The sequence below is a fragment of the Caloenas nicobarica genome, chromosome 4 (genome assembly GCF_036013445.1).
Source record: "Caloenas nicobarica isolate bCalNic1 chromosome 4, bCalNic1.hap1, whole genome shotgun sequence".
Classification (NCBI taxonomy): Eukaryota; Metazoa; Chordata; class Aves; order Columbiformes; family Columbidae; genus Caloenas; species Caloenas nicobarica.
The window spans coordinates 21,208,576-21,352,754 of NC_088248.1; the positions used below are offsets into that span (position 1 = coordinate 21,208,576).

General features: G+C 37.7%; 1 protein-coding gene across 1 annotated transcript; it reads left to right on the plus strand.

Annotated features, from left to right (window-relative positions):
• Positions 1-42,917: 42,917 nt before the first annotated feature.
• On the plus strand, positions 42,918-114,098 carry HHIP (hedgehog interacting protein). Its single transcript, XM_065634727.1, has 13 exons — positions 42,918-43,665; positions 50,989-51,184; positions 58,417-58,573; positions 59,343-59,544; positions 93,921-94,072; positions 94,518-94,691; positions 96,152-96,295; positions 97,199-97,320; positions 99,358-99,481; positions 100,136-100,266; positions 100,870-100,951; positions 111,101-111,249; positions 112,210-114,098. Exons 1-13 carry the CDS (start codon positions 43,399-43,401, stop codon positions 112,401-112,403), a joined length of 2,094 nt encoding a protein of 697 aa, XP_065490799.1. The 5' UTR covers positions 42,918-43,398; the 3' UTR covers positions 112,404-114,098.
• The last annotated feature ends 30,081 nt before the right edge of the window (positions 114,099-144,179 follow it).

Genomic DNA, 144,179 nt, shown 5'->3' on the forward strand with positions numbered 1-144,179 from the left:
CCTGTGTTACCTGTATAGTCCTCTGTATTTCTGCCCAGTTCCTCCCGATCTTGAAGTATATGCTCATTTGCTCTTTGAACCCAAACCTCACTTGCACTTGATGGCAGGAACTGAAGCCCACACGGTGCTTTTGCTTGGGTAGACCCCCCCCCATCTGCAGTAAGGACGGCTTTTCAACACATTTTCACACTTCTTACCAGAAGACACACAAGTTCTTCTGCAGCAGACCTAAATAACTGTAAAAGAATCCTAGCTGTCCATACAAAACCAGAGGGTTGTATGGAGTGCACACATAAGAAGAGCACATCAGTGGTTTTGTGTAAATGGATGAGGCCCACCTAACTTGTTCTATAGACCCCTCACAACTGATACTTGAGCAAGTGCTTAGCTGGGCAACTGTTGATGGCTTTTTGCTGTAGAAAGACAGTAGGAAAGGAAAGAGGATGAGAAGAAAGCAACCACAAATGAGCAAAGAACTCTGATTCATGAATGAGAAAACACTGATCTTGGCAGTCTTACAAAAGTAATATTTTCACTAGAATGAACTGTTCTCAAACAATTTCTCCAATATGTTAGATACAAACAAGTTCTCCTTCAGTATTAAGTATGCATGTCTTCTCTTTCCACCTCTTTCTTTTTAGTTCCAACCCCAAATTTATTGTGGCCAAAAATTTAAAAAAAAAATCCCAGTCTCTGTTTGTATTTTAGCTGTGTTTCTCTCTCATGGTATACCAGAGCAGTGACGCAGTACGAGATCTCATTCCAGAACAATGTTTCTTTTCCTCTGTCCTCTTCTAATAGTCCCTTGCCACTGAGAAAATACTAGCATTTAGTGAGTTTCTATGCCAGTAGTACTCAGTTTTGGAAATGAATGAGATTTTCTTTGTCTCTCAATGATATTCGTAACTCAAAGAAATACTAATGCTTTGACAAACTCATAGTAACCAATAACATGTTATGGATTACTTAAACCACAAGTGAAACATAACTGCCTGTGGGAGGAAATGTGGTAATTGTTAAACAGTGGTTAGCTTCAGAAACACTTTTAAAGTTTAGACAAGATGCAAAGTAAAGAACTCAGCTTAACTGAGACTGAAAAGGTGATGCAGACAGGCAATCAAACCTGGATCTTGGCCACAATTGATTCCCCTGCTTTTGCAGATACAGTTTAATATCTGCATATGATGAAAGCCACCAGTTTGCCATTCTGGGGAAATCCAAATCAGCTGTTATCTAAAGAGATGCAATTCCAACTGTTTCCAGGGGGAAATTACATACGGCCTTCTAATTGCAAAAGCACATTGTAATAGGGGACTTGCTTTGCTATTGATTCAGATGAGAAACCTGAAATTTAGCACTGCTGCTCATGAAGGCAGCCTGAGGGGATCTCCACTTAAAATATAGATATTGTAGGTGAAAATTACATACTATGTCTTCATTGTCCTGAGAAGACAGCAACAAACAGCTTCCCGTTGGATACCATGAATGCAGGTTCTGGTGACATCTTGGGGCAGGGGCAGAACTGGTGGGGAAGGCTCTTCTTCCACTGCTCTGGCTGTATCTTCCCCACTGAGGCATTACTAGAAACTGAATTCAAGTTCCATTAAGGTCTAGCACTGAAAACAGGGTTCCAATTTTTATAAGGGAAAGCAACACCTTTATCCTCCCTACCCAGAATGACAGCAGTTTAACAGTACTTTCCATTAGAATAGAAAATATGTAAATTAGAAAGCTAGCAATAAATAACCCAGTAGTTTACTTTTCTGTGCTCAAAACAGCTGGCCTACTCTTGGTTTGTGTTATGCCACCTTACAAACAGCCCTGCTTTAATAACAAGATTTTTGTCAGATGAAACTCTAGACAAACCAATGCATTATTTTTAAACAATAGCCCTGTTACGTTTTTTACTATGGGTCTCCTGATTTCCAGATTTCTGAGATTCTTAGATGTTTTACAAAGCAAGAACTTTCACTGAGAATGAATCTGATAATGTCCTAAAAAAGTATGACAAGAAATTGGCTATAGCCCATTATATTAAACTAACTGCCAAAGTCTCTTTTCAGTGGATTGATTTCCTATTTATTACTTGAAAAACTTAGAAACTAGAGAAAAGTCTTAGAGTGTCTCATGAAAGAAGACAATATTTCTAAGAATATTTTACTATAGCATAGACTTGTGAACACTTAGTTTTCATTGCAACTTCAGCTCTGTTCTTACCTTTCTCCATATCACTATTATCTTTACCACTGAAAAAACTGGTGTGTAAGGTTTTTGCAAGAAAAGGACATGTTTCAACCACAGAAAGTTCATAGATTTACACCTCAATCATATAAATTATTTGGAGCAAGAAAACTTTCCTCCAAAATACTCTGTAAAGTAACAGTGAGACTTCATGTTTGAATGATGGTCTGCCACATCACGGATCTAAAGTAAATTTTTGAAGCTTTAAGAGATCTGAAGAGAACCCAGCATGGTTATAGAAATATATGGTTATTAGAAAATCAGATGAAAATGGGACTAATGAGCTACAACGCATACACAACTTGAACATTTTTGGGTTTACATAGGTATAAGTCATTTAAATATATTTATCTGAACAGTGTTGGGAAGTAAAACCTGGCAGAAGGCAGTTTTGGTGGCAGTGACTTCAGCAGTGGGAGATTAACTGAAACGAGCAAAAGGTCAGAGAAAAAATCTGAGTGGATTAAGAATGCAAAGGAATTCCCAGAATGAAAATAGGATTTTAGATAGAGATGTCTGTAAATTCACCGACAGACAAGCATTGTCCCTATCACCATAAAATCCCCAATGCTGGAAATCTCAGGGGTAAAAAGGAGAAAGCAAATATTGCCTGCTGTGCCTCTGAGACAGCACTACATCACCCATATAACTACTGGTTGAGATTATGAGCTCTTTACATAGACCAATAAGGAAATGACTGAATGTTCTAACTGAAAATCATTATTGTCAGACCCATAAAGTATGGGTTCTCAGAATTTTGGCTATAGTCTCACCATGTTGTATGACAGCGATCTACCACATATTTTCCTGGCTATGTAACAGCAAAATGAATGGTTATACTTTACATTACAGCAATTTAACATTTTGCATTGCTGAACAATAAACATAGGATAGAAAGTATGGCATAAGTTCAAAAAGGAGTTTTGTTGTCTAGCTTCCGTAGTATTCCACTGGAATCTCACTATGCACAGGAAGAGTGTGTGAAGTGTGTGTGTAAATTCAATGAAGCAGAAAAATGTACACAAAGACCTAGAGTCAAGAAAATATCTTATTTGTCATGTAAAGCTAATTAATCCCTGCAATTTCATACGCAAACTCCTCTGATATTGTAAGTCCACTCAAGCAGCATCTTGGATTAAAATTGTATTTACCTATGTATGAAGTAACATACATTGCAAAGCACAACACCATGTCCTAAGTTCATATTATTATCCATAGATCAGAATAGTCAGCCTTTCACCTGCATGTCTTATAGTGTACAGTTGGACAAAGTTAACTCCTGGCATCCCTTTTTGGCAATGGGTCAGGAAGGTTCCCAAGTCAAATTGTTATTTTGGATATATTTCTAGTCATACGATGGAATAAGGACCAAGGGACACTCAGGAAATGCAAGGGCTAACTTGTACTTGCTCCTTGGAAGTTACCAAAAAAAACCACAAAGAAAGAGATGAGGTGGAAGCTATTTACACAAATTATTCTGATGCTGGCAGTCAAAGTCTGATTATTCAGGAGACTAGTGAGGCTCTCCAGGGACTTTCTGAAGAATACACCCTACCAGCTTTTGAGAAATGTCCAATATACTGCTCATGTAACACCATGTCGCGATGCCTTACTCTTTCCAAGTAGTAACAGAAAAGACTGGGGACTGTAGCCCTAGACTACACATATAAATGTAGGAATAAATGTTCTCATTCAGAGGTTCTTTGGAACAAAAGAAACACTTCGACACAAGTAATAAAGATAGCAAAAGTACTCCACAGTTTCAGTCCGTCCTTTCTCTCTCTCCCTCCCTCCATTTGTCCACATTCCAGGAGATTTTTTAATTAGCAGCCTTTAAGGTCTGAATGTTTGTTGGGTCTCCTGCACTGAAGCTGTTCCACCTTGCGTTAACATTTAAATATTTGTTAAAGTGAGAAAAAATGCTTCTACAGTCCTAGAGACTACGGGCAACTCAACAAGGAAACAGTTCCAGTTCTACCACGCCAATGACTGTGTCAGTTCTCTGGCCCTGCAGGCAGGACAGAGAGCGCAATGCCCGTTTCACAAATCCTGATGGGATGTTAGCACGAGCAATGTAGCTATTTATCCAGGACAGTCAACACTAAGGCAATCCTAGACTTGAATAGAGCACACACTCAGAAGATTACAGAAGTGAAAATTCAACCAGCTATCGGCATTACGCACTCTCAGCAGTAGCAAAAGCTAAGGTTTTTGCTTATAGAAACATCAGAACTTATAGAAACTTTAAGTTAACGAAAATGAGCTGCTGACACCATACAACCATAACAAAATAAATGTTTTCCTGGGTCAGAGAATGGTCTACTGAGCCTGCTGCTCTGTTTTCAACAGTGGCAGTAGCAGATGATGTTTCGGTAGACTACTCAAGCCTGGCCCTTGTCTATGGGTACCTTTTTTTAAGGCCTTATTTTAATGACATTCTCAATATTGCATGCTTTTGCTACACATGCTTATTTATGAACTAACAAGAAGCTTGAAAGAAACCATACATGATTATAAAACACAAATCAATTTGCAATATAAAGCAAAAGGATTTCTCTAGGTGTTTCCACTGAAACTTAGTGTGAACAAAAATTAGCCTTCTAAATAGAAATATAAAAAGTACAACCAAAGATTGATTTGATAACACATATTTAAAAAGCAGCTATGTTAAAGCAGCAGGAATAGCTTAATAAAGTCTCGGTCCTAAAGGTATATTTAAGTTATGAGTAAATAAATCAAAACATCAATTTAGATCAGTATTTATGAACACTGCTTATCAGCATTTTCATATGTTGCTTCCATTTTACAAGTGCTGCTAAAATACAATGGAATTTCAGATGCTCTTCACATTGACTTAACTCATCTGTTACGGAAATCAATGGGGAATTCTTTTGAATGTCCCACTTACAAGAGAACAATTTCACCAGCCCATCCATGTCTCCGAAAGCCAGAGTTCCAGTGTAGTAGCTTGCTGTTACGATTCAAATATTTCCATAAAACCAAATGTCAGAGGATTTTCTGAATATGTAGTGAAAATTGAAAACATGTTATAAACAGACTGAATTACTGTATAATTAGGATTTCCAGGAATGCAGCTTGCAGGCTAGTCAGCATTTTAAAGATGCAGCAATAATAAATAATGGGAATGCTCATGTACTAACTTCCCAACAAATACAATGCAGATTCAGCTGACATGGATCCAACATTTTACACCTTTTCTAAATCAATATTTCTTAATCTGTGATTCCATCTGCTTTAATAAAAAACAGCAGAGTATGAAAATAGTCTATCAAGGTGAAGTTTTAAAATAGTATGAAATTAACAGAATACTGTGGAAATTTCTGCTGCACCAGTAACAAGTGCAGGTGGCTGAACATGGAGGTATAGAACATTTTTCAACTAATTCTCATTATATATTAATATATACCACTTGCTTTTATGTTCTACCTCTGTAAAATACAGATGCGCTCTTCCTGGTCTGATTATACAAGTTTAAACTCAGTGAGCTCTGCTGAATCAGAAATCTGGAGTTAAAGGATACTATATGCTATATGGTGTAATATATATATACACATCAGGCTCCCTCACTATTTTTTGAGCAGCATTCTCCTTCTGAGAATCTCTGTCTGCCTCAGTGGCAGTTTTCACTCAGCTGAACTGTAGCAAGACGATATTTTAGGATTTGTTTGATCTGACTAATCTCCTTGCCTTGCTGTTGGCAATGAATCAGGATCATCCTTAAGAAGCTGCTAACAAATAGATTCCTTAAATTGTTTTAAGTTTTATTTCTAAGTCTGCACTTCAATAAATTAAAGTTATAGAGGAACTGTGGGAATGGAAAACAATAATTAAAGTTTACAAATATAAATTGACTTCCAATTTTAACTTGGCTAAGGAATAGAGTCCACCCTTTTGCTTGGTATATCTGGACAATGGCTGTCAGTCAACGCAGTGCAACTATTTAAGAACTTAACTTATTGCTGATATAAACTACCAAATAATGCTTTGTCACTAGACTAAAAAGTGATATATGCAGGGTACTCCAGGGATGAACTGACTGCAAATTCTAAAAACTAATGACTTCCTTGAAAATGCTCCTGTAATTTCAGTGGATGTAAACCTTGGAACAATTTAAAAATCACTCTAGTACAATTCTAATTTTTTTTTCCCAAGCATAAATTTGTACATAAGAATAAATAATTACCAGTTCTCATGTTCTTTACACATTAAAAATAGACAACGGTTATGCTTATTATTTCATTGCACAGAATCTTAACTGACAGGGCTGGTGTTGTTTGGGTGAGTAATTTGAACATAGTAATATGTGTAGCACTTTGCTTTTAAAATACAGAAAGAAATGAAAAGCATAGAAGAGCTTAATCCTGCCATTTTTTTTAAGGCCATGAAATATCACAGACGTTAAAACTGCAAGGTGTTGCAAGAGTAGGCTGTATTATGCCTGTCATCTCACCATACTATTTACCACACATCTCGGGAGATGCATTACACTACCAATAACTTGTCCCTAGAAGTACAACCTCCGTATATCACATCTTCCTCCAGGGTGATGTCTGATCAAGTGCAATTGCTCTTTCTTTCTCTGAGGTGGTGGTTGAAATTACATAGTCCTGTACTTAAATGCGAAGCCACTAGAACAAATTGGAGTGTTCGTATCAAAAGGGTCAGGTACTGAATGTATTAATCCCAGAATTCGAGGGATTTTTATAAATCAAGCTACTAAACCATGCCATGTATGTCTCTTAGGGACACTGTAAAGTTGGCCACTTTTGTCTATCTACCTGCCTCTGACAAGTAAGCAGCAACTTGTCACTTTGTCAGCCTAGAACCTTATCTGTTATCATTCTTCACACCCGGGACCACTACCATACTGGCCCTTATTGCATCTGCTGAAGCAGCATGCTCCTATGACTATTCTTATTGTGTCTGACACTACAGAAGGTATTTTGTCAAATTATATTTATAATGCACTTATATCAGATATGTATGCAGCAGCCATGTAAATACAACTAATTTTCTTCGTTTCTTCCAATTTTAGTGCTTCTTACTTCTTGAGCTACTAAATCCCTTTTATTGTTTATAAGAGTAATCATATACAGGATCTGTTTTTTATTTGGTAGCCATGTGGTCAATACATCAAAACTGCAAGCAAAACTTGCACTTTGCAAGCAAGCAAATGTGCGGGTACATATCGCATTAAAAATAGTTTTGTGTAAAACATGACGATAAGTAACAGAGCACACAGTAGAAAAACACAGCACCCAGCCAAAGATGAGAAACACTGAAAGTACTCTGAGATACCTAAAGTACTTTACATGAACCATCCCTTTAAATATTTCGTCTATGTTTTTGAAAAGGGATTGATGGTGAATCAAAGGAAAATTATTCTAACTATTAACTGTCAGATACCAGGAACGAATCCTGCCATGAACAGCAATACACTTTTGAAAGCTGAGTGAGGAAAGGAAGAAGAAACTACAATAAGTCCACGTTGCAATCTGAAAGCAGCATTGCTACTAAGCAATGAAGAATAAGAATGTCTGTATCTTGTGGACCTTTCTGAAGATCAGAACAAGATCAGAGAACCTGAGCTGACTGATTTTCCTCATTTGCATGTATTTGTTTAAATTACTTGTTACATTACTGCTTTGTGAGTAGTAAAGAGGGAGGAAACCTTGCTTTATCTCCTTGACACAACAAAAGCCAAATACAAACTGCATACATGATCAGTAAAAGAAATTCAGATCTACCAAACTGGGCTGACACAAGGAAACAAAATGTAAAGTTTCATTTTAAAAATTGTTTTCCAACTAACATTTAATGCCTTCACAACTTGCTTCTAAAAACAACAGTATGTATCAGCAACAGCCAGAACCCTTTTTCTGCCATGGTCATCCATTAGAGAAACTGATACAAAAGTCGGAACGATTTATTACCAACATGATCTTGATATTTAGTCAGAGTGATATCATAGTTTTGACAACATTTTCCTTCAGTTCCAAACTCCAGTTATTCACTATAAAGGCATTCCGACAGAGATTAACCTCACACTCCATATCAATTGCTAATCTAAAGACTGCCCAGCAGTGACTGGCTCGGTATTTCAAAACTCTTCTTAGTAGCGGATACAACACATACTGAGGTCATAATTTTATTTTCCTACAGATAATTATTCAGAGAGTATCTCCTTTATCAACGCAAGGAAACAGATGAAAAGAGTTATGCATGTTGGTAAATGTTAATGGATTTAGGCTTCTATTATATTTATGTTTCTCCAGAAGTGTTTCATTATTAAAAAATAACTAAAATTTGGTGTAGTAAAGCCCTGCATCTCCTGGTCCCATGTACCCTCCTTAAGCCTCACAATTTTTCAGAACTATTTTTAAGCAATTTTCTATCTCCCCAAAGAATCAGTTGGCAGTGATGAATTCAATACCCAAAATTAAGTGTTTGTTTTAATGTAAAAGTCATTTAATCTCTAATTTGCATATTTTGTTATGTCTTTTTAGCTGCCAAATTTACAACAAAGTGAAAAATAGAGCCTCCTAAGGGATTTATTTCAATTAAGCTTGGCGTCACGGTGGTCCTTATTTCAGTCAAAACTAGAAAATTGATGCTTGATTTCCAAAGCTAAAAGCACACTAAGCTACACAAAAATAATTCATTCTAACATTTTCCAGAGTTTCACTGATGTGTGTTCATGGTATATTCCACATTCTATTAATTGTTTACATATTTCAGTACTGCATTTCTAACAATCTGTAAAAAAATCTTTAAATGTGGCTGTAAGAAATAGCACAGATGACATATCCTTTAATTTCTTTTTCTTCTAACATGGATTCTTTCAGTGATCCTTCTAAGCTAACATAATGTGACTTTTTTTTTAAAGGCTATTACAGAGTACTAGAAAACATTCAGACAATTAACGAGACTAAACCATTAAAACTTTTTTTAGTCAAATATCTCCAGGAAAAGAACAAGCATAAGGAATCAAACAAAAAAATTTAAGACATCAGAATACAGGAAATACAGCTTAGTGTTTAAATGCAAATGAAAATCACAACATTTTTCCAGCTTATCTTAAAATGCAACATTACATTTCATGAAAATGTTTTTGAGCAAACGTGATGGGTTTCACATGAGTTGTGATGTTTCTAAACATCTTCATATTTGTCATAGAGGTAGACAACAAAAGTTACCCTCCCACCTTGCTTCCAGTACAATATTTACAAATTTGTTGAATGTTTTAATCTGACTGGAAAACATCAACGCAGTAAAAATTACATTTGGTTGGCCCTTCCATTCACAATTGCATTGCAAGTGTATTGGTAACAGTTGAGACATACTAACTTGACCCTGGATTTCTTTCATGTTTTCATACATATAGCTTGTGTTGCTGAAGTCTACCCTTCATCTACTCTGGTAAGTCTGTATGCACATTTTCTTTGAACGTTTGAAGTTGCATGCATACTTCTATCTCAGCTCAGAGGTTGTCCATTCTTCTGGGCCAACTTTTCTAACGTGAATTAAAGATGTTTAGTACTTTCAGAAAACTATCGCTAGCTCCTTCATAGACAGCTCCAAAATGCTGTAAGATACAAATGGCCTAAGACGATAGTCTACAAAATTGTAATTTACCCAAAGAGCCATTCCTATGGCCATATATAGCTGGTTCATAGCTTTAGCAGATCATAGAAACCACTAAGCAGAGTTGCAGAAATATATTTGAAGATATACACAGGCATATATTTTATACGTACATACTTATTTTGGACATAAAATGTTTGCTTCTTGGCAGCTGTGTCTCTGGCCATCAATTCATAGTTTAATGTTACACTTACTGGCGCAATTACTATGCATCCTGGGGGAGGAGGAAAACAATTTCAGTCTCCTGCAAAACTACATCTCTACACATGTAGAGACAACTTTCAGAAGTACACTGTGTTTCATGTGGGTCACAGAACATAACAAAACAAAGTGGCCATTTCTGTTCCTGTGATGAGATCCCTCCATACTTTGTGATAAAGCAGTTTAACTCTAAAGCTTCAATATTCTGCTTCCTTTGAACAACAGTTTTGGCTTCAGTAGGAGGCTTGACGACATGATCAAAGGTGATCAAAATCTTTCTTCTCTTTTTTTAATGCTTTTAGATTAAATTTGTGGAAGTTAGCACCACCTTGCACAGTGGAAACACCTGGGTACAAATGCTCCTAATTGGACTAAACACTAAAACCGTATGAGTATAATCAGACAATTAAGCTGCTGAATGTCATCATCCACAGAAACAACTGATCTTACGTCCAACTTGATATCCACAAAAGTACATGCTGTATTTTAAAGAAATAATGTCCTTTGGATCTAAATGCCAATATTCTAGAAAGTAATGGTAAGTTTTCAGGGAGAGGACTACAACAGAATTGCAGCATTTACTGATGTCAAAGACATGGTATTATCAGTTTATGTCTTGCCACAGTTTGTAGAGCAATACGTGCATTTGTTTATAATGTAGCCAAATAAATATTTATCTTAATATTTGTCAATTGAAATAGTCTCTCCAACTATCTTAAATATTTTGGCTTACCCTGTAATACTCTTTCTAGAAGCAAGTATTAAAGATTTTAACCTTCACATTAAAATGGCATTTTTAGTGAAATGAAAGAAACAGAAATTGTAAGTAATTTTCTGTTACTCCAATCTACTTAGAAGTCATAACATGAAGATTTAGAGTAAAAGATTAAAAACTCCTATATGTTGTAATGCTATTGCTTTAGCAAAATAAACAAATCTTCTAGTCATGAATAGAGAAACAGACTTCAAGAAGTATTACCTGACATGACTATACATCAAGCTCCCAAACACACTTTCATCACCTACAGCAGTAATGAGTAACTACACAACATTACAAACAGTAGTTTCCATCAGGTTGATTTCTGCCAAAAGAAACAAGAATTACTTTTCCAGATAAAAATTGAAACAGTAGAAGTATGTCCTATGATATAAACAGAGAAGCTCCAGGCACATGCCAAAGAATGGAAGATGTTACATTCATCTCTCGAAACTAATTCTGAACAAAATAAGCCCTTTACACTTCTCAGTTCCCATTTCAGAGCTGAGCCCAATAGGACTGAAGTCAATTTTGCTAGTCATCAGCTTAGCTGGGAGAAGTATCATGCCCAAAATATGACTTAAAATATTTTTCATGCCTGAGTTCCAAATAAGCCATATGGGATGTTTGATTCTAGGATACAAACATCAGAGGCAGAAAAAATGCTACAGATAACCACGAAGAAGGAGAGCAGTATTATTTTGGTACTTTCAGCGAGTGTGCCAGAAACATTGGTCAAGCATATTCGCTTTTACTCTCCAAGTGTTTCTGTTCCAACATTTAACAGGGATGAGCCAGTCATGAATGGCTGCAGTGAGCTTTCTTCTTCCTGCAGTTCCACCAGCATCACTGCTCTGTGTGTTATGAGATATTAAGGGCTGGCAGAGTTACAAGGTCACCTCATCCAGCCCTCATCCGTTCAAAATCAGTTTCTCCTGTTCACTTGTACTCTGTCCTGAGTAGACTGAAGCAACAGGATTTCTCCTGATTCTTACAGACATTTATTCTTTAGGCTCCTCGGAAGCATTCTATTTTCTCCTTGATATTTTCACCTTTCATGCATTCTGCTCTATCAGACAGTGTCACAATAACTTTCTGTTCATTCTTCTTAAGATTCTGCTCATCATTATGGCATTGTGTGGTATGATTAACTTCTATGTTTAATTGTTGAAAGTGCTACGAAAAATTTTCTCTAAATATCTGTCCATGTTTTAAGATAGTTTCTTTGCATGACGTGCTGATTGTACTGAATGCAGCCACATCAGGAGTCTTTGTCTTGATGATCGGGGTGGCAGGTAGGAACAACTCTCACTAAACTTTACACGCATCGCCTAGAAGAAGAGCACTGGCCTTACGAACTCCACCAAGTAGCTGCCTCACCAGCATCCCAGACTGTAACAATCCAGCTGCAACTGCTTGTACAGGAGAGGTAATGGGCTGTCCTGCATCTTAGGTCACTGTGCGTAAAGTGCCATAAGTGAAAAGTATCCTGCATTCTAACTGCGCAGTTCGGATCCAGTTCCGAGATGAATCACCACCAGAGTCTGGTTCCCAGGCTGCTTCACTGGGCAACTCAGAGAGTCATAGCCCACCACTACTTCTGAGCAGAGCCATGGACACTCTTTTCTTCTCCCTAACCATTCTTTATATTTGCACAATGCACAATTCTTACATATATCCTCGTCCTGCTCTGGTTGCTGCTGTTCATTCCCTGCAGCAGTTCCATATGAACTAGGGGATTAGGCACTGAGCTCTGAGATGAAACAAGCAGATCTCTGGTGTACTTGGAGCCCTTCTCCTAAGAGACTTCTTGAAATAAACTTCCTAATACACAAACTCCTAAGAACATCCGCCACAGACACCACTGATAAGATGACCAAAATGAAGGTCTGTATAAGCGTGTGTCCAATAACGACAGCAAACTGAGATTAGCCACTTCATAGCCGAATATGCCACTTTGCTGATTATTTCAGGTCACAAAAGTCATGTAGGAGAGCCAAATATTTAGGGCCAGCTGGTCCAGTTAATTACACACTGTATGGCAATCATCAGAAAGGTCAAGGACTTCAAAAAGTGTCACAGGAACTTATGCTATTTGGCCAGGTGCCATAGGACGTAGTAAACTAGAAAGGAGTAAATAGCATAGTCTGTCTGGAATGAAGTAACTGCCTTTGAACCAGAAATTTGCAGCACTGTGTAGAGCCCACTGTGATGACTAGACTCCAGAAATGGCACTCTTCATACCACAGAATTGAAGACCGCATATGAAAAAGATGGAGGCTGTACATCTTTTTCCTTGTTTGATATGCCTTCTCTCGCAGGTAACAAGAGAAATACCTACAAAACAACATGGGCATATGCAGCCAATAGTTTGGCCTATCTTATGTAATCCAAAAATATTTAAGTTGACAAATAATGACAGCTTCCTCAGCATGACCATTGCCTCCTCACAGTCATTTCCAGGAAAGCAGGTGTTTATCAGCTTATTGTGAAAGTTCTGGTACATGATCTGTTCAGATTACGTTCAGAATAAGCCACAGGAGCTACTGTGCAGTAAAATGTGCCAAAGAAATGATACCACTATGCATAACACATTTTCACTACCAGAGAGCAGATAAACAGGGTAGCAGCACAGTTAGAAATGTCTGCTGCCTGGAGGGCACTAACAAAGATGTCAGCTTGGCTCAAGCATATCTCAAGGCTGGGCTGGAATCAGATTGTCCACAGATTCCAGAAGCTTGACGCAGGTATGTAAAATAGGGGTTGGTATCAGAGATGGTAATTATATTCATACCATATGTCCACTATCATCTGATGAAGCCACAGCTGGGATTAATGGAGTTTTCTAATACTTATTCAGGTCCTGCTACGTGTCCATAGTATCCTCAAATATTGTCTTTCCTGAAAATTCTTGTATGGTCAGTGTTCAGTTTTCCAAATGCCCGAGGAACTTGATTTGTTCCTCTCACTATTTACTAGTTTTTTAAATTCTCCAAGCATCTTACAGGCCATGGATTGGTCAACGTGGACTGATAGGCTGTGCAGGGCAATACTCATCAAAGACTTTGATGGAGGTAGCCAAAGGCATCCCAGAACTGAGGGTGGGCCTGTTCCACAACTAAGCTCTGCATAGCCTCAGTTTGCTTAGTAATCCTATTCAATTCAAGCCTCCCCCATGGGGCTGGGAAAGCCGGAGTAGGTGGCCTGCTTGTCCTCTGCCAAGCTTGTTTCCCCAGCTCCTCCAAATGACCTGACACAACTAAGGGAAAACATGCTGGATAAGTCACTAAGTCTGCTTTCTCCTACCCTTTCCACCCACTGACCCTCCCTGTCTCATACCTCTAACCTGAATTTAGTTGCTCTTGTATCCAGTCTCATAGTCAGTCTTACCACCCCACTTGTCTCTTACACAGTCCACACCTTCCCCCATATCTCTGATAGATCTGTTGCTATTTCCCAGTCTATTCCGTCTCTCCTAACACATACCTTCTGTGTCTCTGTTCAAACAGTCTGCTAACCCAAAGGCCTGGATGAGCATGAGGGAATAATGGCTTTTATACTGGTGGGCAAGCCTTGTTCCCAGTTTGGGAGCCTTGGTTCTGATCTTCCTGTGTGGGCTAGTCATGACCCTGTCTTGACAAGAATTAAGGACTTTCCACATGGGTTGGGCAATATTTAGGCACGCGGCATGAGGGAAATGAATTAAAACAGGGATGGGTGGAGGACAGAAGGCTGAGTTAGCAGGGGAGAATCATATGAATGTGAGAAAAGCAACTCAGAAGGCCAGAGAACTTTATAAATCTCATTGTGGATGGCTATCTGGCTTCGATGAGTAGTGCATCCTTGGGAGGTGAGGTTAAGGAAAAGAGGATATGGACAGCAAGACTTAGCTACTGACCTTCACCTAACTAGCTAAATGAGAAACAGAATCCTAATATTAATTTCAAGAATCTTTGCCAGGAAAGCAAATTACTCACCCAGTTATACTGAAAATATATAATCTTATCTTTTAAAACATTTCTGTAGCCTAGTCTCTTGACTGCATTCTCCAAGGTTTCTGGAAATATGGTGCTTAGAAGTAAACTGCAATTTTCTAGGATAAACACTATAATCTCCCCACATCCATGAAGATACATGCAATGTAAAAATTAACTATTTATGTTAACACTCATACTGCATTCATTTCAGCAAGTACTGACCATGATGACCAACAAACTAATTTAAAACTTAAGTATCAGTGAAAAGCAAAATTAAAATGTGTCTGTCATAACCATTTGCATCAGAAATTAGAATTTAAGAGAATTACAGCATGTATTTGACCAGGACACAGTGGTAGTAGTGTATACGTTTTCTGACCACTATTAGCCAAATAAAATAAACTTTTTAAATTTTTTTTTTCAAACAGCAAGCCATATTATACTCCATATTTATGAAATGATTTGTTAATAGGTTCCATTTCAAAAAACTATATTTAAGATCATTTCACTCATTTATGGATATTCAGTGAAGGTTTTTTTCCTTGGCAAACTTCTCACTACTATTTTTCTTTTAGCTATTCAATTTGAATCGTGTTAGCATCAAACAGAAATTGATCCATCTTACACTGAAACCATGGTAGTTTTTCTATGGACTCTGAAGAGAACTGGATTAGGCCCACAAAGAAGAAATATTTCCTCTTCACTCCACGATACAGTTTATAATCTTCAAAACTGAATTGTCCGTTTCCTATGAGCACTTCCACTGATTATGCAGTACCCATTTACAACTGTTAGTTCATTTTTTATTTCTCCATCCTCTCTAGAGCATGCTGTTCATCACAATTCAGACACAGCTTCACAACTAGTTTATTTCACAATCCACGTCCAGGCTGCCACCAAAAGGGAAAGTTCTCCCTATGCTGTTAAGCTCTTGGCCCCTCCTTTGTGCCAGCACTGGATTGCTAGGATCAGATGGATTGACTCTATTCAGCTGAAAACTACCAAAATTCATTAATTAGTTTTCAGGCAGATCAGCTCTCTGATCCAACCAATTACACAGCTGCATGAATGTTGGTGCCAGCAGAAGAAAGGCATTGTAACGCATTGCCTGGAGCGGAAAAGTGGTGGGACAGTAGCAGAATAGACTTAAACTGGTTTACACCAATTGTGAAACTGCAGCCTTAAAATCACATGTAACTGAACTGAACATACTGATCACCATCTTCTTTAATTAAAGGGGTAATAAATAAAATGGGAGCTAACACTGATCCAAACAAAAGAGTACTTTGAATATTAAATAGTCAATTAAATAGTTGTTAATGTGACAGGGCAAATCTGTACAAACTAGATACTAACATGTGACTTTATGAAGCACTATATCACTTGTTTATTAAAATGCATACTATCCTACATTCCTCTTTATTTTACAATCTCACTGAAAAAGGGACCTTTTAGATAAATTTTTGCTCCTCATCTCTTTTTTCTGCTTCAGAAACATTAATATTTATACCTTTCTAATACTTACCTAACAAAAAAATGCCAGGATTGCCCTTTCATTACACAATGAAAATGTTAAATAAATTTTATCCTCATCTTATGGCAAGTCAATTCCCTTAAAAACAATTGTTACTATACATACAACAGCTGTATCTTTTAAAAAAGATTTGGATACATATTGTTTTGATGAGTCCGATAATAATCCATAGATTCATGAACAGGTTTCACCTACCTCTTCACTGTTCATATGTTTTGGTTTATTTGTTTCCATAATTTTTGGCCCCATTGAAGATCCTAACAGGTAAGCATAAATGGATATTGCATATGTGAAATAACAAAGAGGTTTCAAGTAATGTAATTGACCAGGATAGACAGCAGTAATTTTGTAGAAATGTACTACTCCTATATGTTGAAACTATTTTGCTTCTAAAAGAAAAAAAATGTTCAAACTCTCTTTTTTATCCCTTTCATCTCAATCATACGACACCTGGGATTCACTACTGGCTGTTGTTAATGATGCTCAGCTCAGCTCTGGACCATCAGTTTCCAACAGGCCATACTTTAAGTCAGTACCTCAGAATATTACTGCAGAGCTCTGTTGAAAAGTCAAAGTGGGTTTTCTCAAAGAATATTGAAGACTATTGTCACCTATTATATACTACTAGGGGGAAGCTTGTCATAATATACTGATGCAATTAACAAATCACTAGCTTCCTTTTCTCAAATATCAGATTCCTAGCTATTTTGGCAATAACTTTGTCTTGTTTAATTCCTCCTGTGGACCCTCTAGACCACACTACCTAACTTACTCAAAATCACAAAACTACTTGACTGTAACTGATATCCTTCTACTCTACCTAATTCCTTTACAGACCCATAAAACTTGCACTGATATCAGCATATTGCAATCAGGAATATTTTAAAAAGCCAAGAAAAAAAAAATCTGAAAAGAGTCAGGGATTCTGGCGATAGTTTTTCCATTTCACCTTAAAATGCCAGAAGTCATTTGTCACTCTTACTGAATTACCTCATATATGTTCAAAGTCCGCCAAGTCCTTTTCACTATTATTTCCATCAACCTTTTGATGTGATGACTAATCTGCTGCAGAACTACATGATGTAAGACAATGGTTAAAAATAGTAAGGAGTATCTTTGCTTTCTTTTATTGCCAGTCATTTCTAAAGTTCTTCATGCCCTCATATAACTTTCTGTCCTTATAAATTTTTAAGCAGCTTTATGTCCTTCAGTAACACTCATCAATTTGCTTGCTCACACTATAATGTGTATACATGCATGCATATGTATAATTACATACATGAAAAATTTAAAAATAATATTAAGACCACAACATTAAGCACTGAAAAATTAGGAAATACTGGAGCTAGTCTTGTTGGTGCAAGTCTACTTAAAATGTTAGTGACAGAGGCCTTACAAAATTCTCTGAAAAAATGAATAATTCTGCCTTCGGATGAGGATTTGAAATGTCTGCAACAGTAGGGCTTAAGGCCATACACATGATAAGGGCAAAGCAATATATTTAATAGCTGCTAATTAAGTGTATCCTGCGTGAGGTAGGAATTCTGTGGAAAAATGGCATAATCTCATAATTAAGTAAACATATAAGGGACCAAGTTTACTCCATCAAAACCTCCCAGGATTTTTCTCCTTCCTTTTCCCCATCTATTACTGCAGCTCTGTTATCCCTACTGTCCATGCCTCTCTAGTTCTTGTTCCAGTTCATTCCTTACATTTATATATGTTTAGCTTCCCCCTCTACATTCCACCAGGGCAAGTCCTCCTCTATGTTTCCATAGGGGTACATGCAAGAACAGCACATGCAACACAGATTCCCTGATCTGTTCCAGCGACTGGACCTAGATCCAACCCAGTTTAAAACAGGGCAGGAATGTACGTGTACAAAGCAGGAGTTCGGTTCAAGATTATTACATCTAAAGAAGAACGTAACTGAAAACTTGATTTTGTCACGGGTTGTACTGAACAACTTAAGTAATATACAATACCATCAGCTCAGCTTCAACAGCAGAAGTCATATCTTAGTGTGGGTTTGTCCGTTCTAAGCATGGTCAAACAGAATTCGTGAGGTCATGTAATTAAACATGGTGCATATATAAAAGCTCAAATTGAGCTGTACAGGTCATGCTAATATATTAAGTCCTATTATTTTATTACTGAACTTGACAACACTAAGAGTGTTCTTTTAATACAGGTTGTGTATGTGCCTGTGTTTGTACGTGATTTATTTTACAAAAAAATTGATGTGATACATGTCCTTAAGATGCAGGAGGCTTGATTCTCTTCTCACACTGCTTTACACTGCAAAACTACTTTGATTTCAGTGAAGTTATTTCTGTTGCATATTAATCTGACAGCAAATTACTGCTTTCTTTTCATACAGATAAATACCTGTGCACATACATCAGGTTTTATACATGCAGTCATATACGTACATGCACCTGCATCCTCAAACACAATAACAAAGAGAGTGTACAAAGCAATTTATGTCTACTAAATTTTGCGTATTGCCATGTTTGACTACATTTGTTCTATTGTGTTTTCTGGATGATTATGCTACTAAGATCCTACTCAAGCTTGCTGCCAGAAAATTTCAGTTCAGCACTAAACCGAAAGCTAAACTAAGGCAATAAACTAAACTCACCCCTTCCTCCTGGAGAGGGTCTAACAAAAAAAAGAACATAAAGGCTGCTTGTTCAGCTGTGTCACTCCACTTTTAAAGCTATTGTACGACTGCCTTTATTTCAATGACACATGCTGCCTCTCAGAAGGTGATAGTCTCTGTCATATTTACTAAAAGCAGTTTTGGTACTAAGTAGTCTTAAGTAGCTAACTAAAGACTGTGACATAAATCATGTATGACATTATAAGACATAAAGAATGGTACTCAAAGTAGTTGCCAACCAGTGACCCTATCATACAATATTGTTACAACACAAAATTGGCAGAAAAATATGGAGGTACAGGGCAGAAGCTTCAAAACTTTTGAATGTCAAAAGCCATCCTTCCCAGGAGTTGAATTTGATTTTGCCTCTCTTTGATAACTGAAAAGGTACATAATTTTGCAAGCTAGAAGCTTTCCGTTAGCTATGCCTTTTGAGGGACTCATGAGAATTGTTTTATCTAACAGCTGCTGCATCTGATTAACTGGGGTTTCTTTAAGTGTCCCCAACTGTTGATCAAAACATGAAAGAAATTATGCTTTGTTTTAGAAGTACTTATTTAGTATACCTTTTCTGGAGGTAATCTTCTAATGCACTATTTTTTACACAGCAACAAAATAATAATAAAGACTCATATGCCACCGCTAATTTAAATTACAAAAAAGTCTGTACAAAAGACTGGAGTGCAGAGATGCCCGGGCTCATTTTAGGCCAGCCACAAGAAGCCATCCTGCTGTATGGCCATGGAGGAACATACCAGCTTATTTTCTTCTGAAACTTCCATGCTTCCCCAGCAAGATTTCTTCTAGTAGTTAAACTTCCTTATTTATCCAGGTCTTTGAGTACCTACACATTGTAGTGAATGTACAGGTTACATTTACACATCTCTGGCCCTACCCAAATTTAACAAGACTTCTTCTTGATTTGGCAGCAGTTGCCATGTTGCTGCTACTATAAACTTGTAAAGTGGATTCCTTTTTCCCTTGGTGATCCCTAGTGTGCAATCCTGATATCTGGATCACATACACATTTTAAGTTCATAAACACACTAAACATTATTTTTTCTCTACCTAACAATGGTGCATTTACTGGGTTATCACCATTAAAAATGCAGCAGATTTCTCATATATCTTCCTTTGAACAGTAAAATACAAGACCATGTATTTTATTTTGTAGTGTCCCTTTAACAGTATAATTCAGAATATTTTATGAGGCTAAATATTAAACATACTTGTGTTCATAAGAAAACCAAACAATTGCTTTGTAAAGAAAGGAAAAGTTGGTTTTGGCTGCATAAGAAAACTGCAGGTGAAGAAGAGGCTCTATGGAAGTCCTCCTTACAATATTTACAGTAAAGCAAACCTGCAGGTCTATGGCTTGAGTGTATGGCAGAACAAAAAGACTTGATCTCTGCTTAGCTGAAGGAGACTATGAAGAAAGTCAAGGGGGGATGACAGTGGGAGCACAGAGGTTGAAAGGAAGTCCTAAAACAAGCTGTTGCAGAACTTGAAAATAATATAAACCATTGGAATTGAATGGCTGTGAGACGCAGTGCTGCTTATTGCTCTCTGCAAAGAGATAGCAATGTTTGACACAGATTGAAGTATAGAAATGGTAGGTCTTCAAATCATGCAGAAAGAAAATCCATAGGTCTGAGGAAAAAAAAGAGATGAAAGCTTAACGTACGGTCCGTACTACCTAGCAGTTTTCAGGTTAAGTTCTGTTTCTTATTCCTAGAGACTCAATTATCATCAGACTAAATAGAACAACTTCTGTAAAGAAATCAGAAGCACCCCCCTATTAATAAGCTGAGTATTTTGTGGGTAAGAACTTGGAATTTTAAACCTGGACAAGAAACGACTTAGAATGACTGCTGCTGACAATTGTTTTGCTTCATCCTGTTTCTTGACATTGTAGCTGGGTGGTAAATACTTCCTTTCCTGTGAAACTTTGAAATGTCAAAAATATTTCTTCCCCACATTAGAATTAACCCTAGAAGTTTCAAAGTTTTTCCACATAAAAGCCAGGAAGAGAGACTCCAGAACAGAAAAAAAGGCATTGTTGTCAGTGCCTTTATTTAAAAAGTCAGAGCAGGGATTTGAAGCTTAGCCTTCTGCAACCCAGTTACAGTACCCCCTGCATTTTTTGTATTTTTCATTCATTTTTTTTCCTTCTTCACTCTTAGTAAAAGTGTTTATGAATTAGCATTTCCAGAAAGAAAAAAAAAAAAAAAAATCACTCCCTGCAGCTTTCATAGAAACAAAGAGCAAAAATAGCCAGGCATTTTGCTTGCTCTCACTACACCACACAAAACCAGCTATGTAAAGAAACATAATCATTTGCTTGGCAAAAATATATTTATTTTAAGCAACTTGAGAATATTAATCTAATCAGTTCTAAGGTGTGAGTAAAGATGCAAACCATTCTGTTAAGTAAGATACTAAAATAAATCAACATACTACTAACAACAATTTCAAATATTCTAAATTAAATTGTAAGTGAAGAAATCAGCCTATTAGCCAGAGAATTTTCACCACTCATATGAACTTAAATTATTTAAGCCAGTTTCAACATTTGAAGAACTTTCCTACTCTCAAGGGAGGTATTAAACGTATATGTCAGTAATTCACAGATTCCTGCTGCTGCTAGGCATCAGAATCTGGCTTTAATTCTATCCAGTTAAAATTTCTCTTCAAATCAAGAGTGCTTACCTCACTAAAAACATCTCAAAATCAAACAGTGAAGAAAATCTTACTAAAGATAGACAGACTAAAATGATATCTTTCCTTTAGCACCTGAGAAAAGGAGGTACCTGATTATCCAAACTATCTGGAGAGCAAACTGTAACTTAATTTACATAGTAGTAATGAGCACACAGCTTTTGTATGACTTCCTGAACCATTTGCACACTGAGCTGACTGAACCTGGAGTCTAGAGAGTAAGGAATAGGACACTACACCAAAAAGGAAACAGTCCAAGCAAAAGGAGGCAATAATAAACATATGGATGCAATTTACATGGGTGTGAGGAAAAAAAAACCGGGTCATGCTGTGGCAAAGAGTTCAGTGATCTTCATTTCACACCCTTCACACAGTCTAGGGCTACTGTAATGCTGTCCTGTTCCCAGAAGAAACAGAAGATGAGGTAGTGGTCTTGCCATCTCAGCTTGTGCTAGGCAGGGCTCTTGGCTTTGTTGTCTCTTCTTGAACAACAGTTTGGTTTCAGAATGGCCAGCGGAAGATGTCAGATCATTAATATGTCCTTTCATTCTCCTCAGCTATTAATCAGGTAGGCAGGGACTTGCTCTCCTTTTCTCTCCGAAATTCTTTCGTACCATTCCTCAATAAACCTTGCTATCAAAGATAGATTTCAGAACAGTCACCAACCACGGAAGGAATTAACAAATCATTTCAGTGCTACATGGCTGTCTTGAGGAAAGGAGCTTTATACCCAAGATCTAATACATTCGCTGGAGATACTGAAGCTTACCACACTATGAAACGCCACAGAGTTTTCAAGGAAGGCAAAGTGGTCCCATTGCTACATTAGATTTAATTTACAGTTGTATTTATTGCACAGCAGGGCAAGTAATTCCTTTTCGATTTCTTTCTCAAAATGACAACAAGTGTCAGCTAGTGTTTAGTGGAACTATGTTACTTTTACACCAGATGGAGACCTTTATTTCATGTAGAGAGTCAGATATACATTAAAAACTCCCACTCATATTTTGTTCCCAGAAAAAAGTTTTTTATTTTCTAGAAACTCCTATTCTGTGGATGAATCTGGAACTTTCTGTAATGTTAGGCAAATAATACTGTCTCTAGGAGTCTTCTAAATCTGTGTGTGATTATACACTTTGATTTTATGGATTTAACCTCATTTCTGTAAAAGAACCAATAAAGAAGCTTAATTACACACTTCTGCTCGTGTTGAAAAATTCTTACAGCTGTTTCACTGAAAGGGTCTTCAACTTCCTTTCTTTGAAGAAAGGACTTAAAATTTGGCAGGATGCTTTCTGCTGTCACTATGCAGTCACACCCTGTTTGGACAAGCTATAAACTTCTGACAAAAATCAAGAGTTTGCACGTGCTCAATGGAAACTTGTTAGAGGGTATCAAGCAACATTATTTACAGAGTCTGTTTTCACATTTTTGTCTTCCAGAAGTGAACAGAGCTTTTCCTTGCAACAGCTCCTCATGGCTGCCAGAAACAATTATGGCACTGGGCACTGGAACAGAAAAGAGGCAAACAGTCTTCCTGTGTTCTCAGTGTTCCTCTTATTATACACACAGCTCAGAGAAAGACTTGCTTGGGTTGGAAGACACAGTGCTCATAAAAAAAACTGAGTGAAAAGTGGATGGTAAGGTCTGACAGGAGAAAAAGGACTACCAGAAAATATTGCTGGCTGTGTGAGATGTGCTAATGGACAAGACCAGAAGGAGCAAACTGGTGGGAAAACTGCAAAAAATTAACTAGCACTGCTAATTACAACTTAGTACTACTAAGTACAACTACTTCCCACAAGAACCTGGAATACAACGCACAGTTCTCAATTTTCAACATTACGCTGCTGTAGGTTTATGGTTGGGAAAGTCACTGCTGAACTGTATGCATCTTCTCCACGCTGGGGCCAACCCACAAAAGAGATGAGAGCTTACCGCTGTTGCCAAAGACTTCATTTGGAGACATGCAAGAGTCTGTGCTACAGGTCTGTAAATTCTCTATTTAATATCAGTGTAGCAGTCTGTAGAGCTTCATCTAATGACAATTCCGTCTTTCAGGAAGGGCTTATTTTGTTTACTATATCCTACCTTGCAAGATAAGATAATACATTAAAATCTGTATAAAATACGATACATGCTGCAAAATCTTATTGAAAATTGAGAACATATCAGCATTAACTTCACCTGTGCAATCTTTAATTGCTTCCTGCGTGCATAATGATTGTGGGGTTTTTTTTCCACAAATATATTTTATCCTGGATCCCTACTTCATTCAATAGTCAGGAACTACAGTGTTTAGGGAGTGACAAAGATTTAGGCTTTCAATAAGGATGTTGTCATTTGACATCTGTCATTTGTTCCAGAAGGCAGATCGTGTCCTGGAAGGACCAGGCAAAATCAAAGATTGGTCTTCTCTTCCAAATGTGAATTTTAAAAGTCTGTGTTGAGCTGAATAGGAGGTGATCCAGAGGGAAGGATGAGCCCTATAGCCACTGAGGAAGTAGACTCTGTCAAGAGAAAGGCAAGGGATGAGAAGCATAGTCTCCCAATAATGCAATGGAAGGAACTGCGTTCTGTCTCTGAAGTCTGCCAGAAGACCTGAATTCCTACAACAGCAGCATAAGTCAAGAAGAGCTCTGTTTTTCCCACTTCAAGCTCTGTAAGCAGGTCCAAACCATATGAGCAATCAGGCCCAAAGTCTCCTGCATTCTGAGGATTAGACATTTCTGATAAGAAGGATTTGCTCTCTCAGTGTTTCAAGGACACAGATACTTCCGTGAGGGCATGGAAAGCAGCTCGTTTTACAAAATAAATTATTTCTTGCTTGCAGGGAACTCATTTAATATAGCACTAATTGCACAGAAAATCCCACATGGAAATTAGTTACTCAAAGTAGGGTTTGGCTAGAGGTCACAAACAAAGCAAAAGGGGAAAACATTGATTATGCAACCACAAAGCTATGCTGTGTTGTCAACTCAATTGAGGTATATTTAACTGGAGCAGCACAGTACCATATACGGATAGACGAGCTTGCTCTGCGCAACAGACACTGCTCCCTCTGGGCCAAAACACCCTACTGCTCTATGGGGCTAAGGAAATAAAAGATGCCTAAACTGATTAAAACAAACTTATTGTCCAAATTTACTGATATTCCTATAAATAACAGGTGCATGCTAGGAAATAGGAGGTGGCGCTGCAGGAACACAAAAGGACTAAAACATTCCCAGCTCCCATGTCTGTTGCTGGGACTGTCAGTTCAGAAGTACCCAAAATAATAGTGTCCTCAAATACTACTGCTTTTCTGCATGTTTAGTTCAGAAGCAGACGAACCCTTAAATCTTTGCCCCCCACTATAATCTGCTGCACCAGAACACAAAACTACAACATGTGTTACTTACACCATGAATAACTTGGAGATAACATGGAGATACAGTATGGATTACAGTATGGATTGGAGATACAGTATGGCTTACAATTCTGTCTCTTTTGGAGAGCTGTAACTACATGTGATTTCCTCACACAAGTTACACTTGAAAAGCACAACCAGCAACAGATTTAGTAACCCACGTTACTCAGACAAGAGTAAATTCTGCTTATTGCAAAGAGTCCTGAATTCACAGAATGTTAAACTTATAAAGGAATGTATTCATGTCTGAGGATCAGATTGTTAAGGTCCAGTCTGAGTAAAAGTTGCTTACATGTCTCTTGGCTCAACTGAGAGACCACAAACGTTGTGTACCATGGAGCCACTCAACATAATCTGAAGAGAATATTTCCTTCAGTGTAGCTGCAAAATACCATAAATAGGCATTTTCTCAGCTTCCTTTACAAGGAACAAAATCTCAAACTTGGCTCAGTAAAACATCTGCTTCACTTGGGGGAGAGAATCCCCTTAATTTCTTTCCTGCAACTATTAGTATGCAATAGAAGCAATCTTTTTTTATTTTTTTTTTTTTAAAAAGCAGATCTAAAAGATGAGCCTACATTTTGCTCATCTTCTATCTTCATTTATATCTGTAAATAGATTACAACACCATGCTAGAGTAATTTTCACTCTCTATATACCTTCAAAGAATATTTAATGCACAGCAAGGAAGGGGACAGAATAGCATGGAGATCCAAGGGCTGTTACGACCATTCTCTGTCCTACTTGCCCAAATCCTTTTATGGCTTGGAAGCTAAGAAAGGTTTTTTCTGTCAAGTGGCTATTAACTTCAACAGATTAACTTGTCATGAAAATTGTTTAGGTGTATAAATTATAGTAAGAAGGGACATACATGCATGGTTCAATCAGATACTGAGACAATTTATGTTCCTTTGTTTTTCAATAAAGAAAATGTTTTCATCTATTTTATTTTTCTCTTCTTTGAGACAATAGATGAAAGCAATTAGCATTTAAAACATATCTTACTCTTCATTCTTTATGTGCAAACCACTTGAGGGACACTACTTGTTGCTGGTTTCCATTTGGACACTGAGCCATTGACTGTAACTCTTTGGATGCGCCCAGTCAATTCCTTATCCATCTAACAGTCCATCCATCAAATCCGTATCTCTCCAATTTAGAGGTGAGAATGTTGTGAGGGACCATGTCAAAGGCCTTACAGATGTCCAGACAGATGACATCAATAGCTCTTCCTTTATCCACTGCTGCAGTTACTTCACTGTTGAAGGCCACAAGCTTAGCCAGGCACACTTTGCCCTGGGTGAAGATTTGCCCTTGGTGAAGCTGTTTGCTGTCTCTAATCTAATTTCTGTAAAATGTTGCTTACCTTGTTGATGCTTTAGTTAAAGATATGCTTCCTTCACCTTAATTTAACAAAACTCACAGTACTTGGGTGTGTGACACCAATTCCTAGCATAATACTTCCAGAAAATGTGACTTTCAAGAAGAAAAATGTTCTGGCCACAAAGATTATGCTACTCAATTATTCACCATGCTGGAAAACTACAGAGGATTCATTGGTATTACTATCAGGTTTCCAGCAAGCAATACACTGTTAAAATACATAATCTTTGATAGCCAATGAGGGGTGACTAGAATTGTAGAAATGCTGTTGAAGCTGCTAAAATAATATTTTATTTTGGAAATTGAGTCCATGCACATACTGCAATTGAAAAGCTTGTGACATTTTTATAGGACTGTTACTCCAGTTATGCCACTGACTGGCTAGATTCTGCCTGTGGCTGTGATTTCACTAAATCAGGGTAACAACTCTGAGAATAAATTTCTGTTAGAAAACATAAATACAAGTAGCAAAATCTAGACAAAAACTTCAGATGTTCTCACCAATAAAATTTAAAAATATTGAGAAACCACTGTGCAATGGGTAACTGTGACCTAAATTCCTCTAGTTGAGCACTTTCTGCCATCCAAACAAGGAAGAATTTAATCAGTATGAACCATATTCTCTTTCAAACCCATTGGTTTCCCAGAACTTCATTGTCTTACCCAGATAGTTCTGCATCCTGCCTGAAATTAGTTTAATGAATAGTATGTGCCTGGTACCCTCAGTAAGCTAGTTCTGCTGCCATTTCCACTGCTCCTGTTTTTTCCATCTTGTGTAACAGAATAATCACTGCTTGTTCTCGGCTCTGTGCTACTTTTTCTGGTTTTTAATCTGCTCCAAATACTTGATGCAGGTTTTTATTGCCTCTGATTCACCATCTTGTCATATTTCATGTATGGCTGCATAGTTTCCTCATCTTATTTCTGTATTTATTTATTTCACTAACCTCTCCCTATCCTTCAGTGCCATTTCTTTCCCCACGAACATTTCCAGAAACACACACCCTACAACTGTTTAATAAGTATATTTAATAACTGTAACTATGTTTTGGCCTACTTAAGCTTTACCTATTTTTAATATGCTGTCACATAGTCATTCTACAACATTGCTGCCTGTAATTTTCAAGTAAAATTCAGTTTCACTAATGAATAATTAGCCATTAAAAAAATCAGTCCTTTTTGTTGCTCTTCCTGTTTGATGCTTTCATTCAATTATTTATTCCTGAAGAAAAGTCTTCTCTGAAAGTTAGGCTGTCTTAATTCCTTCAGCTGTTGTATTCCCTTCCTCTTTTCTGTCACCATCAGTCATCTCCCAGATGTAAGACAACATTAGGGAAGGAAAAGGAAAATAAAGAGGGGTGTAGAGTAGCACAGTAAAGTGAACATGGCAGAAAAAAAAAGGGAAAAGACAGACTGAAGGATATGAGGAAAAAGTTGTGAGGGGAAGGGGGAGGAACACCAAAGGAAGACAGAGGTAAATCAGTGTGAAAAGAAGAGCTGAGTATGAAAGGGGAAGAGAAGGAAAAGGAACAAAAGACTTGGGGAAAACACCGTAGCTATAGATAGCATAACGAATAGACAATAAGAAAGAACAGATGAAGAGGAGACAGAAAACAAAGGAGATTAATCAAGATCCAAAAAAAAGCCCTGGGGAGATGATCTGTATCAGAAATAAGGGGTTTTTTTAACCAAAATTGGAGATTCAGAGTATAATGGGGAACACTACAGACCAGTGTAGAGGGCCTAGGACAATAAACAGAAGAAACATTTTAAAATAAATGAGCACAGAGTGAATAGAGCAGTTGTGCTGCTGCACACTCTAAATAGGAAAGAGGTTATAAGCTACAAACATTAACCTGGTGTTTCTCTACAACTTAAAAGGTAAGCAGGATGGTAAAAGGCATTAGCATAAAACTAAGATGTTGTATTATGGTGGGGGTTTTTTTCTACTATATGCTCTTTGATAACTCTATGTGCTACAGTGTATTGAATATGGATACTAAAACTAGCAGGGCCCTGCTGTCAACACACAATGTCATATGGTAACAGTAAATGTACATTTGGGTATAAGGCTCCCTAATTGCTTATTTTGGCCTTTTGCGAAGCGGTAGTCTGTCCCATTCCTGCTAAACATTATAAATATATTTAATGGAAACGGTGTACTTATCAAAATATGCAATATTATTGTTTCATGAGGCACTAGTTACACCTTACGCTTAGTTGAGCTGATTTTACTACAGAAAAGTTATTAATGTACAATATAAAGGAGTACATGGGATAAATTCAGCTTATGAGATAATTTCTTATGAAGAATTGCATGTTGACAGATGCACTGATTTCAAGCGAGGCACCCATGTGCATCTGAAGGTAAGAATATTTTTCAACAAAAAAGAAAAGTGCACAGTAGCTGAATGAAATCCTTTAAAATTATACTGTCAATTTGACAAAATATACTTGGTTCTTATGGTGCTTTCAACGCATTGTGCTTGGTTATTACGCTCATCTTGTGTAAGGGAAAAAGACAGAGTGACTTGTCAGAGGGTACTTAAGAAAGTCAGAGGGCAAAACCAGCAACAGTACCATGGATTAATAACATCAACTTCGTTGAAGTTGATATTAAATTTCTAGTTAGCTCTAACTGTCCTGGGGCTTAAGAACAGTTTCCTGTCACTCTGTCTACTAATTTATCAGTCTAACCAGGAAAAACAACAGTGGCCCAGCTTTTTTAGGGACAGCTGCTACTTTCCACTTGTAGCACTCTCTTTGAAGATTGTTTTGAAAGGACAAAACAGGAGTTGGACTTGATGATGCTTATGGGTCCCTTCCAACTTGAAATGTCCTATGATACTATAGCAACTAGTCCCTCTAGACACCTGACTGCCCAGGAAAAGGGACGTCTGGTCCCAGTCTTTTTTTTCTGGGTGGAGATGGCACAACAGTTGGGATTTAAGCATGGTTATGCATCTGAGCGATAGGTAACATTTGCTTGTGAAGGCAGTGCATGCCCTTACAGGCATTTTCTAGCTCCTCCTTGGCAAATGCAGCAGGCCAGATGGAACTGTTCCTTGGGCTGCCAGTTGGACCACCCTGGTTTGTACCAAACAGGATTTTAAAAAACCCAAGGGGATGGAAAAAAGTCTGAAAATTAGCAACTAAAAATACACAGGAAATGAAGGGAGAACTGTTTCACATGAAGTGCCATAAGTACATGAAATAGAACTGTCCTGTTAAAATTATCAAAATGATGAATTTAAGTAAAAACACTGGGAATAGTGAAAATAACGCCACAGAAGAAGGGAAAGGAAGAGTTACATTTAAACAAAAAATCCTAAACAACCACAGCTACAACAACTAGCTATCACTAGAACCACACATGGATATCTGCAATTTTGAGATAAAGAAATGTGTATGGGATTTGGAAGGTTTGAAACATGTTAACTTTAACAAGGTTCTTGTAACCTCCATTGGAATTCCTTATTTGTTGCAGCAGCTATGGTCTGCAGCTTGAATTTTTTTTTCCCTGTAAGTAATAGTTTTGAGATATTAAGACTCAGTCCAAGTAGATAAAGGAAGTTTGTATTCCATCACTTGTACGGCATAAGCATGAGCAGTTAGATAGGAGAAAGTTACTGCAACATAATAATAATAACAACCAAGATTTAATGAAGACTTTTTTTCTAGATGGATATAAGATGCTGTCAGTCTTCGAGGACATGTTGTTTTCAATACACACTATTTAATGGAAACGTAAAGCCAAAGAGAAATAGCACCACCTACAATTTTATAGTACTGTTTAAAGCTGGAAAAGTCAGAAGCAGCTCTCAAAAAATACAGGGCCCAATTCTGTATGGCCAAGATGAAACCTAGATGATCTACACATGACCATTTTCCTTCTTCATGTTCTGTTACTGCAAATAGCTATGAAACTGCCTTCTGACCATTCCATTTAACACTCACACCAACAAAATGTAATATAGAAAATAAGTGTAAACACACATTATTTATCGTGTATGCTACTGTTGATATACTGAGTAAAATACTGCAATATGCTATTCCTTTTGGTATTTCACTCATTTGAGACCTTGAGACACTAAAAGCTGTGTTTTCTAATTTTGGAGTTTTACACAAATGTGGGCACTGGAGCACTTTTGTTATCTAAACAGTTCCCCAAACAATTTAAACACAGTGAAGCACAATCAAGCCTTATCAGATAGATTATTAAGTAGGACTTGCTAGGATACTTGAACTGCTAACCAAAACAACATATGCAGCATGTTTGCGCAGCAGACTAGGAGCCTAAGAACATCTTCCTGTCCTGCAAGGTTAATTCCACTCAATAACACTTTGTTCTGGGGGAAAAACAACTCGACCAAAAGATATTCCTTTCCTGCAGGACATACAGAATGCAAACCATGCACGACAGCAAACAGGAGAAGTATCACTTCAGAGTTCTTCCGATTTTGTGAACTCTCCCTACAGTTAAAGCCAGCAATACAATCAGAATCTTAGGTATTTCCATAGCATCTTTAAGTCACCACTTTTTTGGGTGGCTGTCTCTGAAGTGATGCCATAGAAACAATCTCTCAGTGATTATGCTTGTATACTAAAGCTGTTAAGTTTGCAGGCAAAACAGCACTGGGGTTTTTTGTGTTTTTGTTTGTTTGTTTGTTTTTAAGCTCCATAGCTACAAGTATAATCTGAAAATGATACTATATTTTCCTCGTTTTCTCTGCCTTACTGGTAGTAACAGTATTTCTATATTTGGAATTTAAAGTAATGAGAAGACAGTAATTCATTATACGAGAGGCTGGGTAGCAAAGACGACATCGTAGGACAATACAAGATTGTGGGTACCAACTGCATCCTGCTTTAGTTGGCAGGCCACCCTTGGTACTAAAGTGTCATTACACTTTAATACTCTAAAACGATAATGCACAATGTTCCGTGGCTATGGTTTTTTGCCTTTCAAAGGGAGTAACACTGAAGGGTCTTTTAGAGAAAGACCTTGGGGCAGATTCTTAGCTAGTAGAAATTATCAGAACTGAAATCAAGAGAGACATGACAGTTCCAAACAGCTGATGAGCCTCCTCTTTCCTTTCAGGAGTGGGTCCTAAATGTCGCCAGAAAAGGGTCACAGAAAGTCCCATCACAGAATTTCCATGCTGCAGGCAACAAGAACACAAGTCTGCCTCTGCTACAGGTTCTAGAAAATGTGCTACTGGTTTTAATGAAGCCCAATTATTTTTACTTCTCTGATTGTTAGACCATGGAAGCTTCAAAAGCTTAGAATTTTTCAATTTTTCTCTACTTTAGAAATTTTCAGTCTCTTAGAGGAGTAATGGGCTATGTTTCCCTTTCCCAAATTTAAAATTTACATTAAGACCTGGATAACCATAAAGTAAATTAATCAACCCACTAATTTAACTTTTTTTTTTTTAATAACATGCAGTCTTTACTCATTTACTTAAAATTATTCATAGGACAAAACCTAGAAATCACCACTCTGAATATTATTTATAGCTCAGAGTTCACACCAGAGTTCAACAAGTCTCAATTACTACCTACAGATATTTAATTTGATAGTAGAAGGAAGTATGCATTTTCTCCATATACAACACTATACTAAAAAGTGTTCCTTCTATAAGCTCTATACTTCCATTTCTTGAAAATTTACTCTAATATTACTGTGCAGACTAATGTAATATGAATTAGATGACAAAATCAAACGTAGATTGCCGCTGCACAGGGCAACATATACATACAACTTCAATAATAAATTTTATTAAAATAATTGTACTTACCTTTCTATTTCATTATGTGCCTCATTCCAGTATCATACTGTAGTCAATAAGTTTCCAAAAGCTGTGTGATTCAGACACTGTTTCACCCACGCCACCATGTGAAAATAAAATTAATTTTGATGCACATTGTACCAGAAACTCTGTACAGGTCCTGCAAATAGCGTTCTGCAGCAATACTTATGTATTTTAGTGTCAACTAAAGTTTTTTAGTGAAAATTAATTACCCGTTCTCAGTATGAAACATCGATGGAGTTGGCCTGGGAATCATACTTGGGTTGCAGCACTCCTCACCATCTCAGCCAAAATTCAAGCAGCCAAGAGCGTTGGCTACCTGTAAAACAGTGATATCATCATTTCCAATTGTCTCGTTTCTAAAGATATGTAAACAAAGACATCGTATCAACCATTAAGGCTCTTTGCAAAGCTGAATTGCCATGAGCAAAGTAAATTCAAGAAATTGCAACTCCAGGCTATTTCACATATTTTGAAAATTTAAAACTACAACTACAAAAAGGAATGAATTTTTATCATTCACTTGAACAGTAATATTTGAGTATTTACCTGTTTCTGACATACAATGAACCAAAAGAACCTCAGTTCTTTTCCATCAGGTCAATAGTATTATAAATATTCCCCGAAAGTTTATGAATATGCAGACTCATTAAACCTATATATCAAAGCATAATATCTCTCAATTTTTGTTGCTTTATGTTAAAACAGTTATTCAGGGCACTTGATACCAATGAAAAAATGCATGTTTACCACATTTAATAATTTAATAATATAAACTGCAGTGCTGCAGTTCTCTAGTTTGTGTATTGCCATACGCAATGACTATATCTTACATGCCACATGAAGAAATGAAACATTATTTTCATTTAAACACTATAGAAAGCTCCAGCACAGCCTGGTTAAATAATTTACCAAGAAGATCTTAGGTAGTTTGGGAATGCAAGAAAAATTTCCTATTACAAACTGTACTTAGCACTTATGAAGTGCTTTGCATTTTCACAATACTCCTCAAACAAGCATGTAAGTATTGTGTGCATTGTACAAGTACACTCACTGAAATGGACAACTTTCTCTAAGATTTAAAAATACATGTTTTCTCAAATAAGAATCAGAATATGTTGCAATGGTTTCTCTATCAGAGCTCAATTGTCCAAAAGTTAAATGGTAGGTGAATCAATTTTATTTATCAATGCATGGCTGAAAATATTACATATTAATGTAATATTAATAATGTAAGTATCAAAATCAAAGTAAGTATGTAAGTAAACAGTTATTGTATACATAGGTAGCTAACATCTTTACACTCGTAATAAAGTGTCAAGGTGTTGTAATGCTGAAGTTCAGGCCCAGGCTGGAAATACATAAACAATAAGAGAACTGATAAGGGAACCTGTTCAATGGGCTTTAAAGCAAGCCACAACTGAGACTACAAAGCGTATATGAAAGAACCTTGACTTCATTATCCACTTTTACTTTTCCACCTTGTCATTAGTTGTTATCCTTTCTTTTTTCTATTTTTCAGTGTTAGCTTCATTTTCCTTTTATTCATAAATTTTTGTTCTCTTCAGATACAGAGGTTGTATCTTAGCTTGGCCCAACAATGGGTGAATTGCTGACTAATTGGAGAAATGACATAAACATGCATAATTAACCCATTTAAATGTTATTTCTTTCCAGAATTCCGTCTCATTCTAATGGCTGTAGGAAGGCGGATCTCAAGATACAGTGTGGAATCCTCTTTGAGAAATCTCTAAATTAAGGATCAGTAAGAAAGCAGCACAGGACTGTTTCCTCACCAAGTCCTTTTTCTAGAAGTATCCTATTTGTGTCCTATATGACTCCTTCCCTGTAGGAAACCTGAAAGGTAACTAAGTCAGAATTACTATGTCATCTGCTTGAAATTACATTTTTAACATCATGTTAAAAATTATTATTAAAACTTTTTAAAACTCTGTCTCCTACCCAAAAACACTGGAAACTTTTGAATTATTACCTGTCCACTCAGCTGTGTCAAAAACAATTTAATTCTGCAAACTTCCAGACTAGTTCATTGATTTCTTGGTACAACAGCACTCTCAGGGAACATACAGCTGTCACTTACAAGTGTTTCCCAAAGTTTTGTCTGTACAGATTATCCACTCCTGAGACATGCAAGTGCCCTTGATGTTAAAGTTCAAACTCTCTGGAAAGCCATGCTTGGTGGAGCGATATACAAGCCTCCCAGAAGAACTGAACATTCGGTGTGAGGTTATACAAAAAACCATAGATCCAGAGAGAACAGCCCACGCAGTCCCTCTGCTCCTTCAAGCTGCCAGAGGCACAAGCTTCGAATGTCCTCAGGGCCTCCCTCCATTATATATACCCGGATAAGTTTATCATAAAAAGTTCCACTGAAAGTACAGTGCTAGTATCTCAGACTTTATGTTAGGAAACAAACAAACGAACAAACTCCAAACAAACAAAAAACCAACCAACCAACAAACACACACACAAAAAACCCCTACTAGAACAAAGTATTCCCCTGTGAACAACCAACTGACCCTTGAGTTTCCATAAAATGTTGAATGGCAGCAGAAACTCATTTGACTCTCACCCATACTTGACTGATTTGCTAGCAAAATTCAACAAGTAGTCCATGACGCACACACTGTCCTGCAAATAATGTACTTCCATATTAAAAATCATTAAATATCATTATTCCAGTGGATGGCTCTGAAAAAATGATCCTGATTATCATCCTTTATGGAAGTCAACACTGAATCCTTTGCTTGCTTACATCGCATCTAAGTGTTGACCTATACCTACTAATCTTGTCCCAGACATAGAAAGTAGTCTGTCACTTTGTACCATCCCTGGAACACTATGATTCCTGTTTTACATGACCATTTAGGTCCTACTCTAAAAAATTATATCAGAAGTAGGAAAGGTTAAACTGCCAGAATCAGGACCACTTTAAATCTTATTTTTGCCAGAATAGGAACGGAACCTCTGCAGTAAGGGTTAAGTCCAGTCTGTTTACCTCATTCAAACAACATCTAGTCTGCAGTGACCATTCCTTGGGAAATTAGGGATTCCCTCACATCTGTAACAAATTACGTGGAGCGGTACAGCTCATCTTTAAAGTTCATTTGATAGTGATTGTAATACATGCCTTAAGGTTAGGATGGACTGCTTAACTCAATCACTTGATTATACAAAGAATTTCAAATGCAGTAGAAGCCTGGCTGCATATAAAAGTTCTGGGACAGAGGATGACTCACCTGGAGATCAGGGCCATTAGTGTTGGTGTCTCACCACAGGCAGACCACATTCATACAGAGAATACTACTACCTAAGGGGGAAACACACAATAGACTAGAAGTTGTTTTCTATTAGAGCTGTCCAGGAACAGATGGTTCCAGCATCTGCTATTGTGTCTCCTTATCCTGGGTTATTTATTTATTTTTTAAAATATGGTTTGGCCTTAAGTTCAGTCAAAGTTCATCTGGCATCCACATCAGTTTACATCTTTATTTGAGGATCTTCTTTGTTCATACATCTTAACGGTCAAATGAAATAAATGATTCACACATTGCCACTGCTTGTGAACCTACCACATACTTTGATTTATTTCTCACCAAAGTTAATAGACTCTTCATCTCAGGGTTTAGAAGAACATACACAGTCCAATCTACCTTTGAAAACCACATTCTTGGCAAAATAGCATCAGCCTGCATAACCAGGGAGTTCCAAAACCTGACAGTTTGACAGTCCTCCATGTGGATAAAGCAGCTTTATGACCACATCCTAAACTCCCAGCCAAATGGGTGTCTACATTCCATTTTAATTACAGTGAAGCTGAGCATCACTTTTTAGTTAAAGGTTGACTACAGTAAATAATCTAAGATCCACGTGCTTGAAATTTGCTGTGCATTACAGAGTGTGGGGGAGGGCAAGCAGGCCAAACTCAGTCACTTCAATGACAGGTTCCTATAAAACCTGTAAGAATTAGCTGTTTACAAAATCACCTGCTTCTTCCAGCTTTTTCTTTGCATGACTAGGACTCAGACTATAGCTTTAATCCTCTCCAGACTGACCTCATTCAGTCAGGATTTAGGCTGCTAACACAATGCTCCCAATGCCCCTTCAGAGAAGCAAGATAGAAAAAGTTACCACGGGTAAAATTTGTAACTGCAGGTCAGTGAAGGCTAAAGGGACACTTCAGAAAGATGGTGCCATGTCTACATTACAGTGGCACAGAGAAGACAGCCTAAAAGTGCACAAAGGCCTGCAGAAGCACGTGTGATGCCAGAAACGTGAGGTAGCTTTCAGCACCATTCTGGAGTCAACACAGGCCAAAATGACTGATTTTGAGCACGATGTTAGCATACGTCTGAGAATGACTGGTAGGTACACTAGTACTTTCTTCCATAAGCCAGAGGACTTGGTAGTTCTGAGAATGATATGTCAAGAAGCATACATATTTGGGATGAATTCCCTACTTTCTGAATGATAAATCATGCTACTGAATTAGATACACATTTCTATTGCACATATCAATTAGACACATACTCTTCTAGGAAAATATATGACAATGGCTGCTGACTCCATTGCTATCTTCTACCTGTAGGGGAAAAGTTGTTTTACTGTTTAGTGTTTTACTGGTTTGTACTGTTTGGAAAGTAGAGTTCATGTAGTATATGGTAACTTAGCATCTATGAGGAATTTCCCAAAGCTTCCATGTCAAATATGAATTGACTCACACTGACTTGTTTAACAGAGTGAAATGCAGATGTATCAACACAGAGAAAACCTGTCTGACATCCCATATCATTGAGCACCTCAGAGCAGAGCTTTGTGACTGCTTAGTTTTAACACCGCCAGGCTACAGTTTCCATCCCCACACTTAGTGGGCAATAAAGAATACTAGGCACAAGTATTTAGGCCCATTATTTAGTTCTGGCATGCACAATATCACTTATTCAGAAAGACCATTATTCCTTTGACAACCATTACAAGTATTTCAGAGTTTCCTTGATGACATCTAACACAAATTGTTCCTGCAGCAAGTTAAGGATACTTCAAACACTGGAGCAAGGTATAGCATCCATGTCACAGGAAAACTGCAGTAGGCAGTGGGATTACTACAGTCCTGGGTAAGAAAGAAAGATTTTCCCACAGCAGCTTCCTTTGTCTCTTTGTAACATGCATAAATAGAGACACGCTGTTGAGGTGAATTACAGCAGGTAGTGAAAGCATGCAGACCATTGGCAAGGGGGCCTCTTGAGTCTTCATTCCCTCACAAAATGGTTTGCTTTATCTGCCTTATAGTTAGCCTAGCCTATGCTACAAAATTGAACATATGTAATTGAAAATTTGTGTTAGCAGCTGACATGATGTGCTAAAATAATCTGTAGTTCATATTCCCTGATGGGCCAATCAAGTGGAGTTCACATCAGCCCAGTACTGCTTTTGTACCCAGACGGGACTCAGGGGTTTTTTTTAAAGTCATGTTCAGAGAGCAGACGCATTAGTTTACAGTCTCAAATGGTCCAGGTGGCTTCAGCTGGTTTAGAGGATTTCTAAGAGCCATGGGGAACTCTGTGGTAAAGACATACCCTAAAAACCTGTCTGTGACTGTCTGGGCACCTATTTTCCCATAAAAAATATCCTAACAAGTCCTGTTCATTCGTGTTATACCAGCTTTCACACCTCGTATTTGTGGTATGCAAAGACAAGCAACATGTTATTCTCAGCCCCATGAAATGATGTGGGCTATAGCATATGCTGAATAGAACCAACCAGAAATGTTCTGACCAAACTGAAAAATTCTGTTACATTACAAACAGCAATATAAGAAAAAAAATATAATGCTTTTATATACTTCTGACTAACCACAAGATGCTTTAATGAAACCACTCCAGCAGTTTTCCTTCTTCATTACCAGAGGAGCTGCTACAGCAAATGGACTTGCAGAGTTCGCAGCTGTGGGGAACTCCTGCCATAAAGACTGTCCCGGAGTCAGGGTTTCCTGATATCGCAGCGCTCTGCCTTGAAGCCACAGGAACCCCAGCCCCAGTGACGCAGCAGCGAGCCAGAAAAAACTCTCAACTTCACTTCTAATGGGACTCTCAGGACAGTCGGGCTTTCACCGAAAAAAAGCCAGAAGCACCAGGGCCCAGACTGCCAAACCCTGAGATTCCTGCCCAAGTCCTCAATCCAAATTTCCAGATTCTTGGGTCTCTGTCCATCAAGCTGATGGAAAATAGGGAGATGGGACCTGCAAGTTTCAGGAGCCACGGCTGAGGCAGAAGCCTCAGAGCTTGGACTCTCAAGCTTGGTTTTGTTGCAAAGTAATTTAAATGAACTGACTACTTCAGAAAGATTTTTTCTACTTTCCTTTCTAAATGAAACATGCAAAATTCAAAATTTAAGGCTTTTTTTTTCAGAATTGAATCTGGAAATGGAACTCCAATTTGGAGCATCTACAGTGGAGAACCTATGATTGTTTCTTGCTGGCATACGATATAAAGTGACCCCCAACAAGAACATGAGTAAATAAGAAAGAATGTAGAATCATTGGCTTCACAACACATCCCACGGCTTAGGAAGAGTGCTCTAAATAACAAGTATAATGTCATAATGGACTCGGTGAAAAGTGTAATGGTGATGAGATATGGGGAGATTCCACCCTCGCTTCATCTGACGACGAAGTGATTCAGGGTGGGGGAAAGCTTTTTTCTCTTAACAAAATAAATGGTAAGACAAAAGTGCATTTGAGAAGTTCAACTCAAATCCCAGCTAAAACAAAAGCATAGACACCCTCCAAGATCTGAAGTCCACCTGCTGCACCTAGTGAAGTGTCCCTGATACAGAGGGGTGATCCTCCTGCACCAGTATCTTAGATACCATAATTCCTCAGATGCAGACCAAGGTGAACATTGATTCGCCTCCTGGCCTGCTCCAACATTGCAAAGTTCCTCCTTACGGTACAGCACATATTTGCTACCAATGTGGAAGGACGGAATTTAGCTCTGATATCTGTGCTGAGAACACACATCTCATATTGCATGGGCGTAGTTGTAAAAGTGAGGTGACCACATGTGAAGTTCTTCTGTGAATCACAAGAACATGTAAAGGTGTGCTGTCATACAACACCTGTTGGGAGTTTAGGAATAATTCGATGCTACTTCTTCCTTCCATCAAGCCTGATGCCATGAGATCACTTTGCCCAGCTTCTGTTCCTATCTGCAAATTTGTATGATAGCTATTAATTCCCAAAACTGACACTAGCTTCTACTCTTAACTACACATTTCCTCTTCTGTTCAAACTACTGAGGAATTCACTAACTCTAAATCTTAAAGTAGGTTTCTTGGTGCAACTAGATTCCCTTGCAAAATATGCATGACTGAGAACAAACATATAATAAACTGAAAAATAAGAAGCTCAAGTGCATGCCACAATCAGCCTTATGCTCTTTGAAGGGACACAATTCACACAGTACAAGCGCCATGATGTATCACAATATAGATAGTAATACAGATAATGAAGTTAATGGCATAAATAAGCAGTCTGCTTATCTCCTAGACAAAATGAAAAAAAAAAATCTAGCTACATTCAAACACTGTAGCAGTAATAGCTTCCTTTTTTAAAAAACTTTCTAACCCTTTCACAAGCAATTGTAACGCAGATTCTCATCTACATCCTACACACTCTGAACAAATTACAGAATTTATTAATCTAATACTACTACCATGTTTAACCATTTCCAGCAATGAGCTTCATATGACAGAATCCAGGATGCCTTAGAAAACTGATGTGCTGTATTTCCTATGTATATGTTTTTACTTCACAAGTCCTACCTTATGTCTGTTCATCAGAGGCTGAACGTTACCTGAGGTTGACACCCTGACATGACATATACTAATACTGACCTTAACTTTGCATTATTAAAAAGGTTTATAAATAAAATCCTGTATCAACCAGTCTTCTCACACAAAACACCAAGAATCAGCCATTTCTATTCAGAGGTTTAAAAAAAACATTCAAAATTCTTCAAGTCTTGCTTATACATCTTTATATCACTCTATCACTACAGAGCTTGAGGTTTCAAGCACTTGATATTATACCAGGTCAACAGTACATTCCACAGAATTTCTGGGAATTATCTCCATAACAGAACCCTGCAAAATTTTGATTTAGAAATGGACCTTCACAAACTTAGTTTGGCAACCTGATCCAATTCCCATTTCAAGAAATCATTCTCTATATAATTAATACGCCTCAGACTCATCTCCTCTGAGAAGTGGTACAAGTATACATAGAAATGGATATTTATGCAGGCAGCACTTGAAGGAGGAAGAAAGGTTATTTACTAATAGCTGCATTACTTTGATCATACAGATTTACATTCCTCACTTCCTCTCTCCTTCAGCAAGACAGGAACTGTGAGGACCAGGCCACAACTGCTCAACAGAAATTTCCACTGAACATTTGTTTTTTCAAGAGGGTATTTCCCCACAGTCACCGCTTTCCACTGAGTTCCAGTTCCCCACTCCAGTAAGGGAGATGTAGGGCAGAAGTATGCAATCTGCTTGAAAAGTAGGAGCACCTGCCTGCACAGGGAGACATACAGACCTCCAGCTGTGTCCTTTTGCCATTACAACTCTGCCAGCATAACCCTCTGTAAGGAGTCTGCTTGGGAATAAAAGCAACTTTATTCCCATACCGTTATTCTGCTTTATACCAGGACCTCTTTTATTTCAGGATAATCTCAGTAATAATATAGAGTAATAAAAACAGCATAGCTGTTGTAGTATAACTACATTGCTACAGTTCTGCCAGGCAGGTTGCTCATGGAACAAATTCCTGTATTGCAAAGCAGTACTTTTCTCTAAAACTACAAAGCAAGAACGCTGTATCCCCAGTGCTGCCGACCCCCTAAGGGCGCCATCCTCATTTCACTCACCAACGTGCCTGCTGGGGTGCATGCTGTACCAGAGGCCTCCCTCATTCATGTTGCCTTGGTCGGGAACATTTTCAGCCAAATGGGAGCCAGTGGTAAGACAAGTGGTGGTCATGAGTTTAGGAAACACTAGCCTTCAAGAAATGCACTTAAAGGGAGAGGAAACAGTCTTTACGTCTACTCAGTGATTTATCTGATGTACTGTTTGTCCGTGCCAAATTCCTATTTAGTTCAGTGCGGACTGTTTAAGAGTTCAAACGTAAATCTGAAGAGACTCATTTTCTTTGGTGAAAAATAAACACATGGAGAACAGTAACATGCCCCAGTCGATTTAGAAGCCTCACTACTGGACATCAGGAACTCCGTGCTATACGTCTCCTTTCTCCCTCCAAAGGGGGCTCTTTGGATGCAAGCATTTTTTTTTCCTCTATTTCAGGGATTGCCAGCGAGTCCCTGGTAAATACACCTGGGGGCTCTATTTGTCCAGCTGCCCTTGTACCTCCAAGTCAGCAGCTACAGCTGCCTCTGAAGCCTCCCGCTCCTTTCTCCCGCAGGGGGAAGATGCTAACACCCCCTTGCTCCGCCCTGGCTCCCTCCTCCCAGCTGCGGGGCCCTGTCCCACCTCCTTCCCGGGGACCTTGGCCTCTGCCCCCCGGGCTTGCAACTTTCTCTCTCCCAAAGTCACTTCACCCCCGCTACCCTTTCTGCCTTTCTCCCGGCCTTCCAGGTGCTTTCTTGTCACCCACTGCCAGGCGCTCGGTTCACCCCAGTCTTCCTACACGCAGGTCTCCCATGCCCAGCACACCAGGAGGACGCTCACCCCTACACCCCGCTCCCTCCTACCATCAGCAGTGGCCGCAGTTACCAACCGGTCACACTTTGGACTCGGTTGGGACGGTGACAACAAAGGCGTGAGCGTTGCTACGCTGACAGACACCTGCGCCTTCAGTGGCAGCAGCAACGCTGGAGCTTGACTAAAAGCCACCGGCAGGTCCCGGCCCTCTCCGCCGTGCGTCTGGAACCTTCTCTGGCACTTGGGGATGGGTCGGGGTTGCAAGAGACGGTCACGGCCGAGCAGCCCCAGCGCAGCCCCTCTGCCGGGCTGCCCGAGGGGCGGCTGGGGGCAGCCCCGGCCCGGGTACCTCGGCCGGCCGGGGAGCAGGACCCACCTACAGCGCTCGCCTCCCGCCGGGCACGGACGTGGCTCCACCGGTTCCCGCCAAGGCAGGGCCGGCTGAGAGAGCGAAGGGGCCCGACCCCTCCGCCGGCGCTCCGGGCACCCCGGCTCCCGTTTCACTGCGGGGCGGATGCGGGACCGAGGTGACGACCCCCGGGCCGCCGCCGAGAGACCGTTACAGGGCGGGGCGCCGCCGCGTGCCCCGCGCCCTTGCCAGCTCGCGGCGAGGCGCGCGGCCCCGCGCCGCTCCCGCCCGGCCGCTCGCGCGCGGGCTCGGGCGCGCCGCCGCTTCCCGCCGGGCCCCCGCGGCGGCGCGCGCGGCCGGTGCCGCCGGGTGACGTGCAGGGCGCGCGGTGGCAGCACCTCCCCGCGCGCGGCTTAAAAAGAAGAAGAAAAGAGGGAGCGAAACATGAGAGCCCTGGTGAGCTGCAGCCGCCGTCGGCAGCAGCAGCGGAGGGGGCATCGCCCGGCCCGGCCGCCGCCGTCCCACCGCGGGGACACCCTTCCTATGGGACGACAAGTGAAGGGCTGTTGCTGCCGCTGCTGCCGCCGCCCGCTGCCCGGCCCGCCCCGAGCCTCGGCGCCTCGGCGCGGCAGCGGGAGCTGTTAAACCTGTGCCACTTGCACAACTTCGCCGGCTCCGAGCATCCTCCCGCCGCGCCGCCGAGCTGGGGGCTCGGGGGGTTGTTCCCTCGTTCCTGCCTTTTCGCGTCCGCCTTTTTGGAAGCGGGGGTGACCGAAGTGCTTTTCCTCCGTAGGCTTTTTAATTGCTACTGTTATTATTCTCCTCCAGACTTTCCCCTTCTAGGGGAGGGAGGTGGTTTCCTGATCCGAAGTGCAAAGAAAAGTCAGTGGGATTCCCCTCCTTCTCCCCCCACCCCCCCTTTTTTGGGTGCATTCACACGCTCCCTCAGGCATGATGCTCAAGATGCTGCCGTTTAAGCTGCTGCTCGTGGCCGTGGTTCTGTGCTTCTTCGAGGGGGATGCCAAGTTTGGGGAGAGCGGCGCCCGGAGGAGAAGGTGCCTCAACGGGACCCCGCCGAGGCGGCTGAAGAAGCGGGACCGGCGGGTGCTGTCCCCGGAGGCCCCGGGCGGCGGGGAGGCGATGTGCCGCGGCCTCTACCCCCGCCTGTCCTGCTGCTCCCGCACTGACGCGCAGGGGCTGCTGCACGCCGAGGCGAAGGTAGGCACCTCCTGAGGCTGCTTTGGTGTTTAGGGGGAGGTTTTTTTGTTTTGGTTTGTTTTGGTTTGTTTTCCCCGCGGAGCCCGCGCACCAGCCGCCAACCTGCTGCGTTCCCGTGCTGTGGGATGCAGCGGCGGGGGGGGTGGGGGGCGACCGTTTCTGCCTGGGAGGTGAGGGCGAAGAAGAAACATGACACTGGTGCTGATTTATTTCCTCGGGAGTCGCGGGAAGCCCGGCTGCAGATCTGCTGCCCTGGAGGCGACGGGCGCTCGGCGGGGAGAGCGCTTTGCCAGCCGACAGCCGTGCGTGGAAGTTACTTTTTGCCCGCAGCGCTGGAGTTCCTGGCGGTGGCTGCGGTCCCGGTCCCGTCCCCGTCCCGGGGCGCCGCGGTGGGGCCGGTGCAGCGGGGCCGGGCCGCCCGCAGGTACCGCTGCCCGGGCGCGGCTCCGGGGAAAGGTGGAGGCGCTGGACGGGCTTTGGCTCCCGCCCCGGCACGGGCAGCAGGGCAGCTGGACCCTGCCCTGGCGGTGCTTTCCTGTTTATTTTTCTGGGGTGAGCTATCTTGTCCAGTTTGCTCCGCGTGTTTAGTCAGGGAGGTTTTTGGAGAGCAGATGGTGCCGGTGTAGCAAAACTTTATGATCTCCACCCTCCTCGGGCCCTTGCGTTACTCACGAGTACGTGTATCAGCTGCAAAAGACCCGTGAAGTTTCCATTTTAGGACCCTGGTCTAACAGTTCTGGCTAATGACCGATGTCTCACACAAGGTGCTCTGAGCTATTCCTCCTTTCAACGTTACCTGGCAGCGCCCCTGCCCAATTTCAGGCTGCGGCCATGTGAAGCACCTCCTCTGCTCACCGGTTTCTTAAAAACTGTCAGTTCTCTGCATCCTTTAGCAAGTTAAATTCTGTTCATCAGCTCGTTGCTTAGATTTTTCAAACGCGTTGGTACCTAACCCTGCAGAACCGTGTTTGATAAGCTCTGCTGTGATGACCAGTGTGGCATCCAGGGTACGCACAGGCAGGGAAGTTGCTGAATAATGTCATTAAGAATCACTGCACGTGAAATAAACAATCAGGTGTTTTTTGGTTTGTTTTTTTTTTTTTTGTTTTGTGTTTTTGTTTTTTTCATCCTGGTTTAGGTTTAATTAAGAATTCCTCAGTTAAAACTCTGTAGTTGTCAAGGTCTGAGAGACTCTTGGAAAACTTGTGTTTCATTCTTGCTGGCCCAAGCATAATAAAAAAAAATACCCAGCCTGAATCGAATTTTTATGCTCAGTTCACGGTAGATTTCACTCCATTCTCATGTAAACAGCTTCTACGAATCAACATATGTGTCTGGGTGGTATCTCTCACTTTGTTTTGTAACAAAAAGCCATATTGCATCATTTAATTTGCTCAAGTCATGCAAATAGGAAAAAATCAATAGGACAAAAAGGGGTCGACTTATCCTCCTCCCCACTAAACTGCTGCCCACACACAGAGTCCTGTTGCTTATGGCAAAAGAATAACAACAACACCATTGTGTTTGTTAGTTGGTTCACTAATGGGTGAAACTGGAGAACATCATTCTCCTTCAGTCCCCAGCTCTGTCCAAATGTTCATGCCTTTTGAGGGAGCATTTGTCCTACCCCCTCTATTCCCAGATGAGTGAGAACTGTCTTACTGCAGGTTTTCAGCTGCAGATCTCTCTTTATTCATACCATATGCAGCAGCAGTTTGAGATTCAAGGCAGATACATTTCTTCATGTTGTCTAGAGACAGTGTCATTAAGCTCCTGTGTAATAACTGAATTAAACTATAAACTAACCACACACACATAACCTGAAAGATCTATCTGGGGGAAAAAAAAAAAAGAATATGGACTGAAAAATATGTCCTTAATTCACCCTGTGTGCAATGGCTCAGTGGCATATACTGAGATTATTCAATGCTTGGAGACCCTTGTAGTAGCTGGCTCAATGCAGTAAATTGGAAGTTGAATTTTGGTTAGTTTTCAATCTCCAGGCAGCTGAAGGGTGTATTCTCTTCTTACTATTCCTTGAAAATAACTTTTAATTCCATTTGTTGTTGTTGTATGTTTTGTTTGTCTTTTCCTACTAACGGTACTAAACACCTGATATAAATGTGAGTTATTGACCATATATGCCAAAGTAGCTATTTCTGAGCTGTTTAACCTGTTGTTTTTTGATTTTTGTTTTTGGGGGTTTTTTAATATATATAGATAAAATACACTTTTTCAGGAATACTATTTACAAGGTTTTAAAAACAGACTATTTTTCGCCAAAGATTAACATTTATGAGACTTGCAAATCTGCTTTATCATATCAATATGTGTTTAGAAAAAAAGACAAAATATATGTCATTTATATTTGACAGAATGAGGTGGTCATTCCGTAAAAGTCAGGCAGACTATTATGGAATATATTTGAACAGAATTTTTCAAAAAGCACATTTTTTAAAACTGTATTCTACTACAGTTCCAAAACCAGCTTTTTAAAATGTTGTACTCCATCATATATCTACAGGATGGAGTGGCTATGACATTAACAGAAATCTGAACACTAGCTTCTTGGAAAAGAAAAAAAAGAAGAATTGAGCATGCTCAGTAGACATTTGTATAACAGCTCAGCTAAGATGCTGGGTCTTTTGAGAATTTTTGACCAAATTATTGATCTGTGTTTCTAATGAAATTACAACCATTGCCTGCAGTTTTGGGAACAGAAATGGAGCTACTATAATGAGCAGATTCAGCATTGCAGTGGCTCAAATCAGATTTTTGCATACTGTTGTTGACATTTAACTCTTTGTCTTCTACTTTTCTGCAGTGTCCCCTTGTTTATGAAGGGCTACTACATCCCAGTCAAACATTGTAATATCAGGTTTTCTAAAAGTTTGCTTACAGCCTGACAGGCAAAGAAGTCCTCTCTACCTTGGATGGTTTCACAGCCAAGGCTGTCAAGGAATGGGTGAAAAGTAATTGTTTTCAAGTGTGCCCTTTTACAATCATTTGTTTGCTCTGGCTCTTTCACGAACAAAGGCTATTGTTGAACACATCCAACTAAACAAATAACTCATCTTGGGGTCCCTTTAACAGCTGCCTTAGTACAATGATCTATTTACATATTACCCTAAAATTGAAACTGAACTCTTTAATGACATAATCCAGCACTATAATACAGAAGAAGCATATGTTCAACCCAACAGCTGAACAATCTCATAAGCATATGATTTTTAGACATAAATGCTTGTATGTCAAATACAGCTTAAAGAAATAACTTATTTCACTGTGGTGTTTGAGGGGGGGGGTTGTTTGTTTTTCTGTTAACATCAAAACTATACTGACTTTCTCAAAGTAGATATGACAGGGTACACAAAACAAATGACAATATTCAATGTAAAGAATTTCTGTCTATTGTGTCTTCTTCTGTTGCTACTTCTTTGCACTATTCTTTTTGTTGATGGACCAATTTAGTATGCTATGCTTTCCTGTGCATTCCAGGATTTATCTTACCTTTAGTCTACACGTTTTACTTACATGTGGCTAGAGATTAAAGGATCATCTTACAGATGTTGTAAATTAGTCAGCAGAAGGCATGATCATTATTAGCCGTGTTGCAATAAATGTTTGGAAGTTTTACATATTTTCCAGAGCACAGTTAGTTTAAACCACTGCAGTTTGATGGTTTCACATACGACTTCAAAAATTGAAGCAGGAAATTAGTTTACATTTGTCCAAAAGTCTAAAGCTATTGTCAACTTTAAGGTCATTCTTAAAGTAGAGATCCAACAGAAAAAGCTTAATTCAAATAAGTATTTCAGCTTTTCCTTAAAACTGGTTTGATATACTCCAGGATAAATACATTATCAATTTACTGAAATTCAGAACAGAACAGTTGTCCTATCTCCCAGCCAGGACAGAGTTACACATCAGACCTCACACAGAGCGAATGTTACCACCCTATTTTGCTTGAGCATTCTAAAAGTTAAATAACATTGTACTTGATTTTCAGATAATTGATTGACTCTCATTCCTTAATCTTCCGATTAGCTATTATATGACCAAGATTCATTCCAGAAATGACATGAGGGGGTGAATTCCTGTGGTTAATTCCTGGATAGCAGCTGCTCAGGGGGATTAGGATCCTTTTGTCTTAACTTTGAGGACAGAAATGTTGGCAAGCATTGCTTCTCCTGTATCACCAGGCAATGTCAATTACATTTTCCACAAGAAACAGTAAATTAGCTTTTCTATCCTGTTTGGTGTGGGGTTTTTTTGTTTGGTTGGCTTTTTTCCCCTGTTCACAATGCATTCTGGAGTCTTCCAGTAGAAGTACAGTTTTCTATCTGCATCACTGTGTAGGTAATTCAATAAACACACTGAATATTTACCTAGTAATACCTAGTGTTTACTTGTACTTCCAAACACACCATCACAATGCTACCACAAGAAAGCCTACTGCCTGAGATCAGCTTCTTGATGGCAACATCTAAGACTTTTGCAAAGCAGGTGATACCACTGGATGCAGGCAAGCACTTTGCACACTCTGTAGTCATGGTGCACTTTCCTTCGGTAGAGACACCAAAATATGTAATTTCATCCCTACTTTAGGAGACCTCCCAGCTTCTTGGTGACATAATGTCCTTAAGAAGTGGCACTTATGGATAGTGCTTTCAGTCATCCTCTATTGGCTTCAGACTTTGTTCTTTTTGGCAGACAATGACTTGACTGAATTATACAGGCCACTTCCCATCAGAGCCCTAGCAATGCAAGGTAGCAAGGTCAGGATGCCATCACCCCTTAAGAAAGTCCAGCTAAAGCAGAAGGTTGCCTCAGCAGTGTGGATTACTGCAAGCATATAAAGCCTATTCTCTACTACCTGGATTGCAATCATAGAATAGTTTGGGTTGGAAGGGACCTTCAAAGGTCATCTAGTCCAACCCCTCTGCAATGAGCAGGGACATCTTCAACTAGATCAGGTTGCTCAGAGCCCTGTCCAGCCTGGCCTGGAATGTCTCCAGGGATGGGGCATCTACCACCTCTCTGGGCAACCTGTGCCAGTGTTTTACCACCCTCATTGTAAAAAAAATTCTTCCTCATGTCTATGCTAGACAGTAATAAGTCAAGTTCAAAGTTGTAGTTATTATGTATTTTGGTTATATTTTATTTCAGTTATCATTATATTTGTAGTTCTTGTCTTCAAGGCATTTTTTCCCTAGATCTGCCATATCTAGAACAACATCTGAAGCTCAAGAAGTGAGACTAAGGTTAACAGTTCTGCTCCTATGGCCCAAATGAGCAATCTAGCAAAAAGAATCTAAATGTTTTCAGGAGAGAAGAGGTTGGGGCTGTGCAAAGAATTCCCCAAAGAATTCAGGGTCAATGCAAACCTTTTGCCATACATGTAACATGCAATTAATTGATTACTGTCTTCAAGATTTAAAAAGGAAAAAAAAAAAAAGACAAACCGTTTCCAAAAAAAGATATGAGACAAAGATGTGAGACAAGCAGATTCCCAAGGAAGGTCTCAAGAGAGATAATAAACCATATGTGGCAGATGTTAGACACATTACTTAACTGCAGGTGCTATGAAGCCAAGGATAATCTGAGAACAGATAGTTTAAAGAACAGAACATTTAATGCATTTAGCGATCCTGGCAAATCTGGAGAACCTCTTTTTGAAGGCAATGGCAGCTCTTCCAGAATATGAGTAGAGGCCAAATGGTGTTCTAATCAATGGTCCAACTTACACCACTAAACTTCAGCACACATTTCAGATGGCTTTTTGACAATATGTAAGACCAAATTTTCCTGGAAAGAGCTTGCCTTTTTTAATTAAGGTTCCTTTAAATAGGATTTTGTGTAAGTGTGCAGGCCATATATTGTGTAATATTTTGAATACATATCTGTTTAAAACAACAGGGAGTGCATTTCTCTGAAGTGTTTGATGTTTATGTAATTATGATCTGTGAATAAAATACTGAGTTCAGAACTGTATTCTCAGAGTACTGCATCCTAGAAGAGAATGGACCTATGAGACAGCATACCCAAACATATCAAGAGTCTTCATGCATTGACTAACTTATTTTATCAAAAGTAATTTAGATAATTCCCATCCATGTTACGTTGCAAGAGAATGACATTGGAAAGTCTTCCTACAAATCAGCTCAGATATGAACTATAGCAAAACTGTGTCAGTATTTTCAAATGTGCTATTTACAACTACTTACAAGTTTTACAGAATACAAATATTTACCACATTAATATTTCTCAATGTAAGTGTCTTATGGTCTTTGTTTATAACTGCATTAAACAAATAGCAGAAAGAACCTGAGCTTTGTATTTGCTTTGGATCAGATTCAGTCCCTCTCAACTGAGAACACATTTCCCATTAGCCACCATTGGGATGAATGATCAAAAAACAATCCATGTGGTTAACAATAGATTAACAAAGTGCACTGCATTCAAAGACTAATAAAGACGACTATGCTGTTTTCCATTATTTTTCACGATTTGATGACATTGCACTCGTTAAGCTCCTGTGTTTACTTAAACAGATCGTCAATCGTGGTTTAGTGCTTCTTCAAGCACTATGCATAATATATGCTTTTTTTTCAGGACAGAGTTACAGTTTCAATATTGAGACAAACAACATGTTATGGATGAATTCCACTTATAAAAAGAAATGCCTGAAAACGTATGACTTTTCCCACCTCCAAGTAGTTTGCATTAGAGAGAGCAAAAAGCAGAGTAGCATTTCAAGCATGAAAAATCCAAGGCACCTGCTGAACCTCACAGCAGTAGTTTCAGTAGCCGGACTGTGGTATTGTTCAAGATAACATCTATTTGACAAATACCTAGATATATGGTTTTCCTGATGCATTTTGATGGTAGTATTTTAATTTGTAGTCTCTAAAGACTTGAATAGGTCACCTTACAAGTTAGGTTTTTAAGTATTTCATGTAAGAGAAGTGGGCAGAAGTCCTGCTGCTGTAGTTCTTCCTCGTATAAATGACCCCTCGAGCTCAGAGGTTGCCTACGTGATTAAGAGATTGCAGGCTTGAGTCCATAAAATAACTTGAGTACCATGATTCTTATCTGAGAAAGAGAACCAAACACTTAAAATCTCACTGTACGAATGACATATTGCACATTTCACGGTAATAATTTTTGCACTTCCAGAATGGTGTTATGAAACATGATGCACTTATACTAACTGTACTGGTTCTGTTAGTGTTATTTATTACATTAGATCATGCAATTTTTTTTTGTGTAAGATGGGGAAACAGGTTGTATGTTTATTTGTCTCTGGTTTGTGGCTTGCAGATACTTTCTGTTACCAACAACACAGAATGTGCGAAGCTACTGGAGGAAATCAAATGTGCACACTGCTCACCTCATGCTCAGAATCTATTCCACTCACCTGAGAAAGGGGAAACACCTGAACGAGAACTAACTCTTCCCTACCTGTGCAGAGACTATTGTAAAGAATTCTATTATACTTGCAGAGGTCACATACCAGGTAAAACCTATAACAAAATACGGGGGTAAAGGATGTGTGGTTTGAACTGTTGATATTGCCTGAGTGGTCAGGGGTATCCCCATTGATATCCAGGGGATTTTGCCCAAGCAAAGACAGAATATCTCAGTGTCTTCACAGTGGATCTTATGTAGTGAGGCAAATATTTGGAGCACTTTCTTGCCACCCTCCTATTAAACTCTCCATGAAAGACGGGATTGTTGCCAAAGGCACCTGAAACTATTACCTTTGCTAAAATATTAGCGCGTTCCTTCAAATCACATAAACAAGTAGTTGGACATCCAAAAGGCTATTCTAAATAACAGATAGCTTTAAAATGCAAGATGAAAAGGATGCCGACTGTTTGTTGTAGATTTTTTTTTTCTGGTTTTGTTACCCTAGAAACTGATGTTTTTTCCACAGGGTTTAAAGCCCATTGAAATCAAAGGGAACTATTTGATAGACTTCTGTGATCTTTGAATCACTTCCAACATGCTGTTAACAACCAAATTCTTAACTAAACTAACACTTCCTCACTGTAGTCAGTAGAGTTGGTTGGACAAAACCAAACCAGAATTTGACCTGTGCTGTCTAGGGCAGTCACCAAATGTGTGCTATCACTTGTAACTATATCAACAAAATAACCACAGATGATGGTTCTTCTAGAAATACTGTCTTAATACAGTATTATATTAACCAACATCTTTGGTATTCTCAATAGTAAATTATTTATATGTTTAAGATTGTCACTTTTAAACTATGCTTTTTTCCCTGTCCAAACACTACTTACAAATAATGCCACACAGGAGAAAATAATTAAACTGGTTAAGATTTTTTTTTTCTTTTTGCTAGCAACAGAGACTGGAAAAAAAGAGTTGATAACAGATATGAAAAATGAATTTGTGAATAGTCATTTCTGACACATGAACACAGCTTTGTAATATAATATAAACATATTTGAGTCAACGGGATAGTTTAAGTGGATGAGATTTGGAGGAGGGTTTTTTAATTGCGTGTGTACAGTGTGTACTTGTTTTCTCTGAAATCCCAAGAGTACAGGGATTTCTTGCAGCGTTCTTTTAGTGACTTGAGAAAATATTTTGTATTGACTTACTTTTTCCCTTTACTGTGGTTTATCATGTATCTCAACCCATTCAAATATGAAAATATTATTATTGTCTTTATAAACTAAGAGATGTTTCTAAGGCTTTCTTAACCCAGCTGTTTCTTGCTCTTTATCACATTCCCCAAAGCAAAGCAGAATACATCACAGTTGCCAAGACTGCCTGCTGAACAGTGATAACAGATTAGATATTCTAAATGTTTGGCCCATATAAGAAGTCAGCACAAAGGCTTTTTTTGACATGAGTTTGTAGCTAGTGCAAATGATTCGTTTATTCTGCAGAGCAAATCCCTCATAGCTGTTCTGTGAAAATCCGTGTTTCTGAGGAAACAATTTGTTTAATTGGGAAAAGTGAAAGAAGGAGAAGGGAGAAATAAGGAGGAGGCGGAGGGAGGGAGGGAGAGAGAATGAGAAAGGGCTGAGCAGCACAGGAGCTGTAGCCACAGGAACCTCACTCCTCAGATCAACATATGTGGTGACGAATGACAAATTTATTTTTCTACAAAGTTTGTGTATATGTAAAACTGCTGAAGTGCATCAAGATGTCAAGTGCTTTTTGTGACCACCCAGGTTGCCTTGAAAGATAACCAGATGAAAGCATAACTTAGCACTGGACAGAGCGCTGTGCTTTGCAGGAAAAGAGCTTACATACTTCAGCATCAGTTAAACTAGGATTTTTCCTACATCAATCAGATGCTAATAATCGTTCTAAATACTTGTTCTGAAAGTGGGTTGTACTAACAGAAAGTTGTTGTATACTTACATCCACCAACAGGGTTAATTTGGTGACTTGACTGGTACATACGTTTGTTGATACCTATACTGGTATTTCCTGAAGGTATTCATTAAGATTCAGGTTCCTCTCTTTGAGAAGATGGCCCATAGGCCGGCAATATACTTTAATATTCTTACGCATTCTGAAATATAAATAATTAAAACAACAACTTATTTGGGTTTTCTATTTTACTTGTGAGACCCATATATCCATAATAATATTTCTTGGAAAAGAAAGAAAAAATTAGAAAATTTGGAAGCTTTGTTTCTAGTTTAGCCTGAAGGATTAAAGAAAGAGTTGGAAATTAACAGCCCCCCAAACCCAAGGTAAGGTCTCTGGCAATGATTCACTGTGCATTTGTTAAAAAGTCAAATAATTACTCATTCTCTATTAAGGAGTGCTAATTGTTTCTGAACACCAATACAAAAGAGTTTAAGGAAATTGCTGACTACAAAAATAATGTTATCCCTTAAGTCCTGCACAAATGAGAAATACTATTAGTGTTTTAAGATAGCAAGCATCTTTTCTGGAATTGAAATTTTAGCAGTATATATTAACCAAGAAGACTGAGAAATTACACATGAGGTTTTTGATGAGTTAGCTCCAGAAATGCATTCCTTGTTCTGTCTCGTTTTGCAAAGACGAAAACTCTAGCGGATCCTTGCTTAACTCTTTTGAAGATAGCAGTTTGCCCACCAATTATGACTATATCAGAACTTCCTTTGACTTTTTTAGGAATATCCAAAGAAAAAGTGGACCCAGTTCTTTATTCAAACAGAATAAGAACAACAGCTGTTAGGATAGTATGAATATGTTAATGCAGGCGGTGTAATGTTTCACAAAGCCTATGAGGTTACAACTTCCCTGCTTCCTCTCAGGTGACTCGTCTCATTAATTCTCATCTGATTTTTACTGTGAACCTCAGTTGGAGTGATTACTGATGAGGACACTGGAGTCAAGTGGCTTACTGAAGTATCTTCAAACAATATGAATTTTAAGTTTTCCAAGGTCATAAGAGAAGGCTGTCTAATATTTATTACGAATAGGGCTAGTAAAGAAAGGCACAGCTGGTTCTCCTTTTAGGCATGAGCAGAAACTTGATCCATGCCAGTGAAAGTGATGCATTCTAAGGAACAAACCTCTGCCTCAGCCACGGTGTGTTCTGCCATCCAAGGACATCCGACAGGTTTTGAACTCTGTGCTCCTCATAATTTTCACTTGAAGAAATGGGTTCCAGATGACTGTGGGTGTATTCAGATCCAGGCCCAGATCGGAATCCAGGCATTACCAGAACAGATGCCTGATATGAATTTTTTAACTCCAAACAGAGGCACCCCAGCCCAAAACACTGGAAATCTTCTAAGAAATTCTGCAATCCATGCAACACTTCCAGAAATTCTAACGTACTCAACTAATAGTAGCAGTCACCATACTCAACCTGCAGAAAAATAGTAGTGGCTCACAATGTTGCTGCTACTAACTAGAGCATAAAGGGGATTAACCCTGGCGTTGCTCGTGTGCAGGTACGTGCAATGCGTGTAAGAAGAGGGCTGCTAGTCACTTGAAAACCAGTAGCAAGTGATGTAAGCTACCACCAAATTTATTTCATTTTGACAGAGTCTGGAATCACCTCTTTGATTCAGTTTTCACTAATAGTTGAGAAAAGATAGGAGAATGTGAGTTTTGTGAACAAATTCACATCTAGCTGTCAAATGTGCAAACCAGAAAAACAAACAAACAAACAAAAAGACACACAAAAAACCAACAACCAAAAAAACCCAGGCAAATGCTTTTTACACAATACTGAATAATAGTCAATAATAACAGGAGTAAAGCAGATGAGCCTGATCTCCAGACGTTCTCTAAGGCCATGTAGGTCTCCTTAGATGAGTGGATGATATTCCATCCTGTGTGTGGTGCAAACAAGGAAGGGAGTGAATAGTAACTTGACTTGCTGTACAGACCAGGACAAATGCTACCACAACATTTGAGCTGTGTATCACAGAGAAGGGTGATGGGTACGCAGGGAATCCAGGGAAGTGGAATATGGTGAATGTAGGTTAGGAAGCAAGATGGAGCGTGAGGAAGAACTGGAGTGGAGAAAGGAGCTGAGGATCAACTCGAGCAGAAGTTTTCCTCTGAAAATGCTTGAAATCCTGGAACTTATTCCGACAGTGTGTTAAAAAGGCAAACACAGAAAGCCTTCACTGTAAATGCCTTAACTGAAAAGTCTGTAGTTTGATTCCTGTTAGGAAGACATAAAGTTTTAAAAGCATTGAGATGCAAGCCTGTCCAAATCAGACATGTATAACACTTAATGTTTAATCTTCCTTTGTGATTTCAGTTTTCTTTGTTAACGTGGGCACTGCTCTGTCAACACATACATAGTTGGAAGGAAATTTGTAATGATACGTATAAATCTTTTAAAATAAAGTAAGAAGTACACAAATTCACACAGGACCAAATGTTGGAGTCCTTATTAGGCAGAGTTCTCATAAAGGACAGTGACAGAGCTGGATTTGAATAAACTCAGACTGTGCAAAATGATCTTTTTTTTTTTTTTCTCCGAACAATTTTAGTGCTTAGGGGCACTTTTCAGGGGCCATTCTTCTGGACACTGTACAAACACTAAACAAAATGGCAAACTCTACACTAGCAGAGACCTTACAGCCTGAGCAGGATAAAGAAAACGTTACATGGCTACAAGCAGTTAGGAGAGTAGAGGCAAAATGTTTTTCTAATTGCCTTTGGTGAAGCTGTTAGTATGTTGAATTTAGCATTTATAACACAAGCAGATTTTTTTTTTTAAATTACTATGGTTTTTATAGGACAAAATTCCATTCTTAATACACAGGTGAAACTGTATTAACAGAGGTTACATTCCTTCCAGTAATGCAACATTTTAGAAATTTAATGACGAATTTTCATAGTTTAATTCAAACTCCACTTTTTAAGAGCATTTCTAAGGAAAAGGGAACAGAAGCCTTATCCTTTGTTGGAACCTGCTGATGGGTTTCCTAAATAGCAAAAGGCAACTGCAGTATAACACGTACTGCTGAAGTGCATGATAAAATATTCCGTAAGAAAAAGGGATTAGACTAACACATAAGAAAAGGCATTGCATAAGGCATTAGCCAAGTGAGTTTGCATCTGATTGTTATTTGAAATGAACATGTACCAAGTAAACAATATGATCATAATATGCTCTCCGTTTTTCTGACTAAAGATAACATTCAAGCTTTTGTCTTTAGTAAATAGTAGATGGTATGCTTGGAAAATTATAGAAATTCTTAGAAATTGTATGCCTCTGATTTGCTATTTCATTTTTTTTAAAGATCCCCTGTGCCTAGAGAAATAAATTATTAATAGCAAAATTGTGTATTCTTAAGTCAAATAATTAAACACCAAGATTTCAGATTACCTTGGATTTTGGCATTATTTCTACAAGCCTTGGAATACCAGTCTGTGATTATGTCGGAGTTCCTCCTCAGTTGTTCCAGTTGAAATTATATCTCCCATTTTCTCCAAATAACTACTATAAATTAAAACCAGCTCTTCAGAAATTATATTTACTGAAGCTCCAAATCATGGTAATTAAACTTTTACACCACAACACGCTACCATGTGTTTCCAGATATTATTTTGTAGAAACCAAAGGCAGGCTTTGTCATGTTATTTTTCCAATATTTTTGAAGGAAGATGCATATGAAAAGAAGTATAGTTGGGTGGGAAAGGTTTTCCACTCCACAAAAACTCTGGGATCTAAAAAATTTTCCTATTCCACATAAGGAAGAAATTGAACTCTTTTGAAATTTTCCATGAAGAAAGCCACAGAGAGACCACCCCAGGATAGCTAATAAAGTGGTTGTTAGGACATTTACTTGGGAAATGGGAGACTTGGGGTCAAACTCTTGCCTGACAGATGAGGGGCATTGACCTGAATATTCCTCTTCCTAATGAAACACCCTAATTACAAGACATTGCAGTATAGTGATACGAGGTTTGCTGTCTGTTTCGCTGATTTTCATGTAGACCAGAAGTTTTAGTTTGGACCAGCAATGTCATGTTAACTAAAATTTTGTCAAAACTGATGTTTCTGAAGAAGCCTTGCTTTTAAGAAATGGGCATTTTCCAATGAAACACAGCTGTCCCTGACCAGCTCTTATTGTAAGTTGTAAGCCAGAGGCTTTATGGCCAAGATCTATGGATTACTGCATTATTCACAAATGGTAAAGCCATGCATAAATTAGGCCTCTTATTCCAATTAAGTGCTAATTCAGTGTATCCTATAAGTTATGTATGTCCTGGACCATAGTGCATCCTAACACAGTATGCCAATAATGGAAAGAGGAATGCAGGTAACTGAAGACATATTATCTTAACATCTGTTTTAGTAAAACAGTACATATATAACTAGCCAAGTTCTGTCTTCTTATATTTAATATTAATGATTAAAAACTGGATAGAAATGACTTTGTGAACAGAAATAGATATTTTTGCTATGATTAAATATAGTGTAATATCAGTAGTGCCGGGGTTTTTCCTCAAAGGCTCTCAGTTTACCAACTTCTTGTTTCCCTGGGTCTTCAAACTCCTTCCCATTTTAACCTACAACCTAAAGACCACCTTTCATCCAAGCCAGCTTAAAGCCGGCTCCAGCGCAGCATGTGACACATCCCTGTTGTCAGGGAATGGGCGCCGAGGACATAGACCTCCCAACGGGACACTGTGTTCACCCACTGGAACGTCGGGAGTCAACCAGAGGCCAACTGCACGTCACCACGGTGCAGGTTTCAGCAGCGCTTCTCGCTTTCTGAAACAACTCATTATTCACCTCTCCGACCGATGTCCCGTGCTGCCAGCAGTCCACAACGTCTTCACTGCATGTCTTTTACCAAAGCATGCACTGAAATTTTTATTACAACAAACCACTTAGGGAAAAAAAAAAAGTTAAATGAAAGCTGCTCAAGCTATTTTACAGCAGATACTACACTTGATTAATAGGGTTAAAATCAGGGAAAAGCGTATCACAGCCTCAGCTCTGAACTTTGTCTCTTAATTTTTTAATGAGCGAACTGTAGCATCATTTTGAATGCATTGGGTTTCTTATTTAAGTCCACTGAAAAGAAGGGTTAATACAAATACAGATGATTGAATTATAAAAGGTAACACTTGGTTTGTATTTATTCAGAGCAGGCCTTTTTTGCAAGTAGTGCTTTGTTTAAAATTACTCCTTTTTCCACTCAATATATCATCTATTTAAAAATTGGTTTGGCAGCACGAAACTGCAGACATGACAACACACTAAATATTTGTATGCTCTTTTGCATTTTTAAGGTTTTCTCCAAACTACGGCTGATGACTTTTGCTTTTACTATGCAAGAAAAGATGGTGGTGTATGCTTTCCAGACTTTCCAAGAAAACAAGTGCGAGGGCCAGCTTCTAACTCCCTGGACCACATGGAAGAATATGACAAAGAGGAAGAGATCAGCAGGTTCATAAAGATAAATGCTGTTTAATCTGAAAAAAACCTTAGCAAAGCCTGTGGTTTTCACAGTGAACCAGCTCAGTGTGTGCTTATGCTCAGCAGCTGTGTTTTCCAGATGTTACTTTCTTTTGCTGCTGCTGGTGTACATCAAAAAAGAAAGTTACTTTAGCTTCAATATTTCAGTACCTTTTGACATTTGCATTGCTGAAAAGGTGTTAGAATCCTGGTTTGATCCACCATGTGGATCTTACATAGTTCTAAGAAGTAATTTCTTCCTGAATTTAATATTACTAAATTACTACAATAAGTTTATTAGTATAATACTTATTTCGTTATTTTTATTTTTCATGTATTTTTCCTTGTAAAAATAATCACATTAGGTTGTCCCATCATAAGTCATTGTTTTTAAATGGGTTCCAGAAGCCAAATTTTGTCAAATTGCTGGAATTTACTGTGTTTATTACACAGTAGAAATTTTGTGTTTATAAATTCTTTTGTCTTTTTTACCAATTTTTTCTCTCATATTCCTCTATATTTCAAATCTAAGATAAATTAATTTTATCTTTCTTGTATACAAACCAAATTTTGCTCTAGTGAAGGTCAAACTGATTTTCAGTATTATCTGCTTGCTTATATTCAAAGAAATAATTTATTCTGCATTATATAACTGTGTTTTTAATATCACTGCAGAATGATAATTTTATCTTCTAGGGACATTGTTGTGTCGTGGTTACGAGAAAGAAGAAATTTCTTACTATTTTTTAAATTTTTCTAGAAAACACAAGCACAACTGCTTCTGTATTCAGGAGGTTGTGAGTGGACTAAGGCAGCCTGTTGGAGCAGTACATTGTGGAGATGGATCCCATCGCCTCTTCATTCTTGAGAAAGAAGGATATGTGAAGATTTTCAGTCCTGAAGGAGACATATTCAAGGAACCTTTTTTGGATATACACAAGCTTGTTCAAAGTGGAATAAAGGTTGGGTTTTATACTTATCTCTATCTGTTTATATTTTAGCCTGTATATGGGGAAAAAGGGAAGAAACTTTTTTTCAGAAATGATTTTAATTTTATTAATAAAAGAGTAATGACAACAGACACTACAGCTCTATTTAGCAAAGAAGTGAAAACTTCCTTGTTTTGGGAAGGGAAACCATAGTGTCTTGTAACTGTCATCACATTTTTCTCTTTCCCTTCATTTATTCCTCACTCTAAATTCAGAAGAAACTATCTAACATCAGAATCCCACAGCATTATCTTTTCATCCCTTAGGCTCATTTCCATCCCACTCAATTCAGCTGAGTTTTGCTGTGATTCTAATGGGAGCAAGTTTGGTTCAGGGCCTCCCCTGACCTGCGGGTGCTGGGTGATGCCCTGGGGGGCTTGGGGGACCCCCAGGAGAGGGGCAGTGGTGTCCACTCCCCCTTGGCTCAACCTTCGATGTGGCATAAGCTGCCCTGGTTGGGAGGCTGCTTTAAATCAGCACGTAAAAAGTGACTGACCCTCCAGATTCAGACCTACGGGCGGGTCAGTGCAACAGCTTTCGTCATGTTTAATGGGGAGACTTTCATGGTCAGGGGAGGGAATGGTGAACGGGCAATGGTGGGAATACAGTGTGGGGTGGAGGTAAGAAATTATGTCTAGGTATGGGGTAAGTACTACTGGAAAACTCGTAAGTCTGTTGTGGGATATTTTACTTCGGAAATGTCGTTAAGTGTTGTTCCATGTTGATTTCTTGTCACATTTTAGAGTGGTAATGCAAATAAAATCAAGACACATAAAGCATATTTTAAATTGTAATCTAGTTTTGCCTAGAACAGGCAGGACTGTACATCATAAAGCCTTCACGGATGAAAGATATATTGACATACTGTATTGATTTAAAATGCATAATCATTTTGTGTTTCAGCTATAAGGTCAATAAGCCTATTTAGGATAGTCTTTTCTGATAGGTTTTGGGTGTGTTGAAAGAGAGAGAAAAATGAAATATATGACACCTTTTTCAGGAAAAGAACTGATTTGTGAGATTCTGTGATTTCTTGAACACTTCCCTTTCTGCCTCTGTAGGTAACCATTATGTTCAAGATATTAGAACAGCAGAGACTTATCAGCGGTATTTTTGAACATCAGTCTAAAGCTGTTCTGTATTTCTTAACTGAAAATTCTGATTGTACTTGTGAAAAACTGATACTGAAACTTCCCACAGAACTGATATCAGTACCAAACAAACTTTCCTCAAGGCAACTTTTATAGCTAGAGGCAAGGCTAAATCAAAAACTGATTTTCCTTGTTCTGAATAGGCAATAGGCTGGTTGGTAAGACTCTCAACAGCTACCCTCAGATTCAGATTCAACTTTTAGTTCTGTTTTAAATCAGGGACCTGGTCTTTTTAGTCTTTAGTACCCTAACTATCATTTAATACTCCAAGCTGGATCTGTTTCAACTATAACATTTTGTGTAAATAATTTGATGCTCTCTAAGCTAGAAAGTCTAATTTAATTCCCTGAGATAACAGTCCAGTGACTGAGGATAATTGTATTGCAGTGTTTAATGCAGGCTGGCAAGAACAGAGGCTTTGTGTACTTCACAGGTAAGGAGAAAGGGAATGTGCCTATAAGCAATGCTCCAGCTTTCAAATGCAAAGGGGAAAGTACAAGAATTTGAGGAATTAGTACATTATATAAAATAATAAATTAACAGAATAAAACAAAACCCACATAATGCAAATGGTAGTTTTAAACCAAAGGTTTTAAAACATTTTTTTGTTTATCCCCTGCAGTCTGATTTCTATAATTATTGTCCATGGTCCTTTACCTACAAGGATGCAAGATCACTGTGACAACAGCAGCAATTATTCTATCCAAATAGACTACTTGAGGGTATTTGATTTTACATACCTGTTATACACTTTAAAACTAGAAATCAGTAATGGAGAATACTATGTTTCCAGAAGGCGATGCAGATAGTCTACAGCCAGCAATTAAAAAAAAACCTTACCTAAACCACTGCATTCATACACAAACTATGAGAATTACTGAATGTGTCCTCTGTGCCTACTCAAGAAATGCTTGTAGTATAAGGTAGATGGATTTGTATGTATACATTTTGCTTGACGTGCCTGATTCTTCTTGTTTAGTGGTGTAAGTGAAAGAGTAAAATGAAATCAATGAATTTTCAGTTGTCCCTGGTCAAACTTAGGCTTGTATGTTCCAGTGAAGTGTTCTGCCATGGTAACATGCTGCCTTTTTTTGAGTTCTCTGTTCATTTACACAGATTCACAGATGTTGAGTCAAATATCTAGTCAATTCCTGTATCACATCATCCATATAATGTTATTCTTGAGTTAACATGGAGACTCTTCATTGAAGTAAACGAAAACTATTCACCTTTTTTCCAACCTTGGAGCAATGGTAGCAAGAAGTGGCAAATGATTCTTTTCCCCTAACAAGAGTACGTTAGGACTTTAAGTGTGAAAATTTTCTCCCTTATATCCAAGTGTCCGAAAATAGCAGTTTCTGTTCATTTTGTGTCAGTATCTGAAATACTAAAAAATACTTAACTCTAGTGACAATAATAAAAATATTTTTTCAAACTTTTATAGACATATGTTGTACTCAGTCAATAATAATAATAATAATAATAATAATAATGCAGCTGTGGTAGAATAAAAGGTAATTTAAATTGATACTCTGAAAACATTCTGGACAGCTATCCTAAGAAGATATTTTTAATGTTGATAGATGGAGTAAAATAGAGGAGGTTGATTTTCTCTTCTTTTTCTAATGTAAAGAGGAAATTTAGGAGTGATAAAATCGTTATGTTGTCACAAAGCAGCAAATCTGTTGCCTGATGATTTTCCAAGGAATATATTTAAAACTATCTTAAGGCTGGTATAACCAAGAAACAGAAATGACACATTTCCTTCATAAAAATAATTGTGGACTTTAGTTCTGATCTCACATCATTTTGCTCATCACAGCACTGGCAGTCACATAAGGAGGAAAACACTACGCAAAAACAGAGGATGAGGGGTGACAGCATTGTATAGGAATCAGCCAGGGTACCCTCCTAAAATTACGCTGTTTTGTTCCTGTAATGGAACTAATGGTCCCTGTGTTGATGAAATTCATGTGGAGCCCCTGATGTTGCTGTGAGCAAGCTTGTAGGGGTTCTTCACTGGTCCTGCTAACCCAAGCACAAAGCTAGGATTATCTCGAGTTGCTTCTTGTTGGTCACTTCTGTGAAGGTCTGTGGATATAAGTAGAAATGAAGTAAGAAGAATGGTACAACCTGATGCATATGTTTTATTGGTCCATTGGCATTTAATGTTCATTAAAGTCATTGGGGTCTCTGCTTAAAACTTGTTGCTTCAGTAAAATCTACTAACAGTTATGTGATTTAGTTTTAAGGAGTTTAAATGAAAGAGAAGAAGTGATAATGTTATATGCTGCCAGTGTCTCAGAAGGAATTAGCACAAGTATGTGGAAGTATTTCATAACACGGAGAGATGCCATGAATGGATGACGGTAGCTTGTGCTTCTTGGAGGCCCGACTCAAGAGAAAATTAGATGCAGGATTGCTGAAGAGTTAAGAAAAAAAAAAAGCTCTGAAGAGCTTAAGAAACTATTTTTCTCTGCACATCTCCCAGTTTCTAATCCTCTTTGACAGCACAGTTAGCAGGAATGCTTTTTTGATCTTTTATTTTTCAACTTAGTTGTTGGAAGCCATGGATGGATCTTAATGAAGAAGCTGGTAATCCAAAATCTGTGGCCCTCTCCAATGTACTTTATGTCACACTGGCTACATAAGTATTGTACTAGGTGTGGATGGACTGGGTACTTGGTTAAGTCCCTCCTGGCACGCTTAGCCTTTTTTTCCCCCTACCTCAAGAATGTGGAGAAAAGAAGGCAGCTGTGCACCTCAGCCTTGCCCTAAAGTTGAGTAAGGACAGGAGTGAGACATGCACCTGTAACTCAAATTTAGCGCATGCACCCGGGCTCAACTATTTAGGAATATATGGCCCAGTGTAGTAGAGAAAATACCGATTCCATCCATCGCCTGGGCCCATTAGTATTACAACATACCTAGAGTATGTGGCATGTATGTAGAAGAAAAGAATGAAGCATTTACCAGAAAAAAACAAAAACAAAACCAAAAAACATACCCTAAAAGTCTGCTTCCCTGTTCTGGTGATTTACTGCTCCATTATGTTGTGGTGAAGAGAGTTGTTAGTTACGGAGCAACATTTTACAGTTGTTCCTTCAAAGTTATGTAGCAAAGACAATTTTTATATGAAAACATTATTACTTGTTTTTTTCTTTTAGACTGCTTATTTTCTTTTTGTTTTAACCTGTTGCCAAGTGGAAGCGAGGTGGAAAGTTTGAATGAGAAGCTATTGAACTAATAATGGTAATACTTTGATTTCACTGGTGCTTACTTGCATTTAATGATTTATTGAGATGTAGCAGTGCTGAATACATAATTATTACAAGATCAGTCACCTTGTAGTCTAAGATTCTATCCAACTTACAGAAAAACGCTGAATGCTCTAGCAGTTCTCTAAATGTCCTTACTCCTGTGGCTCTATTTCATCTTCTTAACTGTATTATTTCCTAAGATTTGGAAACCTTTAGATCAGTAGCAGCCACCATAAAATGGAGTGCAACCTATAACATTAATTTTCACTCACTCTTGTGTCGTGAGCCCAATAACATATATTGGTCTAAAATGTATTGTTAGGAATTATTTGGCAACAACAAAAAAGGGAGAGCCTACCGCTTCTCTTGGGACTTAGATGCTATAATCACCTTTCAAAATACTTTCTGAAAACTAAGTAGTTTGAGGGCTGCCACGGCAGAGAATTTCCCCTAGTCGTTAAACCATTTTTGCCGCTGTTCCCTACAATCATTCAACTTTTCCAGCATCCTTTTAAAATGAAGGACTTCAGACCTGGAAAAATTAGCTGAGTCTACATCTTACTACTGCCAGTGGTAAAATCAAGCCCTGTAGTTACAAGGTACTTTCCTACTGATAAATCCACTGACTGAAGTAGCTGGAATTGCATGGGTTTCATGTTCAGTTGCTTGTCATCTCTGATCCTTAAGCTGTTTTCAGATTATTGCTACTTTTTTTGATCGTCACCAAGCTCTGGTGTGTATCTGCTGACTACAGGGTCATAAATCGTGCACCCAGCGAGAATGGCTGCATTCTCTTGCACTTTGCTTCACAAGGTGCCTGGAGTAGAAACTGCTGCAAAATGGGTGTCCTTAACACTGCCATTATGGAATTACCATTTGTACTTGTGTAAAGATTTTTTTTTTTTAAGCTAGTAATGAAATATGCTTAGTAGATCTCATGGGAATATTGTGATAAAGAGCAAAGCCTCTGAGGAAGGAAAGGGCAGAGCAGGAGAGGGAAGGGGAAAAGGACAGAAAAATATGTTGAAGGTCACTGTTAAGAATATCTGAGTTAGACTCCTTGATCTCAGTCACTTTCTTCTTTACTCTAAGACTCTGGTTTTACTTGTCAGAAACAAAATTTAACAGAAACTGCCCTTAAATCCTAAGCCATAATGACCTTTTGATTTCGTGTTACTTTCAAATTAATCAGTAAGACTAGCTTTATATGTTTTTTTAATTCCCAAAGGTTTTTAAATGCTATATTCCTATGTAATTCCTTGTAAATATTTTAAAAACCGATTCTCTTTGCAGTGAGAAAGATACAGAAATATCCGACAATTATTTTAAGTGTATGCTCAGCAAATTTCAAAGTAATATTCTTAAGAAGAGTTAAAAGTTAGATACATTCCTCACTGTATGTTAGTTGGTTTTTATATCAGAGAACAAGTACTTTCAGTCCTGCAAAGTCTAATTCATGAGTGATTCTGTGATTCAGGTAGGACTTTTCTGTGAGTAGGAGTACAGAGAAGGGTTTTCAGGGTGATGCCATGAAGAGGGGTGGGACCCCTAAATGGGTTTACCTACACAGTAGACCCATTTTCCACACATAATAATTCATATATTCAGCATAAGACTATGAAAGTAGACTTTCAGGTATTAAATATGCTAACTGCGATGCTACAAGTCAATTATTCCAGAGCTTCTCAGGGTCAGATGAGTACCTTGTCACCATAGGCAGCTTTTTGCAGGAATTCAGGATTAGTACTGAAACTTCTACTATGCGTTCATGTTTGTATCACAACATGTCACATGAATACATATTGTTCAGATTATTCAATATACAATACAAATAAAAAACTACCAAAAAATACCACAATGTCCAGCACTAGCACAGCATGTTTCAAGGCACTTATAATAGGTTGTGCAGTCTTTGCAGTGAGGAGTGCTGCTACAGAAAATGACAATAAACCAGTGATAAAATCTATTTAAAACTTAGAATCAGATTGTGAATAGTGTTATTTTCTGAATTGTATGCTCAGTTTTATCACTGATAAAACTTCTCACATATTCCTCTTGACAGTGGATATGTCCATTTGTTTTTGCATCATGTTAATGTACACACCTAAGTTAACGCAAACACTTTCCATTGATACCGACAGGATTTACGTTACTGACAAAAGACCCACAATTCACATGGTTCGTGCTAATCCTTCCAGGCAAGTCCTGTAATTTCAATCAATTTATTTTTCTTTCAATTCTTAAGTAGATGAGGATGAAATCAATGAACCTTTTTTGAACAACTTCTTTGTATTGAGCGAGCTGGGCTCTCCTCCACTAAACACCGGTTTATGCTCCTGGCAAAGGTGATCTCTGCTCCCTAGAAAGCCAAATTTACGGTGGCTACTAAATTTGTGACCAATTACTCCCAAACAGGGGATTCTTTTGATGCATGGTGAAAAATGGGAGCAGTGGAAAGACGTACTTGGTTCCAAGCTTTAGAATCTCCCAATAGTCTTTCCAGTCCTATCTAAATTTCTTCCTTCTTCAACTTAACAGGCCTGCAGCTCTTCAGAGTTACTCAGAAACATCGTCTACAAAAACTCTGGAAAGCAAACCCTCTTTGTTCTACCAGACCAAGCTCCCATATGTCTGTGAAGAATAGGGATAGTCCTCTAAAATAATAACAGTACAGTGTAGAATATAAATATGACATACATCCTGTTACGAACAGTGTAAGATTTCATTTTCCTTTCATTGTACAATTGATTCCATGATGCTAAGTGCAAATTCTATTTAGTGTCTTGCTCCGACATTTCTAAGAAAGACCAAGATACATGCGTAGGCTCAGGCAGAGTGGCAAGGAAATGAAATTTTTGGTATATAACAGTGATACATTTTGGGGTGTTCTTTGGTGTCCTGAATTCCTCTTTCAGAGTATGAAAGGGGAGCCACTAGGATGTCCTTGGTGAGAAGCTGAAATGCGATGTTGTTCACATTGTTGCAAAAATGACAAGGAAATCAGTGTAGACCTGAACTTTGCAGGGGAAACTGCAGAGAGGGAGGTGGGGAAGACTGTTCTTCAAGGCAGACTTACATGTGAAGCCATGTGGGGTCACAGGACATGAGGGTTTCTCACCCATTCAAGGGGTCAGAAGGGATGCAGTCAGACTTGTAGCACAACAGATGTCGTTTCTGAGGCCATTCTTCACCTGCGACCTGCCCACTAGGAATCACAATTAATTGGTTCTAAATACCTTGCCATAAATGAAGCAGGAAATCAGGAAAGTAAAGATAAACCAAGGAGAATGTCCTTGCTTGTAATGACCTTAAACATTAATAAAATAGACACAATGCACACAGCACAACGGCCTGCACGACAGTTCAGTCGTCTGCATTAAAAGGAAGATTTTTTCTTTATTAGTGACGAGTTCTTTATAATTATATGATTTTTGAGAGGGTGATAATACTTCTGTGAGGACTTAATATACTTCAACTATATTCAGAAACTGTAAAATACAATCAGCGTTCTAACCGAGGACTACATAATGACAGCGAAATGTGCCTGGATTTCCCATTAACCATTTGCAGATTTTGGTTCTAATCCTAGAAGGCGCACAATAGTCCTTTGAAAGAGGCTGTATCGTACCACCATATAGCTCTGTTGCTTGCACAGAAAAGACAGATTCTTACAATTCTGAAAAGCATGTGCCAAAAGCTCTAGAGACCTCTATTTCTGTGTGAGAGACTGCACTAGATAACCATATCCAAGCTAGCAATTGTGGAACAGTGCAGTGACTCTCAGGTTGTAAGCTGACCAGATGAAGAATTGCCAGTTTATTCTAAGGAAATTTGAATCAACAAAACATAATCGTTTCTGTTGATTTTGGGTAGCGTGTCTTAGATTTGAGGGGCTGAGAGGGGAAAGAAGATAATACTTTATCATTTTACATGCACATGTGTAGATTTTAATGTTCTGTGTTTCCTTGAGAGGAATCCCATGGTGCCAATTAACCTAACTTATTCCAAAACAATTCTCTGTTTGGAAAGAATAATTTTCATTGTGGGTGTTCCATGAAATTGTATGCCTCATACCCTGTTATTACTGAGATGTGTGCAGTGCAATTGAGAATGCCAGTTTCTTTTCCATGCACTGTATAGATTATAGCTGGATCCCACACACAGTGCTAGATAATCCCTACTTTAATTTTGTTATGTGTACAAATCCTTTTTGAACATTTAGCGGTTTTTAAAATGTAAAAATCCATCATCTTCTGAAAGTGCATTTGTTAAAACCAAAAGCTGAATTTAGAAGTGTTTAAAACCAATGAATAACATGGTAATTATCTAATTAAAAGGAAATTATTGAGTCTGCTGAAATATAACAGGCAGATCATGATATCCAACACAAAATGGCAAAGAAGGAATACAGTTACGCAGAAAATTCCATGGGTTTTAGCCAACACAGTTTCAACCACATGTTTTTCTTTAATGGGAGGAGGTTTAACAGTCCACTAAGGCTCCAAGATTCATCATCCCTTTAAGCTCTTGGACACCCCAAAATCTGTAATGAGGTCCTAGAATGCTTCAGGGAGCCCATGAAGTGCTGGAGCTCTCGAAAACAGCACCCAGTGTCCTTGAGACTTCTATATGTCCATCATAGCGATATGATTTCCTCAGGTGTTATACTCCTTGTACTATGCCATAGAGAAAATGGGTCACATATTTGTCTTGAAAGAGATCAAAAATTGAACAACACATATACTTTCATACTTAATACAGCCCAACTGCTATCCCTACATGTACTTTCCCCAGATGCCACAGAATAATTTTCCTCTATATCCTCTTACACACATTTTCTCACAAGCTCTTAAGTCCTACTGAGGATTGAGGGAGGAACACTTCCTCCAATGGAGCACTGGTATATTATCATGTTTTCCACCTACTTTATCCCCTTTGCAGTTAAAATTGGACAAATGATCTGTCCCTAATTTAATGGCTTATATATAATGCTAGTTTTAAAAACCAGTCAGAACTAATTTTTCCCATTACTGAAAAAAAAATCTCCAAAAGATGAAACCACTTAGTAGCTGACACTTGGTTTTGTTCACTGTCAGGGTCTGCCTGCATTCTCATATTGCTGGAATTTTTAAAGAAATTATTCCATAAATCTCAATAAAGTAATATTCTCTCTTAGATTTAATTTGGAAAATGGAATATACAATCTGTGGGAGAGAGGTCTGCAAAATACTTTCAACCATTTGTTTTTAATTTACAGCAGATACTTTTTAAAACCTTGATCTAGCTTCACTGGCATTGAATCACAATCCCTACAGCTGAATTGCAACAACTTTAATTTATGTAATAATAATTATTTTTATGCTAACTGAATGCCCCGAAAATAAATGAAAGCGGAGTAAATCACCAAAAACTTTTACATTTTTGACATTCCTAAACATTCTGTGAATCTCTGTTAGCTAGATTCTCAATCACTGCAACAGCTCAGAGACAACATAGCAGAAGTGCTAGTAGATGAATGGATCTGAGTCACACTTTAGTGTGAAGAAGAAAATTTTTTAATGCAAAACTACGTAAGAAAAGTACTTACTTAGATTTGAAGTATGCATGTAATTTTCTGGAAGCGTGATCAGTTTTCATGAGGAACCACATTGGAAGGAAGTTGGCTCCAATGAGGACATCATTTCAAGCTCCACCTTAAAAAAACCACATACATTTGCATTACAGATTGAATGCTTAATTGTGGCTAATAAACATAAAATAGTATTGTACACTTTATAGGAGCCTAGTTGGAGATGTGACTAAGCACTATTGACTCTCTTTATCAAACATCAGCCAACGCTTAGGTATGTTAATGCATGCGCTAAACCTTGAACACTTTAAAGACCTAGTCAAATAAATGGAATTTCAGATTAGAAGAAAGGCAATGCAAAATGTTGGCAGCTTCCATTACTGCTATTTTCCTCCCCCATAATTGCCTTGCAGGATATGACGGGACAATATTATCAGGACACTATCACTACAGTGACTTTTTGAGGGAAAAAGCAATAAGGCAGTGGTCTCAACTAAAAAGCGCGTGCGTGTGTGTAAATAAGTCAGTAAGAACAGATAAAACTTAACAAGCCACCTATGAAATTACACAGATTTGCCCCGACAGTTACTTAACAGATCACCGAAACAACACACAGTTTCAAATGTCATGTCAAAAATTTGAAGGAACAGACAAATCCAAGAGCAGAGGATAGTAGGGAACTGCCTAATAGAAAGTGGCCTCTGTGGGGTTTTACCCCCTGCGCTAGATTGCCCCTCACTGGGACAAATCCAAACTATTTCACAGCCAGTATCCGTGTGTCTCCAAAGGTCTGTGGTGCTGGGAAGGCCACACATAAAATCGGATCAAACCCTTTATTTACAAATGCTTGGTAAAAAAATGTGTCATCAATTACTTAATTTAAAAGTAATTTCAGTTCTTGAAGCAGAAGCATTCAAAACTGTGTTTTTGCTGTAGTTTGAGTCAGTGTTTTGCAACTTGCAACATTTTGCACTTCTTGTAGAGATACATTATCCTTACAAATTATATATACATTTTAATAATTTTGCTTTTGAAATAGTATGTTAAATATGTATCTGGCACATCTGAAAGAACAAAAAGAACATAGTTCAATACAATTCATATAATCCTCTATTTTGTATAAAATGTATATATATTTCATGAATGTGTATAAATTCTATTATATTTAACTATCTGCATAAATATTTCAACTTCCAGGAGTAAGTATTCTAAGGAAAAAACAGTGGCAATTGACTAAGGGAAATGAACTTAATTAGTTACTAACTAGTAACTTCTGAAATCACTTTATATGAATGGTCAAAAAAATCACAAACAAAATGCATGAAAGAAACTACTACTCTAAATCTGAGCACTGCTAAAATTATCTTTTAATAAGGCCTGAGAATTCCCACCTTTGTTCAATAAAACAAAAATGTACCTTCAAAAATCAGTGAACAACTTAGAAGGTGAAATGAAACATAATGAACTAGAGTCCTTAGTACTGAATTTGATTCCTCTAATTTTCTTAGGTGCTGTAATTCATCAAAATGCCCATTACAGATGTTTTCACAGAAAATGAAGAGACTATATTAATGTGTTTGAGGTACTAGATATACAGTGAAGGAGAGGTTTTTGGAAAAACAAAAACAGAAAAAAAATAAAGGAAAAAAAACACAAACCAGTTTCAAAAATGAAGCACTGGCTTTCAAAACAGAGTCTGCAGTGTGCCAATTTGGTTAGCAAATGTGTATTATCCCTTAGCAGTAACCAGTGATATAATAGAAAGTGCAAAGGGTGTTGGTTGTATTACAGTATCACTCTGTCTGGAGTATTTAAGAAGATCCCAAGGCTGTACTGCATAAAACTTACACTTCGCCCACTGTGTTTCCTTGTTTTCTGTGTTAACTGTTCTGCCCATTTACCAAAAGGTATTATAGAAAACTGTTTTCTTAATGCTGTCCTCAACTACGCGACTTTACATTTGATCAAAAACTAGTGGAATTGGGATTGGTGTTTAACTGATGAAAGCTCCGAGTGCATGACACCCGGTGTTTCAGTCCTAGCTGTTTGAAACTTTATCATCTTAATTTTGAGACTGAACATACACTGTGTTGTTCTAATTGCACTGGCTTTTTGAAAAGAACTTTGTACTGGATTCAGCCAAGTTAAAGGGTTTCCAAGATCATGGTCTTGGCTCAGGATAAATGGAGCCAACGAGCTAAACAAATTCCTGCTTTCTTGGTTCTTATAGTATGAGAAAAATAGAAAGAGCAGAATACTTTTACTGCTTTATACAAGTGAAACACTCCTGGAAACTGCAAAAATATAAGTTAGCCATGTTTATGTCAGCAAGACACACAATTTCAGAAACTATTTTTAGCTTTCTTTCAAAATGTGAACCACAAATTATAACATTAATGAAGCAAACATTCCTCACTTGGCAAATTTAAGAAGTTAGTTTTAAGAGTAATCCCTTTGGGATTTAAAACAATAAAGAAATTTAGTCTAGTACAGACAAATATTAGTGTTCTTATAACATGTAATAGTAATAGCTGCCTTGCACTGTGTTGAGCGAGGATACACGGCTGTATTTGTTTCCACTTCTGTTACTGAGAATGCTTTTCTAATGAGCTAGACTTTAAAATTGGGATTGAAATAAATGAGTAATGGAAAAAAAAGAAAAGGAACTTCTAATCAGGAAAACAGTGTACATTCTTTCAAAGTCGTGTTTATAAGTTCAGAGAAGCAGTGGATCTAGTTCAAAGACAAACCATGTTTCAATCTGCTTTTCAAAACTATCATATAGTTCGTTACTAAAGTTTGTTTTCAGTTGAATCTTAGCGTAACGACAACGGGTTACTTGAGATACACTACTGTACATCGTAATGTGCTTTCAGTTGTAAGGTGTCACAATTTCTGTTTAGTACAGGTCACAAAATCATTGATTTACAGTTTGGGTTTCAGGTTTACACAGGTATAAATTAATAACGTACAGAATAACGTACAGAATAACTGCTATTTCAATCAGCTTATGTTCTCAAGCAATAAGAGAACAAGTAACTTGCATTTGCTGATGTGAAATAACCGTAGGATATTTAACCTGCAAGAATTCGTGCTGCACAAACGTGAATTTCAGCACAGGCAGACTTAGATGTGTAACCGCCCTCCCGAACATACAGTTTGATTCATGCACACAGTACAAATATTTGAATTTACAAAACTCTGTGTGGTTTCATTGACAATTAAGCCCTTTAGACTTTAGGCACTCTTAAAAGTGCATTGAATAAACAAGTATTTCCTGTTGACTTTTTCATGTATATTGCAGGCATGTATTTTTAAGCCTTCTCAGTATTATACTGGAATAGTGTGTGTAGACACCAAAGAGAATCATTTGTTTACAAGAATTCTGGAATACTGAAAGGGCAAATCTAGTCTTGACGAAGGTCTTGAATGAAACATATGAGTTGATTCAGGAAGTTAACGTGGTTGAGCCACTAAATAAAAGTGACCATAATATAATTAAGTTCAACATCCTCCCGTGGGATCCTACCATGAGGTAATAATATTACAGTACTTTTCAAAAAAGGAAGATTTTTATATTGAGGAAGTTAGAAATAGCCTGAAGGGGAAAGTTAGGAAATTAAAATCCATAGGAGCAGCATGGAGGTTCTTTAAAAGTACCTTATTAGGACTCAGAGAATGTATGTATATACTGGAACAATTAGGAATCAAGAAGGTGAGAAATATAGCAAGGTACGAGGGAATGTTCAGGCCCCCAAAAAATAATAATCCTATAATAAAATGGAAATCCAACTCAAGTGACACTAACAGAGCAGAATATAAATTGAGAACAGAGTAAGGGTTATATCCTGCCATTGTTTCCCTGGCAAAGTAAGTAGGAGTTTCCATAAACATTCTGAGGTTTGAGAGGAAATTTAAAGAACAAATAGGGAAAAATATAGGGAAAGTTTTAATAGGTTGTGATAAAAGAATTTCCTCAAGCCAGGTGATGGTCTTTGGCAGAGGCTGGTTAGCCAGACCAATAGAGTATAAAAGCAAAAGACACAGCTTGATTTCTTTGCATAAGAGAGACTGGAAAAGACACATATATAGTTGGTGTTTAACATTTTCTGTTTCTCCAAGTGTAGGCTGAGAAAAAAAAAGAGAGGGAGAAGAGAAATTATAGTAAGCGCCAGCATAAATTGCTCTAAAAATAAGTGCTCGAAAGGAACCGAAAATTGGAGTAGTTGAGATAATGAAGTTGTACTATTTATTTTTACAGAAGTTAACTATTATTTGTGAGGCTGGCTATAAAAGGGCTCTGGAGGTCATCTTGCAAATTACAGAGGAGTGATAGTCTAGAAAAACCCTAGGTGGGAAAAATTAAGGGAATTGTAAAAGTAAGTCAAAAAAGCATCTTGTGTCAGTGTTAATTTGCTGCCATAAACAGAATTCTGTCAAAGAATTAGGCAGAATAACGAATAAAAATAGTTTACATTTCTAGACATTTTTACAGTATATCTGGAGAAAGCAGTATGAGAGATTCCTAGTCATAAAATATTTTTTTTTAAATGGTTGTGGTTCAGACTGGACTCAGGGAAGAACTGCTCTATACTGGTGCCCCTGGACATACCTCCAGTATACTGCTAAATTAGAGGTGAAAAAAACCAGAAGAAATAAATAACCAATATCTTTAAAATAATTTAAAAATGTTTAATCTAGTAGTTCTTATCGAAAATCAGCTGTTACTTTGAAGAGTTCATGATTAACTAAGTGGCAGAATTTGCCAGCAGCATCCTCAGGAGTTCAGCAAGATGCAATTGAAGTAAATAGTGTTGAAAAGGGTTTTCGTTTGGTAGCATCTAAAAATATATTTAATTTGGAAAAGATAAGATCTAGCAGAAATACGTGAAGTAATACGTTTCAGAAAAGGCAACATTGCCTTTTCATTCTCTTTCTTCTTTGATGAAAATGTTTAACAAATTGAATTGTCACACATAAAAGGAATGACATTTGAACAACATAATCACTTGTCGGTTACATGCTGCTGCTTTGATAGTTTTGATTCAACACCAATTAACGAAGGATTTGCCTGTAGCTTTCCTGCTACTATAATTTATTATGCAATTGTTTACAAAAATTACAGCAGCCATGTAGCTTTCCTGATAGGGCATCGGGTCATAGGTCAATAAAATTGGGTGCAGGTAGGTCCTAGCTCTGCTGGTGTTGTAGTCTACACAACTATCACCTTGAATCTTTCCTTCAGATTCCTTGTCCAGAAATATCTTAGTGTTAACATCCTTCTTTTCGGCATGGAGCAGAACCAAGACATCTCAAAATTATCTTTTTTGAGAAACTCTGAATATGCTGCAAAGCTAGGTGACTTGGGAAGTCAGGCTGTCAGACTTGCATGTAAAAGTCTTCTTTTATATTAGGGCTGAACGCAATAATAAGCATTTCCAGGGCTATCAACAGTGACTAAGGGTTGTCAAGATATATTCCAGGGACAGTTATAAAATTGTAAAATATTGGACACAGTATACAATAAGATAGATGAAGTTCAGAGAGGCAGCTCCAAAGGCACATATAATGTCAATGTTACTTGCTCATAAAGAGACCTGCTGTGCTACTGTAAGTAATTAAATATTGTTTGGTAAAAGAGACTCATTGCTCTATATTGATGATCAGGGAAGTTATTCAGGATATGCAAGTTACAGACTATAGTCCCTGCCATGACTCAAGTGCAGAATTCTTCTTCCGATTTTAAGGAAGCTGTTGTTTGGGAACCTTCTCTGGTCAAAGCTAGAAATTCTAGTAAAAAACAGAAAAAGAAAGAGAGAAAGTCCATAACAACATAACCAATAGTTTGATAGATTAAACCTTTACACAGGATGTGTGAACTGCAAGTATAGCCCTCTAGCTGGAATCAGGCATATTAACTATTCCTGCGTCTTCTGCTCTGAGAGCACAGATGGCCACTAGAACTGGGGGACACAGTTGCAAACAGTAGTCTTGTCAGAATCAAAAACTCCTTTTTACTGATTAGGATTTTCCAGCAATAACTGCCACAGAAATGTTTTGCCAAAAATCCTAGATTAGCATTAGTAACGTAATTCTCTGTTGCCCCACTTGCTGAAGAAGCTCCTGAAGCTTTCTCCTCTCCTCTCCTCTCCTCTCCTCTCGGCTGAACAAGATCTGCTGTCTTGGTCTCTCCACAAAGGTCAAACCCTCTAGTCCCCAACCACCCTTCACTGCACTCTCTCTGGTCTGTCGATATCATTCTGGTACAGAGTGGCCTATAAACCAGACGCGGTATTTTAGCTGCAGCCTGGTGAGTGCAGAGTAAAGGGAGGATGCTCCCGTGCTCTGCTGGCTGTGCTCGTGTTCACACAGCCCAGGACACGGTCGGCTCACCTTCAGTTTGCCGTCTCCCAAGACCCCAATGTTTTATTCTACTAATTTCAGCTTTCAATAAACTTCTTATACTTTGCAAGACTTGTAATATAACAGCAGAGCTGTCCCCAGCCAGTTGGTCCCCTGCCTGTATTGCTGCAAATGTAATAGGATTTGAAAAAGTCTGCAGTAATCTCTATCTGTAGTTCCAATTCAGTCCTTCTGACTGTGACTATCCAGCCAGAGGTAGTTGTTCCCCAATGCAGTGAAGATCGAGTTTTCTCTTTAAAACCTTCACTAGAGACAGTCTCCCCCTGAGATGTCTTCCTTATCCTTCTGTCACTCGTCACACCACAAAACCCATCCAGTTGCTTTAACTGCTGTAAGGCAGAGAGCTTCATATCAGGCTGGCTCCTCTCTGAATAATTTTTTAAATTTCTCAAAAACCAATATTCAAATGAGATTTGCAACTATACAGATGTGCACAGCACTTCAGAAATAATAGATGCTGTCACGCTGTTGACTTGATGGCTGTGAACTGTACACGTACATAGAAGGGTGTGAAAGAAACCTCACCACCGAGAGCATTTCCACGGAAGAGCGTCTTTTAAGGGGTTGATTTTCAGAACTCTTAATCACTGCTGTAACCAGATACTTAGACTTGAATATTTATTATATACATAAGGCATTAAATACTTATGGTTGATTTATAGCTTGGGTTAGGATGTTATTTTTAAATAAGCCATATAAAGTACCTTCAATCCTGTCCATTCAGACACCCATGAGGCAGACTCCAAAATCATGGAATTGGCTTAAACGTCATGTGCTTAAAAAAATCCATTTGGAAACAGAGGGAGTGGAAATTCACTGCCTCCTTACTTTTTAGCTTGATCTGTATTCTCAAAGTTTTCCCTGCAATTATGAAGTCCAAAGGTTTCAAATTAAAAAGCTGAAAACCCACTGCAATGTTTTATTCTAATAATTTCAGCTTTCAATAAACTTCTTATACTTTGCAAGACTTGTAATATAATTGCAAGCATTGGCTATACTACTTACTAAGATGTGCACACACATCTGTATAGCTGAAAATTCCACAACATACTGGAATATTAGTTGTAATTAACAAGAGACTGGATTGCTGAGGTTTTGTGGCATGCCTTTAAATGTCTGAGCACAGATTCCTTCCAGTCAGCTCTAATGAAGTTTGTAACTCCTTCATGCAGTGAGACTGGAGGAAAAGCCCATATGAGCAGAGAACAGGGGAACCTGCTGGTTTTCTGCAGAATATTTGGGTTTTAATCTTCATAAGAGAAAGGGAAATTTTCATATTACACTTATAAAATTTTGTGTGTTCCTGGAAGGTTTTCCTCTATCAGTTCCAAGAACAATTGCAAGGAAACATTTGTGAGTTAATGAATTTGTAGAGAAAGTGAATTTACCACTTTTAAAATATGCTTAAGCAGTCATATTTGTATTCTTCAGACATAACAAGTTGTGTATAGCTTGTCACTTTTTTCAGTGGTTTTTGTTCTTTTTCTCCTAAGGAATATGGTTTTCGTAGCTCAGTGAGGCTTTGCTAATTATTACGTACCTTGTATTTCTAAAGAAGAAATCATGCTTATGTTAGCTATTTTTCTTTCAGGAAATGTTCCATTCAGTACTTAAGTATAGATTGTAAATGGGTGAATTCCTTATTCCTTTTTTGGGGAAGGAGTGTAATAGAAAATTTTGGCATTTATCAAGGAATAATGGATGAGTGTATCACAACATTCTGACAATCTAGTAAATTCTTCTACTCTGAATTTGAATAACTGTCACATTTAGCTAATGTACATTCAAATACAGGAGTCATCATGTGTAAACAGTTTAACATTTACCACAGATGCCCAAGTCTTACAACAACAACAAAATCAGGAATAATGAGTAGTATTTACTTAACTTTCAAGTCTATATTAAGTAACGCAATGTATTGTCTGAACAAGTTATCAGAGGTTTTAGGATTAAATTGGTCCAAGTCTTCTGTGTACTGCATATCTTTGAAAGGTGACTGGAAATTAAAGATGTACTTCCAGTTGATAGTTTCATTAAAAATCAACTCATTTGGTATATATTATATTTGTCTAAATCAGAAGTATGTTAAAGACAAAGATGCTGACGAGCCAGTCATGCGATGGAGCAGAAGAGCACAGGTGGTTTGGGGAAGACAGTGGGGATCAGATCTCCCCACCACCTCTCCTGCTCCTTTGCTCCCTCCTGGGAGCGGAGCGATGGTGCAGACATCATTGGCCTACGCCTGGGAAAGGACACAGTGGGCAAGAGACAGAAAAAGCAAGACTTTGTATTCAACAAGTGGAACAAGACTTGTTTCATGTGAAATACAACTTTCTTATCTTCTGAATACGTTATTAGCAAATGCTATTGCATAGGATTGTGATAATAATTGTGGTACTGACGTATCTCCTGCCACTAATAAGAGAGCAATAATGTTATGAAACAACCATTTAAAAATGTAGAAAACTTTAGAACTGAAAGAAAAAGGAAGATGAAAGGCAGTGGATGGCCATTCTATATCTATAAATTATCACCTAATAGACAGTATTCTTATTAATGTAAAATATAAGACAAAGATTTACAAATATGAGTTTAGTGCTTGTGGTAAACCTGAGACTAGTTTCAAGGAAATACTGATCACTCTTTCTGTGATTTTTGTGTGTACACTTTTTAGCTGTTTTAAGTTAGACCTTAAGAACAAGGAATTATTTTTAGAAATGTCCTTTAATGCTTGACACTCAAAGCAGAAGCAACAAAAAAAGAATCCATGGCTATTCAGAAAGATTTTTTTAAAGATTGAGTGATTCTAAGAAGCCTTTGCAGGTCAAACTCTGGTAAGTGGGCATATATAACATGGCAGGGAATATTGTTTCCTAAGTAGAACAATTCTGATGATGCTTATTTCTTTTTAAAGAGAGCATCATTTGACAAGCATGGTTCCCTTTTTCAAGTGAGGACTCAGACTCAGGACTGAAATTCTGATTGTTACAGATGATCACATATTTCACAAGTTGCAACTGCTGTACTTGCATCATTCCTGGCCTGTTTTGGGGTAGGTTTGTTTTGTTTTAAGCAAGTTACAAATATGGCTTAAATTCAGAGCGATTTTCTTAATGGAATCCATTCCACCCAGAAGGTGTTCTCTCTAACAAATGCAAAACATCACTAAATTTAACCCAAAGTCTGAGCAATGGAAAGCTACATAGATGATGTCAGACATTACAAATATTATTTGTACTTGCTAGTTTACTTCAAGGGAAATTATGAGAATGACATCATAATGATGACTAATTTTTATTAGTATTTTCTCTCTGAAACTCTAGACTTACGGTTATAAAGAAAAACAACTTTTAAAGTGCTGAACCTGTTATTCTTTTCTAACACTTTGTGATTTTCTTATTGGTAAAAGATAGTAATATTTAAAAATACAATAGATACTATCAGCTCTTACTCTAGTCATTTGACGTGTCAAATATTTTTTGTCCAAAAGAAAAGAAAATATTTAATGCTCATAAAAGATAGGAAATGATCACATCTTTTAAATTAATTGCTGCTTGGGTCGGCCTATGAACCTATAAACTCTGCTGGAACAGTTGTAGCCAAATTTCTTTACAACAGTTTCTTACTATGGAAATGAATTACGCTGATGAAGAGGTGATGACCAGCTTAGGAACACCACTATGTTTCTTCAGTCAGCAAAGGCAAATCATAGGGTGCCACAGCTCTAGAAACATCCAAAATCCGCAGAACCAGTATAACTCTATTTTACAGCAAAACCTGCAGTAATCCAGGGTTGCAAAAGGACTTGGTGCAAAAGTCTGTTGGGTAGTTGTGCTTACCAAGAAGTTCTCTATCAGCTCCAGCTCCAAAGGGCATTGGATGTGATCTTCAGAGCTGGAGATAGCAGTAGCCAAGGAAACCAACAGAAGAGTATCTCCCACAGCAAGGCAAGAAACATTTTTCAAGCCCAGATGAAGGGCATCCCTACAGGAATACTGAGAGGGTCATCAAGGGACTAGATATGCCCATTCAAGTCAGTAGAGACTCCATAGCTAAAAGCTGGTGGGTGGCATAGCAACCCAAATGCTGCCTCTGGTGGAGAATTCCCCTCCCTATTTTTAGGAACTCACCACCATCAGACTGCATTCTCAGGTTCTTTACTGAGGACAAGATTAGGCCACAATACCAGGTAGAGACACATCTCTATGACTATATTAGTATCTTTCTCCAAATGCTAATGTCCCATTCAGCACCTCAAAGGCAACAGAATTACCGAAGTGTGGATGGTTGACATTTTAATAGGTGTTTCGTGTACTAGGAGCTTTGTTTATCTATGAAGAATTGTTTTAATGAGAAATGAATATTCATGGTGTCAAAGTGCTTACACACATTACGGAACTTAAATATTGTGCCCTAATGCAGCCTTCATATTAGTGCATTATTTTAATATGCAAAATTCAGGGATTAATTTAGCATCAATAATAACTGCCAGCCCTGCATATATGACTCTGACTCCTGGCATAAAATGATGCATTTGCAGTCTCAGTTCTTATGTAAATAAGAATATGGGTTAAGCGTGCCAAGGCAGAGCTGCAAGTGTCACTCCTACGGCTGAGTTCAAACCCTACTGGTAGAGCAGCTCCAGTGATTTGAGAAATTACCCCCTTCCAGTCTCCTTTGTTATTCCCTTGCCTCAGACAAGGCTGAGTAACTGGATAACTGCTCCTACTTCATTTCGGTGCAAAGCAAATGAAGTTCAGCAAATAACTAAGGGGTGGTACCTTCACATAGTGCTAGAATTTTTTACCTCCAGGGAAATCACACAACATCTTGGGTAAATGATACGTATTTGCATTCAAAGATACCTCAAAACGAGAGGTCTAGGTAGTATCAATGGCATCATTCATCTCAACGCTGAAAGAGAGTTAGTTCTGTGCCTGGTTTTCAGAGCTCATGTAAAGAGTTACACCACCATGTAATGGGCCTATGCAACAAAGAATGCTCCCCCAATCAACCCCATTTGCAAAGGATTTTCTGGATAAAAATGAACAAATGATCTGTAATAGATAATAAACAGCTAATCATTACATCACACATACCACATCAGTTAATACAGATACATTTATTAAACCTCTTTTATATATTCCTTATATTAAAGCATTCTATTTTATCAAGGATTCAAAGGGATTAGACTTTAATTTGTTATTTTAGTATACTATACCTTTAAATTGTTGACATATAAGTTGTATAAATAGAAACACTATAAATCTCTTAAAAAATGTACCATAAATTTTTTATGTATGACCTTTAAGTAACAGCAGTCTGTTGCATAACTCTGCAGGGGAAGTCACGTGGTGGAAACCTCATATTTCCTTAAATTTATGGTTGTTTCGTGGTGGTCTAAAAGACTTTTTTTTTTTTTTAAGTTCCCTTTCAAAGTCGTAATCTTAGTAAATTGTTTAATGTTTGGTCTAATGCAGGTCAATGTAAGTTCTTATCTAGATTTATAATAGGAAATATATAACGTCAGATACCAATGAAGCCTGGCTAATAAAGTCAAGGATACCAGTGTTATGTTTCATTATAATGATGTGAAGATAATGCCTTTAGCTGCAGAACCACCACATTAGCTACAGACCATAAAGAAATCTTTATGAAATCTCAGGGTCAGATTCATTAAGAGAAAAGTCTCCATTTTTTCCAGCAATTTTTTCCTCCTCAATCAGAAGTATTTTTGATTGATAAATCCCCTCACTACCACTGTATCAGATCTCATTTACTGACACCGAAAGTAATGTAACTCTGAAGTGGAGAGAATCGGCTGCCTCATGATATTCTGTTTTGCACCAGAAATTAGGGCCTTATGAAACAAAATTTTATATTAAGGTAATTATCATTTCCATTACCTGGAGGAAATTTTACTCTTTCCTACTCCAAAGGAATTTGGTTTATACTCAGAACAGTGTTATCAGCATCAACAGAAAAGGTCTGCTTCAAGTTAAAACACGCAAGTGAATACAAGTTGCGTGAACAAGAAGAAATTATTAGTGGTTTTCCACCTCCACCAAAATCCTCAGGATCCAAAACAGGAATTTACAACGCTTGGCAGAATAAAAATTAAACCCCACTCAGAAATGTCAATATTTAAAATACGTAGTACGACCATAATTTAATGGGTTCTTTAAAAAACACAGGCACATACATGAAATGCACATTTTTCAAGACCCTTTTCCCCCAACATTGTGGACATAACAATGTTAACTTATTAAATAGTATAAAATAAATTCTTTCAGGTAGATCGAACACCATTTATTTAAGCCTTAAGATATGTAAATCAAGCATGAGTGCACTGTTTATTTCCACTCATGTTCTGCTTTTGGAACTACAAAAAAAGAATTAAATTTTATGTGAATTTAAACTACAGGGACAAGGAAATCTGCGTTCACCTAAATGCTGGATGCATGTCTATGTTTATATGTGTGTGTAGTGAGTATATGCAAAACACATAGGTATAAACAGATTGGACAATTCAAGCCTTGCAGAGTCATAAATTCTCACCCAAAAGGCAGATGTGCACGTTCCACAGTAGATCCAAATGAAAGCAATACTCTGTGTACAGCCTTGCAAAACATGAACTAATATAACACAATTCTAGAATGACACTGAAAGAGGTCCTAATAATTCATTTTCAAAGAACAAGGAATCCCTCTCACCTGCCTGCTTGTTCAGATAGCCTGTGTCAACCTGAACGTAATCCGTCAATCAAAGATAGGCGATGGTGTGCCGTTAGTGTATTAATAACGTTTTATTCAATAGACTTTGAGCATCCTGTCCAAAGATCACAGGTGCATACTAAGAAAGAATGGAAAATAAAAGAATCAAAGTGGACACTAATTTTCCAACTTCTTTTATATTGTGCCTTCTGGGTAAGCACTAACCAATTAATATATGTTAAATAAATGTCTCCAGCAGTGTTTAGTGGTGATAAGAATAATCCTGTTCAGGTATGTCAGAAATCTGCTGAAAAACAAATGAAGACTAAGATATAATAACAGACAGTTTACTGGCATCATATGAGCATTGCTCAGCTGAGGAACAGGTAATTTGTGTGAGTGTCTTTGAACCTGGAACAGGGTTAATCCAGGATCTTGACAGACATGAAAGACTAACAAACCTTTTTTCTTCTAAATAATTTTCTTTTAATAGAGCATTTAGAGCCTGAACTTAGAGAAAGGACGATTGTACTAAAGGCTAGTCTGGAGAAGAAGTCAGATGTGCACCAAAAAGAGAGCATGGAACTTTTTCCTGTACATGCAAGGCATTCATTAGCCTCACAAATAACAGAAAAATCAGCACTGCTGGGGCTTTCACAAGTAGATGAGGGTGTCAAGGGAGAGGCAAAAATCCACCCCGCAGGCAGCGAGTCTCAGGAACCTCAGAATGCTGGCAATGGCTTCGTTAGAAACCAGAGAGCCTTCCCATGCCAAGAACAGACACTAAAATCTCAGACAGTTAATGCAAGAACGGGATAGAGAGGAGAATATTCTGAGATTTTGAAAACATACTCTCACCAAGTGTGGACTGAAAGGTTCTCAGGAAGGGCCAAATGAAATATTCCATTTCAGTGTTGACATTCTTTTAACTAAAACTAATTTCCAAACTGAAAACAACTCACTGAAATAATCCAAATTCCCAGTTTTACAAATATTAGAACTGGATGTTTCATCAATTTCAAAACTATGTTTTTTCCCAAAACACAACATGTATCACAAGCAAACCTCCCTTTCTATCAGGGATCGCACTGGCTTAGACAAATCTGCATTTTCAAATACCGTCTTTATTCAGAAAGCTCCTGGCCTGGAGCTGAAGACAGTTTTCATAGTAATTTACTGGTTGTCTTAGGACAAATGAATTCTGAAGTTTTCAGTCTGCATCAGCTATTGACGCACACAAACATATCCCTCTAATTATTCCATATGCATGCAATGCCTCACCCTATTTCATTTTTGTAAGTGTGCATGCTTAACACATTCCTTCTTTGCAATGTCCAAAACTATCTTTGCATTCTCAACAAGAAACATATTTCTCATTCACACATCTTGGGCCAAACCCAGATGGTATTAGTTTCCTACAAGGGTATTTCCTGCATGTCTGAATTGTCAACACGGCTGTGGATTGCCATCATTCTCCTCCTATATACAGATTCTAGTCATGAAGAGCAAACCATATATCCTCCACCACCCTGGTTTTTCCACTTGGCACGTTTCACAAAAATATTCATGTCTTTCTTCAAATTATTAATATTTTTTCACTACTTTAGTTGAGCGGTAAAGAGGAGATCTATATAAGCGATCCACAAAAATGCTTGATTATTTTAGCTTTCTCTAGTGTTCACGAAACGTCTGTGGAAAAATCTGGATTTCTCTGGATTTATTTACTCCTTGTTTTCAGGTAGCTGGCACATTACTTATATTTTTTAAGACCTTACCGAAAGAACTCAAATTCTACGATTACTGGAGTCAGTATTTGAAATCCAAGCTGTTGCACAACTAAGCAGTCAATAAGTTGCACGCCAGCCTTTCTCACCCAGCCCCTGGGGCAGCGTGAGGCTGACAGCAATGGCAAAGTACCCCTGAGGAAAACGCTGAGGCACTATGAGAGAATTCAAATGCTTGTTTCTTCCCAGCTCCCATTCAGTGCTTTTTCAGAAATGGGAGGGTGTTGGTGCTTAAAAGTATTTCTGACCCAGGTACAAAACATGATGCACGTGCACGGTTTTTGTTGGGGAAAAAAAAGCAATAATAGCATTTTCTATTTTTTTTCTAGCTGCCTTTCTATCAGGATTCCAACAAGTGCAGTCTTTATATTTCAAACAGTTTCATTTTGGATAACAAATACACTTCCAATGCTCATGCTCGCATATGGAGCCTTAAAACTCAGTAGCAGATGCTGGACCTCTAAATTGATTTTCTGTTTGCATTTGTGTCAATAATGTAAGACTGTTTACTTTTGAAACAATTGAATGGACAAAGAACATAGGTATAAACAATTTTAAAATTGGAGTAAATAGACATAACATAGTTGTCTAGCCTTCATCCAGTAGATCTGTTGAATGTCTACTGGTAAAACATTGAAGAATACTTGCAGAGCTTCTAAGAATGCAAACTCTGGTTTTGCCTATCATGTTTAGCATAATCATCTACTGAGAAAACCAGCAACATATGCAACTAGCATTTGCTTTGAAGATATGACACATCATTATCGAAACTGTGCTGAATGCTGATGCTAAATATAGGCTGAAATATGCCCCTCCGTGCATCCAGATTTCAGAGTCCGAAAGTTCCTTGGATACTAGGGAACAGAATAGCATTTGCTCTATCTTTAGAATTTGCACACCCGGTCTTTGGCAACTGAAAACTGGTGATGTGTTCCCATCTTTTGGTGCCTGCAGGCAAGCCCCACACTCTACATAGTGGCTCTGCCTTCAGGAGAGAATCCCAGACAAGATAATGGGTGGAATAGAAGCATCAATTGCAGTGAACTTTCACAAGCTTCCTGACTCTGTCCTGTGTTTTTCTGTCGCCCAAACTTCTATGCTGCTAATTGTCTCCTACTCCCCTACCAAAAAACATTCAGATAATACGATTTTCCAGTTTCTAAAAATAAGAAAAAAAGGCGATATAAAATATCTTGCAGAAAACACTTTACAACCTTTGCTAAGTACCTTCAGAGCCTTGATGACTAAAGCTAGAAATCTGTTCAGGAAATCAACTTCAGTGAAGAAGAATATCTGTATATTTTACAGTGAAGATCAATATCAGTTTGATAAGCCACTGAACTCACTCTTCTCTTAGAGCAGTGACAGAGCCAGGCCCACAGTTTAATCTAGGTTATGTTGCAAATATGAATTATTACCATAGTAATGACTGGGAGAAACACAAACAGTGTGGACTGAATGAAGCGCCTCTAGTCCTTCGATACCATCTGGCAAAGGCAGCCTGTTTAGGGTGTGCTTTTTTTCTTTTTTTTTTTTTTTTTTTTTTTTTGCAAGAGGCAGACTGCTAGCGACTTACGTTTATCACTTGCTGAGTAAGTTTTAGTATCCATTAACATACAGACAACAACGAAGACACGGGGACACAATGTTAAAATGCCTAGCTCATGTGAATGTGACATTCCCTTTGCAACCAGAAAAAGCAAGTACCTGCTTTAATAGAGAACACTTCAGTATCGAGAGCTGTAGGAGAAAGGCCGGATTGTTTGTAAGAGAGAGTAATATCATAGGGGCATCTTTCCATTTCCATCTCTCTTTTTTGAAACTAGTTATTTTTTAATGCCTACAATTAGACAGATCAACATTTCTGGTTTTAATTTAATGCAGAGAGTATGATAATTACTGTTATTCTGTTCTGAATTATATCCCTAAATTTCCATATAAAGTGGTCACGGTAAAACAGCATGAATTTGTTTTCAATTATCGGAGTATAGAATTTGTTGTAGGTTGGTTCATTTTACATAAGCACTGTCAAATTTGCTATGTGTCACCATACATCCTCTTTTTTTGCCTCTCTCAGCATAAAAACAACTAGTCTTACAGCTCATTTTAAAGTGCTGTAGACTTTTTTGTGGACGCTTATGAAAAGTCTTAATTTAGCAGCCCAGGGAGACATCTGCACCATAGTAAGATTTTTATTTTTCCATAGCATATATTTATCTTTAGCAACGACAAAAGCAGCAGTGATTGGCTGAAATGTTATGCCACATAAAACCATCTTATATATGGAATTATAATTATTGAACTCTTTTGACACCTCTCTGCCATTAGATCTGTATTTTAACCACAAAGAAAGATTTTATAAAATATGTTACTGAAAAATGAAGATAAGGCTTATATACATAGTCAAGGAATGAGAGCATGAGAAAACCAGAGTAGATGCCTGGGCGGACCACAGTAAAAATACAGCGTTGGTAGAACAGTAAATCACTAATAAGATTAATTTGTATTGTCTGTTTACAGAAAAATAATGTTAGATAGCATTAAAATATGGTCTAAAAAATCATTCTGATTTGAGGAGGTAAAGTCACAGTTTTGATGAATGAAAAAGGGATTATTAGTCTCTTGCCATCATGTATTTGTGAATGTTGATGTAATGTAGCCTGCTCTCTTTGGAGTCTCATCCGAGATGATTTTATTGGACTGCCCACTGAAAAAGAGTTGTAAAATTTACCTTTATCACAGAAGTGGCATGGAGAGGTGGGTAAAGCTTTAAAGCAACAGAAAGAAGGAGAAAAAAATACTACAGTCATCAAGTCTATTCTCCCTATTAATGAAGGATTGTCATGGTCAGTAAATTTCTTAACACTTACTGCATTCTCATTCACTTGGAAGGAAGCTTTCTTGCTTTCCTAGAAGGCTAATTCTACAACACAATAGACCTGAAACCAATGCAGCTGAAAAGCTGTCAGGTGAAGACAGTCAAGAGTGGAAGAATGCTGAAGAGGACGAGTATAGGAGAGCAGATATGCCAAAGAAAGAAAAAAGAAAGAAAGACCAGAAAGTGGAAGTGTGCCAGGGAAATAAGAAGGAGCACGCTTATTTTTTACCTTCCCTTAGTGGCCTCGGCTGGTGAACCACTCACTGAATTGCTGGTGGAATGTAAAGCTTCCTTGAAAATAAATCCAGCTGGGGACAGAGGTGGAATCACCACCTGTGTTCCCAGAGGACGAATGTTGCTTACAGCTCAAGAGGCCTCTGTGGTGCAGGAAAGTGTGTAATTCACACCTTCTTGAGCCAGCTTTACTGAATGCAATAATCATCTGGTCTTTATTTGAATCTCCCTCTTCCGGGACTGCTTTCCACTGTCTTCTGTTATTCCAATTCTCCTAAAGCAGTGCAGTACATAAAGTTTTGCAGTCCAGATGCAGACCTCACATGGGCTCATGGCCACCTCCTTGCAAGCACGCTCACAGTCCTGTGTCGCTCTGCCCAAAACCTCCCAATTATTGGCTGGCTTTTGGCAGTCTCGGAGCTTTTAGCGGCTTCTAACCAATAATTGGGAGAGCTGTCAAAGCAGGATTCCTGTCTTACTAGAAGAGTGTGAAGGAGGCAAGCTGTGGGTTTATGTTGGGTTGGTATCTGCGTTCATAAGTTTCACATACTTTCTTTAGGAGGATGGGAAGAATTGTATTATCAGGGAATGAGGATTGTCATTTGGATTAAACTAAAGATTGCCCAGTGGAACAGCAAAATCTGGAGTTGAGGAATTAAAAATATAAGTACAGAGGACTAGGACTAGAAATGAAAGGTCCTGCATTTAGTGACTGATATCTTCAAAGGACTGTGAAGGTAAGGAAAAGAAAACATGGTCAAGGCCACGTCAAAATTTTGGTTTTGCTGCAACAGAAGAATTAGAAAAGAATTAGGTTTTCTGTTCCAGTGCTACCTTTAGATCTCAAATAATTTTTATTTCTTTCTGTTCAAGTTATGGTCACTCTAGTGTCCTTCTTTTGCTGGAAAACTATGCTGCATTAAAGTGTGTGTGTAATTCCTGTGGATCAGTACTCTGACTTCTTCCCAAGCGCAGAGAAGCCCGATTCAAATCCATGCAGAACCGTTCTTATGAATCATGTTACTACCTTTTGAGAGGTCTAACGTGTGGACCCACTGAGCTCTAAAGGAGCGGGATGTCATTACAGTGAGTTCAGTTGTCCTGTAAAAAATAAGCATTTAAATATCCCTGCAAACATCAAAGCAGACAACTTTGTGATGAATGCACTTTGGCCATCAATGATTTGCAGCCAAATCCTGCCCTGCACGTAATTGAACAAAACCCAACTCTAACTTTAGTAGGACTTGTGCTCACATTCCAAGTAAGAGTATGGCCCCCTAACTATTTTTCCTGTATAAATTTAATTGCAAAGCATTCCTCTATCTAAAGGTATTTTTAAGTGAAGTATAAAAATAGTGCATTTGTTAAAACAAGTAGAAAATATTGAAAATGTTTTAAAAAATCCTTAGATAACTGCAAAGCCCTTTATAAATGAGAGAGAGAAAAAAAAAAACAGCTTTGCAGCACAACAGGAAAAAGGAAATGCTTTGGAGATAGAGTCTACTATGTATACTATACTGAGCCATGACATCAGTGTAATTATTTTTCCCTAAGGTAAATGTCTCGTGTTACCAATTCTTCCTTTGCCAGAGGCCTCGGGCCCCACAGATGTTCAGATAGCAAAGCACTTGAGTTTTCAACACCCAAGAGGTCTACAGGAGCTCCATTCCTATACCATACCTACAGCCCAATCAGTGTCTGGTTTTCTCATTGTCTATGTGTTGTCTCCTTTCACCTGTCAGGGCAACCTCCCCTTGTGTTTCTCAGAGCAGTCGAGGCAGCTTTGAAAGGCGAGGTGGACCCTTGCAGCAGAGCTTTTGCTGGTTTCTGCTTCTGCTGTAGTCAGGTTTCTGTCCTGTGCTGGGGCCAAATTTCAAAAACGTTAATTCAGCAAACACATCCCTCTGAGAAAAATACCTGACACTGATATTCAGCTCTACAGTAAGACCTGGTAAAGGAAGGTTCAAATAAGCAGAGATTCTTTTGTGATCTCCTAATTAGAAATCCCTTTCTGATGAGTTCATGTGGTACTGCCTGATAAGAAATTTTACATGTTCCGTGACCCCCTCCCCCATGTATTTTACAAATAAAACTCCTTAAGATCAACACATGGTAGTGAGTAGTAGTTATGGTATATATTACATAGGAAATAAGCTAAATTAAGGGTGATCATACTACGTGAACAAGTTATGTAGCATTTGCTCTATAATAAATGAAAACAAACTATATAAAGACATTACATTAGAGCTAATATTTAAGTCACAAACAACCATTGAATATACATATTTTAAGCACAACCCCTTTTAAAAAATTTGCTACTAATTTCCAACACGAAGGTGGGATTGTCGAGATGAAAAAGCCGTTAAGTATAAATGCCACTATTTTATATGAGTGAGTGAATTGTGAAATCAATTTTAAAGGAAAACTCAGAATCTGCTACCTATATTGTTTATTTTTAAGCCACACAGAGTAATGAAAATAAATGGTCATGCCTGGTTTTGCTTACTAAAATTAATTACTATTAAGGTGACATAATTAAGGGTCACGCTTACAATAAATGAAATAGTTAACAATACCAGTTAAGGCATTCCCATGTATTTCTCTATATTTACTACAGGAAATAATACATACATTGATGTAATGAAATGGCAGCATGTGTAAAAAATAACTGCAGCGTATGCCTCAATAATATAATAATACTTCCGTATATCATATCAGAGATATACCAGAGTACATTTGGAAACACATAGATGGAAAGTAGAGCCCTCTTCTAAGGAGTGCTTCTGTGAAAATAGCACCTTTCCATAAAAATCCAGTATTCACATGCAACAATTAACTCCTCTTTGTGTTATTCAAAATGCAAAGTGGATAGTGTTGTGCAGACATTTCAGATTTTTACAAGTGTAAATACTACAACAGAAATTACAATGCAAAAAGAAATATTAAAAATATACTTCAGTGGACAACACTTACTGTAGTAATATAGTTTTAGGACTGACATAATGTACCTAATCAACCATTCAAAAATTAAAATTAAAGAAACACTTTAATACATACAATTAATCATTACTTGCCTTAGAACTGACTTAATATAATTCTGATTAAATTATTTTCATGCTTGTAGTCCTAAATTAGACCAAGCTGGTTTTGAAGGAATGTTCTTCCTTTCACAGAACTCCTAAGCTGAAGCTTATAATCTAGCCCAAGGAAAATCAGTTCTGAAACAAACAGTATTGGTGCAAAACACGCAGTTACTGCGAGTGGAAGACAGGAGCGTTCGAGCTCAAGAGCTGCATAGACAGCCATTGGAAGGTTTAGTTACAATAGAGATTTCACACTGGCCCCAGTCCACAGCATGTTTAGGTAATTACACTCATTTCAGACAACCATCATTCTTTTGTCTTCAACAGACATCCCAATGGAATACAAAGATTTGTCTCATTCTCCTTGCCCTTCCTTATACAACTGACTAATGTTAATGGTTATTCCATCAAATAGTGTAGTGCAGGATCTCATACCAGCTACTATGTCATCTACAGTTTGTTGGTGCTGGTGTCATCTAAGGGGAAACTTAAAAAGAAAAGGATGTCAAGAAGTTATTAAGCTGCTGAGAAAAAGATACAGATATTTGACAGATGGTGTCTACAAGACAAGACTCTAAAACCTGGGATGCTGGTTTCACAGTAGACATCAGAAGTCCATTGATGAAAAATAAATGTGGATTATTCTATAGGGAAAAATCTGACATTTTGAAATTTGGTATGTAATTATTCAGTTTGACAGTACTAAAACGAATGCTTGTAAGGGATTTTGCTGGATATCTCAATTTACACCACAACATAAGAGACATAACACTACAGAAAACTATGTACTTTCTGGCACCACAGAGATCATTTCAGAAGCTATGCAAGTTATGGCAGTGATTTAATTGGAAACAACAGGTTTGCCAATCAGTGATAAAGCTAAAAGTACACAGGAACAATTGCTTTCCAAAACCAGAAGAAATAAGTATGGACAAAATCAGCTGGATTTCTAATTGACCATAAGCCAGCTAATGTCTTGATGCTGCACTGATTTCAGTATCTTAGACGAACGATTCCAAAGTTTTTCTTGAATGCAACAGTAAATAGACTTTTTAGAACACAGTGTGTCTGGCTCACTTTGAAAAACAGAAAGCAGCATGGCACTTCAGGAAGCAATGGACACATTCTACAAACAAAGTAAGTAATATATTGCAGTCTAATGGAATCACGCAAGACAGCAATTAGTAGAAATACTGGCCTGATCCTATGAATGCAACTTGCCATACTTATTGCCTCGCAGGTCCCGTGTTTCATTCGTTTGTCAAATTCTTGCTTCATGTGTAGTTGATTAAAAGCTCTTAATTTAATTTTCACCTGTTTACGCTTTCAACAACTTCACTTTCACACTGAGATTGCTCCCATGGCATCGAGTGCTAAATAAAAGCTTCAGCTTAGTAACAGAAAGATCTTTTCTTACTAATACTTTCAATAACTCACCTTGAATGGCAGGCCTAGTGTGACTCATTGACATTCCTGGGCCCTTAAATGAGTTGAACTCATCTCTCAGGAGAAGAAATAGGACTGGCTTTGTCTGGCACAACAGATAGAATCATTCATCAGGAATCTTTGAAATATGCCTTACTCTTCCCAAAGCAACTGATTTGCCTTCCTTTGCTTCAGACTTTATCAGAGCAATTTGGTCAAGACTCTTAGAAACTCATACAATAGTATCTACAATCAGTTCAGACTCAGCTGCAGAATTATTCTTGGCGCATAAAGCAGAAGGAGCTTGATTACCAGTCCCTTCATCCATGATGACTGCAACTGATTTGGCAGCTCTAACTAGACCTTCAAAACTAACCCCTCTGATAACCCGCTGAAACTCAATTTTTCTAGCAAACAAACTGGCAAATTTTGGCTGCCTCTAAATTAGCAGGATCCAGATTTCATTGTACAAATCTCTTTCTATGGAAATCTCTTGACCAATTTACATTCTGACTCAGGTTTCTTTGGTGGTTGTGATTAAAAAGGAAGTATGGCAATCACGTTGAATTAAAATAAATTAAAGCTGTGCACTTTCCCAGTTAGGGCTTTTGTGGGATGCCTTTCAACAGGAAGACAGGCCCATCCATCACTTTGAATTGCAAATACATTTTAAAAGCTTCGTTCTCTCTTACAATTTAAAATTTCATAATTAGTTATCATGGGTGTGGTTAGAGTTGCAAAACGGTGTCTCCTTATGTGTGCAGCTGGAGCACTTGAATCTACAACAGAGTCACTAGTTTTGAAAGGCTGGCAAACTGTGAGTTAAATTCCCAAACAACTACCAGCTTGTGAATAATAACATATATTAATCAAATTTGAATTGTTAATTATGTACTCTGATTCTTTCTATGCCTCAGCTTCTCTCCCCTGTATTACCTCAAGAGCAACTACTGAATCCTAGTTTTATTCTTCATTTCTACAAATACAATTTTGGGCATAGCACTATTACACACATTTTTAGAAGCCAAAGAGAAAATTGCCTTCTCTTTAAGTATACAGGGTATTTGCATTGTCGCAGTACATTACATAGATTTGATGCTTAACATATAACTGTGCTAACCTTCGTGGCAAACATAATAACAAAAGAAAGTTGTTCAGAGATTTTTCTATTTTTATTTTAAAAAACAACAAAACCCTCTCCATTGAAGGACCACATGTAAAACTACGGTTTCTCTGCGCTGAGACCAAAGCTGCTTATTACCTACAGTACACTAGCTATGATGAACAGACCACCATAGTTGTGACAACTGATGTTGCTGCCTCCAGGGTAAAACAAAGGTTTACATATTACACAAGCAATTTAACTGTTTTCTAAACATATTGCCAAGACAGTGGGAGCTGGCAGCCAGCACTGTGTTTTAGGTTTTGGATACTTGGATTAGAAGTGACTGCTGATTATAGACCTTTTTATTTGTCCTCGACGAATTACAAGCAACCTAGTAACCCAGCAAAGAATCCTTCACAGCACTTAAACTTGTCTTCATGGCTTCCCAAAGATTACATACACAAATCACTCCACAAAAGTGGCGTAAGAGACTTGTGCATAGATAACTACGTAAGACAATTGTCTTGTTCCAACTCTTTAAGAGTTCCCCAAAGTGAAACGTTTTATAATCCTTTTTTGTGCAGTAGTCAGGAAAGAAAGAAAAGAGTTTGGGCAAAGATTATCCACAAGAAAGAAACTTTTTTTTTTTTTTTGGATTCCAGCTGAAACACAATAAAGAACATAATTAACTTCACAATTCTTTGTGTTTTTCATTTGACTGCAGGGAGGAGATGAAAGAGGACTGTTAAGCCTTGCATTCCATCCCAATTACAAGAAAAATGGAAAGCTGTATGTGTCTTATACCACCAACCAAGAACGGTGGGCTATTGGACCTCATGACCACATCCTGCGGGTCGTAGAATACACAGTATCCAGGTATCAGTAAAAGTCTAAAATTCACAAATTCTGTATTTCTCAGCAACCTTTTTATTTTAGTATTTCCCACGTCTAAAATGAACAATCAGATTTAGAATGTGTATGCTTGGACACTTACAGAAAAGTTATTGCTGCTTTTATTTCAAACGGTAGTTTTGGAATGCCAGTAAGTACACCAGTTTATTCTTTTTAAGACTTTAAAAAATTATTCTGTATTTTTTAAAATTATTCTGTCATTTTTATATTATAGCTATTTCCTACTTATTGTGTATAGGCAGCAAATTCATTTTTGTGAATGATGGAAAATCGAAATTCCTCAGAAATAATTGACATTTTTCTACCAAGTTACATCTTGAAGTATAACTTGAATGACTCGAGTTTACTTTTAGAATAAAGAACAACAATAATGAGCTGTGAAAACTGTGTTCTTATCTTTATATTGCAGGAAAAATCCACACCAAGTTGATATGAGAACAGCAAGAGTGTTTTTAGAAGTAGCAGAACTACATCGAAAACACCTAGGAGGACAACTTCTCTTTGGCCCAGATGGTTTCCTATACATTTTTCTTGGAGATGGCATGATCACTCTGGATGATATGGAGGAGATGGATGGTTTAAGGTACAAAAACTACCAATGGATAGACTTCTAGTATTATCTTCTGGTTTCGCATGGTGGGGTCAGAATCAAAAATGATCTGCAGTTCTCAGCACAAATCTTACTCCCCCTTCTCGTACTACATAATCCCACTATTTTCAGTGCCTGGGTTTAGAAAACTGCCGATTTTCAGAACAGTCTTACTGCTTACATACATCTTGTTGTAGTTGTGTGCTTCAAACCATGTAAATATTGGAGCCCTCACCAGTAGATGCAATTGTATTTAAGCACAGGTTAGACTTCTTTTTTCCAATCTATTATTCTATGAACAAGATAACTTTATTGAGCAAACGCTCTAGAAGAGTGTCTACAAACACATACTAGAGTCAAAACCAACACTTTATCACTGAGGAAAATGCCTAGAGAACATATAAAGCATACTTTGGTTCTACCTATACAGTTTTCTCAGCCTGCCTTTTCCCTCTGTTTCATTATGCTGTTAAGAGTTGCAACATTTGCCTTAATTTAGGGGAAGCGGGGTTCTGAGCCTTTACAGACCTAAAAGGAGTTGCTGTGCACAAAGGCATCTTTGGCTGAGCAGAACAGCAGGTGTTGCTGCCCTTTGCAGTGAGGATATACCTAAAGCCAAGGCCAGGGAGCAGGTCTAATACTTGATTTAAAATTCATATAAACAAAGGAGAGACTGAAAGAGATTCATGATGAAGAAACACAGAAAGGAATCAATTTAAATATGACATCTATTCATGTTTGTAAAAAGAGTTTTGATGCTCTTCTGTTCCTTCCACATTCTTGTCCTTCTCCCTTTCTCCATCACAGTCATGAATGGCAAAATGTTTTACTCTGTCCTCTTCCATGTAAAAGGAAGTTCTGATTCTTTACCAAGAATGGGGGCTTGGACTAGATGACCTTTAAAGGTGCCTTCTAACCCAAATTATTCTATGATATCAACATCTCCATTCAACCAATACAATTACTTTTTTAATGTTAATGTATAATTAATCTTTGGATGGTACTGTGGCTAGAACTCATTGAATTTAAGAGCAGGATTCAAAGTGTTAGCGAAAAAGCATGTAACTACATAGTGATTACCATCATAGGTACTCTAGAGGAGACACAGCATAAAAGAGTTGATAGCCTTATGTTTGAAGCCATAAAAAAATGTTGTTGTATGGAAAATTGCGCTTATTATCAAGTTGCTTCCCACTTATTATCAAGTTGCTTCCCAACAGAATGGTCAGAGGCATTCTAATACACTCCTAACAAGTCAACGTGTTGGCCAAACTGAATCTTTGATAGGTTCTGCTACTGTTCTTTAGACTTGCATGTACCACAAAACCAATCTAGATGTGATTATTCAGTAAAGTGGGTGCTTTATTTTGCAGGTTCACTGTAGTATTATATAGATTAAATCTACTAGTAAAATACATCTGAAACCCAAATATTTTATCCTCCAATTTTCTCAGTGATTTTACAGGTTCTGTATTGCGCCTCGATGTAAATACTGACCTGTGCAATGTCCCTTATTCCATACCACGGAGCAACCCACATTTTAATAGCACAAACCAACCTCCTGAGATTTTTGCACATGGACTCCACAATCCAGGCCGGTAAGTAAGTTAAAATTAAATTGAAGTACTCTGGAGCAGATACTGTTTTCAATTGGAAATTTTTATACAGTCAGGTAACAAAATTTTAATAATAAAGACACTCGTGAACTTTTTAAAACTTCCATGGCTCCATCTCCACACTTATGTCACAGTTAGAAATAAATGTACATTGGCAAAGGGGAAGAAGAAGAGAATACACAACTATTACAAGTCAAGACTGAAATGACAGAAACAAAGTACAGGATTTTTGATTTTAAAGAATAGTTTGTGCAAGAACAAAACTTAAAGCAGAGAGTTGGTAAAGTACAGCTGAGATGGGAATCTGAAAAATTAGAGCAGTAGAATCTTGATTGAGAAAAAAAGGCACATGGAAAACAAAAGAGAACATCTGGTGATATCTAAACAATAACATGGAGGAGAACAACGCTTCAACTAAACAGCGCATAATTCAGCAAAGTAGGTGGGTGGTAGTACTGAAGTGACATTTAAAGTCACGGTTTGAAAAAATTTAGAAAGTCAAGTTGTTCCGATAAGGGGTTGATTCTTGGACTTCTTAACAGTCCAAAATTCCCACACCATGTGAGTCAATTCATTGAGCTTGCTTAAAGCACTATTCATTTCAGGTGCTATTCAGCAGACTACATTTTATCTCTAGAAAAAAATGGGTTTACTTCACATTGTATAAAAAATGGTGCAGGGACGGGAAAGGTGTATTATCTTTTGTATACGAATCTGACGCACTTCTCAGATATTTTGGCTCAGTATGAAACAGGTCCCTCAAATGAGTAGGCAGCACAAAGAAACAATAATCCTTCAAAATGTGATGCTTCATACTATTGATAGAGAATTTTACATGGTAAGCTCATCTATCTCATGGATTTCCTCATATTTTTTGTTTCACAGATGTGCTGTGGATCGCCACCCAACAGATGTAAACATCAATTTAACTATACTCTGCTCAGATTCAAATGGAAAGAACAGATCTTCAGCAAGAATCTTACAAATAATAAAGGGTAAAGACTATGGTAAGTTCCATCCAGGGTAAAGCTACTGGGAACAATCTTTCTGCACTCATGGAATAATAAATAGAAAGCAGAAAAAAGTAGATGAAGTACTGTATAGCCATGATACGTAACTTCTTGTATAGAGAGGCTAGGTTACCTACAAAAGACAGAACTTACGAAAAGTGTGGTACAAGCAGACAAAAGATGCAAGACAAAAGAAAATTTAAGTGACTGAACTTTGTTCTTGGTGTAGAACATCATGTAAATAACATTTAAGAAGTACACCAGTTGATAGTCTGTCAAAGGTCTCACTGTTGCTGCATATGATGGCTCATAAAAAAAAGATTTTGGAATATCAGGAAGTGATGAAAATGTATTCTTAGCCATTCACAAATGACCTTTTAAGATACAGAATGGAAACCTCATGTAATGTGCCTCCTATAATGGAAAAAATGAGATAGAAAACAGACCAAAACCAAACAGGGAAAAGACTGAGCTCTGTTTAAGTGTTACTAAAAATGAAAAACTTAGAAAAATGCACTATGCTACTACTTGGTTGTAAAAGACTAGTTTGGATTAGATTGCAATAAGATAAACATTCTCAATTAGGGACTTAAAGTTTTAAAGTGTTCCATGTGCTTTCCAAATCAGTATGATTATCAGCCACGATATTAGTTTAATCTTTGACACTCACTGAGATCACTTGCTAGTTTAGGTGAGCCAGGTGACAGTTTCTCTGAGCTATCATCTGCCTCGGTTGTCCATTGAACAGCTTCTACATTCACAGTGGTAAAAGATTATAAATGCCAAAGGTGTGTAAAGGCATCAAGAACTGGTCTGTCTTCCAGAACGCAGCACTTTCTGGTTTTATTCACGTCTCTAGTTCTCCCACCTGTACTTTACTTAAAAGCAAAGGAGCTGTGCTGGCTAGCACAGTAGTACACAATAGTGTAATCCAATTGTTCTATGTTAGTCAATGCATGTATTTTCATTTTATTAAAAGTCAAACCAAAAATAATAGTTGGTAGACCACTGCTCCAATGGAATTATGACTGCATTGTTATTGCAGAGTAAAGTAAGCAATATTGTGTATATCCAGAACAGCTTGCCAATATTTATAGTAGGCCGTGGGTCAATTGCTTCAATAAAAAAGAGCTCATCGTCATTTTCTCCCACATAAAATTTCAGCTCTTACTCTTGTAGAATAATCTGGGAAATTCATTTGTCGAAGACTCACAGATAGCACTCCAACCAAATAAAACAAAGCTCCTACAAACCAAACAGGTCTGTTGGCTGTGGCTTTAAAATTATGCAGTTAGCATGTCAAGTTCAGGCTGCTTTTACCCTAAGCAGTATTTGATTGCATGAATATGAACATTTACACTGAAACTTCCCGGAAGATATTATTTGATGTGACTAAACTTTGCAGTTTTGTAAAACAAACAAACAAATAAAAACCAACGTGTAGGAGCTCAGCCTACAACAGCAGCGTAAAATAAATTACCACAAAAAGCTACGGCCAGCAATACTAGTGTTTTCTAGTGTTTATGGGACCTAACACACATACTATGTTTAAAAGTGTGATTTTGAAAGAATTTCTCAAATTGTTTGAATGGTTCTGAAAACTAGTTCTGCTGAAAATCACTGGAACTTCAGCTTTTAGATACTGGAAGGACTTCAAAGTGAAATGGGTTTAATTGTATTCCTGACGTTTAAGAGATCCATTTTGCAGACTGTATTGACATGTAAAAGTTAGTAGCAGCAACCACATCACCTTCAATGAAAGTCCAGCCTAATCCTTGCATAGTTTTATTCTCCCAGCCTGTGCACATGGAAGGAAGCAATTATAGCCTCTCCTATCTAAATCCCTAACCGATGGTTTTCACAAACAGCCCTGGTTGGAATTCTCTGATATTTTTTAATGTTTCATTTCCATCTTGAATTTTGAGGACTGTTCAAATGGAATTAACCTCTTCCCTTGAAGTAATAACATTTTCATAAATGTGAATCACAATATGAAACTGCATATGATCTAATGCTATGGTAGTTCTTTTTCAGAAAGTGAGCCTTCACTTTTAGAATTCAAACCATTCAGCAGTGGATCCTTGGTTGGTGGATTTGTCTATCGAGGCTGCCAGTCTGAAAGACTCTATGGAAGTTACGTATTTGGAGACCGCAATGGGTAGGTTTCTTATAACTCAGTATTAAACAAAAATGCATGTTTAGTTATTGAGCTTCCTCTATAAAGGAACACCAACAATCTTGTATATTGTGTCACTTTGCCAATTTAGAAGTGTGACAATGCAAATTAAATTCTAGATTTGGAAATAAAATAGCACAGCGTTCTAATGAATGGCAAGTGGAACATATCTGATCCTTGGAAAAAAGTACAAAGACATGTCACAATGCTATTAAGATTTTAATTTTACCAACACATGTGTTGTTTACATTATAATGGAAATAGATGTTAATCATGGAACTGTTTCCTAAAAATTCTAACCAGTAAGATATTGAAAACTTTTGGTGTTCCATGGAAATATCACTGATGGAGTAAAATGAATGCTTTTTTAATGAATGGGCATAGTTTTCCCATGCCTAATAGCTCAGTATTCACAAAGGGCTATATATTTTATCTTGGACCCAATTTTGCAATGTTTCAATGACAGGCAGGGAAATGCTGTGCTTTTTAAGCATCTGAAAAATAACAGGCAGGAAATCATAAGATCACGAACTGCACAGATGTATCTATGGAGTTACTTGCAGCAAGTGTTTACAGTGAAAAATCTCTATTCAAAATGTAATATAACAATTTGCTTTATGTGTTTTTTGAATATAGAAATTTTTTAACACTGCAACAGAGTCCTGCAACCAAACAGTGGCAAGAGAAACCCCTCTGTCTTGGCAACACTGGTTCATGTAGAGGTTTCTTTTCAGGCCCTGTCTTGGGATTTGGTGAAGACGAATTAGGTAAATAGACAAAAAAACCATTATTAAATCATAAGCCTTATCGGTAATACCTGCTGAATTATTCAGAGTTATAGCAAATGTTTAAAAAGAAGAAATCTAAAGGCTAACTTTGCTCTGCCAAAGCTGTCTACACTGCTCTCAGCTACACCGTAGCAGCTGTGTAAGAAGAACTGAGAATGGGTTGTTGGAAGGGGCAAAGGTCCTTATTGTCTCTCGCATTCTGTGAACTGTGTCACTCACTGTGACACGATGTGTCATATACCTGCTTTTATTCCCAACATTACAGACTTAAGGGGCAAAGATATTGCATAAGCAGATCAATCCCTCTCTTCTCGCTTCCTTCCCGAATTTATTATTTTTAACCAATTCTATACAAAATGAAACAAAAAACATTCATGATAAAGTATCTTTCACATTTTAGCATCAATTTGGGGAAAGTGCTTATTTAAATTTTCAAATAGGAATGATTCTGGTTTATATTTTGAGATGAGTGTTTCTTCTGAAGTTTTTTTAATCTCATCCTACAAATACAGCTAGATCAAAAAAATCATGCATTTGGTGTCTTAGGAAAGAACTAATTTCTTGCACTGGTTTCTTTAACAGGTGAGGTTTATATTTTATCAAGCAGTAAAAGTATGACACAGCCTCACAGCGGAAAACTCTACAAGATCATTGACCCAAAAAGGTGAGCACCACATTTCTCACTTAGATCATTCTTCCCTTCAACAGGTTAAAAAACAAAAGGTAAACGTAGTTTGTTCCATGTATCTGTATTGTACAATAGTGAGATCCAATAAGAAGGGAAATTCTCAATGCAGGGGGTTTCCTAAAAGCACCATCAGCAGCAAGAAGAAGAATAGATTCAGTCAAAGTAATCACTGTCTCATAGACTGTCAGAACAGCAGTGAGAAACTTCAGGAAATTTTTGCTCTTTGACAATATGCTAAATGCTGCCCACTTTCCCACCTAGATTCACATTCTTTGCATGTTTTCATAGAAGTTTAGCCATATTTAATATGGGACCATGTGGACCAGTGCAGGTAACAGATGCCCCTGGTAGTTCTGAAGCCGAATGGCTTGTAGGTACCACAGAGGTTACGCAGCATCGATGGAAGGCAGATGCTGGAATTGCCCCCAGCGATACTGCTGCCTCACCTGCCACTGTCGTGGGACAGCGCTCGGCGGGACCTGGCACCGAGGTTAGTACTGGCTGGCAATACCTACTCAGTACACTGAAAAGCTACTACAAAAAATAATTTGAAAGTACTAGCTAGCGGACAAGCCTTCCCTGGACAGTTCCTGTCTCACTTTCTCAATTTCAGTTTTGCCACAAGCTCTGAGAGACAAATTCAGTCTTGCCCAAACATCTCTTCTGTTGGATAGGAGATACCACCAGCGGAGAAGAAAACAGAGGACTGAATCCTCAGTGGCTGTCAACATCCTTCCATACCCTTGCATTTACCTGTCTCTCCATGGGAAGGTTTGGAACACAAATAGAGAATCCAAGGGAGGAAACCTTCTGCCCTTGGACTGCGTGCCAAAAATACGCTAAATTCTTTAACAGTCCTTAAAGCATTGTTTCCAAAAGGCTTATAAATCCCACTGAAATTATCTATAAAATACAAAATTCATATGATTGGTTTAATTATTTGGACTAAGTTACCAGTTGTAAAATCAGGATAAATGAAAACTATCAAACCAGAGTCTCTTGAGATGTGATCATCTTCAGGTTCTTTGCAGAGCAGCTAGAGCTATGAAAATATTAGGGAGTCTGGAAAGACTGCAAAAAAACAGTCCCCAATGTGACCCAGGGGCCCCAGCAGCAATAAGATGATGAGCAGATACTCACTTTAGCTGGAGAAGTAGCATTTTCTTCATGATGGATCTTGCTGCTCTGTCATACCAAGTCTGTGGCAAGGAAAGGTACCACCTCCATCCTGCAAATGCATCAGAAATTAACACAAAGTGAAACAGCCAAGAGAAATGAAGTTTGTCATATTAATTACTTTGACCCCATCACACCCTGCAAAAGGAAATGCCTATTTGTTGAGCATCTGCTTCAGCATGTTTCCCTGTTAGCAGCATCATATGTGGCTAGGCTTGCATTTTTGGTTTTGCCATTGACTGTTTAAGAGAGGAATTTATTTACTTTTCAGAATTTAAATTCTAAAAATTGTTATTGGGACAAGTGAATTCTATAATAAATTCATGAAATTGGACACACACTGTACTATAAGTTACAGTAGAGTTTCAGTGTTTTATAATCACACTATCCCAAACCTATAGCAAATAATTTGGAAGCAGATGTTACTGAAGGTTAGCACAGTCTGTCAATCAGGGTTATTATGTATGTTTTATTTATGCTTTCTGGTTTTAAAAACATTTTTTTAGAACAAAACTTGCCATTCTTACTGGGATTGTTTAGTCTGTTGGTGTATGGTTTTAAGTGAATTTTACACCCTAAATCCACTATTAGTATCTAATTACATGGGGCTGCCTTGTTTGACCTCGGCTTTTTGTTCTTGTTACCTCTTCCAGTAGGGTGGTCTTCAGCTCACATACCTGAAAGGCCAGACCTCCCATTGCTGCGCTCACGGTTGGCTGTTTTCATGTATGGACAAGGGTCAAGACTGTGCTTGGTTACTGGTGAAAGTAACCAGAAAACTATAAAATACTTTTGCAAATTGGCACACAGTTGAAATTAAACAGACTGTGGCAAAGGGTTGTAGTTTTTGGTAACACTTTTTAGAAACATGGGATAATTTGCATTCAGGCAAAGTTTTGAGTTTTGTTGTTATTCAGTCTCACACCACTGCAGGCTTTTAGGCAAAAGATAATGAGTTACTTCCACAAAAGAGCATTGCAGCTCTATTTACCATTTTCTGCTAATTTCACATTACACATGTAAACAATTTAAAAACTCCATGGCTTTGGCAAATGTTCATGTACAGCCTTATTAACAAAATATTCATTGCTCACATGCTGTTATTTTTTTTATGTGAATATTTTGTTGCTCCTTTTAATGTCTTCCCCATGGTATGCATCATACAAATACATCAAATATAGCTGTAAACTCTAACGCAGTAAGCTTTCTAGAACACAAAATAAAGATGCTACAGGTAGGCTATGAGCATCAGGTATAAAATGTCATCAAAGTATTGATTTGTCACATCTTAGAAATTTATGACTTACTAACAAAACCCTGTGATGGGTGGCCCCTGGCAGACTAATCAATTTGCAGGGCAAGCCTTCCATGCATGAAAGAACAAAATTATCACTCCTTGCGGTAGCCCCTTGCTGGAAATTAGTAACCTCATGCAGAAACCAGTCTTCCTCTGCTAGTGGTCATTCATAAGCTGTTGCAAGCTTAGGAAATTCGTCTTTTATTCTAAATAATAAATGTTGTATGAAGATGCAGGATTTTGTTTCTTTTGGTCTTTGTAGGAAACTACAGCATAATCAAAGTTGTTCTCAAACATAATCATGACTCTGCTTTCCTTGCCTCAAATGTAGCTTAAGAAAGAAACCTACTATTTGGATATTACTAGCAGTAGAATTCAAAAGAAGTGGGCAGGTTAAACCATTAGAAGATCAGGGGATGAGGGTAATCCAGAGAACCCTTTGCATTAGTCTTCAATAATCAGCCAAGGGAAGGTCCTATCCTAAAACAATCCTTCACATATAACAAAAATGAAGTGTTAAACTGAGGTGATATATGACAAATTGATATGATCAACACGGAGGTTCTGAATCCCTCCACCATCAAGGCTGTTTGAAACATAGAATTCAAGGTACCACAGCAAACTCTTGTTCAGTTCCTCCAAATACTTCATGTCAATAACTAAATAGCTTCCATCAAAAGCACGGAATGAAATAATCCTTGTCTTTAGAACAAGGTTGTTATAGTGATACAGAAAAGTTAAAAATGAATGTAAACACCAAGTATGTGAGGTGCTGCAAAATACACGTATATTAATACTACCTGTTACCAACTTCGAGTAAAGTGAAGAGTACAGCAAATAGCATGTTTAGCTTTGAGATTGGAAGAGATGTGGGAAACTGTAAAAATTACAAACACAGAAAACCAGCACTAGGTAAATTAGTTTAAATAGCAGACAAAGGAAGAATTTCTTAAGTTAAAGCTGTGACCCTAAAAAATATAGGCATTCTTTGATGGTTATCAAAAAAATGTTATCATAAGCAAACTACTTTTCAGGGTTAGGAACTAATGAGAAAATATAAGGAAAAAGACTTACATACTTCTCAACTAAAGGATAGGGTTAGTCAGCTGTCCTGAAGACCAGCGCAAATACTAGCATTTTATAAACAGTCTGTGACCAAAAAAGAAAAACTTTTTAGTTCTGTTTTTCTACTTTCCGTTTTGTAATTTTTCTGTCTCTCTTTCTGTTTATACAAATACATACTAGTATCAATTACAAAAACATTGATGAATGCATAGGAAAACTAGGTAAACAATGAAACAGAAAATGTGTATAGGCCCAAATATTCCAGTTAGTCAATAACAGAGAAAATAGGAGACAAGCCCATTAGGAAAGAAAAAGCAATCATTTTCTAGCATGACGAGAGGAGAAAACCAGCTGTAAGCAGTATTAAAAATGCGTATTTAAATAAGACATATCTGTTGATAGGTTTATATCAGCTGTAATTTAAACATTATTACCAGCTGTTCTTTGAAAACCATAGACAGGGACAGACCAAGAAGTACAAAAATAAACTTTGGAAGGTGGCAGAACAGCCATAATGTGGCTTTGTAAGTCTTCTTTTAGAATACTTACATTATGATTGCTTTTATCTCTGAGCAAATTATAGATAAAATGTAAGAGATTCAGAGAAGAGTACTCAAACTGACAGACAATGCAAAATATTTCCATTTAAAAGACGAGACTAAACCCAGAGAAGTTTATGGGGCAGTCACGCAGCACTGTATCCCCTGTGACGTTTAAGTGTTTGCCACTGTCGATATGGCAATTCCAAAGGGGATGAATAATTCTTTTGACCAGGATGGCTCTCTGGAGCCAGCAGGTGATTTTTGCAAAAGAGGGCAGGGCTTAAGCATGTATCCCTGCACAAGTTGGAAGACTCCCTCTTGCGCTCCCTCTACCACCTTCTAGGGCTGGATTTCAATACGTTTCTTATCAACAGCCAAAATTGCTGCTTTCTGTTGGATTGAAACTTGAACTTGCTTCAAACCATCTCACTCCTCTTTCATGCCCGTCCAGAATTTGTAATTCCGCTTATCATCCTTTCCATCATCACCTTCTGGGATTTCTGCGATCAGGGAACATTTCCAAACAGACCGATTTCAGACACTAAGGGACAATATCTAGGTCATACCTCATTCTGACATTGTTCAGGCTCTTTACAAAAACATTGGTGATTTTATTTTTTAGTATGAGTCAAGAGTGTTTGATGGTGTGATAGAAGAATAGCATTTATGAAAGTGTAGCCCTCTTGAAGACTTGAATTGGTATGGAAATGGAAACTCGAAAACACGGAGTATTAGACTAATCTGCATCAAGATACTCAGTTTTGATGGGTTATAGATACACTCTGAAGCTACTACTGAAAACTGTCTGTAGAATGAGCCAATTTGGTTGGTGAATGCTCTCGCCAAGCCAGGTGGGCCATACGATTTCTTTCTGTTCAAAAGTTACTATCCCTTAAGTCATTTGAGGGAATGGAAAGCCAGAATTAATGTCTAATTATGTTTAGTTTAGCCGTAGCATGCAAAATTCTTATCTCATTTACCTACCCACATGCTGTTACTATTCCCATAAGAGACACTGAAGAGAAATTAGAGATTTTTGCAAATACCAGTCTAGAGAGTTTCACTTTACAGAAGTACTTCACAAAAACTCCTTTGTAACCACGATGGAAAAACCTAAGGATTTTTTTCAATCACATCACAGCTCCTAACTGTAAAAGTTTTTGGTTTAGGATTTTTTTTCCTTTTTTTTTTTTTTCAGTCTTTCTAACCTTGGCTATTAAGGAGTTCTCTCTTTTTATCACTTTATAAGGAAAAAACAGCTCAGTTTATCTTTTGCTTATTTTCTGGAGCCTGCAGGAAGCCTCTGCCATCCTAAAGAAAGTCATACATAATAGAGCAGCTTTAGCCCAGTAAGCCAGTCTTTCCCAATTCATCAGTCAAAGTGTTATGCAAGTGGCCCCCTAAATTGATAAATTCCCACAGTGCCTGTTGACCCAGCTGCCAAGTGCTCATGCAGCAGGTGTTGTTTTCATGACCACCCTGACAGTAATACAAACTGTTTAGCAGTTGCATTGACCTCTTAGCTATTAACATTGATACAGGCTTCACTAGGGACTAGTTTTCAAACATGACAGAATTTCTTCAGACTAGAGGTCATGAACAAGTATACCATATAAGAATAAATTTGATATGCTGCTGAGTTTAAATCTTAAAAGCCATGAGTTTTTTCCACATTATTCCCATGTAGTAAATCTGGAGACAAGTAACGAGTTTTGGCATCTCTCCCAGGACTAAAGGTATACTTTTTTAATTTTAGAAGCTGTACCTGAAGAGATGCTCTATTTATTCTATGACAAGTGGTAAATTTAGTCTATGACAAGTAGTGAAACAAAATTATTTTTTCTTGACACTTTCCCTTGTAAAAGAAAAAAAAAATAAACCAGTGCACAAATTTTGGTGATGCATTTAAGCATCATTCGAATACCTAATATCTTGTGTGCAGTTAACTGAAGCATAACATTCTTTCCATGTATTTTGTACCAAGGTCAGGATTTCTACAGCTGTGTCTCTCGTTCAAATTTGAACATCCAGGAATTTTGTCTGTTTTTTTCTGTCTTACTTTAGTGGCAAAGTAGATATTTTTGATATTGTCAAAGGCACGACAGGGGAATTGTTTTCTGTTCAGTACCATTGTATTACGGCTGAATTTGACCCTCCACTTGCATTGATTTATGTGTGTCTGAGTTACAGGCTAGCGCATATAGCAACTCAGTCACTCTGTATGTTTGGTGGAACTGTGAAGAGAAGCACTACAGAAAGCATGAAATCCTAAGCAGTTCCAGGACACGTTTTAATCTTTTTTGTATGCTGATAAACTATGAGTAAAGGCTGCTTTCTTATACCAGCTACAATAATCCAGCAAAATTATTTTACTCACCATACAGTGAAGGAGCCTAGCAAGGGCCCCCACTCCCAGTACAACTTTTTGTCCATGTTCCGTACATTTAGAGTTGTTACACAGTTCCATGAAAGCATGTTTTAACAAGCAAGATATACTGTACTGTACTGTATATATGAACAGCTCTTTAAGATAACTAGAATTGTACAGACCATATAAATAGTCATTATCAGCCACATTTTTGGCTGACTTTCTGCGGACCAAATAGTGCTTACTGTAAGAGTAATCAAGCTGTACCCTTTAGAGTTTTATAGATTGAGGGAGACAAGTAAAAAAAATTCTCTCCAGCCCACGGTGTGGCTCCATCTATTCCCCTCCATTTTCCACGTCAAGAGACACAGCGAAGCACTAGCTATATAAACAAAATCCTAGGCTTGCCTAAGTGCTGGAAGGATCAAGACCCAACAGTCAGTTCCAAGACTTATGTTACCTTTGTGAGATTCAGTTCAACTTGCGCTCAGCCTGAAAATTTCCACCCCTTTAAAGCCTTAAGAATGCAACGTGTAAGTATTGTGGGGCAGAGACTTTCTCTTGATGCGGGTTGGTACCATGGCGGCATTCAAATCCTGAGGAAGATGTGTCGCTTCTCCCATAGCACAACTATGGAAAATCAGTAATTCTTCTCAAACACAAGAAGGATTCTGCTGCAGCTGCATTTGTATTCCTCTTCTCCTAGGGCACTCTGCCAACGAGAATTTTTTCCATCTTTGTTTCTACTCCACCCCACCATTAATAAATATTATCCAAGGCTGATGAGTGCAAGTTATTGATTGACGGTAGAATAAAAGGCAAGGTTGTATTTACAAGTACCAAGAGCACTAGAAAACTTTAAATCATAAAAGTGACCAGCCATGCTTGGCTGGCTACAAAAAAGTATGATTTCTGCCTCCCACATTATATACAAATTTTAAAAGAGCCATCTATTCCAGCACTATCCTACGTTACAGATATTAATAAATCATTATATTCACAAATGAAATATCTCTGTGACTTATGAGGTCATTCTTTGCTAAAGGTACGCCCCTGGAGCTCTTTTTCAAGAGATGCTCCAGGAGCCTGAGGTTATGTGTCCTGCTAAACACAGTACTGTACTTGTGTTTTAGCAACAAAATAGGAGATTCCTATTTAAAGTAACTTGAAAGAAATGGGCCTTAACAGAGACAGATGAAGAAAGAACGTTGTCTCCTATGCAGTTGACCAACACAGAAATCAACTCGAATTTATTTTTTTTTCCCAGAGGTAGGAATTGGAACATAGATCCTTTTACTTTAAATCTGAACAAGTCTCCACTGAAAATTGTATGATTTTGTAGAACTGTTTCCAAAACAGCATTGCCTGTGAATCTCACATATAATTTTAAGTGTAAGAACTTTCTTAATCAGATCGTACATGTAATGCACTCATTACTGCAGAACTAGAATTCCTTAGAGGTCAAAAAAATGCATTATATTTCAAAGACAGCTGTGGAAGTATGTAAACACAAAAACCTGAAAGGGTTTCAAATATGCTGCACAAAAGGTGTCAAAACATGTTTCAAAATAATAATAATTATAATACAGGACCTTAAGTCTGATTCTCAGAAGTATTTTTGAAATCCGAACTTGGTACTACACTAAATGATGCATCTATACATTCTGTCTGTCCTTTACATATTTGGAGAAACAGTTCTTCTGCATAGATGTTTAAATAATCGTGGTAGCAATTAACACTGAGCAGAGAAAGTGCTTCAGTGAAACAAAACAGCCAGTCTGTGCTCTATTACTGTTTCAAAGAAAAATGCAAGAAAACCTGTAATGTACCATTAACAAGCTGCATGCTAAAATGAGGGGAAAAATGTAAGCCCAGTCAACTAGTGAGATACTTCTACGACATCAGGTATGAGTGCTTATTTTTATTATAAATTATTTTTACCCTATTACTTTGAATGGCCCTATTGTGCATAGGAATATCTTTTAAAAATCCTACTAGAACATGGGCTTCATTGATATCTTAGAAGCCATGAGTTCAACTAGTTAATTTTATTTTCTTTAGCTTATTTTTTCCCTCAATATTTCTTATGATGTTGAAATGGGATATAAACAAGAATGCCCAGTTTTCCTCCTCTTTTTTTCTGCACCTCTATCATACCCCTTCTTTCCCAGAATCCAAAGACCATCCTCTTCTCCACACAGGAGTATCAATCTAGGATTTTAATATTTGATAGAGTAGTCAGTGCACAAGTTCCTACTCAGCTATTTGCATATAATTGGGGATTTAATACGGATGTCAGTATATTCAATAATGTTCTATTCTATTCTATTCTACTCTATTCTACTTTATTCTACTCTATTCTATTCTACTCTATTCTACTCTATTCTATTCTATTCTACTCTATTCTGTTCTACTCTATTCTATTCTATCTCGTACAATTTTGTTTTGTTTGGATTCTAGCTGGACACTAAGCCAAGGTTTCACTGAGCTCTCCACAAAACTATTAAAATCTTTGTAATGCAAATGTCAAGCTTAGGAATGTATGGCAGTAGTTCAAATTATTTCCTTGAGAATTAATTATTTTGTATTTATCACTAATTAACTTAATTTCTCATTCTGCTCCCACCATTCAATTACTTGATTAGATCTCTTGGGAGATCTGATGTTCTTTGCTCAACTTATCCCTATGCAATCAAACCCACGGCAGAGACAAAACATGGTACATGTACTGGGAACCTGTAGCCTTGGGATGATTCTATCAGACTCTAGCTGCTGAACTCAGCAAATAAAATAAGTGGTCAGCATGATGATATAAAGCTAAATTTAAAAAAATTTAAAAATCTAAAAAAGCTTTGGAAGATGTATCAACAGTTAGTGCAAGCTTAGGTTAAAACACTTAAGTGTTTTACACACTTAACACTGCAGAAGGAACACTACAGTGCCTTCTTTGTTAAGGAAGATAATGCCGTGCTTTTGTAAATAAAAAAGGCTGCTGGACATCCAAAATATTGTGTAGGGACTGACAGAAAAATTGCACTATGTAGCAAGCAGGGCCACCTAGACCCAGTTGTTCAGGACCATGTCCAAGGCTGGAAACTCCACAACCTCTCCGGACAACCTGTGCCAGTGCTTGGTCACCTTCACAGTGAAAACGTATTAAATAAGCATGTGGAATACCTCATCCAAATATAATTTCACAAAAATATGGAAATAAAAAATATGCAATGTCTAGAAAAGCAAAGAGACACCATCAGATTCTGAGCTGAATTAAGTGACTATGCGTGCTCTCTGAAGAAAAGCCAGACTATCAGTAGAGTTTAGCACATCTAATAATGAAATTATTATATCTAGAGATATATGCTGCCTGTGATAAGCTCCTCAGCAAGCTGGTTTTGCCAGTTTCAAGCTTCAAGAATTCTCAAGGACTATTATTTAAGCTTGTAAAAGACCCCTGAAGGCAGCTGTATGAAAGAATAGCAAATCACACTGTATTTTTCTGTAATGTAACATATCAACTCTATTTTTACTGGAGTTTTTGAGAAAAAAAGCAATCCCCTTAGAACACAGATCTCTCCCACCGAGAATGCTATAAAAGAGAATCAGGACTTAAAAACCCAAAGTTTTTATCCCTGACTCCAGCTCTTAACTATCTGCTTGGCTTGTGTATTTTTTTACAGGCCTTTAGTCCCTGAAGAATGCAAAAGAACAGCTCAGCCTGCACAGGTGCTGACATCTGAATGCTCAAGGCACTGTCGGAACGGGCACTGCACTCCTACAGGAAAATGCTGCTGTAATCAAGGCTGGGAAGGAGAGTTCTGCAGAACTGGTTTGTATATAGATTCATAGCAACAAGTGAAAAAAAGCAGCGATATGTCATAATTTGCTTTTAATTATTTGCTGAGAGAAAATGTCAATATATGTCATTGACCATTAGTTTTAAGACAACTTTAAAGAAATACTCATGAGTTGTAGGAGCACAGTAAGTCTTTAGATGAGTGCACTGGTTAAAACATCTAATGCAATGTGAATCATTGAACAGGAAAACATCTGCAAAAAGAAAGATACATTATATTTATCACAGTGCTGTGACTCTACCCCAGAAGAAAATACTTCCACAACTGAAGTTATTGATTACTAGTTTTGCTAACACTGGCTACAATTTAAAATAGCATTTACATTTGAAAAACTTTAGCAAGTTGATTAACCAAGAACTCTCTAGGGAATTGTCAGGCATCTGCTAAAAAGATAGGGAAAAACCCTGAAACTTTAATAACTCATGAAAGCTGTCAAAAGTACTATGGTTCTTTATTCAGTACTTGCTGGCTTGAAGATGGCCAGGTCCTAAAACGTCCCACCAACTTCAGGACTTTTTTGGCTTGCCAGCATAAGAAATGGGACGAGGCAGAGTACCACTGTTTAGAGATGTGCTCTGTATTTTGTTTTCAAATGGTATGACATTTGGAGCCTAAACTCTTTTGAGATGGGTTTTCTATGCACTCCAGAATCAAGCATGAATATGGGAATTGGACACTTTCAAAAATCTGCTATTGGAGTTTCACACTCTGTCCTGGGTGATGTCCTCTCAGACACACAAAATTACTTCCTCCCCCTAATATTTTAAAACTTCAAAAAGTAGTTTCTAAACTTCTAATATTTCACCCTTTCTATTTTGTTTTTAATTTATGTGCTTTATAAGCTTCAAAAAGTTGTTAATGAATGTGTACTGTATCTTTTCGCTTTGTGATGTTCTAAACAAATTAGAAACTCACTGTTTTTTTACCCACAGCAAAATGTGACCCAGCCTGTCGCCATGGAGGTGTCTGTGTAAGGCCTAATAAATGCTTATGTAAAAAAGGCTATCTCGGCCCCCAGTGTGAACAAGTGGATAGAAACATCCGAAGAGTGACAAGGGCAGGTATTCTTGATCAGATCCTAGACATGACGTCCTATTTGCTGGATCTAACCAGCTATATTGTATAGTTTCTGGGACTATTTGGAAACTACACTTTCAACGGGCATTTGTTTGGAGTCCTGTCATTTTTAAAAGACTGTTATCCTGCAACAAATACTGGTGATTTGATTTACTTTATTAATTTAAGTATAATATCCACAAATGTGCAGATAAATTCTTTGTATGTGTGTAAATAATTCTGTATGTCTCCACAGACATGCCCATACCCAATACTTGCACACATACACATGCACGCACTATCACAAGTATGGTTTTACAGCTAGTGGATTTTTTTTTATATATTTATTTCTTCATGAGAAATAGTTTACAAATTCCACTGTAAACCACATATTTGTCAAAGTATTTTCGTGATGTCTTAATGGATTCTTTAACATCCCGGAAATCTCATGGCTGTACCTATCTGATTATAGCAATAAGAGAGCAGTTTTTGAATATCGCTGTATAAACTGCTAGACTTCATAAAATCCAGTTGTAACGGTTTCTAAGGTGAACTGAACTACATCATGAGACAATATTTCAGAACTCCTTAATGCATTCCTACCTAGGCAATTTATTGTAAGACTGTAACCTTCACCTTCATCAATGTAAGTCTATTACAGAATATTACGCATTTCTTTATCTAGCATAGATGCAAAGATCTGGTTATCGCAGCTTAATATCAAGATTGTTTTGAGTGTTTAATTATTAAATTATATTGCATATTTCAAAAACAGTCATCCTAGAAGGTCTGCTTTTTATCATTTATTTTATTTAACGATGGGCACTGGGTTCATGTTACATATTTATATTATTTTATTTTATTTTTATAATATAGACATCACCTAGATGAGACAGCTTTACCATGTCCTGTAAAATCCTAAAGTTACATTTTTCACCAACTTAATTGGAAAGACGGGGAAAGAGAGAGCAAACACACTCTTTAATGTGTTGTGGATCTAATCTAGAAATGTATCCTTGTGTCAACTTGTATTCATTTACGACGGATGAAAAAAACAACTGCCAAACAATCATAATAAAATTCCAGCATATGTTGTAAGTGTTCATAAAGCGATTTTCACTGTAACAGGACAGGCCAGATTGAACACGATTTCACACTGAACGGAATGTGACTGGAGGAGAGCTCACATGAGCACGTGTTGGCTGTGTAAGATGTCACTTGTACAAAACGTGTCACAGTTCTCGCCAAATGCGGTTCTAAATGTAAATGTTCCTTGAAGAGCTAACGTAAAATTGAGTGTTTGTAAATGTATCAATAAATATGGTGTACATGCTATGGTCAGGATTTCTAAAGTATTAGTAGTCTAATTAGATGTATCTTCAGAACTGGTGCCCTCTTATCTCCAGCTCTAGGGCGTTGTTGGCAGTTTCTTTGCTCATTATTTACTGACTATCAGATTTCCGTTGCACTACCTGGCTTTTATAAAATCTTGCCTCAGAAAAGAAAGCAGACTAGCCACACTGTGCACATCCTATTGTTCTTATAATCAGCTGCTCATGCATCAACAATTATACAATACTTGAGGCAACAGATCTAAAAGACTTCAGCAATATTACTCTCCAGTAGCAAAATTATCTCTCTAGGGCGGTGACATGCAACGAATTTTCCTTTATAGAGAGTTGTCAGTCTTCATTCAGTAAGTATTAAATCTGAAAGTACAGCATGATTGCTTCTTGCATTTCTCTGTTGTAAGCATTTCAGCTCGGAGGAATAGAAAATTACATTTGCCTTCCATATATGTTTGCCGGGGTTTCGAGTGACCTCATGCCAAATGGAAATTGGTTGAGAAATCTTGGTTAAAGTGCTCAGCGAACAATGGTCTGCATTAAAAAGTGCATGCATAATTTTGCACAATGTAGATTCACTGACAGTCCATTGAAAGATGTCTTGGGATTAAATGAGCATGAAGACCAAATTGCCCTCTCACCCCAGAAAAGGGTGGTCCCTTCTAGTCACACGAACACTCCATTGGCTCAGCACTGTGACCAATCTTAAAATGAACCCTGTGGTAGCATCTGTAGCTTAATAGCAGCTCTTTGTCTCCGCTGCTTTCTGCCTATAGTCTTTTGCCCGAATTCCATCACAAAAAGTTTTACAATTAAAAAATGTCCTGACAACCATTTTTGTAAATTGACCTTAGCATCTAATCTTTCCTTATTCAACGTGGGTGACAAAAATGTGAACTTCTCATGAATGAACCAGCTGTCTAAATCTGTCAGACAGCACAGTTTTATTACACTCTCCATAATCGGCAAAGCAAGAAAGTCACTGATGTATTTTAGCAACATTTAAATATCTGACAGAGATAACATCTTTAACACTTTCTTTGAAGAAATGTATATGCCATAGTCATGTAGAGAAAGGATAAAAATGATCTTAGAGTTTTGATCTTCATAAGGACAATTTAGTTTACTAGTGAAATCAGAAAATAAAACTCCAGTCAAGGCTAAGAATTAAATCCAGGCCTCATGCAAATCAATGGCAAAAAACTCTCATCGGCTGTGCTGCACCCAGAAAATGGCTTTTAAAATTTAAGCAAAATACTTCAGTTTATTTTACTAAAAAAAAGTCTGTTTGAGTGATTCCAATTAAAACTTCAAAAGTAATAAGTAATCTAAGTAAAGATTAGAAAGGGAGAGGAGATAGTTTGTGGAAAGCGTTTTGCTTCATTTTAAAATCATCTTTTGTATCATGTGAAAGCAAGCATCTGCATTAAGCCCGCATAGGTACATAGGAAGTGCCAGTGGAAAAGAAGTATTCTCAAAAAAAAAAAGACACAAAAAATCCTAGCTGCTTATTTATCAAAAGAAATTATACTGTTAAAAAGAGTGAGTAAACCCCAGGTCTAGCCACCCAAGATGCTAATATAAAAAGGGCAACTGCAGTAATTGCCCTGAGAATTGGCATACAAAAAAAAAAAAAAAAAAAAAGGGTCTGTAGAAAGCCCATTGCCAGTTAGGTCATTCTGCAGCCATTCTCACGCAACCTCCGAGAATGTCCCAGAATAAAACTGAGCTTATAAATGAAACTAGATAAATGAGGCAATTAGATAAGGGCCTCCAGAAGGGATTTTATGTATGTGTTCAAGTTGTCTCTGTCTCTCTCTCCTAATCTTTTATTCCATTCATTTCTTCCTTTATTCAGAGATACTGCCTCTCTGTTCCCAACACATGGTACATTTCAGGCATTCTTGGAGTCTTTTTGCTGTTAAAAGAGAACAAAGATACCTGTTGCAAGAAACTGAACTCTGCTCCTGATGTCTGCTAGTTTTCAACCTCCATTTTATTATTTTAGGACAGAAAACCTCCATTTTTCTCTGTTTAAATGTCACTGATCAGAAAGAAGGCTTATTATTGGAATACAAGAAGAAACGTTTTTACTCCATAGATAAGTAGGGAGACAAAAAGATGTTACGTAAAATCAGCTCCAAATTGTTTTACTCCATTTCAGAAAAACAGTAAACTCATTTTTCTAATGTGTCCAATAACAAATATTAGCTCAAACCCTCACCCTCAAGGAAATACACTTCTTTTTTAACAGTCAGAGCCAGAGATGCAAAACCTTTGTACTTTTATATCCTTACAGGTTATTCTATTTTACGCAAAGTGTAAGTTAGGTAAAATGTATAGTGTAACTACTCCTACATTTATACAGTCCTAAAATTACATTCAGCCTTTTGAAGGCTGATGTGAGGCTGATGTGGCCCCCGGTGAAAATGGTTTGACACCCCTGGTGTAGAGTCAGTGTGGTCCTCAAAAAGTTTCCCATTTCAATCCAATAATCAGATGCCTCAAGTAAAAAGCTGAATGATATTATGATACTCCTGGGATTATGAAATGTTGCTTTTCAGTATACACTTTCTTTAATTTGGGTTTAGAAACGAAGACCTTTTCACGTACAAATATGCAGAGTAAATAGGCACTTGTAAGATCAGGCTTACATGGAAAAAGCAACTCCGAGGACAGACTGCTCTGCCTGTTTTTCCTTAATTATGTAAATTCTTTTAAAGACATTTAATTTATTATCATTAGTTTAACTGTGTATCAGTTTAATTAGGAATGATACCATTTTGATCTTCTGTCCAACTGAAAATGTGATCTTTGTCTCAGAAAAAAAGGGAAGGGAGTCATGAAGTAAATAAAAACTATTTTTTCCCATTTTACAATATTAAAAATTGACCAATATTTTTGTCACTTAAAAAAATATAACTAAGAATCTTGCCAAAAAGGCAACCAATCCTTTACATTTATCCTAATCCAAATTTGCAGAAAAAATGTACCAAATAATCTGGGTTCCAGCTACAAAAACCTGATAAATATTTCCATAAGGAGTTTCAGGGCAAAATGTTATAGAAAAAAAGAAAAATTTTAAGAGCGATTTGCTAAAATGTTAATTGTTTTCAACAGCAGAGTAATTCAGTGACATAAATGTGTGCTCTTTTTAGGATATAGGTGTGAAACAGCATAAGCCACCTGAAAGCTTAGTCCAGGATTACTTGTCCAGGATTACTTTAATCTTTGAGGGCCTGACTCATTGATGTCAACGGAAAATCTCCTATTGACTTCACTAGTTATAGGATTAAGTCCTTAAAAGATATCCACTTAGCTGGCAGAAGATCTGAACTTCAGACATCAGTGCACACATGATCTCTCCGTGTCTGCATCTGCAGTCATTAAGCTCACTGAGGTTTTCTGAAACCAGACTGCAGGTTCAGCCACGCGTAAAGATGTACGGAGCACGGCCAGCCCTCCTGGCTTCCCTGATAGGTATCGCCAACAGTTACACAAGGGGTCTGTTAAATTGGCCAGACTGCTCGATACTTCTTTAAAAACGTGGAGCAATTAGCTCACATTAGTTTCTCTTTCAGAAGTATATATGCTTATTTCAAATACTTAAGCATATGCCACTAAATAGGGAAGTAAAAAATACCAAGTCAGTGGCCCCATTTTGTGAAATAGCCACAGTAAGACAGGGCCCAAAGTTGCACCCACAGATGCTCCTGAACATCAACAGATAAGTTCTCGCAGTGTCTGGAGTCCAGCATTACAAGGCTGAATTCAGCAGCATTAGGCAAATTTTCCAATCTATATTTAATAGGAATGGTGTAGAGGTTCAATCAAGACTATACCCTAAATCCAAAACTGTTGCTGTCACCCTTCCTAATACAACTGAAAGCGATGAGACTCCTCCATGCTGAGCTGACAGGCGTAAGCGATGATGGGGTGGGACATGCCAGGTATTGTACAGACACGTGCGAGGCAAAGAGACGGCCGTGAACCTTTGTACTCACCCATTTCAATTACAATTCTGCACACAGAATGTATCGTGCTATAAAATGCACAATGTCCAAACAATCTTAGCACAGCAATTAATTCTGCATAGATTCACATTCATCAGACAGACTAATCAGACAGTATTACTAATGCCTTCTCTGGGAAAAGAAAAACATTACTATTTTGTAGCACTGTAAAAGTGGTTCAACTGACACATCAACCTTTTTCCTTCAGTTCACTCATGAGTTATTAATAAATACTGATTTTGTCTATGTATTGGCAAAGGATTATCATGTTGTACCATAACCCAAAGAAAATTCCTGTAGGCTTCTTCACATTACACTGTACAGTTTGCTTTGAAAGCCAAGTGACGCACCTGCTTCCCAGAGCTCTCATTACTGAGAATATGTCATTCTAGTGACCATTTCATGCTATAGGAATTCAGAAAAAAAATGTTCTGTGTTATATATATATATATATATATATATAATGTGTCTTTACTTATTGTCTACTGTACACATACTGGCTTCCATAATGAAAAATTTCAGAAATTGTTACTAAGAATGTGCACAAACAGCAAGCTGCAGTTTGAAGAGTTTTATTTCTACTGATAAAAAACAACTTCCCATCTGTTGTAAGTGGTCAATAGGGTCCCGTGTATCATATAGTTCTTTTTACAGTCTATGAGATTTTCCCATTTATTTTCATTTTGCAATGAAAATGAAAGTGAAAAAATATTTCCATGAAAAATTGCATAAATTCCCACAAAATTTCAGAAAGAAGGGGCCAGCTAAAGCATGTGAATATACGCAGACGCTGTGTTCCCAATATTCTTGGGTGGGAAGAAGGCAGAGAGACATGGCTGTTTGAGGCTTTTTAAAATTTTTGTGTAGGATGCATTTTGCTGCAGGACTGAAAGGTGGCTTGCATCACAAGGCAGTAACAAACAAATCCCATTTTCTGAATGTTCCTAGGTGGAACCACTAAAAGGAAAACGTTCTGGCCAGAGTCAAAACTAGTGTGCGGAATGAACTTAATTCACACCAAGATATACTGAGATCAGAACCATCTGGTATTAAGTCACCAGATGTATGATCTCCATTAATACCAGAAGCAGTAACCTTATCCTGTGAATTACCCAGAAATGCTATTAGCTGTCCCACACACAACACACTGCAGAATTAAAACTTCAGTTCCCTTTTGAGAACAATTAGATTCTAATAGGAGCCAAGCAGAAAAGGAAATAACAATATTCTGTCACTTGAGACCATTACTGTTGTGATATTCCTCTGCTTAGTTAGTTTTATTTTATCGTAGCCATCAGGTACTGTATGTACATTTGAAATATGGGAAAATAGCTTAGAAAATATCATTCAAACTATGTTTAAGTATCTTCTATAAACTGTATTATACCACTAAGCATACACAGGCACCAATCTAGCAGAGCACTGGAGCAGACAAGTAATTTTAAGCACATGAATCTCACTGAAGTCATGCGCTTAATGTTATTAATATAATTAAGTGCTTTCTTGGTTTGAGACCTTACAAGTCTTTGAAAGTCTACCTACGTAGACTACACATGCTATGTGTGTATTTCTTTTTTAGGGAGACAGCACGGCTGAAGTTCACAACAAGAGAATTCAGTTACTGTCTGTCACAAATTCTGTCTAACCTGAAACAATTGCATCTTTGTGCCTCCACTTTCCATCTGAAAATTAGTGAAATCAACTCTTGTAAAGCGCTTTGAGCTCTTCAAATGAAAAGTGCTATAAAAAGTACAAATTATTATTATATTATTGAACACCATGTATGTATACACATTATTATGTAATATATAATATATGTATAATGCATATAAATTCTAACAAATGTATTTGTGTAATATCTGAGAAATGGAACAGTTGTATCTGGAAGTGATAAATGCATAGAGTTGGATTTATTGTTAATCTGTGGATTTAATGATTTTCTAGACAAAAGGATGTTTAAGTGTATAATTGCTTTTCTTAATTTAATATATTTATGTAAATGCATGCCTGAAGTTCTGGATAGATAGTTATTCTGTGTCCCTTAAGCTAATAAAATATATTAAACTTTATCTTACTATATGAGGTACATGTGCTGCTTTTGGGTTTTTTTTGTATATGTTATGACTAAATACATAACTTAAAATTAATGAAATGATAATTTTAATCAGCTCTTTGACCTTTGCAGTAAAAGCAAACGCCAGCATTTTATATAGTCTTTGAAATGTATACTAGTTTTATTTATATAAATTCTAAGATGCTTTCATAAAATTTGACTGCACACTGCTATTGTTTTTGGAATGGGTACTTTGGAATGGGGTTTCCTGCTTGCTTCTTGATAAATGAGAGCAAAAATTAAGACCCCCATATTGAAAAGATTTCATTGCAAGCAATATGTGAATGTACATACAGCTTGAAGAAGGAGATTTTATATACAGGATTTTCACATATATATATCTTGGAGAATTACTTCAGCAATGATGGGAGAATCGTTGGGGGTAATTTCTATGTTTTATTTAATCTCTTCAGAGAAGCACATCATCAAATCAACCTATGTTAAATTTGAATGCACCATTTCCAGTAACTTAAATAAGGGCCATAAAACTGGACGCAATCTTAAGTAACAGGTTCTGTTCCATTGAAACCAACACCTAAGCATGTAGGTGGGAGCAGGGCCAACTCAATGTATCAACTCACTATATCTTTTTGATACAAAAGAACATTTAATCATGACACTTAAAGGTAAACCACACTTGCAGCTTCCATCTGCGAGAGTTAAAAACCAGTTTGGACAGGGAACACTAAAGACCCAAGGGCTTCTTCAGACCCCAAGTTTACCTTAGTGGTTTTGAAATGCTGTTGGAATTAGTCTTACACATTTAACTCACCTCAAGTACTTAGCCCATCCTGCGTTTATTTTTCAGACTAAAGAATGAAGCATTACTGACACCATGATATGAATGCTATCTCTACACTTCAGATCTAAGCCAAAATAATCTTGAAATTTTCATGAAATTGTTTTTCCATTTTTCAGCTAGTTATACCATTAGTGATATGGGCTGGTGGCCAGCCAGAGAACTAGGATCCAAGGAAAATTTGAACTTCACCCAAATTTAAGGATATTTGAAAACTGTATTTTATTTCAACTTTTCAATGAATAAATACAGCAGTTGCAGCCATCTGCTTTTAGACATATTTTCTTAAAAATTTCCTTCATTTGAAGAAGGGTTCAGAACAAGAAACCAGTGGAAAGATAGCAAATAAAAATGAATGGAGAAATCAATGAGGACTGTTTTGATTTTTTAGTCAGACCTATGTATTCATGTAGAAAGTAAAATAATTCTGTGAGGCATAGCACATAATTACAATAAATACAGTGCAGCATGTAGTTCTGGTGACATCATGAGTCATTGAGTTTGTTCTTGTAATTTATTAAGACATTATGAAAACCCACTGACATATTTATAAGCCTTGGAATTAACAGCTACCTTTCATTTCTTTTACAACACCTAAGACACAAATTTTACTTGAAGAATTATATACACTCAGCTGTGTACAGCAAGACTGTAATTCTCTCTAGACCTTCTGATGGCATCCTAGACCTGAGAGGCCAAATTCTGCTGTGCCTTGAGATGAATCAAAGGGAGTGTCCTTGGCCTCTTGAATGAGGCTTGTGTGGTCTGTCAATGTCATCAGAACTTTGAAATGGAATTCAACTCCTAAATGCACAATTCTGGAGCATTTCATTTTTGTAATGTAGTTACTAATACCTTTGCTTCAGTATTTAATCACTATTCCCAAAATATATACTTTGAATAAACTTCTGTCCTCTCTTTACTTCCACATATAGCTCTTTTCTTCAAGTCTTTTTTTGTTCATTTGTTTTTCTACAGTGGTGCTGCTTCTCCATTCTATTGCATGAAACTTACAAGTTTTTAACAAGATCAATTATGACGCAAGTGCTTTTTTTACTGTTTGGTTTTAACAAAAAAACTAAGTAAGGGATCAACCCTTGGTTTAATTCTAAATTAAAACCGCACCACAAGTAGGGTAGAATCTTCAAAATGCCAAAGAATCATTTGTCTATGTGGTCGCATCTATTTATTTTGGGGGAAGGGTTGGTTTGAGTCATATTTGATGACATGTCTACAGATGACATACATCTCCAGCAGAACTGGCCAAAGTGGGACATAGCTTTGGTTTTGAAAAACCTCACTGAACAGTGACTTTCTTGTTTGCTTTGTTTGGGGTTGTTTTTGATTTTTTTAAAGGGTTTTTTTGAGGGGTTTTTTTGTCTTTCAAAGTTAGGACTACTCCTGGATTTTGTCTGAATTCCAGAATTTTGGGCTGAAACAGTTGAATGAATGGCTCTTATGCTGGTTCAACATTCCATATTCAAAATTTATCATTTATTACTTAGGCTATTGCCTTCTTCAGCTGTTGTTTATCCTACCTTAGCACAAATTCCCTGATATCAGTGTTATCAGGAGGTGAATCAGGTTATGTTAAGCAGTTGCTTTTCGATCTCACTCGTTTTATATCACTTTAAACGCATTAAAGTCAGAAGTGTTTGTCATATCTTACCACAATGAAACCAGTGTCATCACACTAGCAGATTTTGCTCCAGTTACACACGCAGTTCTACATGTTGTATCTTTCGCTATGTGTGTTTGATTACTCAGAGATGGATTGACTGAGGGAGTGTAGTAGTTGTATGCTAGTCCTCCATTAGATCAAGAGGTATGTTCTCCCTTCAATATTACAAAATTGAAATTTGGTGACATATAAGCAAGCTATTTCCATTTCAGGTAAGGGGAACATACACGTGAATCAAAGAAGGGCTGCATTTGGTTCAGGAGATTTATAAAGAAGAGATCCAAACTCTACAAACTCTCATGCAGTGGAATTAGTGCTTTCCTGTTCAGATGAATAGAACAGGTGCACATTGAGCCTTCAGGTCTTTAAACTACACCAGCCCAAATAAATTACAGCTATGGAGTGTGTATTAGCAATTTCAAGCGAGCCTTAGAAATGCAATGCCCACGGTGCAGATAAAGTGCTTATGAAAAAGGTGGATGCAACATCTGTACTGGCACGGAACGCCTGTTCTAAAGTAATAGCTGCAAAATGCCTCCTATGAAGCCTAAGTCTGTTAGTACAGCTGCAGCTTTTAATAGCTATTGAATTTCTTGATCAGGGAGGCAGTTCCAGAGCAAGGGAAACGGACAAGTGAAACTATAAACTGCTATTTTACACCTATGAATGTAATATCAAATAAATGTGGTCAAACTCACTTTTATTTTTTTAAGAAATTCATCCCTAGAGAGCCTTGTGCTAGATCTTACCTCGCAAGCCATCAGAAAGCACTTACGTCAGCTTAACCCTGAGGTTTCCAAGGCGTATAACTGTACACTGCGCATATACCTGTTGCTTATTATATCTGTAACAGAAACCTGCAGCTACGCACACGTGTAATACCTCATGCATCATTTGTGCACTTATTCAAAGCTATTTGGTTCTAGATGAATGCAAACAAGGAATGAAAAGGTACATAACAGATTAGATAGCTTTTAAGATGGTTACACAAGAAAAAAAAATCAGAGTGAAGTGACTAAGTTGCAGAGACTTGCATATAGTGAAGTGACTAAGTTGCAGAGACTTGCATATAGGCAACAGGATGCAACCAGTAAACCAAATACCATGTTAGCTTATTAAAATTATTCCAAAGAATACAGCTGTCTGACATTTTCTGGGTTTTCTTACTTAAATACCTTAGCAGTAAGATGAATTTCTGCCTAAGAGGTCCCCTGTGAATTACTAGAAACATATTTACATTGCATGTATAATGACAGCTTTTTGTTTACGATGGAATTTTTATGGGATTATCAGATCTCCAGTATGCAGGTAAACTGTCATTTTAATATTTTCTAAACTTATTGTCTTGCAAATTCTTAATTTCTCTTATTAGCCTGGAAATAAAATATGCCACATAATACTCAGGTAGCAGTGACTGCTGAGACTGCAGATTGACCTGGTATGGAACTTATCCAAAATTACCCCAGATGGAACACTCTTAATATCTTACTTTTCATGTCTTTTCCATTGGCTTGTTTTGGTTTGGAACACTTTTTCTTCCGAGAAGATGGCAGGTTTTAGACTATGTGCTGTCAATATCTACTAAAAGTGTGTCCCAGGTATGTAAACCCTTCTGAATCTCAAACAACAAACCAGTCTACCCGATTTCCAGTACTACTTTAACTTCCTGGCACCTGAACTCACTACGTACCTTTTAATCTGGCTAGAAATTTTTCTGGCTGGCATGCATCATCAGAAGTACCCTAACAATGTGAAGATAGATATTTATCTCCTTCTAAAAGCAATCCAGGATGAGACACACAATTGCAAAAGCTTGCTTGAGACCTTGGAGAATCCTGAAAAGTTAGTCATAGACAGCACCTCAATTAACTTCATGGGTGGTGGTGCCAGTTTAACGATAAGAACACTAATACAACTCAGAAAGAGGTGGATCTAACTCCTCTGGTTACTTCCCAAGAAACGGCTTTGACTGCAGTCCTGGTTGAATCCAAGCTATGATGCAGCCAGAAATTATAAAAAGCAGTAGGTCAAAAGAAGAGAGGGAGGAACAGAGTCAGAATCTTCTGGCTTAGAAAGCTTATTTGAAAGTGGAAAGGCCCACTAAGAAGAACTAAATTAGTTCTGCTTAAAAAGTCAGTACCGTCACCTCAGAAAGCAGGACCCAGTGCCACAATTCTTCCCCTCCCAGGTCAGAGTCAAATTTCCTTTTCTGCCTCTACGCTCTGCTTTTCTGACTGGTCTGTTTTCAGCAGGCAGCCCTGAGAATGCCTTTGCTTCTGCACTTCTTCCTTACCCCTCCCTGTGGCAGAGCATCTCTGAAATCTCCAAGAAGCTTTGTAAAAGAATTTAGGGACAAGACCCAAAGTGTTTGTTCATAGGGAATAATCAGTGCTTTTTAATTATTACTATTCTACAGATGATAAAAGGCCCAGTTCATACCACAGGCATAGATTTACAAGGAAGAGAAGACTACAAAGGAAAAGCAAAAAGTCATCACGAGAACTGCCATGAAAACAGCCCTGACATAAAAATTACCACCTGAGAACTGGAAGTTATTTGTTTTTCAAAATCCACCTGTCAAAAAAGATCACGGTGTGAATCCAGATGTGTTGATGTCCATAGGAGCTCTGCCTGTGATTTCAGTGGTTCCAGTGTACCAACCCACAGAGAGATTAAAATCTAATGAAGTTTAACAGAGCCTTTAGGAAGGCAAGTTGAGACCGTGATGGGCTTCAGTGGAGCATTTTGAGTTTCAGGCTTCAGCTCCCTGGCAAATGAATACCCCTACAAAAAGCTCAAAATGAAAGATTTGTCAGACTATGGCACTGAGACATTGAAAAAAAAAATTAAATGAATCCTTTCATGCATCTTCTGGACATGTAACTAACTGCTGAAGTGTCTTCTATCTTATAAAAGGAAATGAAAGTGAAGACAAGATTTGCTGAAGCTTTCAGTGACTACTGAGTTGTACAGAGATGTGGGAGATTGCTTTCAGTCAGCTTAAACAGGAGCAGCAGTCTAATAGTGGCATCAGGACATCTAGAGAAACAACGAAACATCTCAGCTGAGCCTGTGAAGCTCTACACGACTATTTTTAACTGCAACCAGTCTCCTGAAGTGCTACTGACACCTCACGCAGAACTTTATGCTATGTGCTGCCGTCACTATTAACTACAGTACAGGCAAGACCAGAGACTCACCTTTGGTATCATTATGGACTTAAGTAAAGCCTCCCACAGATCAAAAAATGATCACTCAAATTAACAGGGATTAATAAACAATTAATGTCAACCCTGTTATAAAGAGTAAACCCAGGTAAAGCAGATTCCTTTGCCTATTTTGAAAGCTACCCGCTCAAAGAGAGATTTCTGTCAATTATCTGTCATGGGATGGGCACATTTTCCCCCTTAAGCTTCTCCTCAGAAATAGGTCATGCTGATAAACTTTGCACAAGAACTACAAGAGAGAAAAAATGTTAAACAACTGAAGAGTCACTGGATTGCAAATACTCAGATTAACATAATCAGAGTAGTAATTAGCACTCCTACAAAATCACAGTGCAATATATAATAATGCTTAAAGTAAATAAACTGGATTTTGTCTATGTAAAATATTTTCACTGATTTCAATTAAACATAAAATTCTCCTGCATTTTCTGTCTTAACAACTATTCTATATTTTCTACTACTATAAAACAACTGCTACATTGCACTTCAACCACACAGATAGGTTAGCTATTATTAATTACCTCCTGCTTTTTAATGTGGTCATAAAAGCATGAGGTTTGGCCTTCTCTCTGTTGATTCATGGTGACCAAATATTTCAAATATTATTTTGGCTACAGCGCAGTTTTGCGCACACAGCATGTAAACTGCTTAGCACAAAGGAGAAAAAGGGATTTGCAGGTCCATTTCTTGCCATTACCAAGTGAAAAGAAAAAGTCGAATCCGAAAAATCAAAGAATTAACCGAATTGTATCAGATGTGCACAATTACGTACCCAAGTGTAATTAACTCTTAACATTTTGCACTCGTAAAATTTGCGCTTATTTGTAATCTCAAAAATCCTTCAGCATTAGCTATATATGTATAAAACATGCATTTATTAAAATAAACTAAAGTGATGCCTCACTTGAATGCAGCCGGATCAATGTATTAAGACTAAGAATGTATCTGCAGAGGGTAGTCACACCTATAAAAAATTCTTTAAATAAACAGAGAAGGAAACATCTAGAAGGTATTATCCAAAATGAAAAATTACACGACACACTGCAGAAGATGCTACCTACAATACCTCATTCTTAAGATCAAGTGGCCATTACATCACAGATTAAATGAAAGAACATGTCCCATGGGTTTTATTACATCATAAGAACATTAAGGATCAAACTAATTTTTTTCAGTTTGCTTCTGTCAAGGAATGACCATAAGAATTTCCAAGCAACGTGCAGGGGAATATTTTAATAACAGGAATGGAATAAAACTCTGAGAAAAGGAATTAGAACATGATTTTTAAAATCATTTGCATGGAAAATTGGTGTCTGAATAACCTTGAAAGTCTGGCTTTTATTTCCTGATCCTTCAAATTGCCCAGCTTGCCAGCTTTAGAAGTATAAGCAGTTGGAATGAACACATAGAATCTACTTATGGATTTAAAAGTTTCACATATGTATCATTTTCAGAATCATATCTTGACAATAAAAAGCTAATTTTCACTCGTGATTTCCTAGTGATACCTGATAATCTCTCCAACGTTCAAGATATAAGATGTAACTTTAAAATTTAGACAGTGCAAAATGTGTTTACATTTTTTTTAGACATATTGGTCACTTACAGTATCTTTTTCTTCCTCTCTCTTGATGAATATGTAACCAAATGCCTAAGCAGCCCAAATATGAATGTGAAGAGATAAGCTCGAACCTGAGAATTTCAGGAGTGCTGAAGTGCATGCTTTCACCTCTCCCCCTTTTAAAAGTGTCAAATGCTTCCTGACACGCTTAGGTCCATGGAAATGGAACATATTTTCTCATTACGTTAATTAATGGGTCTGCTTGGGTGGCATAATTCAGTATAAATTTCCTTTCGTATTCTGTCATACCTAAAAAGGATCTTATTTTTGTGATGTCTTTACATTTTTATGACTTCTACTCTGTTTAGTCTGCGTGTAATCCTTCTTTTGAAACCTAATGTCCTAGAAAATCTGCAGGTTTTTCTCAAAACTGGCACACTTTGTAGTTCATAGTGATTTCTTTCTCTTGCCTTTCTGAGAACTCTGTGCAAGTCCTGAAGGTGCCGTTCCCAGCTCAGGGAATTTATGATTCCACCGTCAATGTAAACTAAAGCACTACGATATATTAAAACTGACAAGATGCCGTTCATTAATCTCTGAAATGCGGCCAGGTGTGATGTCATGAAGAGAGGTTCCAACTCGGAGAAGCCGAACCCAGCTCAGCTCGATGGTGGCTTCCTTACCTCATCCTGGAGAAGGACTGTCTGGGTGGGGACTCTCTCTGGAAGCGTCATTTCAGAAAAATGTGGTTTGGGGAAAATGAGACAGGGTAATCCCTTGCCGTGCCAATGTTTCTCAAAGAGCTCAGCTTCTGCTCTCCTCTCATTTCCAGGTTAGAACGCTCACTTGGTTGTGCTGTAGCGAACCGCAACTTCCCAAGGAAATAGCTTGATGTGCTGGAGGTACATTTTAATGTATGAAAAAGAGGAGCGTTTTAAGTACTGGAGTCTCGACTAGCGACAAACCAACGGCAGGCTCAGAACACAGAACAGCAGGTGCTGCAGTTTACACTTGCATTATATCTCAACCAAAACAAGGCTTTAATTTGGTTGTGACAGTTTAAGTATTTTTTTCTTTTTTCTATGAATAATTTTATTGTTTCAACACAAAAAAGGCAAAATCAGAAGAGACCCAATTAGGGAAAAGCTCAGCATTTCCACGTGATTAATTCAAATCTCAAAATAAATTGATAAATGTTATTGTCTAATTTTACCTCATTAACAGTGTATGTGGAATATGTATTCAATAAAAATAAGACTCTGAAACTCATCCCTGCCACAGTAACAGAAGAGACTTTGTGAACAAAACTCATTCCTGAGTTGAAAAACAGACATTTTTCCAAATCTAGAAATAAAATGTGAAAATAAGTTTTTATACACTCCATAATTTAGCATTTTGTGTCCATGCAGCATTGAGGTCTACACACCAAAACAAGTTATGGCCACTAAATAGCTTTGCTCTCTGCAAATCATAACCAAGCTGGCTATTGCAATGGTACAAAACTGGTTGATTTTCAGAGTTTACTTGATTTGATCAATTTTATCCAGCTACAAATGATAGCTTTTGAGTACGATGAACCTAGTTCCTACACCTGGGAACAAAACACAGCTCTTCTCAGAAAAATAGGGTTTGCATAATCTTTGTACTACCTTCCAAAATTTCTAGGAAAGAATGCAGAACAAGACCAGCCTTTCCATTTTCTTCTGACTATGGAGAAGCTACAAAGAGAAGGCTCCTCTTTTTAACTTCTCTTTCTGCTCCTTGTTCTTTTTATTATTATTATTAAATTAAAATCTCTTCTGTTGATTCCAGAGGAGAGTACTGCGAGCTCCTCATCCATGGGCAAAGAGAAAAGGACAGAATAAAAAAAAGACCGTGGAACTGGAAGCAGACAGACTGATGGGAAAAGATAAGGGGTCTGAAAAAATAAAGTGAAAAGGAAGGAAAGTTTATAAAGAAAGAAGGACTGACAGGACAGTGAGCCCTGAAGAGAAAGTTAGGCATGTGAACAATAACATTCTTCTGTGTATTTCATTGCTGTGAAATATTTGTGAATATGATAAATGTAAATACTTGTTAATATCTATCTCTACCCAGGCATCTTAAAGACTTTTTTGCTGATGTCACTAGGGGACATGGCATGTACTACTTGAAGCCACTTTGTACACTACTGTGTTGTAGTAGTAGCGATTGTGAGTCCCTTCTCTGGTTTGCACAGAGCTCTCCAGGCCCTTAGACAAGCAGACCTATTCCCTTTTATCAGAATCCAAGTCTTAGTAAAATATGACTCTTCTACGTCAATTATTAGCAGGCTCGCCTTCCTCTCTCAGCTGTTTCTACCCTACCACGCAGGTCCCCCATCACTGAACACTACCTTTAAAAGAGAAATTACATAAGTAAATAAATACGAATACACTGGAACTAGTCTGCAGAATAATAGTATATGTTAAAATCTTAAATGTCTAATGGATTTACTGCATCTTCGCTTAGGAATTTGAACTAATTTTTGTAAATATTCTGGCATTTTACTTGCACAAGTGATTTAAAGAAAAAAAATAAGCAGATACTGATGAAGATTCCCAGAAAGTGAATTGTGTATTTAATAAGAAACAAGATTCTCAGAACTGTATTCATCCATTAGATTAGAAATGTATCTTACTGGCTGTTATCTATCAGAACTAAGTTTGAATATGATATCAAATAACTACGACACTAATTTGATGGTTGATTAATTTAACTATCTCTTTTTTATATATTTAATTCCATTAATGTAGTTAAATAATAGGAAATTACTTATATCAACCACTAATCTTGAGAATATCTATAATCTTGAGAATTATTTTTAACTCAGCTCAGAAATAGACAAAAAGGTGATGTACAGCAAATTAAATATCCCCTAATAAGAATTCCCTCAGCAACGATCAAGGTATTGTTGCAGCTTCCCGAGTTAACATTACACCCATTCTGGAGCAATTCCTGCCGTGTAAGATAATTCGGCACAGGAGTTCTTGCTTTTGCTAGAGGGGTACCAATTGCGTGCCCTTAGCCCACAATCCTCCACTCAGAGCCATCCCAGTCTTTTACCAAAGTGTTTTCTATTACAGAAAAGGCATTTGGCAATGAAAGAAATATTTCTTGTTAGCTAAAAATTTGAGAAAGTGGTAGCTGTGTAACAAAAGTACTCCAAAACTGACACAGTACCGGCCATATTTTGACACATCACTTTTTTTTGCAGCATTAGCCAGATCTATCGCACTTCAAGACTATAGAAGAAATTTAAAGTCTCTCGATGCCTCGCCAACAATCTTCATTAAACTACTGAACCTTGTAGGTCTTTGTCTATACTATTGCTACTTTCATTTAAAAACTCATTAGATCGAAGCATAATGATAAATATGTGGTCAATAATTTCAGGTAAAGGTGGACCCCAAACCATTAGTGAAATAGTTAATTAATCCCACGTTCTGTAGAAACTTGAATCCAGTATGAAAATAACTGGTAGAACAAATCTTTAGATTCAGAGATACATATTCATCCTCTCCACCAGGAAAATATTAAACTGAAAATTTCGTCCATGAGAACAAAAATTACAGAAACTGGCTGTAGCTTCAGTTGTAATAATCAGGAACTATTTATTCCATTTCATTAGGTTCTATTTGATAGACTGTAGATTTTTTTAAGATAAAATGAGTCTACTATCCTTCAAATATTAACCCAATTTCCAATAAAATTGCAACAGGAGCCTATTAAGTTCATGTTAATTGCATACAAGGGGGTTTTTGATTGTTCATAGATGTTCATATCTATTTGAAGGAATTTAATACAATTCCTTTTACTTTACATTGCCATTATTAAATGATACTGCAGGAATTTCAATGCTTAGATATTACTATTTAAAGGCTTTTAAATATTTTTTAAATGTTAAGATTTATTTGGGGTTTTTTTAATACACTAATTGAATATCAAATTACACACATAAGAAACAATGCAAGAGTTATTCTGAGCGAGGCTTTACATTCAAAAGTTCACTGATTTGCGGTAAATGAAATCTACCTCTTGTATTCTTGTATTATTTATGTATTTCCACAGTCTTTAAGCTTTCCCTGCAGCAAAATGGCGTTCTGATGATTGTGTATTTAGCATCAACTATCTACAAACGAAGCATTAGACAATAACTCAAAATACAACAGATTACTGTAATAATTTATGCCTATAGTCAGGAAAGGGATTGACTCCTTATGGTCTCGGAGACTGTCAGAAATTGCCTCTGCCTCTTAAAAATGTGACTGCTGCCCCAGATCCCGGATGGAAAAACCAAAACCTCTATGAATTCCAAGTCTCTTGCAACCATGAGTGACAGAGCTCTGTCGAAATCTTTTCAAGGCTACAGTGCTTTCAGTATCATTGGCCAACAACCCCACATCTCAGCAACAGACAGAAATTAAGATTTAAATAATTACCTCTTACTAGCTACTACAGTTATTGTACAGATGCTTTACTCAGATAAATTAATAGCAAGTCAATACTGCCTCCTGCACATAAAACCTACTGTTAATACCAGAAATAAACTATATTCCTCAGGACAATGGCCATTAAGACTAGTCTGTCTGTCTTCTCTTTCTCCTTCGCACTTGGCTACCAAAAAAGTTCTGGGCCACTTTTTATATTCTAAAATTAAATATTCACACTCATAATTTGTACCTCTGTATCACTTCCCATCCAAAGTTTCAGGTAACTTTGAAAGGGCTAATTAATTCCCTAAATATATAATAAATTTTAGTCACATCTTGTAGAAACGGAACAAAAAGAAAGCTGGCACAACAAATACAGACTTGATTTTCAATGTTGACTCTTCTAACTTCTGAAAACATACCATGTCTTTTACTGGGAGAATATGAATACAGATACTGAATAACAACCTCTATGTTCGAAAAATATACACTAAAAGGGTGCTTGATAGATCAAGAAAAAACAGGATTGGCATCATCCAATAACTTTTTCTTTCTCTGTGTTATCTGAATCGTTACTCTATACTCAGTTCTGTATGAGCTTCCACTGTTCACAGATAGATTTTGTGGAACAACCCCTCTTTATCTGAAAATAACCCATTTTCCCTGCAGACGCCTGCCCCAGTCCCCTCTGCAGGTTCCCCGGAGCGCAGCTGCAGAATTTATGGATAAAGGCTTGAGAAATTTATTCATCTGAGCTTGCACAACTCACTACTCTTCACAGTAAGTTTAATCTGAAACCTCAGGTGAACCAGAAGGCTTTTCTAAACCTCTGTGGAAGTTTGTCAGACCTGTGCCCACAAACTATTTGCCTGTTGAGATATCCAAAAGCTAACTTCTACTGAAACAGGATCCTTCTCTAAACAGAGTGGGAGGTTAACCGGTTTCATTGTATCTGCTTCTATTCTTTGATTTTATCTTTTAATATTAATATTCTTGAGACCACCCATCAGGTAACCTGTTTAACAAAACTTACTCCCCAGTTATCTGATTAACAATTGGAATGAGGTATAACTTCCTAAAAAGACACATACATTTTTAGGTAATTATTTAATTACATTCTTATATCGTGGATCATTATATTTGACTTTTAAATGCAAATACTCGAAACAATGTTGTGGATATAAGTTTATGTTTAAGATGATGTGACACTTCAGCACTGAGACTTGGTTCAACAAGGTACTTGATATCTTGTTCAGTTCTAATTTGCGGTTCTAATTTGCAATTAGTAATCCTCAAACTTTTTACCTTTAGAACTAAATTTTTAAAAAAATCATCCTAAAATTTTAAAACTTAACTTGATGTGACTAAAAAACTAATTCCTATGTAATATACAAGACCTACTGAATTATTTAAAGCTAAAGGAGTGTGAGAGGACTGTTTTTTAAAACTATTGTGGGGAAAAAAAAAAAAGACAACACAAATGTATCTCTTTCTCTTACGCCGCATGTGCTACTTGTTTCAAACAAATTCCAATTGAAAGAAAGCAAAAATGGAGCATTCGTGAAGTTCTATGGAGCCTCAGAAGACTGTAAAGAAAAGGGGATGCACGTTTAAGATCAGATATTAAAACAGCTGACAGTTTACTTTGAATAGCATACTACAGTCTGAAGCAGATGAGCACATTCTGAATGTATTACTGGTCTGAAAACGTAGCCTACATTGCACAGAAGGAAATACGGGTTTAATAATGTTAACTCCCAGAGCAAAATTTAGACTTGCGAAAGCATGCAATGCATGCTGTACACATTGATTGAGGAAAACAATCTCCATACAATTTTTTTATGGAGGTATTGACATCACCACATCACCAAGTCTCCTAAAACGTGCCACCTAGTGGAAGACAAGAATTTTCTCTACACCACCGAAGCAGCCAGCTCTGTGCCAGCACCGGTTTGGCCGTCCAGTAAAGCCTCTGCTGCCTTTCCAGCCCTTGCCTGGAAGAACAGCTTTGCCTCTACCACTGCTCATACTGCACATCATCCATCCTCCTCAGCCCACCCTGCAAACTCTGCTCTGCTTGGAAGCAGAATTCAGCTGCAACACTCCTAAAATACCTAGTACTCATCACTAAAAACACACACCCTAAACCAAGAGCAAACTTAGTTGAGCACAGAGAATGCGTGAACAGGTCAAATGAAATGCAGCGCTTTCTCTGCTGGCTAGCAAACTATGGAATCTGCACGAGATGTTATTCCGATACAGATATCCGTGATTTTTTTTCCCCTTTATTAGCAGAAGTATACAGTTGAGAAGATGAGAAAAGAGCTGTGCACTGCTATGCGAGACACACGCATAACTCATACACCTTAGGAAACAGCTGTGAAAAACGATCTGGAGACTGAAGAGAGATGGGACCAAATAACATCCAACTTCAGCTATCTAGAAAAGAGTAACTTCTGAGCCTAAAGGCTACTTTAACATACAGTTTCCCAAAGGATGACTTTATTTTTCCAAAAAACAGCACTTCAGATAGCAGTATTAGCTAATTGCTCCTATCATCACAATAGCCTTCACTTTTCATCAAAAACTATTTGATTTTTTTTCTCAAATTTCAATACAAAAATATATGGATTCTTTCAATCTTTCATTATAATTTCAGACTGGTTTATATATATAAGTGTAATTGTACTAGGTTATACAAATAAGTCCAGCATAGAGGGCACTACAGAAACAAACAAATATAACATCATTTGAAAAAAATGCAAGTTACGAGTTGTATACAATATTCAGGTAAAAATACGAAGTTCTCCTTGGCGAATGCCGCTTAGAAGTATAACATATAAGGCATGTTCATAGATCCTAAAAGACTCTGAAAGTTGCTATGTACCCTTACCTGTTTTCCAACTGCAACAGAACTTGAGGGTGCTAAAACTACTGATGGTGAGGTGTAATTTCACCCTACACTTGCCCATAAAATTTTCTGAGTTTAAGTATCTTTATTTTGTGTAGTGGAAGGTACAGTACACAATAAATCTAAGAAATTTCAACAGAAGGAGAAAAAAAGTCCAGAGAAATAGCTACATATTGACATTCTCTGACACCTGTACCACTGTGCATTTGTAACGAGACCCATGTAGACCTTAAAACCATCACTTACAGACCATTTCCCCTCTCTTCTTCAAAATTAGTTGTAAGTAAAAGTAACAGCGAAGAAGCAAAGGAACATAACCTACCCTTCACAAAGCACTGCATGAAATCACCTGGGACTCTAGCCCAATGCACCACTGTTACAATTGTGTCTTTTCAGAAGATGCGTGAGGATGTAGATATGTGAGCATGTGGATGTGCACTCTCACGTGCATCTATACATTCACATAATTCTAAGCGTTACCTTTACCAGTCCAAGATTCATGGCAGTGCACAGGTTTTTAACACAGATCCAAGTCAGGCCCCATCAGTGACCCGTTAAACTCTGTTTATGCTTCAAGAAGGAACAGTTTGTCCAGAGGAAACAGGTCAGGTTTGATGAGAATGGGGAAAACCAGGCATCTGAGAAAACACCCCTGTGTTGGGCTCACAGGGATGGATATTAAGCATCTGCTGAGGATAATTAACATAAATTAGATTTTTAACATCATGCCACCTATACTATGGCAGTGTTCAAAGGGTCCATTTGATTTGCAGCTGCATTATTCCAAACAAACAGAGAAAAAAAAAAAAAATTCTCGCCAGGCAGCTGGATAGTCTAAAAGGCTCCACTGAGTGAAAAGCTGGGGAATGCTTTCACACTCTGAAGTAAAAGGAAAACCTCTGCAAAAGGAGGCTGGGTTTTTTTGGTGTGTCCCCCCCAAGACATAGTTGTTCTGGTGAACAAAAATAGGCTATTTTTGTCATTCCTTGTAAAAAATAAATTCAGATGGTTATTTTTTTTCCCTGTCTTCAAAAGCCTATGCACATTTGTTGCCAGCACCCTAACTCCTCAATTGGAAAGGTAAACACTTTCACCTTAGGCAGATGCAAACATGAATAAGATATTCTACGACATCACGGCAGCTGCAAAATCTCCCAACTAATCTCATGAAGACTAATTTCCTTCACTTCCAGTTTGTAAAATGGGGATTTCCTCCTCTTATAAGAATATTCAGTGTTTCGATAACCATAAGCCGATGCACAGTATTTTAGAACTTCATGCATATCAATATTCTCCCACGAGGAGTGACACATTCCTCAAGTTTGTGTGAGCTGGAAAAAAACTTCTAATCTAAAATGAAGAGGCAACTTTAATAAGAAAGAATCACCAAATGAATCATCAAATCTCTAATGGTTTCCCCATGCACACTTGCCCCGCGTTGTCCAGTACGGTCAGTCCCCACAGTAAGCATGTGCTGTGAATGTCACATGCATGTACATTGCAGTAAACATGGACCAGAGCATCCATTAGTAATTAATGAGGGATGAGCAAAGCAACTGGTAACAGTTAAAGCAAGCGTTCGCAGACCATTTTGAATGGGTTGCTCTGCATTCTTCTGCAATGAACAGGGAAAGCTGTGATTGGCTCCATATGACTGGCAAAGGTGATGATAACATGACTTACGAGCAACCTGCCAAAAAAAGTATTTATCTAGCAATATATTATGTGTACACAACCAAAGATGCTCCTCTAGAGGCACATCACACGGTAGTTAAACACATAGTTTAGTAAGGTGATTATAAAATCACCTCAATACTCACACAAGGAAAGAACTTTTACAGCCATGAGGCAATCACAGATAGCAGAACTGCGAACAAAGTTGTGGAGTTTACTCACTTCCCACCTTTGAAAACAAGTCTCTATAATCTCAGACCTTGCAACCAGCGCAACACACCAAAGTAATTATGCAGATATCATACTTAAAGATAAGGGATAGAACTTTCCAAGTCAAAAGGAGCAACCGTGTTTGTGTCCTGCTGCATGCCACATTACCACAAAGTTCTCCTCTAGGCTGCTTCTGATCTTTTTCAATCTGTCGTAGTCTGGATTCTCTCTTACTAGTTGCACTTCTGGTTATTTCCTCTTTCAGGTTAGTTTCCAGATGTTGGTGCTTACCCATTTTTTCCCCTGTCACACTGCATCCTTCGCCTGAACTTCCACACCGTTCCCTTCTGTGCTTCCCCCTGCTATTCAACTCACAATGTAAGTCAGGATTTTGAAACCTGTTGTAAATTACATTAATTGGCAGTTCTTTCCTGCAGCTGTGTGCATTTCTTAAGACCACATACTTGCAGGGCTTGGGGGGGTGTGTCTTTTTTACCTTCTTTGGACAAATTTTATACTGAACCAAATCGCATCTGGTTCCAACAGCAGCTGAAGAGTCATGCTGGTACCTTTCAGGGTTCCTAGCAGGGTCAGGTTTATAATTATTTTGTCCAGTATTTAAGGGAAAGAGAGGTCCATTGGAAACTTATACGGAAAACTGGTTTATGCATAACACACCTGAATACTTCATGCTATCACGGGCAGCTCGCCAGTTATTTCCTACTTGCTAAATGCAAAATTACATTAACTAATAAAGACTTTTTAAAAATGTGAGTCATGAGGGTGTCTGGAAAAACAAGTGAGGCTGCATGACAATGGGCAGAGTTTTACTAGCCCTGCAGTTTCTCTTTTTGTTTAGAACCAACTCAACCTACGTAGTCTAAAAAATAAGAAAATAATTTAGGTTACCTTAAAATTACCATATTAATTTCCACAGTTCCATTTTTAATATGGCCCCATAAATAAAAACAGGATCCTGAAAATATTAAAAAAAAAAAAAAAAGATTAAATCCTAAAAATCAGACCACGGCATTGTAGCGGGCCAAAATAAAGTCTTGAATCTGTCAAACATCTCTGAGTTCTACCAAAATCATTCAAGACGATTCTTTCTTTAGATTTGGCGTACAAAATCAGTAAGAAAGTAACTGGGAAATGGAAATTAGAGGATAATTTTCAGCTTAGATTGTTAACCTATCATAGTGAATTTTTCCATTTAAAACAGAAAAAAAACCCCTAACTTTGTTGGAAAATGATAAAGTGCCATCAAAAGGTTTTCATTTATACATACACCTGAACTAGAAAGCTCAAAACCACTGTGACAGAACGTCTGTAACTAGTAAGGTTGACTGTAGAAGGCCGTTTACTCTGACCTCTAATTCATTTTCCCCAATGAAGTTGGCGATCTAAAATCTAGATCGCAGGTCCAAGAGACACCTATAGTCATGCAGTCAAACTAGAATTGCCTCCACTTGCCCCTCTTTATGTCCCACATATTTTCCACGAATATCTCCTCTGACTAAAAACAGTTGCATTGCATCCTTCTCCTGTCCTGTAGCCCCAAAGCTGAAACAGCTGAGCACAAAGAAGTAAAAGAGATGGAGAAGCCAATAGTCATATAGAGAGAAGCAGAGAATAAACCCAGTGACAGACGTATCTGCAGCCCCAGCCCTCGTGTAGCCTACTGTACTCAGTGAAATGAAGCCTTGCTCATTGCAAGACCTGTGCCCGTTTTCCCCCACCCTGTAGCACCCTGGGTTTCTCCTATACACTTTCTCCCCTTTCATTCATCACTTTCCCTTTTCTGATCTCTTTCCTGAAGTTCTTATTCTCCTAAACGTCAGAACTTTTTTCACAGCATCTTCAAAATTTTCTCCCCTATCCCTCTCACACAGAGAACCAGAGATAGGTCACACACTCACGCCAAATTTCATTATCAGCTGGTTGAACAGCAGCATGTGCTGTGGCTGGCCTGGAGGTACAGATGTGTTGCCTGGCTGGTCAGTACATGTTTTCTGACTGATCAGCCACTGAAACAAATAATACAAATGACTGTCAAGCTCTAACAAATGCTTTTTCTTCAATGAGAACACTAGTGGTGGTCTTTATCTAGTTACCAATTTTCACAAAGATTGTAGGAACACAATAACCTTCAAATCTCTATCCTTCTGCCAAATAAATGTCGATATTTTTTTTTTTTAAATCACATTTGTTGAATTGTGGAAATAGTGAAAAACGTAGTGTGCACAAATGCTATCTGGCTGTATTTCACATTCTGTTGGTTTTAGTATGCATTTGAAGGTATACAGGCTGACAAGTAGCTTTCTTTTCATATCTGGTAGAAGTATGATGCCAGTTATTCCAACTCTTACAGCTCTTTGAGCTGTGAGACTCTATTGGCAACCTTTTCACACCGTTTAGATGAGTGTATACCAATCCATTTATAGTCAAATACTAAAATGCATCCAAAATAAAGATAAGTTAATCTCAATTGTTTTTATCTGTTTTAATAATAAATTTTACTCACATTTCCTCCAAGAATATGTATTACAAAATAAGGCCAACCAATGCACTATCAATGGGGTGTATTAGAAGGGGGGTGGTTAGTAGGTCGAGAGAGGTTCTCCTCCCCCTCTACTCTGCCCTGGTGAGACCGCATCTGGAATATTGTGTCCAGTTCTGGGCCCCTCAGTTCCAGAAGGACAGGGAACTGCTGGAGAGAGTCCAGCGCAGGGCAACGAAGATGATGAAGGGAGTGGAGCATCTCCCTTATGAGGAAAGGCTGAGGGAGCTGGGTCTCTTTAGCTTGGAGAAGAGGAGACTGAGGGGTGACCTCATTAATGTTGATAAATATGTAAAGGGTGAGTGTGACGAGCATGGAGCCAGGCTCTTCTCAGTGACAACCCATGATAGGACAAGGGGCAATGGATACAAACTGGAACACAGGAGTTTCCACTTAAATATGAGAAAAAACTTATTCTCAGTGAGGGTGACAGACACTGGAACAGGCTGCCCAGGGAGGTTGTGGAGTCTCCTTCTCTGGAGACATTCAAAACCCACCTGGACGCCTCCTATGTAACCTCATCTGGGTGTTCCTGCTCTGGCAGGGGGATTGGACTAGATGATCTTTCGAGGTCCTTTTCAATCCCTAACATTCTGTGATTCTGTGAAAATGAGTACATATGTCATTGATTTAAATTTTCCTACACATTTTTTTCTTTCACTTGGTGTGTTACCGGGTTTCTAAAACAAAGTTCCTGAGAACAAGGAGGTTGGAAAGGGTCTTCAGTTTAAATTGACAAATGCTTAAATGCAATGAAGCTCCATCATTTTACAGCAGCAGATCTAGGAGATTCTGTACACAAAATATTGTGCTTTAAAAAGTAATGTTGTTACAAATAAATTAATTTGTAATAGTATAGAAATGGTAGGTATTTTTTAGGATTGCATACAAAACCCTGACAAGTGCAACTTATCTGAGGCGTGTCATTGCCCCAACATCGCTTTACAGTGGTTCACCACCCTGCTAGGCAGTCTATAACAAATTAGAGTGCTTCGGTTGCACTTCAAAAACACTTCAGTTCAATTATCATCAAATCAACTAATATAAAAAATAAATATTTTTATTTTTTAAAAGAACGTGCATTATCAATTAGACTATGTGGTTTAAATCAGCTCTGGAATCTGGACAAACAAATAAGAAGTGTTTTACATAGCCAGCTGCACATCAAAAGTAATTTTGCAACACAAAAATTTTCTGGCCAGACCTGCCTTTTAGACAGTTATAGATCCCAGTGGAGGCATGGGAAGACCAGAGTTCAAATTCAGTTTACTATGGCAGTTCTCCCAGCTCTGAATCGTAGCCATGTGACTGGCAATGCTTACTGTCACCACAGGGGAGTCTTAAAAGAGAAAAGTGGTAGCTCTGACATTCAAAGAAAAAGCAAATACTACCATACATAACTCATAAAAGAGCAGAATGTTTCTCAGTAGAATTTCAAGAGATTTCTTAGCATTGTGCAGGTATCTCATAGCTGTTTGAGAATTATAGCAGACATAGAATAAATATTATTGCACAGGAAAGTGCCTTTGCCAGCTTATCTGCCTCAATCTGCCTCACTGAGCAGACTCTGAACAAACTAGATGCACCTTGAGGAAAAGGTAAGAGATATTACAGCCACATCTGCATTAGCAAGCAGTGCAGTGAGACAGAACCGGGTCTCCTGAAGCCACTAACGCTGAAGCATTTATTGAAGGGGCAGTTACTATACTGCCAGCAATGAGGACCTGACAGCCCTGCATACATCTGCCTTTGGAGGGTTTCTGTTTCAGAACTGCTCTAGTTTGGGGCTGTGGGTAGAACACCAGTAGGGTCTGGAGTGTTTTAGGCGCACTCCTGGTACACAGGTTTCACTTGAAAGAAACCCAGTTTTTGTCCTTTGGGACTTCACTGCAATACAAACTGAAAATGCAGCAAGTGGAGACCACTGTGAGGTTTGTCTCAAAAGCATACTCATGATCTGAACTGTAATATACACATACCTGAGGTTGAAAAGCATGAAAAAGTGTTCCAAGGTAACAAACCAGCAACTGTTATGATAATTCTCAAATCATGGATGTATGCCATCATAGCAACGTATCCATGCAATGGGTTGAATACTTCTGTGCCTATCTTAATGGCGAAGCAATATTCAACATTTGCTTGAATAAGTGGCATTTTAAATTTTTTTGGTGAATTTTCAAGTCCTTTTTTTCCCCCAATCCAACATCATTCAACCAGTTCTGTCAATTGCTGTTCTTTTGTATTTTTTATATTAATTATAATTCAGCGAGACTTCTTTCTTCTGTTAGCTTCTTTCAGTGAGTTATTTATACTGTATTCAGCATCATGAACTTAAACATATAGGCTACTTGTTTATATCAATATAACTTCAATATTGTTAAACGATCTGAGGTCAAATAAGAAAAGGGAGCACTGGCATTGCAGCCTACTATTGGTCAGGTTTACCCCTATAATACATTTCTTATCTACTGTTAGCTATAGGGAATTTTAAGGGACCTGGCAAAGACGTAGCACCTCTTCATAACTGGGGAGTATCAACAGATGAGGAGTGACAATAAATCTAAATTCAGGATACTGCCATTATACTGTACTGGCTGTTGGTGTGATCAGACAGTCGACACTAAATAAAGCAAGAGTGTCTAAATCTGGCCAGTGCACAATAAAAGCCAAGATGAGCATAAATGCTATTGTCAGAGAAGCTTGTTGAGAAATCAAAATACAGCATAATAATGCAAATGGGGCCATCTGATTTGTGAGGAAAAACTGCACAATATCCTAGTTGATTTCTGTTTAAATTTTTGAGAGAGTATTTGGCCTTCCATGCCAAAACCACGCCAAATATAAGCAGATTGACAAGATACTTATTTTGTAGCAGTTTTTTTGAGCAGTCATCAGTACTGATCCAAACAACCTCTACTTAGATTCATTGGCTTTGCTCATTCATACAACTGAAAAGAATCACTTCTTCTCAGCTTTAGCATAATGGTGGTTAAGCAATTAAGTAGCTGGAAAGCTAGTAAGCACAGCTAATGACAACTTGGAGGAACTGATGTATTCACAGGCTGACCCTGCAATAAGAAGCATCATATACTACCTCTTTTGTCACTTTTGAAACTTTACAGACTCATAAATGCAAAATCATAAACTATAATAGAAGATATCTGTTAGTGAATAGGACAGATACTTTCTATCCAACAAATTATTGAGATTTTGTACAGCTCTTTTCATAGTCAAATTTATCTAGACACTTTAAAAACAAATGGAAAAGATATCATCATATGGCAGCCAATTTGTACAGCATACAAATAGACTTGGAAAACTCCCTGCAAGAATCTTCAGCTTCACAATTTTTTAATAATTCAGCCTCCTTATGAACATCAATACAAAGGCCATTGACATGTCTCCTTGTACAAAGGTGTCTTCAACTCTATATTGTAGAGTCAGTGGCAGCTATGACAATATGTCTTTGGTATTTAATGGTCTTTTCACTATTAAGAGAAAAAGTGTTAAGCAGAAGAGAATGTTTCAAGAGTTTCAGAGAATACAGGAATTTTTCATCTTTAGGTCACTCTTCACTTCCAGCCAGGCTGTTGCTAGTTGGTGTGACAGTGACTCCCATAGAACAGATCGGTGTTTTAATGGTAACTAGCAGATAATTCACAATATCAATACAATTATTGCTATAGTTGTCATCACTTGTGAAAAAGCCCACGAAGAGTTCGAAGACTGCATGGCCATAAAAAATCCCCAGACACTATATTGCTTCAAATGGCTTTTATAATATATTTAAATCTACACTGCTGATGTCACTACAGTTTAAATATAAGAACATTTAAACTTGTTTCAACAAGCTAATTCCAGGATGGGAAACAATTCTGCTGAGGTATCAGCAAGCATAGTATTTGGTTAATTATCCTGCCAAAAAGCAGGGCGATTAACCTAGCTAAGTGCCAAATATGGGGAACAGAATACAAACACTGCTACAGGTATTGAACCTGTTCTATATAATCGCCAGATTACAGGGTTGTCAGTCTGCTACGTGCAGAGCCTAAATTCATATGCAAAACAATGGAAAAGCGGGTCTACACAAGGTATATGCACAGAATAAAATAATGCTTTTTATCAGGACATAACTGTAATGTCTGAGACAAAAATGTAGTCATATTTCTTAAAGCTATTTAAGAGACATGTTTCTGACATGTAACATACATAAAATCATAATTAGGCTATTTGCTCCCTATGCACTACTGTTGGTTATTTTTAAAGCCATTGCAAAATTTATTTTCCAAGAGAAAAGTAGTGTGTAATTTTTACCCCTCAGATCAAGAAGTTTCACAAATCCTGAAGTTCTGAAAAAATATTACAAACATTTCCAATGGTTTCTTTGCATGTTTTTCATCTAATTGAAATTTTCAGCATTCCCAAACTGACAAAGTTAGAAGGCAGTAGGGTCAAAAGCAAGGTTACTCCAAATTTTTATTTGTGGTGAGATTATATTTCAATGATGCAGCTTGGCAATTGCACTAGAAAAAAGCTATAAAGGTGAGAAGGTATGTCATGGGAACATGGTCCCTAGAAAGAATAGGACTATTACTTTACCAATCTGATGGCAAAATAAAGCATTTCTATTATTTTTAACAAATCGAAAATGTCCCATGAAGGAAAAAGCAGCTGATTTGGTTTTTTCCTATTAAGGTATTTTCTGTGAAAAAAACATTACTGATAGAGAAACCACATTTTCATTCAAAAGACACAAAAAGAACAGTAGGTCATTCTCCACCCTATTTTAATTTCTATTTTCAGTGGGCAAAATATAGCTTACATATAGCATACTTAATATTCTTTCAGATTAGAAAAATCCCTGCTTGGAATCAGCCCTTCGTAGTTCAACGGCAACAGTCAAACTGAGCCTCCATGGGAGCGAACAGGCTCACAGAGGTATTCACAAAGGAAGGAAAGACAAACTTGTTAAAAAGTTAACCAAGTTAAAAGAAGGAGAATATATTTCGATTAATACCCTGGTTGCGCCACAGCCAAAGGGACTGCTGTTCTCATGGGGCGAGTGAAAAGACACACTTATATAAAAGCCCAGAGGGCTAGAAATGGATAACAACCAAAAGCAATGGCTTCAAGCCATCAGTACATTTCCTTCATTTACAAAAAGAACTTCAATATGTGCTTGAAATGCTTTGTTTTAATTTGTTAGCTGTTCTGCAAAGATCTCTTGATAATACAGAATGTTTCCACAATAAATGTTGGCCAGAACAAGTTTACTCTAGAGTTTTACTCTATCATTGAGC

Coding starts and splice junctions, on each gene's coding strand:
- HHIP (XM_065634727.1), top strand. CDS start 43,399: ATGATGCTCAAGATGCTGCCGTTTAAGCTGCTGCTCGTGGCCGTGGTT. Junction 96,296..97,198: donor GGACTCCACAATCCAGGCCG/GTAAGTAAGTTA, acceptor TTTGTTTCACAG/ATGTGCTGTGGATCGCCACC. Junction 99,482..100,135: donor GTATTTGGAGACCGCAATGG/GTAGGTTTCTTA, acceptor TTTTGAATATAG/AAATTTTTTAACACTGCAAC.